Raw genomic sequence first — 144,179 nt, 5'->3', positions numbered from 1 at the left:
TCCCTTTTGGTTTGTGCTTTTCTGTAATTTCTTCCTTTCTGGTTTCTGTATACCTACTGTAGATTTTTGATTTGCAGTTATCACGGAGTTCATATATGTTGCCTTATAATTGTATCTACTTGTTTTAAACTGGTAGTCATTTAACTTCAAACACATTTTAAAAGATCCATATTTTTTGCTGTTCTGTTCTGTTCAGTCACTCAGTCGTGTCCGACTCTCTGTGACCCCATGGACTGCAGCACACCAGGCCTCCCTGTCCATCACCAACTCCCTGAGTTTGCTCAAACTCACGTCCATCGAGTCGGTGACACCATCCAACCATCTCATCCTCTGTTGTCCTCTTCTCCTCCCGCCTTCAATCTTTCCCAGCATCAGGGTCTTTTCCAGTGAGTCAGCTCTTCGAATCAGGTGGCCAGAATATTGGAGCTTCAACTTCAGCATCAGTCCTCCCAATGAATATTCAGGGTTGATTTCCTTTAGGATTCACTTGTTTGATCTCCGTGCTGTCCAAGGGACTCTCAAGAGTCTTTTCCAGCACCACAATTTGAAAGCATTGAATCTTCAGTTCTCAGCCTTTTTTATTGTCCAGCTCTCACATCAATACATGACTGCTGCTGCTGCTAAGTCACTTCAGTCGTGTCCGACTCTGTGTGACCCCATAGACAGAAGCCCACCAGGCTGCCCCATCCCTGGGATTCTCCAGGCAAGAACACTGGAGTGGGTTGCCATTTCCTTCTCCAATGTGTGAAAGTGAAAAGTGAAAGTGAAGTCGCTCAGTCGTGTCCGACCCTTAGCGACCCCACGGACTGCAGCCTACCAGGCTCCTCCATCCATGGGATTTTCCAGGCAAGAGTACTGGAGTGGCTTGCCATTGCCTTCTCCATATTTTTTACTCTCCCCATTTTATGCTTTAACATCATATTTTGCATCTTCATGTTTATTCTTTCACTGTTTATTATAGTTAATAGTTGCTCTTATAATTTTTGTCTTTTAATTTTGTACTGGCTTACTTAAATGGTTGATCCTCAGTCCTTACTATATATTCGTCTTTCCAAGTGGGATTTTCCCCTTCCTACAGATTTTTGTTTCTCTTCCTCTTAGAAAAGATTCTTCAACATTATTTTAGGGTAGGTTTTTTATTGATGAACTCTCTGAATTTCTACTTAGCTGAAAAGGCCTTTATCTCTCCTATTCTAAATGATAATATTGCTATTTTGAGTATCCTAGGTTGCATGTTTTCCCTCTCAGCATTTTGAATATGTCATGCCACTCCCTTCTTGTCTGCAAATTTTCTGCAGAGAAATCAACCAATAACCTTATAAGGATCCCCATGTATATGACTTTTCATTTTTCTATTGCATCTTTTACTATTCTCTGTTTTGCTTTAACTTTTGCCATTTTAATTATGTGTTGAGGTGTGTCTACTTGAGTTCATCTTTTTGGGACCCACTGTGTTTCCTGTGCCTAGATATCTGTTCCTTTCTTCAGATTTGGGATGCTTTCATCCATAATTCCTCAAATATATTTTCACTTCCCTTCCATCTCTCTTTTCCTTCTGAGACCTCTATAATGTGAATGTTGACATGCTTAAAATTATCTTAGAGATTTCTTCAGTTGGTTTTCATTTTTAAATGTTCTTCAACGTGCTATTCGGATTAGGTGATTTCCACTCTATCTTCCAGATCACAAATGCATTGTTCTGTACCACATAGTCTTCTATTTATTCCTTGTAGTATGCTATTTTTTATTTTAATTTTAGCTATTGAATTCTTTAGTTCTGATTAGGGTTTTGTGTATAGTTTTGAGATTCTCAGTGATTTGTTCATTGTTTACATCAATTATTTCCCCTAATTCAGTTAACATTTTTATTACCAATATTTTTAATTCCTTATCTGGTAAATCATTTCTGTTTCATTATTTATTTTTTCAGGGGTTTTCTCTTGACCTTTCAATTGAAAGTAGTTCCTCTACTTTTACATTTTGATAAACTTTTTATGCCTCTGAATTTATGTGAAAGAGTTACTTATTACATTCTTGAAAGGGTATTCTTGTATGGGAGCATCTCTATGCAGATTACGTGTGCCCAGTGTCTTTGGTGGGAGAACCGGTTTTGACATGAATAGAAGTTGCATCTTTCTTTAGAGTGTGCTGGTGGCTCTCAGCTTGGTATGAGGTGAGGTTGCAATGGAGAGACTTGAGACAGAGTTGGGCGTTAAACCCGAATTCCCCCCTGCTCAATAGGGTGCCCTATTGGTGGTGGGGTCTATGTCAAGTTGCTGGAGCAGAAGCTCTAAGATTCATGCATGAGCTGCCTCTGTTCCCTTTCAGTGTGTAGTTTTCCCTGTCCCTGAACCAGGATTCTTGCCCAGGAGTTGGGGGCAGAGGGAGAGTACTAACGCAATGGGGCCCATCCTCAGACAATGGTCTGATGTGCTATCTGTGTTGAACCTCATTCAGATGCAGTCCTGAGTGCAATTACCCTTCTCTCCTCAGAGCTGATCACTTCCCTCAGCTTCCACCGCCTCCTCTCCGTTATGGAATCTCAGCAGGACAGAAATGACCCATGTGGACTCTCAGCATAATTCTGAGTACAAGTTGTGGTGGAGTGACTGCTTCAGAGACTTTGGCAGCTTCTGAGATGCTGCTTGAGTAAGCTCCAACAATGGCCACTGCCACCTCACCCAGGTTAGAGCCCAGGACCACGTTGCCTCTGCATTCCAGGGCTGTACTGTGACAGAGAGTGGATGGAACCAGAGTATTCACTCAGCTTGGCTGGGAGCTTAGTGAGATAGTCACAGAAAACCTGGAATCTGCTAGGGCAGATCTCTTTCTTCCCTGCCTCAAGGCAAGCCCTTTTGTCCCTCACAGTTGATCACTGTTTCCAGCCTCTATTGCTCTCATCTTGTTGTAGAATCACTCCACAGGGCAGGCAGGGCCCATGTGGACTCTCAGCACATATCAGGGAGTGTGTTGTGGCAAAGCAACTTCCATCAGAGATCTGGGAGTCTTCTGAGGTGCCCCTTCAGTAAGCACCACCAATTGTCACCACAGCCCCATCCAGCCTCCACTGCAAGACTAGGTCACCTCTGTGTCCCACAGTCAAGTCTTTTCCCCAGTCATGGGCATACAAGATCCAGTGTTCTCTGTGACCTGGAGTGAGTGGAGCCAGAATCTCCATTTGGCTTGTGATTAGACACATGGGAAAGCAGTCACAGGAAACCCTGTAGCTACTAAGGTTGACTTCCTCTTGCCCTGCCTTGGGAGTTAGCCAGCACACATGTGCTCCTCAAGCACAGAGTTCAGGCTTCCCACAGCCCTTCTATTTTTCCCAGTGTCCCTGCAACCAGTCAAGAGGCTTTTCTTCTCTACATATAACCCTAGGACTAAAGCACCTAGTCTGTGGCTAAAACTGCTAATTTTCCAGGGTAGGTGTTCACCCACATGATCTCCCTTTTCCTGAGTCCCTTCCCAGAGGCATTGTCAAAATATTATTGCTTTTCTTCCCTCCCTATTTGATTAGTTTGTATTTTTCTTATAGCTTTGATTGTACAGGAGTCTTTCTGTAGGTGTCTAGTCAGTTTTCAGTGAGAATTGCTCCACATGTAAATGTAGCTTCGATGTATTCATGGGGGTGGTTAGTTCCACGCCTTTTTACTCCATCATCTTGATCCCACCTCCAAATGACATGCATTTCTAATACAGTAAAGTGGAATCTTTGTGACTTTTACTACTAATTTTGAGGAACTCAGATATAGAGGAAAAAAGTGAGAATTACACAAAGTTGAGGAATGGTAAGCTAGAAGTAGTAGGTCAAGGAGTCAATATTTTACTGTGATAAGTTATTTCTTTGTGCTCTTTTAAAATAGCACCTTGCAATCAATAGAAAACAATTATTTGTTCAATGAGTAAGCTAAAATAAAACTATTAATATCACCTTATGAGGCCATTCAATTTAATAGTGCTTTCTTTAAAGTCATAAAAGGACTTTTCAATTCACAATCACTTGAAATACGCAGTATTTTCACTTTCCTGAATTCTCTTAAGGTAACGAAATGTGTAATAACCCAGGCTTCTATTGTGCAAGAAAGTTTTAAACTTTTTTCTATTTATATATTTCAGGATAATAAAATACAAAATAACAACAATACCTACAATGATTCTTTCTGTGAGACTTGTAATAAGTGTGTTCTAATTTTTGAAAAATAGTGACTATGTACTTTAAATACTTTACATAAAATCATAGCAGTCTTCTAAAAATGTATTCTCTGAAAAACACTTATGCTCTCATTTTAGGACAGGGAGCTTAGGCTTAAAGTATGCAAAGTTTGAGTCCTTTCTTCTATCCCAAGCAATGTATAAGTTCCTATTCAATATTTGATTGACACTGAAAAATCATGCTAATTCTCACAGCATTGGCTTTATTAATCTTTGTCATCTTTTCTGATCTGAATTCTGATGGTTCCATCTTGTGGTGAAAATTAGAATAGGTTCTGTGCAGTTGTATTTTTGCTTTGTTTTGCCTGTAGAAGGTCTGAAATAAAAGCAAGTATAAAAATTAAAATTTAGAAACTTACCTATTTCAGAAGTGTTTGAATATGCTTTCCTCCCCTCAAGAAATTTATGGTCTGGTAGGAAAAATTTTCACAGGTAGATATTTCAATATGAGATGGAAATAATACACAGAATTGTATAAAGAAGATCTTAATGAACCAGATTACTATGATGGTGTGGGTAGTTACCCAGAGCCAGACATTATGGAGTGCAAAGTCAATTGGGCCTTCAAAAGCACTGCTGTTAGAGCCAGTGGATGTGGTGAAATTCCAGCAGAACTATTCAAATCCCTAAATGATGATCCCATCAAAGGTTTGCATTCATTATCTCTGCAAATCTGGAAGACCCAGCAGTGGCCACAGGACTGGAAAAGGTCAATCCTCATCCCAATTCCCAAGAAGGGTAATACCAAAGAATGTGTTAACCATCGGACAATTACAATTATCTCCCATGCTAGTGAGGTCATGCTTAAAATCTTGCATGCTAGGCTTCAGCATTATGTGAACCAAGAACTTCCAGATGACCAAGCTGAGTTTGGAAAAGGAACAGGAACTAGAGATCAAATTGCCAGTAGTCACAGGATTACAGAGAAAGCAAGGGAATTAAAAAACAACAACAACAACAATCTCTGTTTCATTGACTACGCTCAAGCATTTGACTATGTGGATCACAACAAACTGTGAAAAGCTCTTAAAGAGAAGGGAATACCAGACCGTCTTACCTGTCTCCTAAGAAACCTGTATGCAGGTCAAGAGGCAACCATTAGAATCCTATATGGAACAAATGATTGGTACAAGTTTGAAAAAGAAGTAAAACTGAGCTGTCTGCTGTCAACCTGTTTGTTTAACCTATATGCTGAACACATCATGAAAAATGCTGGGCTGGATGAGTTACAAGTTGGAATCCAGATAGGTGGGAGAAACATCAACAACCACAGATATGCGGATGATACCACCCTAATGGCAGAAAGCAAAGAGGAACTAAAGAGCCTCTTGATGTGGGTGAAGGAGGAGAGTAAAAGAGCTGGCTTAATACTACATAATTTTTTAAAAAGAAAGAAAGAATCTAAGATCATGGCATTCAGCTCCAATACTTCATGGGAAATAGAAGGAGGGAAGGTGGAAGTTGTGACAGGTTTCCTCTTCTTGGGTTCCAAAACACTGCGGATAGTGACTGTAGTCATGAAATCAGAAGATGATTGCTTCTTGGCAGGAAAGCAATGACAAACCTAGACAGTGTGTTGAAAAGCAGAGACATTACTCTGCCAACAAAAGTCTGTATAGTCAAGGCTGTGGTTTTCTCAGTGGTCACATATGGTTGTGAGAGCTGGACTGTAAATAAGGCAGGATGACAAAGAATCAATGCCTTTGAACTGTGATCCTGGAGAAGACTCCTGAAAGTCCCGTGGACAGCAAGGAAATCAAACCAGTCAATCTTAAGAGAGATAAATCCTGAATATTCACTGGAAAGACTGATACTGAAACTGAAGCTCCAGTATTTTGGTCATCTGATGCGAACAGATGACTAATTGGAAAATTTGCTTATGCATGGTAAGATTGAGGGCAGAAGGAGAAGAGGGCATCAGAGGATGAGATGGCTGGATGGCATCACCAATGCAATGAACTTGGGCAAACTCTGGGAGATGGTAAGGGACAGGGAGGCCTGGCAAACTGCAGTCCATGGAGTCGCAAAGAATCGTCCATGACTGGGCAGCTGAGCAAAAACAACATGATTGATACTAAAGGAGAATGATAAAACCTCAAAACTAAAGTCAGAGATGGAGACTGAGATAAATAACAGATGTCAAAATTGAGAGCTAAATAAGCGTCAAATATCCAGAGATTATGTTAGAGAGGAGCAATTGGTAGAAATAGCCAAAAATAAAATAATGTGAAAATTTTCTAAAGATAAGAAGCTGATGAAATGGAATTGTGAAGGCAAGGGAAAGAGTTTAGACTTCCAACTGGCATGGAATTTTAAGTTAATTCTCTGAGACACTACTCTGTACCAAACACATAATAATTTTAGGTAAAATGTAGAGAAAATTAGCAACATAATCAGGCCAAAAAATAAAGCATTCTCTGAATCCTAAATTTAAAAAAATATGCATATATAGCAATGAGTAAAGCTAAAGCTATAATCTGCTGTTCTCTGGGCCCAAAATCAGGCAGTCTATCTAAGAATGAATCTGCAAGAGTCCTGAGACGTTAAAGTGTTTTAGGTAAGTCTGTAAACTAAAGTTCAGTTCAGTCGCTCAGTCGTGTCTGACTCTCTGCGACCCCATGAATCACAGCACGCCAGGCCTCCCTGTCCATCACCAACTCCCGGAGTTCACTCAAACTCATGTCCATCGAGTCGGTGATGCCATCCAGCCATCTCATTCTCTGTCATCCCCTTCTCCTCCTGTCCCAATCCCTCCCAGCATCAGAATCTTTTCCAGTGAGTCAACTCGTCATATGAGGTGGCCAAAGTATTGGAGTTTCAGCTTTAGCATCAGTCCTTCCAATGAACACCCAGGACTGATCTCCTTGTTAGGCTTGCTGATTAAACCAATATCTAGGATGGAGTCCTCCCATTAATGAAAGAAGGTTGAAGAAACCTAACAATCAGCTTATGGCAGATTATGTGAAGCAGAATATATTGGGAGACTCAAGAACACAGACCACAGAATCATGAGCAGAAACTGAGTCAGGTTCCTGTGGACTGAATGAATTCAAACTATGTCCAATATAAATGTGAGACAGCAGTCCTGAACCATCAACATATCCTACACACTAGACACTACTAGTGTCTCACACTAGTCTTACTTCATAATGCCAAACACTGTATTTCCTTACCAGAAGATTTTATTTGGCATTTAAAACACTATTTGTCACCCGTACAACAAACCAGAGATGCCAGAGAATTAATGTTCCCCAGAGTAGTCCTCAATCAATGCTTTGTGAAAATTGGTGGATAACTATTCCAGTTCCTTCATTCCTTGAGGAAGATAAGTCTGAGGAGGCTAATTTAAACTGTATCCCATAATTCTCCAGAAGAATAAAGCTTCATTTGTCCAGAGTGATAATTTTCTTAATAATAAACCTTTTTGATTACTTTCCCTTTTCTATCTCACTTTCACTATATTTACAGAAATGTCTTGTATCAACTTTAAAATAAACAAATAGACTGAAATTATTGTTTCTATTAAATAAAGGTGAAACTGAATACCTTCTATAGTTTTGTGCTTATAGAAACAATGAAAAACATATCTGTCCAATAAATAGATGCATAAAAGAAAAAATAAAGCTGAAATTAATGTTTCAGATTCTCAATCAATAGTAGGGCCCTACCTTAGTTAGGGTAGCCCACACTGGTTTTGGAGTGAAGATACAAGGGGGCTGGGTGAAGGTAAGAGTAAAATGCTAGAAAGGAGAGCTTGAGAGAAAATGAGGAAAAGTATCTCCAATTCAAAAAGCAACAGACTATAAAATAAGTAATCTTAGACTATAAAATAAGTAAATTCATAGAGATGGATGAATAATATTTTTAAGAAAAATAAAAGAAAAACAAGCGGAATCAAAATAGGATGTGATGGATATGAATACATTAGAAACTTTAAAAAGGAAAATTTTACTAGTTGAAATAAAACTATGGCTGACTCTTGAGCAACAAGGGTTTATAGTAGTTTCAGAAGAATAAAATAAGGAGATGAATAAAAGTGACATTTGAAGAGGTAAGAGAATTTTGAGAATTGAAGAGACATGAATTCTCAGACTCAAAATTGTTTCTATATACTAAGCACAATAAAGATAAATTTACCTGCAGATGTATCAAATATATAACAGCTTAGGAAATAATCTTAAAACCTAATGGAATTAAGTAGAACTTAAATTAAAATATCAGTAATAATTACAGAGATAGTGCACAAAAAGAAAATCTAAAAAGACCAATCAACCCATAACTTTTATACAACTGATAATAGAGGCTTAAAATATAAAAAGTAAAACAGTGAAAATTTGACGTTGACACATCTATGACCAAGATGAAAGATTTTAAAGTACCTCTACCAAAAACCAATAGCTTGAGCAGGTAGAAAATTAATTAGGCTATAAAAGATTTGAATGTGAAAATAGGTATATTTAATAAAGGATCAAATTGGAATGTACTAAGGGGACGACAGAGAATGAGATGGCTGGATGGCATCACCGACTCGATAGACATGAGTTTGAGTGAACTCCGGGAGTTGGTGATGGACAGGGAGGCCTGGCGTGCTGTGATTCATGGGGTCACAAAGAGTCGGACAAGACTGAGCGACTGAACTGAACTGAACTGAAGACTCCAGAACATTCCAAGAATGTTTCAGCAAGGCGAAAGTAAAATCCTTGACTTAAATGTCCTTTAAGATGAATCCTGCTTTAATAAAAAATGGATTGTCATTAGTTTCTCACCTTTTTTTATTACTGGCTAGGATTAGCCCAAAGGAAACATGGCCTAAGTATTCAAACAGATGGCATAAATATGTCAAGTGTATTTCAAAAGATTTTATGCTCTTTCCTTGTTAAATGCAATTATTTTGATACACAGAAAAATTGAGTAAATTCATCATCAGGTGAAAGAAAACTCTAATAGAAATAAGTGGTACCTGGTAATGTAATTTATGTGGAAGTAGAAATGGCCCAAAGTTAAGAAAATATACATACTTCTAAGCAATGTACAGTGACCTACCCTCTTATCCAGAGCTGCTCCCAGTCATTGAAGAAGTACAGTAGGGGTACTGGTGCTGAGCCATTCCTTCTCTTGGGGATTCCATATAGGCCTGTAAAACTTTATCAGAACTTCACTGTGATCTGAGCATCTATTTGCCCAGTTCTTTCTTCCTTCTAATCATTTACAGGCTTCATACTTGAGTCCTAAGTATCCTGAATAACAACTCATGTTCCCTCCACTATTCATAGATGTTTCAAAAATAAATTTCTTGCACACATAATGCTGTATTGACAGTTTCTCTCTAGAAGAACTGACATAAAGGCCATGACAAATACTATTCTAACTCTGGACTACAAGTGTCTATCAGACTAACCCTTCAGCTAAGAAATAGAAAGGACCAATACTTTTAAATCTAGGAGTTGGTAATGGACAGGGAGGCCTGGCATGCTGCAAACCATGGGATCGCAAAGAGTTGGATACGACTGAATGACTGAACTGGACTGAATACTTTAAAAAAATTACATGAATGAATCAAAGAACTATCAGGAATATGATTCTGAACATATGATAAACATCTATAGGGAACATTCAGACCGTTTCACATCTCAAGACATTTTTCGATTTTCAATTCATAAGTGAGGCCAAGAGGTTGAGAGGCTGAAGAGAGATTTCAGACATCTCAAAGAATTGAAGCAAGAATTGTAGTTTGAGGCTGAGGAAGGTGGAAAATTTGAGTTGAATTTTCTCTGTGAATGTAATCAACATTAAGTGCAAAACCCAGAAATAAACAAGCTCTCTAAAAGACTAAAAGTCAGACTTCATTCAGCTAATCAGTAATTGGATTAGGATGGCAATCTTCCACTTTAACTGCCTAGCAGGAAAAAAAAAAAGTTAAATCTTTCCTGAAAAAGATATAATAAATACCCTCAAATTATCTCTACCAGTTTTCATGTACAATATACAATATTCAAAAAGAAGTGTATGATATAATGGATTTTTAAACTGACCAAAATACAAGATAAAAATACTCAAAGGTACAGATCCACATGAGTTCCAGATATTAGAGAGTTATCATAAAGAAACAAAACAAACAAAACTATAAATAGTATGTTCATAAAAATAGTGGATAAAATATAGGATTGCAGCAGAGAACTAAAATCAGTAAATAAATAAATAAATAAATGCCAATACTAAAACTGAAGAACTAAAATTAAGGATTTTAATAGATATGATTTACAGTTTTGAGTAGAAAAGATAATTAGTAAAATGGAAGGCAACCAAAAGGCATAGATTAGCTGAATGGAAATAAAAACAAGACCCAAATATATATATATATATATATATATATATATATATATGCTGCCTATAAGAGACCTCTTTCAGATCTAGGGACACATACAGACTGAAAGTGAGGGGATGGAAAAAGATATTCCATGCAAATGGAAATCAAAAGAAAGCTAGAATAGGAACATCCATATCAGGCAAGACTGAGGGCAGGAGGAGAAGGGGACGACAGAGGATGAGATGGTTGGATGGCATCACCAACTCAATGGACAAGGGTTTGGGTGAACTCCGGGAGTTGGTGATGGACAGGGAGGCCTGGCATGCTGCGATTCATGGAGTTGCAAAGAGTCGGACACAACTGGGCGACTGAACTGAACTGAAACTTTAAAAAGACTTACAAGAGACAAAGAAGGACGCTACAAAAAGACCAAGCGTCCATTCAAGAAGTAGGTAGCAATTGTAAATATACATACAGCTAACATAGGAGCACCTCAATAAGACAATATTAACAGCCATAAAAGGAGAAATCAACAGTAACACAATAACATTGGGAGACTTTAACACATCACTTTCATCAACAGACAGACCATCCAGACAAAAATCAATAAGAAAACACAAGCTTTACATGACCCATTAGACCAGATGAACTTAGTTGATATTTATAGAGCATTTAATCCAAAAGCAATAGAATACACAAATCAATCAGTGTGATACACGACATCAATAAATTGAAGAATAAAAACCTTATGATCATCTCAATAAATGCAGAAAAAGCTGAATTCAACACCAATTTATGACAAAATACTCTCCATAAAATGGGCACAGAGGAAACATACCTCAACATAATAAATAAAGACCATACATGACAAATGTACAGCTAACACCATATATAATGTTGGAATAAGATGAAGATGTTCACCCTCACCACTTTGTTAAAATCAGTATACTACCCAAGGTAATCTACAGATTCAGTGCAATAACTGTCAAACTGTCAAGACATGGAGGCAACCTATCCATCAATAGATGGATAGATAAATAAGATCTAATACATATATACAATGAAATGTTACTTGGCCATTAAAAAGAATGAAATAATGCCATTTGCAGCCACATGGATGAACCTGGAAATTATCATACTAAGTGAATTATGTCAGATACAGGAAATTAAATACTCTATATCACTTATATGCAGAATCCAAAAAATACGTTACATAATAAATATATTTGCAAAACGTAAAGAGATTCACAGACTTAGAGAATGAACTTATAGTTACCAGAGGTGGAAGTGTAGTGGGGAAGGATAGATTGGGAGTTTAGGAATGACTGGTATACACTGTTATATTTAAAATAGACAACCAAGAAGGATGTACTGTATAAAACAGGGATATTTGCACAATATTCTGTAATAACTTAAATGGGAAGAGTTTGAAAAATAGTAAATATATGTATATATTTTACACTGAATCTAATACAATATTGTTAACCATATATACCCCAATTTAAAATAAAAATTTTAGAAATAAAATTAAACATAAATAACAAATTTATAAATTTTTAGAAATTTATTTCTAAAAATCATACAAATATAGGTTCATTTCATAACTTTGAATACACAGTAATATTAAAACAAATGATACTAATAATATTAAGATATATTAAATACTGATATATCAGACATTAAGCATTTCACATACATTATCGTATTTAATCCTCAAAACAATAACATTAGTCCAAGTAAAATTATTTTTCAGATAAATCAATTGAGATTTAAAGTAACAAAGTACATTGCCCAAAGTCACAAAACCAGTACCTGAGAAAACTTGGATTTAAATTTAATCAGTCTGACCCTAGACTCTATATTGTGAACTATTATATTATATGGCCATTTAGTTAAGTCTTGGATCAGGAGTTGGTTCAAAATATGCCTAATTCTTCATATATTTCATGGCCAGAACGAAATACATATATATATATATATATATATATATATATATTTGCTACCATTATTTTAATGCAATCATATTATAGCATCACTAATGACCTTTTATTTTGGAACAAAATTATAATAGAGCTTGATGTTCATTATTGATATCCACTCATGTTTGAGAATCTCATAGTGAACAGATCATGAGCTATGATAGCTCTTTCTGTGACAGGCTACATTAGTTTGTAGGTGCTCCATTTAGGCATTATCATTCTTATTGCTCTAATACCACCTCTTCCACTAAAGAAGAAACTGGAAAAATGTTTTCTTGCACCCTAAGCTTCAGCTGTATGACAAAGGAAACAACTGACCTTTGACCCCAGGGTAACAAGTCCATATCATGATATATTCAGGGGTGTCGGATAGTTTTATAAATCAACTCCAGCTTCAGCATGCTCAGTAGCTTACATTACTCACTCTTGGTATAGAGAGTAACCTAGTAAATCACTTCATTCATTCACACATTCATGTTTTTATCATAGAATTTTTGAGCACCTACACTGAATGTATTTGAATTCTGATTCTTTGGATTAGGTATCTACTTTTCCTTATTTACCAGTTACTTCATTTTTAAATGGGGCATAATGATAGTAAGCATAGTGTTAGTCACATAGTCATGTCTGACTCTTTGCGACCCCATGAATTGTAGCCCACCAGACTTCTCTGCCCATAGAATTCTCCAGGCAAAAATACTGGAGTGGGTTGCCATTGCCTTCTCCAGGAGATCTTCCTGACCCATGGATCAAACCCAGGCCTCCTGTACTGCAAGCAGATCCTTTACTGTCTGAGCTACCAGGGGAGCTCATAATGACAATTGCACCAAAGGGATTGTAAGAATTACATGAGATAAAGTAAAATGTTTTAAATGGTTACTAAATATATACTAAAAAATTTTACATCATGTTACTTATTATATCAACACCATTATTACTCATTACTACACAGTAGGCTATTACCAGGTACTGGAGACAGAGTGGTAAACAAGACAATCATAGCCCACTATTTTAAGGAATTTAGAATCTAGCTCACAAAGACTATACATATTGAAGCCAACCACAAACTGCCTTCTTTCCCAATTCTCACTTTCTACTAGTGGAATTTCTACTGAGAAAATCCAAACCTTGGACTTAACCTCCATGTTTTGCCACTAACATTGCTTAAGGGAATACATAGCTCCCTTTCTACCTATATTCCTCTCTTATGTCCATCTTAAATTAATATGGTAGCTATCAGGTGATGTTTCTAAATGAGGAGATAGAAAATATAGCCCTAAACCAAGAGTATTAATGAATAGTTTATTTGGTACACAGATCCCAAGGCCTTGCTATATAGTCATATATAATTCTATTATTTAAACTGAGGTCTTCCACTACTGTATCAATAATAATTTGTGACAAGGGTAAACTAGACCTTCCACTTCCCCGGGTAAGGCCTGCCTACTAAGAAGCTGATTAAAAAAAGAAAAGTTCATGTAGTCCTGTTTCTAGTACAGGGAAGAAAATCTTCCAAATAAGAACTAATTACAACAGAAGAACTAGAATAAAGAGAAAAGAACGTTAAATATACCTCTTTTTGAGACTGATCAGAGTCACTTTGAGAAAGACTTTGTTGCAGGCTCTTGTGTCTGCGAATGAGGATTTCCTTTACTTGTTCTGTTGTTCCTCTTTCTCCTGGAAGGGTATACCTGTTATATGTTGGAGCCTGGGCAAAATACACAACACAGAGGTTTCCTAATTAAAGTGCTAAGAATATGAACAATAATGAATAAACTCAATCTATATATTAATAAAATTAACATAATTGTTATTGTGTAAAATGTATTCCGTCTAGTCAAGGCTATGGTTTTTCCAGTGGTCGTGTATGGATGTGAGAGTTGGACGGTGAAGAAAGCTGATCGCCAAAGTCAGGAACAAGACAAGGGTGCCCACTCTCACCACTACTATTCAACATAGTTTTGGAAGTTTTGGCCACAGCAATCAGAGCAGAGAAAGACATAAAAGGAATCCAAATTGGAAAAGAAGAAATACAGCTCTCACTGTTTGCAGATGACATGACCCTCTACACAAACAACCCTAAAGACTCTACCAGAAAATTACTAGAGCTAATCAATGAATATAGTAAATTTGCAGGATATAAAATCAACACACAGAAATCCCTTGCATTCCTATACACTAATAATGAGAAAATAGAGAAATTAAGGAAACAATTCCATTCACCATTGCAACAAAAACGATAAAATACTTAGGAATATATCTACCTAAAGAAACAAAATACCTGTACATAAAAAACTATAAAACACTGGTGAAAGAAATCAGAATTGATGCTTTTGAACTGTCATGCTGGAGAAGACTCTTGAGAGTCCCTTGGACTGCAAGGAGATCCAACCAGTCCATTATAAAGGAGACCAGTCCTGGGTGTTCATTGGAAGGACCGATGCTAAGTTGAAACTCCAATAATTTGGCCACCTCATGCGACGAGTTGACTCACTGGAAAAGACTCTGATGCTGGGAGGGATTGGGGGCAGGAGGAGAAGGGGACGACAGAGAATGAGATGGTTGGATGGCATCACTGACTCGATGGACATGAGTTTGAGTGAACTCCGGGAGTTGGTGATGGACAGGGAGGCCTGGCATGCTGTGATTCATGGGGTCGCAAAGAGTCAGACAGACTGAGAGACTGAACTGAACTGAACTGAAAATGTATTAGAGTTTATCAAAGAAGTTCATGAATATTTGAAACTTCTTTTTATCATTTTGTATAATCCTGCATTAAGCTAAAGATTTGAGGAATATTTATCATGTAAACATATTCAAAATTTCTACAGCTAAAGAGATTATAAAAATGTAACAGAACAAAATATTACATTTAACCTCATTTAAACTATATTTAAATTGTTCATCAACATCTTTTTTTATTTTATTTTTATTTTAATTGGAGGCTAATTACTTTACAATATTCTATAGGTTTTGCCACACAGTGATGTGAATCCACCCGGGATGTACATGTGTTCCCTGTTTTGAACCTCCCTCCCATCTCCCTCCCCATATCATCGCTCTGGGTCATCCCAGTGCACCAGCCCCCTAGCATCCTGTATCATTCATTGAACCTGGATCAACTTCTTGATGAAGGTGAAAGAGGAGAGTGAAAAAACTGGCTTAAAACTCAACATTCGAAAAACTAAGATCACAGCATCCATTCCCATCACTTCACGGAAAATAGATAGGGAAGCAATAGAAACAGTGAAAGATTTTATTTTCTTGGGCTCCAAAATCACTGCAGATGACAACTACAGCCATAAAATTAAGACACTTGCTCCTTGGCAGGAAAGCTGTGACAAACCTAGACAGTGTATTAGAAAGCATAGACCTCACTTTGCCAACAAAGGTTCATATAGTCAAAGCTATGGTTTTTCCAGTAGTCAGGTATGGATGTGAGAGATGGACCATAAAGATGCATGAGGACCAATGAATTGATACTTTCAAGCTGTAGTGCTGGAGAAGACTCTTGAGAGTCCCTTGGACAGGCAAGAAGATCAAAACAGTCAATCTTAAAGGAAAAAGGAAATCAGTCCTAAATAGTCATTGGAAAGACTGATGCTGAAGCTGAAACTCCAATACTTTGGCCACTTGATGGGAAGAGCCAACTCATTGGAAAAGACACTGATTCTGGGAAAGACTGAGGTCAGTAGGAGAAGGGGTTGATAGAGGAGGAGATGGTTGGATGGCGTCACTGACTCAATGGACATGACTTTAAGCCAACTCTGGGAAATAGAGAAGGATAGGGAAGCCTGGTGTGCTGCAGTCCATGGCATCACAGAGTTGGACACAACTGAGTAACTGAACAACAGCAACAACAGACAATGTTTATTTTGCAATTGTATTTTAGAGATTTTGATGATACTTTTGAAACTGAGTATACGTCCTAATTTTGGTGACTGAATTACATCACCATTAGAAAATATAATTTTTTTTAATTTTTCAACAATAAAAAAAAATGAATACAAACTACCTCTAATTAAAAATCCATTACCTTTGAATGGAAGAAAAAACAGTGTAGGAGGAAATAGTGATGAAAGCTAGACTTATATGAATGTATTCTGCACTATAGATTGAACAGTTGAACTAAAAAATATTTTATGTAATTTTTAAAAAGATAAAAAGGAGAAAAATTGAAAACAAACCTGAGTTCCAGCCAAGATAGAGTAACAGAGATCATATTTATTCTGTCTCCTGAAGCAAACAAATAGAAAAAACTGTAGCAGAAACAGAAGCAGTAGAGATTAAGAGATGGCAAGAGTACACAAAACTATACAAACGAGGGCTTGATGACTCAGATAACCACTATGGTGTGGTCATTCACCTAGCACCAGACATCCTGGAGTGTGAAGTCAAGTGGGCCTGAGGAAGCATTACTATAAACAAAGCTAGTGGAAGTGATGGAATTCTAGCTAAACTACTTCAAATCCTAAAAGATGATGCTGTGAAAGTGCTGCGCTCAATATGCGAGAAAATTTAGAAAACTCAGCAGTGACCCCAGGACTAGAAGTGGCCAGTTTTCATTCCAATCCCAAAGAAGGGTAAGGTCAAAGAATGTTTAGATTACCATACAACTGCACTCGTTTCACATGGTGGTAAGTTTATGTTCAAAATCCTTCAAGCTAGGCTTCAGAAGTATGTGAACCAAGAAGTACAAGTTGGCTTCAGAAAAGGCAGAGGAACTAGAGATCAAATTGCTAACATCCATTGGATCATAGAGAAAGCAAGGGAATTCCAGAAGAGTATCTACTTCTGTTTCAATGACTATGTTAAAGCCTTTGACTGTGTGAATCACACACACACACACACACATACACACACACAAATACTGTGGAAAATTCTTAAAGAGATGGGAATACCAGACCACCTTACCTATGTCCTGAGAAACCTGTATGAAATTCAAGAAGCAACAATGAAAAACAGACATAGAAAAACAGACTGGTTCCAAAGGAGTATGACAACGCTGTATATTGTCACCCTGCTTATTTAACTTCTGTGCAGAGTACAGTAGGACAGGGTTACCATGGTGGTTCAGTGGGTAATGAATCCATCTGAGATGCAGGACACCCTGGTTTGATCCCTGGGTCAGGAAGATCCCCTGGAGAAGAAAATGGCAACCCACTCCAGTATTCTTGCCTGGAGAATCTCATGGACAGAGTACCCTAGCAGGCTATAGTCCATGGGGGTCACAAAGAGTTAGACACTACTGAGTGACTAACACTTTCACTTTCATGCAGATTACATCATGTGAAATGCTGGGCTGCATGAATCACAAGTTGGAATCAAGATTGCAGGGAGAAATAGCAATAACCTCAGATACACAGATGACGCCACCTTTATGGCAGAAAATGAAGAGGAACTAAAGAGCCGCTTGATGAAAGTGAAAGAGAAGAGTGAAAAGCCTGGCTTAAAACTCAACATTCAAAAAACTAAGGTCATGCCATCTGGTCCCATCACTTCATGAAAAATAGAAGGGGAAAAAGTGGAATCAGTGACAGATTTTATTTTCTTGGGCTCCGAAATCACTGCAAATGGTGACTGCAGCCATGAAATTAAAAAAAGAAAAACTATGAGAAACCTAGACAGCATATTAAAAAGCAGAGATATCACTTTCCCGACATAGGTTCCTATAGTTAAAGCTATGGTTTTTCCAGTCGACATGTACAGATGTGAGATTTAGGGTGACTAAATAATAATGAAGGGTGACTGCTGAAGAATAGATGCTTTTGAATTATGGTGCTGGAGAAAACACTTGAGAGGCCCTTGAACTGAAAGATCAAACCAGTCAACCCTAAAGGAAATCAACCCTGAATATTCATTGGAACGACTGATGCTGAAGTTGAAGCTCCAAAACTTTGAATACCTTACTGGAAGAGAGGAATCAAAGGAAAAGACCCTGATGCTGAGAAACATTGAAGGTAAAAGGAGAAGGGAGTGGCAGAAGATGAGATGGTTCGATAACATCATTGACTCAATGGACATGAATTTGAGCAAACTCTTAAAGACAGTGAAGGACTGAGAAGTCTGGTGTGCTGCAGTTCAGGGGTTTCCAAAGAGTTGGACTTGACTTAGAGATTGAAAAACAACAAATAGGAAAAAAAAAAAAAGATGAGTAAAACACTAAATCAAGCTATGGAAGAGAGCGAAGCCAGATAAATGGGCAACTCACTAGACCATTCAGATATGACCTCAGTCAAATCCCTTATGATTATACAGTGGAAGTGAGAAATAGATTTAAGGGACTAGATCTGATTGATAGAGTGCCTGATGAACTCTGGACGGAGGTTCGTGACATTGTACAGGAGACAGGGACCAAGACCATCCCCATGGAAAAGAAATGCAAAAGAGCGAAATGGCTGTCTGAGGAGGCCTTACAAATAGCTGTAAAAAGAAGAGAGGCAAAAAGCAAAGGAGAAAAGGAAAGATATAAGCATCTGAATGCAGAGTTCCAAAGAATAGCAAGGAGAGATAAGAAAGCCTTCCTCAGTGATCAATGCAAAGAAATAGAGGAAAACAACAGAATAGGAAAAACAAGAGACCTCTTCAAGAAAATTAGAGATTCCAAGGGAACTTTTCATGCAAAGATGGGCGCGATAAAGGACAGAAATGGTATCGACCTAACAGAAGCAGAAGATATTAAGAAGAGGTGGCAGGAATACACAGAAGAACTGTACAAAAAAGATCTTCACGACCAAGATAGTCACGATAATGTGATCACCGACCTAGAGCCAGACATCTTGGAATGTGAAGTCAAGTGGGCCTTAGAAAGCATCACTACGAACAAAGCTAGTGGAGGTGATGGAATTCCAGTTGAGCTATTTCAAGTCTTGAAAGATGATGCTGTGAAAGTGCTGCACTCAATATGCCAGCAGATTTGGAAAACTCAGCAGTGGCCACAGGACTGGAAGAGGTCAGTCTACATTCCAATCCCAAAGAAAGGCAATGCCAAAGAATGCTCAAACTACCGCACAATTGCTCTCATCTCACACGCGAGTAAAGTCATGCTCAAAATTCTCCAAGCCAGGCTTCAGCAGTATGTAAACCGTGAACTCCCTGATGTTCAAGCAGGTTTTAGAAAAGGCAGAGGCACCAGAGATCAAATTGCCAACATCCGCTGGATCATGGAGAAAGCAAGAGAGTTTCAGAAAAACATCTATTTCTGCTTCATTGACTATGCCAAAGCCTTTGACTGTGTGGATCACAATAAACTGTGGAACATTCTGAAAGAGATGGGAATCCCAGACCACCTGACCTGCCTCTTGAGAAACCTGTATGCAGGTCAGGAAGCAACAGTCAGAACTGGACATGGAACAACAGACTGGTTCCAAATAGGAAAAGGTGTACGTCAAGGTTGTATATTGTCACCTTGCTTATTTAACTTATATGCAGAGTACATCATGAGGAACGCTGGGCTGGAAGAAGCACAAGCTGGAATCAAGATTGCCGGGAGAAATATCAATAACCTCAGATATGCAGATGATACCACCCTTATGGCAGAAAGTGAAGAGGAACTCAAAGGCCTCTTGATGAAAGTGAAAGAGGAGAGTGAAAAGGTTGGCTTGAAGCTCAACATTCAGAAAACAAAGATCATGGCATCTGGTCCCATCACTTCATGGGAAATAGATAGAAAAACAGTGGAAATAGTGTCAGACTTTGTTTTTTTGGGCTCCAAAATCACTGCAGATGCTGATTGCAGCCATGAAATTAAAAGACTCTTGCTCCTTGGAAGGAAAGTTATGACCAACCTTGATAGTATATTAAAAAGCAGAGACATTACTTTGCCAACCAAGGTCCGTCTAGTCAAGGCAATGGTTTTTCCCGTGGTCATGTATGGATGTGAGAGTTGGACTGTGAAGAAAGCTGATCGCCGAAGAATCGATGCTTTTGAACTGTGGTGTTGGAGAAGACTCTTGAGAGTCCCTTGGACTGCAAGGAGATCCAACCAGTCCATTCTAAAGGAGATCAATCCTGGATGTTCATTGGAGGGACTGATGCTAAAGCTGAAACTCCAATACTTTGGCCACCTCATGCGACGAGTTGACTCACTGGAAAAGACTCTGATGCTGGGAAAGGTTGGGGGCGGGAGGAGAAGGGGACGACAGAGAATGAGATGGCTGGATGGCATCACTGACTCTGTGGACATGAGTTTGAGTGTACTCCGGGAGTTGGTGATGGACAGGGAGGCCTGGCGTGCTGTGATTCATGGGGTCGCGGAGAGTCGGACACGACTGAGCGACTGAACTAACTAACTAAGGAGATAAGAATTGAAATTGCCTCAGCTAATTGCCCTGAGAGAGCCCCCATACCCTGATGCAGGAGAGGAAGCCTGAAATAAGATGGGTCATTTCACAATGGAGTGATGCCAGCAAAGATGGCAGAAAAGCACATCCCTAGTCCTTGACCTCTACAGAAATACTAATTTTTAGATATCCACAGAGGAGAATGCCTTTGTGAGAATTCCAAATTCCAGGGGAGAGCTTACAGCACTCTAATAGAACACACACACACAAAAATAAATAAATAAGAAGAAAAAAATACATCCAAAGAGGGTAAGGAAAAAATTTTACTTTTTTAGGAGTTTAACTTTTTTTCACATTGCTCTTCCCCAAAATCTGCATAGCACATTTCTAAGGCTATATAAGGTTTGCAATTTTTCCATTGAGGGAAAGAGAAGCTAAAGTGGACTTTGAACTTTGTTAACTTTGAGGGAAATGCATAAGAGGCCCATTTCTGTTCATGCAGAACACTGGAGGAATTAGTAGTACCACTTGGAGACACCTAGAAAAATGTAAAAGGGGCAGGGGAATCTCAGCAGGAAACATACACAGATCTGAAAGGTGATTCTTCAGTCTCTGACAGCTATATGGCAAGATGACAGCCCCTAATAGCAACCTCATCTAACCACAGAACAGTGCCACCCAAACCTGCCCAAAAGAGGAGGTTTCCAGTAGCTTAGCCCAACACTGGAGTACCACCTGCAGCCTTATCCAACAGAGGTCCCTGTAGGCTGACCCATGAAACTGCAGTCAATCCACTCTGCTGCATCCAAATTTGGAACTAAGACAACCACCCCTGCTTGACCATGGAGGCCTAAGTGTGGCATCAGCAAAGCCAAGAGCCTGCCAGTTGACCCAAACCAACTCTAGAGCCCAACTAGCCTCTCTTGGGTACAGAGCCCAGCCAGTAAGCTCTGCCTATCCACAATGCCTACCCATTTGGGAGCTCTGCAACTCATCTAGCTAACTCACTTAACCTTGAAGTCCTGCCTTCAGCCCCTGACTGATGGTAGAATCCTACCAACAACTCTGACATACCATGAAGCACTGTTAGGAGTCAACATCTGAGCATAGATTCTAGCAATAGGCCCATCAGATCCACAGAAACTGACAGCAATTCTCAGCTACTAGCAGATCCCGGAAGAAGACACTGCCTGTTTATGGACATAGTCAGTTGACATTCTCAGAATCCAAGTCTCTGATGATTAATGACTGTCTTGTTCTCCTGAAGTCAGCCTGTAAGACTAGAAGAGGTGATCATATCTTCAAATATACAAAAGGCAATTCAAGGATCACAAAGAATCAGGGAAACATATTACAAAAGGAAACTAAGGCTCCGACAAATAATCCTACAGAAATGGAGGTCAGTGAACTACCTGACAAATAATTCAAAATAATAATCTTTAAAAAGTTCAGTGAACTAAAAGAACACAGATAAAACAACACATGAACAGCTCAAAATGAAAATTTTTGTGAAGAAAAGAAACCATTGCAGGGTGAGTCATTTCTTAGGCAGATTGATAAGAAGTCTAGGAGTCCCCAAGGAGAGAGGGGTCTGGAATTCTCAAAGAGGAAGAAAGGACAAACTTTTTTGTCCCTCTACATTCCTTACGATTATATAACAATAATGTATCCTGCTTGAGGACTGTCTCTGGAGAAAACCTTCTGGCTAATCTTGTTATCTTGAAATGTAAATTATGGGAGTAGGTCTGGTGAGGTCTTTACAACCTCCAGACATTCTTTTGATTCACAGTAAAAACTAATTAGAGTATATAACTCCATGGCTAACACTAGCAAGGGGGTACTCTTTCTGCCCCCTTCTGATACCTATGTCAGAAGATTTCTCTTTCTCCTTTATACTTTTATAAAACTTTATCACACAAAAACTCTGAGCGATCAAGCTTCGTCTCTGGTCCTGGAATGAATTCCTCTTCTCTAGAGGCAAAGAATCCCATTGTCTTTGCGTGGTTCAACAACAAACTTTCATCTTGGGGGCTCATCCGGGATCTTCAGGACAAGTAAGAATGCTTGGAGCTCAAGTTCTTTGTTCTCCTAGCGAACACGTTTTCTGCTGTACTTTACTAAATCTACAGTGTGCTTCTGTGAATGAATGAAATGCTCTGTGAGAAGCAAGTGAGGAGCCCTGCTCTATGATTCCACAGTGACCTCATATGGCTTATGGCAGAAACATGTCTGGAGTTTATACCGACCTGCCAATGTCAAGAGACACTCCATGTCTCCTTTGGGGACCGACCAGAAATGGGCAAAGCATGTGGATCAAACTCTCCTTTCTTGGTCAAACATTTCAGTCTCTTTGACCATTACATAACCCCTTGGGAATTGTAAGTACTAACGTAATCTGTCAGATCAAAGACTTTCAAAAGTCTTGTGATCATTGCTGTTACTGTGTACTATGACTTAGGTCCCAAATTTGGATTGGTAATCAGGAAGCCCCTAGCCTGGCTACGAATGGAAAGTTTGGAAGCTAGATGGAGCTCTAGCTCCAAGAGCATCTCTGAGGTTAAAGGTTACTCAGATTGGAACTACAATGGAAATTTTTTTCCCCTTTGGTAACGCTGGCACTAGGACCAGAGGATACTCTTATACTGGTATGGTGACGCATGGAAGGAACATCTCAGTTTTATGTTCGTATTGGTCTTATAGTGGTCAGGAATATCCTCAGGGTTGTCCACAGGCACTCAGGTGATGAAAATGTTTTCCCCAGCAGTCTTGGCTTGGGAAGCATTCTGGAAGTTTACTCTGATTGCACCCCAGGTGGCATCAGAGGCAAGCAAGGTTTTAATGGTGAGGAGCTGGACATCAGTCAGGGAGGCCATCAGGTCTACCCCTGATGCATCCCCACCCCGTCTCAGTAGTAGAACCGGGAGGTATGTTGCCTGCGTTGGTAAGGGACACACTAAGTCCAACCAAGAAATAAAAGCTTTGGTGTAGTTTGTCTACACCCCCATCTAGGGCAGGGATGGATGCCTCTGGTAGAAAGAGGGCGCTGGTCGCATTTTTTCTCTCTTACAGATGGGAGCTAACAATCCCAGCCTCAATCCTTTGAAAAGTATCCTGAAAAACTGGGATAGATTTTATCCCCAGGGCTTAGAGAAGACACACCTGGTCTTCCGATGTGATACTACATAGCCACAGGTGACCTGGTAGAAGGTCTCTTAAGTATAATGCTGCTACTGCTGCTGTTAAGTCACTTCAGTCATGTCCTACACTATGCGACCCCATAGACGGCAGCCCACCAGGCTCCCCTGTGCCTGGGATTCTCCAGGAAAGAACACTGGAATGGGTTGCCATTTTCTTCTCCAAATATAATCAGTTCACTACAGTTCAGTCGCTCAGTCGTGCCCGACTCTTTGCGACCCCATGAATCACAGCACGCCAGGCCTCCCTGTCTATCACCAACTCCCGGAGTTCACTCAAACTCATGTCCATTGAGTCGGTGATGCCATCCAGCCATCTCATTCTCGGTCGTCCCCAGCTCCTCCCGCCCCCGATCCCTCCCAACATCAGAGTCTTTTCCAGTGAGTCAACTCGTCGCATGAGGTGTCCAAAGTATTGCACTTTCAGCTTTAGCATCAGTCCTTCCAATGAACACCCAGGATTGATCTCCTCTAGAATGGACTGGTTGGATCTCCTTGCAGTCCAAGGGACTCTCAAGAGTCTTCTCCAGCACCACAGTTCAAAAGCATCAATTCTTTGGCGATCAGCTTTCTTCACAGTCCAACTCTCACATCCATACATGACCACGGGAAAAACCATAGCCTTAACTAGACGGACCTTTGTTGGCAAAGTAATGTCTCTGCTTTTTAATATGCTATCTAGGTTGGTCATAACTTTCCTTCCAAGGAGTAAGCGTCTTTTAATTTCATGGCTGCAATCAGCATCTGCAGTGATTTTGGAGCCCAAAAAAATAGAGTCCACTGTTTCCCCATCTATTTCCCATGAAGTGATGGGACCAGATGCCATGATCTTTGTTTTCTGAATGTTGAGCTTCAAGCCAACCTTTTCACTCTCCTCTTTCACTTTCATCAAGAGGCTTTTGAGTTCCTCTTCACTTTCTGCCATAAGGGTGGTGTCATCTGCATATCTGAAGTGATTGATATTTCTCCTGGCAATCTTGATTCCAGCTTGTGCTTCTTCCAGCCCAGTGTTCCTCATGATGTACTCTGCATAGAAGTTAAATAAGCAGGGTGACAATATACAACCTTGACGTACTCCTTTTCCTATTTGGAACCAGTCTGTTGTTCCATGTCCAGTTCTAACTGTTGCTTCCTGACCAAGTATAATACTGTTTTACAATTAGACCGGTTCTGTAGAAAATAAGGGAAATGGGTAGAAGTAGCATATGTGTTACCCTTTTTTGCTCTTGGAAATATGCCAGACTTATGTCCTAAGGGTATATATTTGAGTGTGTCTCCTTCAGCTGCCTCCTGTCCTGCGACTTTGCTAGATGAGATGGAGGACAGGAGACAAAGAGATAAAGAAAAGCAGGTTTCTCCAATCTATCCCTGGGATCATATGTGCAGAGTACCAGAGAGACTGAGGAACAACCACACAAAGCGTTGCCTCTTCCTGAAGCACCCACCAGGAGAAAGAATCAGTCTATGAGAGTTAATAAGCCTTTTTCTTATCAAGAAATACAAACAATCAAGGAGGATATGGGAGACTTTTTAGAGGACCCAGAAAAATATATTAGAGCTTTTAAAGGTGTTACTTTGCTTTATGACCTTATGTGTAAAGACGTGATGTATATCTTGGGACAAATGCTGACTCCTGACTCAAAGACTCGAGTTTTGGGAAAAGTGGTTGCTTATGGAGATAAATAATGGTTTGGTAATGAATCAGTAGGGAAGGGGGAGGATGAGACAACCACCATCTTCAATGGGAATCAGGCGTTCCCAACTACAGAACCAGACTGGGACTACAACACAGCTAAAAGAAGATGTGATCAGAGTCATTTTGTTAGATGTATTCTTGAAGGACTTAGGCAGGCATGTGCTAAGACTTTAAACTATGGCAAACTGACAGACAGAACAGAAGGAGAAGGAAGCTCCTGGTAAATTCCTAGATAGACTGAGAGAAGCCCTTCACAGATTCACTGAGATTGATACTGAAAACGAAGAGAGAAAAGTGATCTTAAAGGATAGATTCCTCACTTAGTCGGCTCCAGATATCCGCCATAAGCTATTAAAATGGCCATATGGACCAAATCAGTCTTTAGATAATCTGTTACAACTGGTTCAGACAGTCTATTATGGTAGGGAATACGAGGAAAGAAAGAAAGGCAGAAAAAGACAAAGGAACAGGTGGAAGCCCTCACAATGACTATGAAAACCGTTCTTAAACAGCCTGAGAAAAATGCCCAGAGGGACCCAGGTATAAAGGGATGGGCTTGCTGTTACTATGGAAAGGAGGGGCACCTCAAGCGAGATTGCCCTCAGGCATCCAAGACACCCTGGTTCCATGTCCGGTCTGCAATGGACCACACTGGAAGAGAGACTGTCCCCAGAGGAGTAGGTTTCAGGGGTCGGATTTTCATGACAATCAGGACTGAAGGTGCCCGGGGGTCCCTACACAAGCTTCCGTCCCAATTACACCTGAGGAACCCTGGGTATTAATAACTGTGGGGGCCCAATCCTTCCATTTCCTTTTAGACACGGGGGCAACTTACTCTATGCTTACTGAAGCCCCTTGCTCACTTTCTTCCCTATCAGCTTCCATAATGGGACTGTCTGGACAAGCCAAAAGGCCTTCTTTCAGTTCTCCTGTAAGTTGTGACTTACTCTGTGCTATTTTTACATGTTTCTGATCATGCCAGAGTCTCCGTCATCCGTTTTGTGGAGAGATATACTGAGCAAGGTCCATGCCTCTGTTTTCATAAATATGGAGCCTTCCCTTTCTCTTCCTTTATTTGAACAAAATGTAAATCCTAAAATATGTGCGGATGGAAAATCTGTGGGTCGAGCACAAAATGCTATTCCTGTAGTTGTCAAGCTCAAAGACCCGCCCTTATTTCCACATAAGAAGCAGTATCCACTGAAACCTGAGATTAAGGAAGAGTTAAAACCCATCATCGAAAATTTAAAGGAGCAGGGACTATTAATTTCCTGTAACAGTCCATGCAGCACTCCTATTTCGGATATAAAAATATCAAATGGTAAATGGAGACTAGTCCAAGATTCATGAATAATAAATGAGGCTGTAGTTACTTTACACCCCATGGTGCCTAATCCTTACACGCTATTGTCTGAAATACCTGAACAAGCCAAATAGTTCTCAGTAATTGATTTGAAAGATGCCTTCTATTCAGTGCCTTTGGTGGAGGAAAGTCAATTTATATTTGCCTTCGAGGACCCTACGCAGCCAGCTTCTCAGTTAACCTGGACAGTTTTTCCCCAGGAATTTCGTGACAGTCCTCACTTATTTGGACAAAGTTTGTCACGGGATCTACAAAACTTTAATAGCTCCGAAGCAGTGGTGTTACAATATGTAGATGACATTTTTCTTTGTGTTGAGGCAGAGGAAGTTTGTTCACGAGCCTCAGAAGTCTTCTTAAACTTTCTGGCAGGCTGCAGTTACAAGGCATCAAGAGAAAAGGCTCAGCTTTGTCAACAATCTGTAAGATATCTGGGCCTAATCATATCAGAAGGGACTGGGGCCATAGACCCTTTGAGAATTAAACCTATACTAAATCATCCCTTACCTATGACTTTAAGACAATTGAGAGGATTTTTGGGAATCACAGGGTACTGTCGCATTTGGATTCTGGGTTATGGGGAATTTGTCCGACCTTTATATAAACTTATAACTGAAACTCAGCAGGCCCAAACCAACAAACTGGTTTGGTCTCCAGATACTCAGAAGGCTTTTAAGGTTCTTCAGACTGCTCTGCTGCAAGCTCCCGCTCTGAGCTTGCCCACAGGGTCAGAATTTAATTCGCTTGTCACTGAAAGAAAACGTGTGGCCTTGGGAGTTTTGACACAACCCGGAGGGCCTCACCAGCAAACTATTGCTTATCTACGCAGATAATTAGATGTAATTTCATGTGGGTGGCCCCACTGCCTAAGAGTAATTGGGGCAGCGGCTTTATTAACACCTGAAGCTTTAAAAATAATTAATGGATGAAACCTTATTGTACTGATTTCTCATGATGTGACTGGCATCTTAAATTCTAAGGTTAATATTTGGATGACAGACAGTAGGCTTCTTAAATATCAGTCATTGTTGTTAGAAGGACCAGTAACTAAGCTTAAAGTTTGTGGAAATTTAAATCCTGCCACTTTCCTTCCTGAGAAGGAAAATGAAACACCTGGTCACAATTGTTCCTAATTCCTAACTTTAAACTATGCAGCTTGGGAAGATATAATGGTTACCCCATTAGACAATCATGACATGGAAATACTTACAGACGGCAGTTCTTTTGTTCAGGATGGAAAGCGTAAAGCAGGTTATGCCGTGGTGACAGCTGAACAGGTTTTAGAAGCAAAATCTCTCCCACAGGGAACCAGTGCTCAGTTAGCGAGCTTGTGGCTCTGACCCAAGCTCTAGAGTTAAACAAAGGGCAGCAGACAAATATCTACACTGATCCTAAGTATGCTTATTTGACTTTGCATGCTCATGCTGCAATATGGAAAGAAAGATAGTTTTAAAATGCAACAGGAGAACCTATTAAACGTTTCAGAGAGATCGAGAGGCTTTTAACTGCTATATATTGTCCTAAAGAAGTAACTGCTATGCATTGCAAAGGACACAACAGGGATGGGAGTAAAGTAGCTGAAGGTAATCAGTTGGCTGACTGTCAAGCCAGAAAAGCAGAACTTTATGAAACCCTGTCACTATAGACGCCTTTGATCTGGACAGGTCCTGTGAAACAGGAAAACCCGCAATATACTGAGGAAGAATTGAAAAGATATGAGAAAAGAGGAGCAAAGATTACTGATAAAGGATGGTTACAGTCTGAGGATGGACGGTTAATCATTCCTGAAAATGGTCAATGGAAAATTCTTACTCGTTTACACTAGAGTTTTCATTTGGGTGCAGAGAGTACTTACCAGATGGCTTCTCGTTTGTTTGAAGGTAAAAATGTAATGAAAACTTTAAAGAACATTATAAAAAGGTGTGAGGTTTGCCAAAAAAATAACCAAAAGACTGAAAAGCTAGCAAAATCTGGATTAAAATGAAGTGGAAAATATCCTGGAGAGGACCGGGAAATTGATTTTACTCATATACCAAAAGCTAATGGATATTCTTGCTTACAAGTTTGGGTGGATACTTTTACTGGATGGATTGAGGCGTTTCCCTCTCATAGTGAACAGGCTAAGGAGGCTATAAAGATTTTAATCCATGAAATTATCCCCATGTTTGAGCTGCCACGGAGCCTTCAGTGTGAAAATGGTTCCACCTTTAAAGCTGCTGTAACTCAGGGGGTGTCTAAATCTCTAGAAATATATCACTTATACTGTTCCTGGAGACCCCAATCCTCAGGAAAGGTTGAAAAAGCTAATGACATTATCAAAAGACATCTGCACAAATTAACTCAAGAGACACAAGACAATTGGATTAAAGTCCTACCCATAGTTTTAATGAGGGCTGTCACTTTGAATGTATTTATGGAAGGCCTTTCTTAAGCACAGGCATTTTTATATATCCTGAAGCTTAGGAATTAAATAGTTATGTAACTCAGCTCTCAGCTTTTCAACAGGCATTAATAGAACTCCGGGAGATGACTCCTGACCCAGCCTCTGAGTCAAGCAAGCCTCTCTTTGAGCCAGGAACCGAGGTCCTCATAAAAACACTGGGGTCTGGGGGCCCATCCCTTGAGCACCTCTGGGAAGGCCCTTACCAGGTTATTCATCTTCTCCAACAGCTGTCAAAGTGGCAGAAATGGATTCGTGGGTACATCACACTCAAGAGGTGGCACCCTGAGCAGATCTAAGTGACTTCATTTTATGTCTTTACTTTCTATGCTCTGACTTTGTACTTTTCACATGGGCCTGATAATCAATGTGAGCCTATTTCTGCTGACTCCAAAAATCCTGAGTCTGCCATTTGATCCTTAAGACAATGTCTTCCTATCCTGGGCTCACTCCTATGCTGCATTCCATAATCAGTCTAACTCCTGGGTCTGTGGAGCGCTTCCCTCTTCATCAGTGGAAGGCTTCCCACGGTGGAGATCTCCACTTCAAGAAAAAGGCTTTCTCCGTGTCTGCAAATACCTTCGACAACAAACATATGTGATGCATCTTCTTCTTCTGATGACATCTAACAACCTTAAGATGGACGGATGTAGGAATGGACATAATGTGACTTTGCATTTTGATTTTAACTTGGTTTAATGACTATTTTGCCTTATGTTTGTAATTGTATAATGGGGTTTTCTAACCATCTAAAAGCTTTTAAGTTACAAATGGTTGTCCAAGCTTCTACAAGGGCCACAGCCTCCTGCAACTATTACTTGAGGCCCCTGGATCAAAGACCCTCAATATGAGGATTAGGAGAATATGTCACCTCACCAATTTAGGGACAACACCGCTTATCAGCTCAGAAGTAGTTATGGAATGAAAATGACGCCCCTTTCCCTTGGCAGCGTAATTGTCCTAAAAGAAAAGTGGGGTATGAGAAATTCATTTCCTAGGCAGGTTCATAAGAAGTCTAGGGGTCCCCAAGGAGAGAGGGGTCTGAAATTCTCAAGGAGGAAGAAAAGACAAACCTTTTTCCCCCTCTACATTCCTTAGGATTATATAACAATTATGTATCCTGATTGAGGACAGTCTCTGGAAAAAACCTTCTGGCTAATCCTGTTATCTTAAAATGTAAATTATGGGAGTAGGTCTAGTGTGGTCTTTACAACCTCCAGACATTCTTTTGATTCACTGTAATAACTAATTCAGTTCAGTTCAGTCGCACAGTCGTGTCCGACTCTTTGCGACCCCATGAATCACAGCACGCCAGGCCTCCCTGTCCATCACCAACTTCCGGAGTTCACTCAAACTCATGTCCATGGAGTCGGTGATGTCATCCATCCATCTCATTCTCTGTCGTCCCCATCTCCTCCCACTCCCAATTCCTCTCAACATCAGTCTTTTCCAGTGAGTCAACTCATCGCATGAGGTGGCCAAAGTATTGGAGTTTCAGTTTTAGAGAGTATATAATTCCATTGCTAATACTAGCAAGGGGGTACTCTTTCTTCCCCCTTCTAATGCTTATGTCGGAAGCTTTCTCTTTCTCCTTTATACTTTAATAAAAATTGATTACATAAAAGCTCTGAGCAATCAAGACCTGTCTCTGGCCCCGGATTGAATTCCTCTCCTCTGGAGGACAAGAATCCCAGTGTTTTTGCGTGGTTCAACAACAGTCTTTCAAGAGGGAGGAGGATACAGAAATCAAAGAGCTGAATAATTACTGAAGAGAAAATTTCAATACCAAGCTTTATATATCAATTTGATTCAAGCAAAAAAAAAATTGTGAACTTGAAGTCAATTCATTTCTGATCACATAATCAGAGGAACAAGAGGAAAAAGAATGAAGAAAGCCTATGAGACTTTCAAAAACCATCAAGTAAATCAATATATGCACAATAGGAGTACCAGAAGTAAATAAGAAAAAGTATAAAAGCTTATCAAAATAAGCTATTATAAGATAAAATAGTCAATGAAGCAGAAATAGATGTTTTTCTGGAACTCTCTTTCTTTCTCCATGATCAGGCGGATGTTGGCAATTTGATCTCTGGTGCCTCTGCCTTTTCTAAAACCTGCTTGAACATCTGGGATTTCATGGTTCACATATTGCTGAAGCCTGGCTTGGAGAATTTTGAGCATGACTTTACTAGCGTGTGAGATGAGTGCAATTGTGTGGTAGTTTGAGCATTCTTTGGCATTCCCTTTCTTTGGGATTGGAATGAAGACTGACCTTTTCCAGTCCTGTGGCCACTGCTGAGTTTTCCAAATTTGCTGGCATATTGAGTGCAGCACTTTCACAGCATCATCTTTCAAGATTTGAAATAGCTCAACTGGAATTCCATCACCTCCACTAGCTTTGTTCGTAGTCATGTTTTCTAAGGTACACTTGACTTCACATTCCAAGATGTCTGGCTCTAGGTCAGTGATCACGTTATCATGATTATCTTGGTCGTGAAGATCTTTTTTGTACAGTTCTTCTGTGTATTCTTGCCACCTCTTCTTAATACCTTCTGCTTCTGTTAGGTCGATACCATTTCTGTCCTTTATCGAGCCCATCTTTGCATGAAATGTTCCCTTGGAATCTCTAATTTTCTTGAAGAGGTCTCTTGTTTTTCCTATTCTGTTGTTTTCCTCTATTTATTTGCATTGATCACTGAGGAAGGCTTTCTTATCTCTCCTTGCTATTCTTTGGAACTCTGCATTCAGATGCTTATATCTTTCCTTTTCTCCTTTGCTTTTCACTTCTCTTCTTTTCACAGCTATTTGTAAGGCCTCCTCAGACAGCCATTTTGCTTTTTTGCATTTCTTTTCCATGGGGATGGTCTTGGTCCAGGTTTCCTGTACAGTGTCACGAACCTCCATCCAGAGATCATCAGGCACTCTATCTATCAGATCTAGTCCCTTAAATCTATTTCTCACTTCCACTGTATAATCATAAGGGATTTGATTTAGGTCATATCTGAATGGTCTAGTGGTTTTCCGTCCTTTCTTAAATTTCAGTCTGAATTTGGAAATAAGGATTTCATGATCTGAGCCACAGTCAGCTCCTGGTCTTGTTTTTGCTAACTGTATACAGCTTCTCCATCTTTGGCTGCAAAGAATAAAACCAATCTGATTTCGGTGTTGACCATCTGGTGATGTCCATGTGTAGAGTCTTTTCTTGTGTTGTTGGAAGAGGGTGTTTGCTATGACCAGTGCGTTCTCATGACAAAACTCTATTAGGATTTGCCCTGCTTCATTCCGTGCTCCAAGGCCAAATTTACCTGTTACTCCAGGTGTTTCTTGACGTCCTACTTTTGCATTTCAGTCCCCTATAATTAAAAGGACATCTTTTTTGGGTGTTAGTTATAAAAGGTCTTGTAGGTCTCCCTAGAACCGTTCAACTTCGGCTTCTTCAGCATTACTGGTTGGGGCATAGGCCTGGATTACAGGTCAGGAAGCAACAATCAGAACTATACATGGAACAACAGACTGGTTCTAAATAGGAAAAGGAGTACGTCAAGGCTGTATATTGTCACATTGTTTATTTAACTTATATGCAGAGTACATCATGAGGAACGTTGGGCTGGAAGAAGCACAAGCTGGAATAAGGTAGCTGGGCGGAATATCAATAACCTCAGATATGCAGATGACACTACCCTTATGGCAGAAAGTGAAGAGGAACTCAAAAGCCTCTTGATGAAAGTGAAAGAGGAGAGTGAAAAAGTTGGCTTGAAGTTCAACATTCAGAAAACAAAGATCATGGCATCTGGTCCCATCACTTCGTGGGAAATAGATGGAAAAACAGTGGAAACAGTGTCAGACTTTGTTTTTTTGGGCTCCAAAATCACTGCAGATGCTGATTGCAGCCATGGAATTAAAAGACGCTTACTCCTTGGAAGGAAAGTTATGACCAACCTTGATAGCATATTAAAAAGCAGAGACATTACTTTGCCAACAAAGGTCCGTCTAGTCAAGGCTATGGTTTTTCCCGTGGTCATGTTTGGATGTGAGAGTTGGACTGTGAAGAAAGCTGATCGCCAAAGAATTGATGCTTTTGAAGTGTGGTGCTGGAGAAGACTCTTGATAGTCCCTTGGACTGCAAGGAGATCCAGCCAGTCCATTCTAAGGGAGATCAATCCTGGGTGTTCATTGGAAGGACTGATGCTAAAGCTGAAACTCCAATACTTTGGCCACCTCGTGTGACGAGTTGACTCACTGGAAAAGACTCTGATGCTGGGAAAGGTTGGGGGCAGGAGGAGAACGGGTCGACAGAGAATGAGATTGATGGATGGCATCATCGACTCTGTGGACATGAGTTTGAGTGAACTCCGGGAGTTGGTGATGGACAGGGAGGCCTGGTGTGCTGTGATTCATGGGGTCGCAGAGAGTCCGACACGACTGAGTGACTGAACTGAACTGAACTGAATATAAAATAATGGCTGAACTCTACAAATATTGAGAGATAAATGGACATTCATGTTCTGATAAACTCCCAAATATTTTAAGCCTGAAGAGGTCTATATAAGATATATTATTATTATATTGTCAAAAGTCAAAGACAAAGAGAGAAGTTTTAAAGTAACATGAGAAAAGTGACTCATCACAAATTTAGGAAAGCCACTAATAGAATATATACATTTTTGTCTTCAAACATCTTCCAGGTTAGGAGAAAGTGGAATAGTCTTTCAAAGTATTGAAAGGAAAATAACCACAAAATAAGTATACTGTAAATGACAAAACTGCTCTTCAAAAAGTAGGAGAAAGGATGTGAGGGCGATCTGGTTGCAACATCTGTCACCCCATTGATCGCCAGGGTTGATTTGGCTGATCTGGCTGTCTAGGCGGGTATCCCCTTCCTCCCTCACTGCTCCATGTGTGTCCCTCCCGAAGCTGCGCTCTCGGTCAAAGAGGATGACCATCCCCGCTAGAGGTGGACCGGTCTTCGGTCAAGGGTATACGAGTAGCTGCGCTCTCCTGCTAGAACCTCCAAACAAGCTCTCAAGAAAATAGTAGAGATAACTATCTTTCTAAAATAAACGAAACTTGGAGTTTGTCACCATCAGACCTACTCTACAAGAAGTGCTAAAGAGAGTTCTTCAAATGGAAAGGAATAGTTCTTAAAATTCAAATGAGTACTTCAAAATGAAATGAACGTCTATGGTCAAATATTGACTTCTACCCTACTCCAGTACTCTTGCCTGGAAAATCCCATGGACAGAGGAGCCTGGTAGGCTGTAGTCCATGGGGTCGCTAAGAGTCAGACACGACTGAGTGACTTCACTTTCACTTTTCACTTTCTTGCATTAGAGAGGGAAATGGCAACACACTCCAGTGTTCTTGCCTGGAGAAACCCAGGGACAGGGGATTCTGGTGGGCTGCCGTCTATGGGGCTTCACAGAGTCAAACACGACTGAAGCAACTTAGCAGCAGCAGAGGCAGTGCTCCATGGTGTGTCAGAGGTGATGACAGGATTCTTCTGTCAGTCAGGGAGTGAAGGCAGGACTTCAGTGAGTTAACTGGATGAGTTGCCTGATCAGATGTAATCACTGGCAGAAATTTTCATATTTCAGCAAAATGAAAGGATATGAATATATAAATATACCATTGTGACAAAAAGAATAAAATACCTAGGAATAAACCTACCTAAGGAGACAAAAGAGTTGTGTACAGAAGACTATAAGATATTGATCAAAGAAATCAAAGACAACATAAACAGATGGAGGGATATTCCATGCTCCTGGGTTGGAAGGATCCCTACTGTGAAAATGACTATACTACCAAATACAATCTACAAATTCAATGCTATCCCTATCAAATTACCAATGGCATTTTTCACAGAACTAAAACAAAAAGTTTCACAATTTGAATGGAAACACAAAAGACACCAAATATCTTGAGAAAGAAGAATGTAGCTGGAGGAATCAACTTAGTTGATTTTAGACTATACTACAAAAAAACAGTCATCAAGACAGTACGGTACTGGCACAAAAACATAAGTTTAGACCAGTGGAACAAGATAGAAAACCCAGAGATAAACCCACACACCTATGGGAACTTTATCTTTGACAAAGAAAGCAAGAATATACAAAGATAACCTGCCCGTAAGCAGTATGGAGTTTATTAAAAAAACTGTCTATTAAATAGAATATTTTATAGGACTTTCCTATGAGAAACAAGTTTCAGTGACTTAAACACTGATTTGTCATTTCATTTACCCTGCTAATGTTTCTGTGACATATATGGGGGAAAAGTTCATTTGGAATTATAAAAAGAAGTATATATAGATTTATTCCATTTGTGTGATGAATAAAGTAGTATGTACTCAATAGCAGTCTTACCACTCTCCTGATCCTATAAAGGTTTGTAGCTAGTAGGTCTTGAATATTATCCATAATGTCTTGATCCTGAAGTGCCGGGGATGGGACTGACTTGGTTGTTCCATGACGGCGGCTGAAAAAAGGTACCTGGATTCATTATAGGCATTCACCACATGAACATATTATTTTCATAAATGCATTCATCAAAGCTAAAATATCAATATATGCATTACAAAGATGGTCTGAAAGACTAATTGAGGCTGGGATGGAGAGGGAGACTCACTGAAAAGAAGAAATCTGAACTTTAAGGGTAGCAAATTCAGACATTCAGGGACTTTCTACTTCTAAGTCAGTTTATCTCAATATGAGGCTAAACATATTTCAAAGGACAGTTCTATTTGTGAGTCCTAAAATTTTTATAATCTGTACCTGTGTTCACTCTATACACAATCAAACAAGTATGTATAAATTGTTGACAATTTTTCTTCAAAATGACCTCAATAAAGATCTAAATTGAATATCTGCTGAAATTTAAGTTAAAGTACTTATTCACTCATTATTCAAGGAAAGCTGCAGATCAATTTAATTATGATAACTGAGGCTAGCCATCAGAATTATGCTGTTTCATAGTAGCATTTCAAAGGGCTTTTGAGGCTTTTCTTTTATTTCCATTTTAAGTAGTTCAGTAGCATTAAATATATTCACAGCTCTTACAACAATCACCACCATTTATCATTAGAACTTTTTTCGTTTTTCCCAGCTGACAGTCTGTACCCATTAAACAATAACTCGTGACTCTTACCTTTATCTAGCTCTGGAAACCACCATTCTACTTTCTGTTTATGAATTTGCCTATTTTAAGTACCCATGATGGTGTAGAGGGACGTGCACTCATCTTCTCCTGTGAAAACTCCAGAATCACTGCTGAACAATTATGGACAGGAGATTGTTGGACTGCACCAAAAAAAGATACCCCATGTCCAAGAGCAAAGGATAAGCCCCAACAAGACTGTAGAAGGGGCAAAATTTCATTTAGAATAGAACCCCATATTTACCAGAAACACTTGGAAGGCACAAACAAAACCTTGTGCACACCAGGAACTAGAGACCCCACAGACACTGAGCCAGACCTGCCTTTGAGTGTTTCAGTGTCTCCTGCAGGGGCACGGGTCAGCAGTGGCCTGTCACAGGGACAGGATCTCTGGCTGCAGCAGACCTGGGAGGCATGACATATGGAATAAGTCCTCTGGACAAGGTCGCCATTAGCCTCACCATAGAGCCATTGAACCATTGAGCAGATGGCCCACAAACTGAAAAACAATTATACCAAAGAAGTTCTCTCACTGTTATAAAAGTACTAGAGCCCACAACAGATTTTCAAACCTGGGGATCTGACAAATGGATGAGAAGCCCCGGGAATTTGTCTTTGGAGGCCAGTGGGATTTGATTACAGAACTTCTACAGGACTGGGGAAACAGACTATTGGAGGACACAAACAAAACCTTGTTCACACCAGGGCCCAGGATAAAGGAGTAGTGACCTCAGAGACTGAGCAAGGCTTGCCTGTGAGTGTCTATGAGTCTCAAGCAGTGGCATGGGTTAACAGAAGCCTGCTGTGGGGTCAGGGACTATGAATACAACAGTGCTGGCATAATTTCTTTGAAGTATGTTGCTATAACCCCTACCATAGTTTGGCCTCAGGCCAAATAATAGGAGGGAACACAGCCCTGTTCATCAACAGAAAATTGGATTAAAGGTTTACTGAGTATGGCCTCACCCATCAGAACAAGACCCAGATTTCCCCACATCACTCCACCCCATCAGGAAGCTTCTACAAGCCTCTTATTCTTATCCATCAGAGGGCAGATAGAATGAAAATCACAATCACAGAAAAATAACCAAACTGATCACATGGATCATAGCCTTGTCTAACTCAATGAAATATGAGTCATGTCATGTAAAGCCACCCAAGACGGACAGGTCATGGTGGAGAATTCTGACAAAATGTGGTCCACTGGAGAAGGGAAAGGCAAACCACTTCAATATTCTTGCCTTGGGAACCCCATGAACAGTATGAAAAGCTAAAAAGTTATGACACTAAAAGATGAACTCCCCAAGTGGGTAGGTGACCAATTAACTATTGGAAAGCTATGCTTTTTCAAGTAGTCATGTATGGATGTGAGAACTGGACTATAAAGAAAGCTGAGCCCTGAAAAACTGATGCTTTTGAACTGTGGTGTTGGAGAAGACTCTTGAGAGTCCCTTGGACTGCAAGATCAAACCAGTCAATCCTAAAGGAAATCAATCCTGAATATTAATTGGAGGACTGATGCTGAGGCTGAAACTTCAATACTTTGGCCACCTGATGTGAAGAACTGACTCATTGGAAAAGGCCCTGATGCTGGAAAAAATTGAAGGCGGGGTGAAGGGGACGACAGAGGATGAGATGTTTGGATGCATCACTGACTCGATGGATATGAGTTTGAGCAAGGTCTGGGAGTTGGTAATGGACAAGGAAGTATGGCATGCTGCAGTCTATGGGGTTGCAAACAGTCAGACACGACTGAGTGGCTGAACTGAACTGAAGAGTGGAGAAATAACTCCAGAAAGAATGAAAAGATGGAATAAAAGCAAAAACCATGTCAGTTGTGGAGGTGACTGGTGATGGAAGTAAAGTTCTATGTTGTAAAGAACAATATTGCATAGGATCCTGGAATATTAGGTCATGAATAAAGATAAACTGGAAGCTGTCAAACAGGAGATGGCAAGAGTGAACATTGATATTTTAGGAATCAATGAACTAAAATGGACCAAAATGGGCAAATGTAATTCAGATGACCATTATATCTACTACTGTGGGCAAGAATCCCTTAGAGGAAATGGAGTCTTAGCCTTCATAGTCAACACAAGATTCTGAGATGCGGTGCTTGGTTGCATTCTCAAGAATGACCAAATGATCTCTGTTCATTTCCAGGCAAACCATTGAATATCAACATAATCCAAGACTATGTTCCAACCACTAATGCCAAAAAAGCTGAACAGTCCTATGATGACCTACAAGACCTTCTAGAATTAACACCAAAAGAGGTGTCCTTTTCATCATAGTGGACTGGAATGCAAAAGTAGGATGTCAAGAGATACCTGGAGTAACAGGAAAGTTTGGCCTGGAATACAAAATGAAGCAGGTCAAAGGCTAACAGGGTTTTGCCAAGACAACACACTGGTCATAGCAAATACTCTCTTCCAACAACACAAGAGAAGACCTGGACATCACCAGATGGTTAATACCGAAATCTTATTGATTATATTCTAACCTCAGATATGCAGATGACAGCAACCTTATAGCAGAAATGAAGGCATATTAAGAACAGATGGTAAGAATACACAGAAGAACTACAAAAAAAGTTCTTAATGACACAGATAATCATGATGGTGCAATCGCTCACCTAGAGCCAGACATCCTGGAGTGCAAAGTCAAGTGGGCCTCAGGAAGCATCACTACGAACAAAGCTAGTGGAGGTGATGAAATTCCAGTTGAATTATTTCAAATCCTGAAAGATGATGCTGTGTAAGTGCTGCACTCAATATGCCAGCACATTTGGAAAACTCAGCAGTGGCCATAGGACTGGAAAAGGTCAGTTTTCATTTCAATCCCAAAGAAAGGCAATGCCAAAGATTGTTCAAGCTACCACACAATTGTGCTCATCTCACACCCTAGCAAATTAATACTCAAAATTCTCCAAGCTAGTCTTCAACAGTACATGAACCAAAAACTTCCAGATGTTCAAGTTGGATTTAGGAAAGGCAGAGGAACCAGAGATCAAATTGTCAACATCCACTGGATCATAGAAAAAGCAAGAGAATTCCAGAAAAACATCTATTTCTGCTTTATCGACTATGCCAAATCCTTTCATTGTATGGATCAAAACAAACTGTGGAAAATTCTTAAAGAGATGGGGATAGCAGACCACCTTACCTGCCTCATGAGAAATCTATATGGAGGTCAAGGAATAACATTTAGAACCGGACATGGGACAACAGACTGGTTCCAAATTGGGAAAGGAGTATATCAAAGCTGTCTATTTTCACCTTGCTTATTTAACTTACATGAAGAATATATGATGTGAAATGCCAGGCTTGGATGAAGCACAAGCTTGAATCAAGATCACTGGGAGGAATATAAATAGCTTCAGATATGCAGATGACACCATTCTTAAGCCAGAAAGTGAAGGGGCACTTAAGAGACTCTTGATTAATGTGAAAGAGGAGAGTGAAAATGCTGGCGTAAAACTTAACATTCAAAAAACTAAAATCATGACATTCAGTCCTATCACTTCCTGGCAAATAGATGGGGAAAAATGGAAATAGTGACAGACTTTATTTTCTTGGGCTCCATAATTACTGCAGATTGTGACTGCAGTCATGAAATTAAAAGAAGATTGCTCCTTGGAAAAAAATTTATGACAAAGTTAGTGTATTAAAAAGCAGAGATATTACTTTGCTGACAGCGATTTGTCTAGTCGTTGTTTTACCTGTAGTCACGTATGGATGTGAGAGTTGGACCATATAGAAAGCTGAGCACTGAAGAATTGATGCTTTTGAACTGTGGTGTTAGAGAAGACTCTTGAGAGTCCCTTGGACTGCAAGGAGATCCAATCAGTCCATCCTAAAGGAGATCAGTCCTGAATATTCATTGGAAGGACTTATGCTGAAGCCAAAGCTCCAATACTTTGGCCACCTGATGGGAAGAACTGACTAATTGGAAAAGATCCTGGTGCTGGGAAAGACTGAAGGCAGGAGGAGAAGGGGTCGACAGAGGATGAGATGGTTGGATGGCATCACTGACTCAATGCATGTGAGTTTGAGTAAGCTCTGGGAATTGGTGATGGACTGGGAAGCCTGGTGTGCTGCAGTTCATGGGGTCACAGAGTCGGACACGACTGAGTGACTGAACGCAGCTGAACTAAGTCTAAAATGGAGAAGTTCTTCATGTCAGCAAAATAAGACTGGGAGCTGACTGTGGCTCAGATCATGAACTTCTTATTGTCAAATTCAGACTTACATTGAATGAAATAGGGAAAACCACTAGATCATTCAGGTAAGACCTAAATCAAATCCCTTATGATTATACAGTGGAAGTGACAAATAGATTCAAGGGATTAGGTCTGATAGACAGAGTGCCTGAAGAACTATGGACAGAGGTTAATAACATTGTACAGGAGGCAGTCATCAAAACCTTGCCCAAGAAAAATAAATGCAAAAAGGCAAAATGGTTGCCTGAGGAGATCTTACAAATAGCTGAGAAAAGAAGAGAAGTGAAAGGCAAAGGAGAAAAGGAAAAATATACCCATCTGAATGCAGAGTTCCAAAGAATAGCAAGGAGAGATAAGAAAGCCTTCCTTAAGTGATCAATGTAAAGCAATAGAGGAAAACAATAGAATGGGAAAAACAGAATTCTTCTTAAGAAAATTAGAGATATGAAGGGAATATTTCATGCAAAGATGGGCACAATAAAGGACAGAAATTATATGTACCTAACAGAAGCAGAAGTTATTAAGAAGAGATGTCGAGGATACACAGAAGAACTATACAAAAAAGATCTTAATGACACAGATAACCATGATGGTGTGATCACTCACCTAGAGTCAGACGTCCTGGAGTGCAAAGTCAAATGGCCCTTAGGAAGCATCACTATGTACAAAGTTAGTGAAGGTGATGGAATTATAGTTGAGCTAGTTCAAATCCTAAAAGATGTGTGTGTGTGTGTGTGTGTATAATATATTTACCACAATTTGTGTATTCATTCGTCAATGGCCACTTAGGTCACTTCGACATTCTGCCTATTGTAAGTAATGTTGTTACGAACAAAGGCATACAAATATCTGTTCAAGTCTCTGTTTTCACCTCTTTTGGGTAAATACCCAGAAGTGGAATTGCTAGATCATATGGTAATTCTATGTTTAAATTTCTTGAAGAATCACTGTATCATCTTCCACAGAGGCTGCACACATTTACATCCCCAACAGGGTGCCAATCCCAGCACAATCTGGCCAACACATGTTATTTTCTGTCCAATACTTGATATTTTCTGGGTTTATTTTAATAGCCATTCTAATGGGTATGAAGTCGCTTGAAATTTTAAAGTATGGAGCTACCCCACGCCTGAGGCCAGGGCCGGCGGCCAAGAGGAGCTACCCTACGTCCAACAGGCAGTGGCTGCGCGGGCGCAGGAGGGCGGAGAGGAGCTACTCCGCGTTCAAGGTCAGGAGGGGCGGCCTTGAGGAGATACCCCTCGTCCAAGGTAAGGTACAGCGGCTGCACTTTGCTGGAGCGGCTGTGAAGAGATTTTCCACGACCAAGGTAAGAGAAACCCAAATAAGACGGTAGGTATTGCTAGGGGGCACCAGAGGGCAGACAAACTGAAATCATAATCACAGGAAACTAGCCGATCTGATCACACAGACCACAGCCGAATGTGGTCCACTGGAGAAGGCAATGGCAAACCACTTCAGTATACTTGCCTTGAGAACCCCATGAACAGTAACAAAGGGCAAAATGATAGGATACTGAATGAGGAATTCCCCAGGTCAGTAGGTGCCCAGTATGCTACTGGAGCTCAGTGGAGAAATAACTCTAGAAGGAATAAAGGGATGGAGCAAAAGCAAAACCAATACCCAGTTGTGGATGTGACCAGTGATAGAAGCAAGGTCCGGTGCTGTAAAGAGCAATATTGCATAGGAACCTGGAATGTTAGGTCCATGAATCAAGGCAAATTGGAAGTGGTCAAACAGGAGATGGCAAGAGTGAACGTTGACATTCTAGGAATCAGTGAATTAAAATGGACTGGAATGGGTGAATTTAACTCAGATGACCATTATATCTACTACTGTGGGCAGGAATCCCTTAGAAGAAATGGAGTAGCCATCATGGTCAACAAAAGAGTCCGAAATGCAGTACTTGGATGCAATCTTAAAAATGACAGGATGATTTCTGTTCGTTTCCAGGGCAAACCATTCAATATTACAGTAATCCAGGCCTATGCCCCAACCAGTAATGCTGAAGAAGCCGAAGTTAATCGGTTCTATGAAGACCTACAAGACCTTTTAGAACTAACACCCAAAAAAGATGTCCTTTTCATTATAGGGGACTGGAATGCAAAAGTAGGAAGTCAAGAAACACCTGGAGTAACTGGCAAATTTGGCCTTGGAGCACGGAATGAAGCAGGGCAAAGGCTAATAGAGTTTTGTCAAGAGAATGCACTGGTCATAGCAAACACCCTCTTCCAACAACACAAGAGAAGACTCTACACATGGACATCACCAGATGGTCAACACCGAAATCAGATTGATTATATTCTTTGCAACCAAAGATGGAGAAGCTGTATACAGGTAGCAAAAACAAGACCAGGAGCTGACTCTGGCTCAGATCATGAACTCCTTATTGCGAAGTTCAGACTTAAATTGAAGAAAGTAGGGAAAACCACCAGACCATTCAGATATGACCTCAATCAAATCCCTTATGATTATACAGTGGAAGTGAGAAATAGATTTGAGGGACTAGATCTGATTGATAGAGTGCCTGATGAACTCTGGACGGAGGTTCGTGACATTGTACAGGAGACAGGGACCAAGACGATCCCCATGGAAAAGAAATGCAAAAGAGTGAAATGGCTGTCTGAGGAGGCCTTACAAATAGCTGTGAAAAGAAGAGAGGCGAAAAGCAAAGGAGAAAAGGAAAGATATAAGCATCTGAATGCAGAGTTCCAAAGAATAGCAAGGAGAGATAAGAAAGACTTCCTCAGTGATCAATGCAAAGAAATAGAGGAAAACAACAGGATAGGAAAAACAAGAGACCTCTTCAAGAAAATTAGAGATTCCAAGGGAACATTTCATGCAAAGATGGGCTCGATAAAGGACAGAAATGGTATGGACCTAACAGAAGCAGAAGATATTAAGAAGAGGTGGCAGGAATACACAGAAGAACTGTACAAAAAAGATCTTCACGACCAAGATAGTCACGATAATGTGATCACTGACCTAGAGCCAGACATCTTGGAATGTGAAGTCAAGTGGGCCTTAGAAAGCATCACTACGAACAAAGCTAGTGGTGGTGATGGAATTCCAGTTGAGCTATTTCAAGTCTTGAAAGATGATGCCGTGAAAGGGCTGCACTCAATATGCCAGCAGATTTGGAAAACTCAGCAGTGGCCACAGGACTGGAAGAGGTCAGTCTTCATTCCAATCCCAAAGAAAGGCAATGCCAAAGAATGCTCAAACTACCGCACAATTGCACTCATCTCACACGCTAGTAAAGTCATACTCAAAATTCTCCAAGCCAGGCTTCAGCAGTATGGAAACCCATACTGCTGATGTTCAAGCAGGTTTTAGAAAAGGCAGAGGCACCAGAGATCAAATTGCCAACATCCGCTGGATCATGGAGAAAGCAAGAGAGTTTCAGAAAAATATCTATTTCTGCTTCATTGATTATGCCAAAGCCTTTGACTGTGTCGATCACAATAAACTGTGGAACATTCTGAAAGAGATGGGAATCCCAGACCACCTGACCTGCCTCTTGAGAAACCTGTATGCAGGCCAGGAAGCAACAGTCACAACTGGACATGGAACAACAGACTGGTTCCAAATAGGAAAAGGTGTACGTCAAGGTTGTATATTGTCACTTTGCTTATTTAACTTATATGCAGAGTACATCATGAGGAACGCTGGGCTGGAAGAAGCACAAGCTGGAATCAAGATTGCTGGGAGAAATATCAATAACCTCAGATATGCAGATGACACCACCCTTATGGCAGAAAGTGAAGAGGAACTCAAAAGCCTCTTGATGAAAGTGAAAGAGGAGAGTGAAAAGGTTGGTTTGAAGCTCAACATTCAGAAAACAAAGATCATGGCATCTGGTCCCATCACTTCATGGGAAATAGATGGAAAAACAGTGGAAACAGTGTCAGACTTTGTTTTTTTGGGCTCCAAAATCACTGCAGATGCTGATTGCAGCCATGAAATTAAAAGACGCTTGCTCCTTGGAAGGAAAATTATGACCAACCTTGATGGTATATTAAAAAGCAGAGACATTACTTTGCCAACCAAGGTCCGTCTAGTCAAGGCAATGGTTTTTCCCGTGGTCATGTATGGATGTGAGAGTTGGACTGTGAAGAAAGCTGATCGCCGAAGAATCGATGCTTTTGAACTGTGGTGTTGGAGAAGACTCTTGAGAGTCCCTTATACTGCAAGGAGATCCAACCAGTCCATTCTAAAGGAGATCAATCCTGGATGTTCATTGGAGGGACTGATGCTAAAGCTGAAACTGCAATACTTTGGCCACCTCATGCGACGAGTTGACTCACTGGAAAAGACTCTGATGCTGGGAAAAGTTGGGGGCGGGAGGAGAAGGGGACGACGGAGAATGAGATGGCTGGATGGCATCACCGACACTGTGGACATGAGTTTGAGTGAACTCCGGGAGTTGGTGATGGACAGGGAGGCCTGGCGTGCTGTGGTTCATGGGGTCGCCGAGAGTCGGACACGACTGAGCGACTGAACTGAACTGAACTGAACCATCTAACAATAATTGAATTGACTACTCCTATATAAACAAACTTGCAATATTTTTATAACAATTATGCAATTGAAGCTTTAGTCTCCATTCAAATTCTGAAATACATTATCTTTAGTAAATTTTTATAAAGTACTAAATAGTTTGCATGCTTCTTATCTTAATATTAATGCCAGATTTATATTACTATTTCAAAGGGAAATGTCATTATTTCTGAGGTAATTTCAGACAATGATGTGAGCCTATTTGTGTGATTTACATAAAATAGAATTCACACTTAGAGTCCTGAGTTAATCAGAATTGCTATGTATACTCTTCAAATACATCAAATTTATGTTTTGCTCTTAATTGTGTTTTGGCTATTTGTACCTGGCTTAAAAGAAAAATATTAATATTTCTAAATATGTCCAAAGCCTGATCTATTCAAGAGTCTATGGTATAAAAAGTGTTACCCATCTACCTTTCCCTCCCCATAGCCAGCCACCTCTATTTAAGACAGAAGATTCAGCTGAGACAATAGCAGTTATACTTTATAACAGAAAATACTTCTGTTCGTCATCTGGTGCAGTTCACTTTAAAAAGGCAAGTCATAAACTCAATAACGAAAAAAGTTGTTATATTCTAATTAATAATCTTTGAAAATAAAAATTACTTTGTACTATATTTTGATATCCTATTCCAGTGTTTATTTGCTAACTTCTTGTCGAGAAAAACATCGCTTAACTTTGGTCAACTGTTTGGCACCCAGAGGACTCCCATTTTTACACTGTGGAGTTTGGAATCTTTTTTTGGCCTTAAGTACTGTTTTGCTTTTGATTTTTACTATTTCCTTTCCTCAATGGATTTAAGGTTTTTTTCCTAAAATTAATGTATGCATAACCAAAAATATACAACAATATAGAGAATAACACATAAATCAAGCAATCTCATTACTTAGATAAAACTACAATTAACACTTGGTGTATACATTTTTAGAATTTTTATGCACACATACAGATACAAGTATATAAGTTATATTTTCTATAAAAGTGATCATGCTACATATTTATTTTTCAGTATTCTAATTCTAATCAATAATATGTTCTGGATATAGTTCCATGTCAGTACATGCCATGCATATCTAAGGGCTATAATAGTATTCTAGCCAATTACTATTAAACAATGGCTAAACATTGAGGCCTCAACTTCCGAATGTAAAATAGAGGAATGAACTATCCAATGGTGAAACACATTCCTGTCAAATCTGAACTTGCTGATTAAGAATGATGGGTCTTATGGTAAGGTAGTTAATCCTTTTGTCCTAGACTGAATATGCAACTACAGTTGCTTCATACCTGTTAAAACAAATTATTCTTGAAGGATCTTAAAAATCTATAAAAAAAATTAATAAAAGAACTTCCCCCTTCCTCAAAATTTCATGATGCAGGAAAACATCAATTCCTACTCAAACACCAAATACAGTTAATAATTATTCATAGTAACATAATTTTCTTTCCTTATTTCTTTCCTTTTGTTTTATTTTCCCTTTTCAAGATCTATCTATTCTCTCCTAACAATTGCTTAAAGACCTACAGCAAAGAAATCCCCCAATTATATTTCTGTCTATTTATTTTCTGCAGCAAAAGATAAAAGAAAAACTAAACACCTTTTAACACTTAGTTCAGTCCTTAATCAAGAAAAGCTAATGGTACCCAACATGAGTCTTTAAATGAAATAAAAATGCAAACATGTATTTCTTAAAGATAGACAACATTTCTAAACTCTTAGAAGCTGAAGTTTGATAGACAATTTGTTCCATTAAGCTTTGTTCACCACTGTTTGCTAAACAATGCAGCCTGTGCTACTCAAACATCCTCAATTTTATTTGAGTTCTTCTTCATATTTTCCCAGGAAGTGATGCAAGGAAAGATGATTGTACTTTAAAGGGATAAAACTTTTAATAATTCTGTGATTTTTGTGTGATATCTCACTAAACCAATGAAAACCCAGACACACACATGCATAAACATATGCATGCACTGCACACATGCACACACTTACAGTAAAGATGTACTAGATGGTGTGTGTATTAACTGGCCTGTTTCTGCTAGCTCAATGGCATGTTTTCTTTCAAGCTTTTCATAAAGAAGCACAATGCTTGATCTGGACTGATCATATTCTCTGAGCAAAATCTTCTGCAGATACTTGCTGTTCAAATGCTCCAATCTGTTCGAGAAGTAAATAAAATAAAAATTCCAGGAAATTAGTGTCATTTATTTTCAGGAATTTTTAAACTATAGTTAGAAGGTCCCATAACTGGTTCACCCACTGCCTATTTCATATGTAACTTGTTTAAATGGAAAAATTATTTTATGGTGTAAAGAGAAGAAAAAAACTGATAAATTCTAATTTCAAATGTCTTTATTAAGAAATTGTAGCTTTAGGTTTATCCCACTAATGTCAATCAAGCCAAGGGAAATGTAGACTTATGAAGAAAAAATATTTACACCAAAGACAGAAGTATTGGCCACATAGGGTCTATATTTCAGAGAAGGCAGCTGAAATATAGTTTATTTCAATGACTGGGAAAAGGAATGGAACACCACAGTTAAATATTTGCTTAAGGAACCTGAATTTAAACTCACAAAATGAAAAATAAACCATGTTAAACTACCGTTTCACAACACCTGAGTGAAAATACCAGCTAAATATAGATTTATAGGCAATAAGTTCATATTAAAAATAATTCACCACAATCTTGAATGCTTTCCTGAGGTCTACTTCTTTTTTAAATGTTTACATATTTTAAAGTCACTTTCTGATTCTCCAGGACTTTAAAGCCACCTTGACTCTAGTCTCAACATGAAATTTACTCAGGAAGACAGTAGATGGCAATATCAGAAAAACAAAACTTTAGAATGATAAATAGCAATTTTTGCCAATGAAAAAATTGGACCCAGAAATTTATGGGCATGGTAGAGATTCTACTTTAGAGGAGGAGGATATTTGTATACAATAGGTGAAAGCAAAGGGAGAAGGAAAGGAGATGACCCCAATCTGTGTAAGAATAAAGTCTTCGAAGTGTGTGTGTAGCTCTTCTGCCAACAAAAGTCACTGCATAAAAACACATAGAACATACTTAAACAGAGAGCCAGGTAATTAGCTCAAACTGCTTATTGTAAAAAGAAAAAAATGTGCTAGGCTGTTTGAATTATTAGAAAAGGCAGGACAGTAGGTGTAGGGGCTTCCCTGGTAATTCATATGGTAAAGAATCTACCTCCAGTGCGGGAGATCCAGTCTTGATCTCTCGGTCAGGAAGATCCCCTGGAAAAGGGAATGGCAATCCACTCCAGTATTCTTGCCTGGAGAATTCCCACGGACAGAGGAGCCTGGTGGGCTACAGTCCATGAGGTTGCAAGGAGTTGGACACGACTGAGGGACTAACACACACAAACAAGTCCCAATCATGGTTTATCACGGTTTACATCCTTTCTCTATGATCAAAAACATGAATCCAAATCAAACATGGAAAAAATGATTTTTGTTAGATCCTTTGTATTTATAAGAAGGGTAAATGAATCTTTCCTTATCAGAGTTTAGAATTAACTTTCTTTGAGGATGAACACTATTAAAATTTCTCTTGTTTGCTGCTAAAACCGTATTTGGTTTTTTACACAGTTCGTGCAAGGAATCTAGGCTGAAGCAGGAAATTTTAATATGTGTTGCTACCAGGGTACTTGCGAATAGGTCCTAATTTAGAATAGTTTAAATATTTGGATTTAAAATCTCAGACTAGATTTAATATCAGCATTAAAAGTATTCCTTTTATAATTCACTCAGTCATTCACTTCTTTATTTAAAAATATTTATTGGGTACCTATTATGTAGGGTTTCCCAGGTGGCGCTACAAGTAAAGGACCTGCCTGCCAATGCAGGAGACATAAGAGACATGGGTTCGACCCGTGGGTCAGGAAGATACCCTGGAGGAGGGCACAGCAGCTCACTCCAGTATTCTTTCCTGAAGAATCCAATGGACAGAGGAGCCTGGCGGGTTACAGTTCATAGGGTTGCAAAGAGTTGGACAGGACTGAAGCGACTTAGCATGCACACATGCACACCTATTATGTAGAAGGAACTTTTCTAAGTGCTGCAGTTATAGAACTTAACAATGCAAACAAGGTCTCTATACTTTTGCCACTTATATTTTAGTTTGAGGGAAACTTATAAGAATGATATATTTTATATGAATTATATTTTTAAATTAAAATAAAATATCATTTAATAAAGAAAAAAACATTAAAATACCAAATAATTACAGTGCAATGATACAATAGAGAATGAATATTAAGGGACTAACTCTTTGAGGAATGAAATTTTAGCCAAGGCTTAAATGACATGAAGGTACTAGGCATGCAAAGATCAAGTAGAAGAGAATTTCAGGCAACAGGTACATTACACAAAGGTTTCAAGGTAACAATATGCTGATCTTAATGTGTTAGTAAAGACATGCCTGCAGTATGGTATATGGCAGAGAGAACAGAACTAGACGTGGAAGGAAGCTAACAGTAGTTAGAATTATAAACTGAGGTAAAAAGTTTGGATACGTTTTAAGCAACAAGATATTCAGTTCAGTTCAGTTCAGTTCAGTTCAGTCGCTCAGTCGTGTCCGACTCTCCGCGACCCCATGAATCACAGCACGCCAGGCCTCCCTGTCCATCACCAACTCCCGGAGTACACTCAAACTCATGTCCACAGAGTCGGTGATGCCATCCAGCCATCTCATTCTCCGTCGTCCCCTTCTCCTCCCGCCCCCAACCTTTCCCAGCATCAGAGTCTTTTCCAGTGAGTCAACTCGTCTCATGAGGTGGCCAAAGTATTGGAGCTTCAGCTTTAGCATCAGTCCCTCCAATGAACATCCAGGACTGATCTCCTTTAGAATGGACTGGTTGGATCTCCTTGCAGTATAAGGGACTCTCAAGAGTCTTCTCCAACACCACAGTTCAAAAGCATCGATTCTTCGGCGATCAGCTTTCTTCACAGTCCAACTCTCACATCCATACATGACCACGGGAAAAACCATTGCCTTGACTAGACGGACCTTGGTCGGCAAAGTAATGTCTCTGCTTTTTAATATACTATCAAGGTTGGTCATAACTTTCCTTCCAAGGAGCAAGCGTCTTTTAATTTCATGGCTGCAATCAGCATCTGCAGTGATTTTGGAGCCCAAAAAAACAAAGTCTGACACTGTTTCCACTGTTTTTCCATCTATTTCCCATGAAGTGATGGGACCAGATGCCATGATCTTTGTTTTCTGAATGTTGAGCTTCAAGCCAACCTTTTCACTCTCCTCTTTCACTTTCATCAAGAGGCTTTTGAGTTCCTCTTCACTTTCTGCCATAAGGGTAGTGTCATCTGCATACCTGAGGTTATTGATATTTCTCCCAGCAATCTTGATTCCAGCTTGTGCTTCTTCCAGCCCAGCGTTCCTCATGATGTACTCTGCATATAAGTTAAATAAGCAAGGTGACAATATACAACCTTGACGCACTCCTTTTCCTATTTGGAACCAGTCTGTTGTTCCATGACCGGTTTTAACTGTTGCTTCCTGACCTGCATACAGGTTTCTCAAGAGGCAGGTCAGGTGGTCTGGGATTCCCATCTCTTTCAGAATGTTCCACAGTTTATTGTGATCCACACAGTCAAAGGCTTTGGCATAGTCAATGAAGCAGAAATAGATGTTTTTCTGAAACTCTCTTGCTTTCTCCATGATCCAGCGGATGTTGGCAATTTGATCTCTGGCGCCTCTGCCTTTTCTAAAACCTGCTTGAACATCTGGGAGTTCACGGTTTACATACTGCTGAAGCCTGGCTTGGAGAATTTTGAGCATGACTTTACTAGCGTGTGAGATGAGTGCAATTGTGCGGTAGTTTGAGCATTCTTTGGCATTGCCTTTCTTTGGGATTGGAATGAAGACTGACCTCTTCCAGTCCTGTGGCCACTGCTGAGTTTTCCAAATCTGCTGGCATATTGAGTGCAGCACTTTCACAGCATCATCTTTCAAGACTTGAAATAGCTCAACTGGAATTCCATCACCACCACTAGCTTTGTTCGTAGTGATGCTTTCTAAGGCCCACTTGACTTCACATTCCAAGATGTCTGGCTCTAGGTCAGTGATCACATTATCGTGACTATCTTGGTCGTGAAGATCTTTTTTGTACAGTTCTTCTGTGTATTCCTGCCACCTCTTCTTAATATCTTCTGCTTCTGTTAGGTCCATACCATTTGAAACTTTATATAGGATAGTAACATGATTTGATGTAAAATCACTTTCTTTGGAACTGTGCATAATACCCCCCTACCCCAGGAAGGTCTGAGAATTTTATGCACACTATGCTGAAGAAGCCGAAGTTAATCGGTTCTATGAAGACCTACAAGACCTTTTAGAACTAACACCCAAAAAAGATGTCCTTTTCATTATAGGGGACTGGAATGCAAAAGTAGGAAGTCAAGAAACACCTGGAGTAACTGGCAAATTTGGCCTTGGAGCACGGAATGAAGCAGGGCAAAGGCTAATAGAGTTTTGTCAAGAGAATGCACTGGTCATAGCAAACACCCTCTTCCAACAACACAAGAGAAGACTCTACACATGGACATCACCAGATGGTCAACACCGAAATCAGATTGATTATATTCTTTGCAACCAAAGATGGAGAAGCTGTATACAGGTAGCAAAAACAAGACCAGGAGCTGACTCTGGCTCAGATCATGAACTCCTTATTGCGAAGTTCAGACTTGAAGAAAGTAGGGAAAACCACTAGACCATTCAGATATGACCTCAATCAAATCCCTTATGATTATACAGTGGAAGTGAGAAATAGATTTGAGGGACTAGATCTGATTGATAGAGTGCCTGATGAACTCTGGATGGAGGTTCGTGACATTGTACAGGAGACAGGGACCAAGACGATCCCCATGGAAAAGAAATGCAAAAGAGTGAAATGGCTGTCTGAGGAGGCCTTACAAATAGCTGTGAAAAGAAGAGAGGCGAAAAGCAAGGGAGAAAAGGAAAGATATAAGCATCTGAATGCAGAGTTCCAAAGAATAGCAAGGAGAGATAAGAAAAACTTCCTCAGTGATCAATGCAAAGAAATAGAGGAAAACAACAGGATAGGAAAAACAAGAGACCTCTTCAAGAAAATTAGAGATTCCAAGGGAACATTTCATGCAAAGATGGGCTCGATAAAGGACAGAAATGGTATGGACCTAACAGAAGCAGAAGATATTAAGAAGAGGTGGCAGGAATACACAGAAGAACTGTACAAAAAAGATCTTCACGACCAAGATAGTCACGATAATGTGATCACTGACCTAGAGCCAGACATCTTGGAATGTGAAGTCAAGTGGGCCTTAGAAAGCATCACTACGAACAAAGCTAATGGAGGTGATGGAATTCCAGTTGAGCTATTTCAAGTCTTGAAAGATGATGCCGTGAAAGTGCTGCACTCAATATGCCAGCAGATTTGGAAAACTCAGCAGTGGCCACAGGACTGGAAGAGGTCAGTCTTCATTCCAATCCCAAAGAAAGGCAATGCCAAAGAATGCTCAAACTACCGCACAATTGCACTCATCTCACACGCTAGTAAAGTCATGCTCAAAATTCTCCAAGCCAGGCTTCAGCAGTATGTAAACCGTGAACTCCCAGATGTTCAAGCAGGTTTTAGAAAAGGCAGAGGCACCAGAGATCAAATTGCCAACATCCGCTGGATCATGGAGAAAGCAAGAGAGTTTCAGAAAAACATCTATTTCTGCTTCATTGACTATGCCAAAGCCTTTGACTGTGTGGATCACAATAAACTGTGGAACATTCTGAAAGAGATGTGAATCCCGGACCACCTGACCTGCCTCTTGAGAAACCTGTATGCAGGTCAGGAAGCAACAGTTAGAACTGGACATGGAACAACAGACTGGTTTCAAATTGGAAAAGGTGTACGTCAAGGTTGTATATTGTCACCTTGCTTATTTAACTTATATGCAGAGTACATCATGAGGAACGCTGGGCTGGAAGAAGCACAAGCTGGAATCAAGATTGCTGGGAGAAATATCAATCACCTCAGATATGCAGATGACACTACCCTTATGGCAGAAAGTGAAGAGGAACTCAAAAGCCTCTTGATGAAAGTGAAAGAGGAGAGTGAAAAGGTTGGCTTGAAGCTCAACATTCAGAAAACAAAGATCATGGCATCTGGTCCCATCACTTCATGGGAGATAGATGGAAAAACAGTGGAAACTGTGTCAGACTTTGTTTTTTTGGGCTCCAAAATCACTGCAGATGCTGATTGCAGCCATGAAATTAAAAGACGCTTGCTCCTTGGAAGGAAAGTTATGACCAACCTTGATAGTATATTAAAAAGCAGAGACATTACTTTGCCAACCAAGGTCCGTCTAGTCAAGGCAATGGTTTTTCCCATGGTCATGTATGGATGTGAGAGCTGGACTGGGAAGAAAGCTGATCTCCGAAGAATCGATGCTTTTGAACTGTGGTGTTGGAGAAGACTCTTGAGAGTCCCTTATACTGCAAGGAGATCCAACCAGTCCATTCTAAAGGAGATCAATCCTGGATGTTCATTGGAGGGACTGATGCTAAAGCTGAAACTGCAATACTTTGGCCACCTCATTCGACGAGCTGACTCACTGGAAAAGACTCTGATGCTGGGAAAGGTTGGGGGCGGGAGGAGAAGGGGACGACCGAGAATGAGATGGCTGGATGGCATCACCGACTCTGTGGACATGAGTTTGAGTGTACTCCGGGAGTTGGTGATGGACAGGGAGGCCTGGCCTGCTGTGATTCATGGGGTCGCGGAGAGTTGGACACGACTGAGCGACTGAACTGAACTGAACTGATTTAGTTTTAAGGTCTGGACTTAGGGTTGGTCATATCCTTCATGATAAGAAAAAGAAAGATCTTTGTTTCTTTAGCTGTCATCACTTTTTAAACATGTGAGTGAGTAAATCTCAACTATTCCCAACAGAAACATACAGAAAGGTATACAAGCTCATTTCCATTTTTCTATGCATGTACACAAGCATACTTTCGGCAAATTCTCACTTGTCTTTCCAGTAATATTGTCCCCAGTGTCCTGATATATCTTCTATGCCAGCCAGCAAATGATCAAAGAACTGAAATAAAACAAAATATATGTCTAAATACATAGTATACATGAGGAACTTGGTTGCTGCTGCTGCTGCTAAGTCATTTCAGTCGTGGTTAATGCTAAATAAAAGGATCTCTCAAAACCATCTTCAAAATTATTGATTTCATCTGAGTTGCTTGTTTGTTTAATCCTAAACTCTGTTCAGGGTAAGCATAAAAAGGAGCATCTATATTTATAAATAAGAATGTTTGCAATAATTCTAGCATAAGCATTAGAGACACTGCATTTAAAATTGGAAATGCACATATTAATCAGTATCATATGATAAATTCATTCCATTACCACAGTCTAGGTCTGGTAAATTGAAAGAAATAAAAGATGTAAAAGGCATAATTCTTGCTTCTGAAGGATATATAACCAAACTGGAGAGGCAAGATCAAAGCACATACATGATAATTCAGTTTAAACTTGGCATGTGTATATGTATAAATGCAGCAAGAAAAGGAATATTTAGTAAAGAAATAGAAAAAGATGAATTTAGAGAAGGCTTATATTAAAATATACAGTGTGAGCTTGCCCTAGGAGAAATGGTGTTACATATGGAAAAAATAAATCATTCTTTGTAATGGGGACATCATGGGTAACATATATGGGAGAAAATAAGGAACTTTATAAGAGATTTATGAAAAAAGAAGGTTGGATAGATGTAGATCAAGGGTGGGGAAAGAAAGCAGTTAACAAAGGACTTAAAGTGCTAAGATTAAAAGTTTAATTTGACATAACATCACAAAAAATAAACTGAATATATTTATGAAGAAATAATAAACCCAACTTGAGTGATATTCTATTGATACAAAGTATCTTCATGAACTTTTCAAAACTGCCAGTGTCATGAAAAGTAACAAAAATTGAAAAACAGTGTTAGATTAAAGGTAACTGAAAAGATATGACAACTAAATGCAATGCATGATCCTAGATGAGGAGAAAAATACTATAAAATATTGGGACATTTGGAAAAATTTTGAATATGGTATTAAATTAAATAACACTATTGTTAAACTTTCTGAATTTGATAAACAGTTGTGACTGTGTACTAGAATGTCCTTTTACTTAAAAATATTAATACATGCTGAAACATTTAGAAGTGAATAATCAGGATGTCTGCAACCTAATTTCAAACCATTCAGCAAATGACACTAATATGTAGCAAATGACATTAATATGTAGCAAATGACACTAATATGTAGATAGAGAGTGGTAAAACAAATATGGCAAATGTAACAGAGAGTCAAGGTAAAGGGTATATACATATTCATTGAACTATGTTTGGAATCTGTACACTTGACATCTTTAAAATAAAAAGTTGAAAAAGGAAATAAAATTTGACTTGGTCCTATAAATTGGCTATATTATGTCTTATCAATATAATATATATTACACAGTCATTAAAACTGACCCATATGGTAGGAATAACACAGGAAAGATATGATTTTCCCTAAAAATAACCTAAAAAAGTCTTTCAATTATAATAAAATTATCAATATGCTTATTTTATAACTTGGGCAATTAGCTATTAAAATTTGAAAGAATGTAATCAATTGAGCTAATCATGCTTATCTGTACATGTTCTTAGGCACATGAATGCAAGCTAAGTAGCTTCAGTCGTGTCCAACTCTTTGCAACCCTATGGACCATAGTCCATCAGGCTCCTCTGTCCATTGGATTCTCCAGGCAAGAATACTGTAGTGACTTGTCATTCCCTTCTCCAGGGGATCTTCCCACCCCATGGATTGAACCCATGTCTCTTATGTCTCCTGCATTGGCAGGTGGGTTCTTTACCACTAGGGCCACCAGGAAGCCCTTTTAGGCACATAATTATTAATAAAACATGTATTTTACATATAAAAAGCCATTATATGTTCAGAAAATGTATCCCAGAAAATTATGATCTGTGCCATATTGAAGTTAGAGGTAAGGTAGACAAACTATCCCTTCCATTTGACTAAAATTCCCAAAATTTTTCCATATTAATAAAAATAAGAATATCTTGATAGCATTCTTATTATTCTCTATATTTCAATATTCCTATTGATACATTCTATAAAAGCCCATCCAAGATAAGCAAAAAGCAAATTCTATTTCAATAAGACAAAACCAAGTGATAGAGTTCACATCTTTAAATTTCTCTGATCTTCTCCTTATTTCTAATGTTGAAATAAGGCATTTTTGTCTAAACTCTGGGTAATTTTGAAACTCTATGTCAAAGAGTATATTTTGCAATTTGAATATGGAAATTTTTAGCTTTCTCAATCTTTGGTGGTATATAAAAAACTCCACCAAAGTTAAAAATATCCCAAGAAAAATTTTCCAACTACATAAGGGTTGCACAGGTCAGTTTGTAAACAATTGCTTTATAATATCGAACAAAAAATCAACTCAGCTACTGGATAATTTAGTCTAGTATTATGAATTAATATGTTAAACAAACCCAAAACACTTATAATTTACACTAAAAAAACATAATTCGTAGGTTATTCAACCTGGATAGGCCTTCAGAGATCGTGAAAACAGCCATTCAAATTTACTGATTAGGAAGCCAAGTGCACAAAAAGGTTAAAAGACTTTCCTAAGATAATGTGGAAAGCCAGATAGTAACAGAGTTAAAGGTTGCTGCTGCAAGCTTTGTGTTACATCAGAATTCATGAGCTCCAGAGGAGAGGATTTCTATCGGGGGTCAGAGATGAGGTTGACTACTTGGAGCTATTCGTGCAGCAAAGTTTTATTAAAGCATAGCAGAAATAGGGAAAACTTCTGACATGGATATCAGAAAGGAACAGAAATAGTGCCCCATTGTTAGTTTTAAGCGAAGTGTTTTATGGTTGTTAGAAAGTTATTAATCAGATAAGAGAGACGCTGCAAAGCTGAGGGAGTTTCACCAGGCCCCTCTACCACAATATGCATTTTTGAGAAAGGATGGTACCAAGTCATCCCCTGGCCATAAAACAATTGACATGAATACTGGTTTGTTGAGCCATTATCAGCCCAAGGTTTGAGAAAAGAAAAGGTCTTAGGCAGAACCATTTTGAAGAAAGGCAAATTCCAAAGCGAATGTATAGTTTCGTTAACATAGCTTAAGAAAAACATTTCCATAAGGAAAATACATTGGTTAGCTCAAGGAAGAACCAGGTGTCTTCAACACAGAATTTAAAAAGCCTCTTTTAATTTTTGTGTAAAGAAGGAAAAAATGTCTGCCACTGGGCTTCCCTGGTGGCTCAGCTGGTAAAAAATCCCCCTGCAATGTGGGAGATCATGGTTCAATCTCTGGATTGGGAAGATCTCCTGGAGAAGGGCACAGGCTACCCACTACAGTATTCTGGCCTGAAGAATTCCGTGAAATGTATAGTCTATGGGGTCGCAAAGAGTTGGAGATGACTGAGCGACTTTCACTTTCACTTGAAGTTTATTTCCTCCTGTCACTTGGAGATCTCTAGCTTTCCTACCTGTTACCCTCTCAAGAGCAAATGCTAATATTCAGACTTTCATTGTTCTTATCACTTACCAAAAGAATGGATTGATTGATTTTCAAATTACAGATTGTTAGAATATAAAAAATGAGTGCATGCACGTGTGCTCAATCACTTCTATTGTGTCCGAATCCTATGAACAGGCGCCCACCAGGCTTCTCAGTCCATGGTATTCTCCAGGCAGAATACTGTAGTGGGTTGCCATGCCCTCCTCCAGGGGACTTTCCCAACCGAGGGATTGAACACACATCTTCTGAATCTCCTACATTGCAGGCAGATTCTTTACCCACTGAGCCACCTAGGAAGCCCAATATAACAAATACCTATTCAGAAAATCACATCTTCTTTTATTAGAGAAATTCAATTATAAGAAGATCTAGGAGGAAGGAACAAGATGGCGGAGAAATAGGATGGCGAGACCACTCTCTCCCCAACAAATTCATCAAGAGAACATTTGAACGCAGAGTAAAGTCCACAAAACAACTTATGAATGCTGGCAGAGGACATCAGGCACCCAGAAAAGCAGCCCATTGTCTTCGAAAGGAGGTTGGAAAAAACATAAAAGATAAAAAGAGAGACAAAAGAAGTAAGGACAGAGTTCCATCCCGGGAAGGGAGGCTTTAAAAAGAGAAGTTTCTGAACACCAGGAAACACTCTCACTGGCGAATCCGTGGTGAGCCTTGGAACCTCAGAGGGCCACATAACAGGGAGGAAAAAAGAAATAAATAATTAAAACCCACAGATTACCCACCAAACCGTAACTCCCAGCGGAGAAGCAGCGCAGATGCCTGCATACGCCATTAGCAAGAGGGGGCTGGGCAGGGAGGAGCCGGCTGAACTGCTTAGAGAGAGGACTGGGCTTGAATGCCGCGAGAACAATCTGAGAGAACTGGGGATAGCAAAGCAGACTGGGATAGTTTCCCCGTGAAAAGGCGGAGAGCTCTAACCTAAGACTCCACCAGCCCCACTCACAGAACAAAGGACTGAGCAGAGCGAGCCGGCTGCGGTCGGCCCATCCCCCATCCCCCGCCAAGACAGGCAAGGGAGGGCAGCCAGAGCTGGAGGGGGCAATTGAGGACCCAGAAAGGCATCCAATACCAAACTGCAGGCAGACTTCGTTGCTAATCAAGACTTCCTGGGCTCGGGCCGGTCGATATCTGCCTGAGAAGGTACGCCAGTTGTACACCCAGAAAACCGAGTGGCAGGGACTGGGGAGGCAATAAGTCACAACAACCGTGCTCGCCAAACACCTAGTCACCTGAGCTGCTCAGACCAGGGAAAGCACAAAACGCAGGCCCAACCTAGTTTGCGACTTTGTGGAGTACCCGAGAACCTGAACTTGAGCCGCTCAGACCTGGGAAGTGCATACAACCCAGCGCTGGCCTCGGACAGTTCCCAGCAGAGAAACTAAGAGCCTGTGTAGTGTAGACTGGGACAGCACGTGCGCTGTGAGTGGGGGCAAACCCAGTGTGGCCGAGACGCTGCGAGCACTCCCCACAGACGTCAGAGATAGTTGTCTGCACTTTCCTCCCTTCCAAGAACAGGACTGAACAACTGAGCCTTAAAAAGTGTCCACCCACCCCCTAGTATCAGTGCGGAAATTAGACACTGAAGAGACCAGCAAACAGAAGCTAAAACAGAGGGAACCACCTTGGAAATCACAGATACAGTAGTCTAGAGGCTACTCCAAGAATAAGACAAAAAACCAGAGGCAAGAGGCTTAAGTCCGAATCCTGAGAACACCAGAGAATTCCTGACTCCAGGGAACACTAATCAATAGGAACTCATCAAACGTCTCCATACCTACACTAAAACCAAGCACCACCCAAGGGTCAACAAGTTACAGAGCAAGACATACCATGCAAATTCTCCAGCAAAACAAGAAAATATCACTGAGTTTCAATATACAGGCTGCCTAAAGTCACTCCAAACCCACTGACATCTCATAACCCTTTACTGGACACTACATTGCACTCCAGAGAGAAGAAATCCAGATCCACCCACCAGAACACCGACACAACTATCCCTAACAGGGAACCTTGACAAATCACCCGTCCAACCAGACACACAGCGAGGATACTACATAATAACGAGAACTCCACAAACGGCCAGAAGAGGGAAAGGCCACCCCGCGCAAAGCAATATAAGATGAAGAGGCAGAGAAATACCCAGCAAGTAAAGGAACAAGATAAATGCCCACCAACACAAACAAAAGAGGAAGATACAGGGAATCGACCTGATAAAGAATTTCCAATTTTGATTTTGAAATGATTCAAAATCTTGAAAGCAAAATGGAGTTACAGATAAATAAACTGGAGAAAAGGATTGAGAAGATGGAAGAAAGGTTTAATAAGGAATTAGAGGAAACAAAAAAGAGTCAATATACAATGAATAATGCAATAGATGAGATCAGAAACACTCTGGAGGGAACAAACAGTAGAATAACAGAGGCAGAAGTCAAGATAAGCGAGTTAGAAGATAGAATTGTAGAAATAAATGAAACAGAGAGGAAAAAAGAAAAATGAATTAAAAGAAATGAGGACAATATTAGAGACCTCTGGGACAATGTTAAATGATTCAACATTGGAATCATAGGAGTCCCAGAAGAAGAAGACAAAAAGAAACACAATGAGAGAATACTTGAGGAGATAATAGTTGAAAACTTCCCTAAAATGGGGAAAGAAATAATCACCCAAGTCCAAGAAACCCAGAGAGTCCCCAACAGGATAAACACAAGGCGAAATACTCCAAGGCACATATTAATCAAATTAACAAAGATCAAACACAAAGAACAAATATTAAAAGCAGCAAGGGAAAAGCAACAAATAACACACAAGGGGATTCCCATAAGGATAACAGCTGATCTTTCAGCAGAAACACTTCAGGCCAGGAGGGAATGGCAAGATATACTTGAAGTGATGAAAGAAAATAACCTACAGCCCAGATTACTGTACCCAGCAAGGATCTCACTCAAATATGAAGGAGAAATCAAAAGCTTTACAGACAAGCAAAAGCTGAGAGAATTCAGCATCACCAAACCAGCTCTCCAACAAATGCTAAAGGATCTTCTCTAGAGAGGAAACAAAGAAAGGGTGCTAAACTCGAACCCAAAGCAATAAAGAAAATGGCTACAGGATCATACTTATAAATAATTACCTTAAATGTAAATGGGTTGAATGCCCCAACCAAAAGACAAAGGCTGGCTGAATGGATACAAAAACAAGACCCCCATATATGTTGTCTACAAGAGACCCACCTCAATACGAGGGACACATACAGACTGAAAGTGAGGGGCTTGAAAAAGATATTCCATGCAAATAGAGACCAAAATAAAGTAGCAATACTCATATGAGATAAAATAGACTTTAAAACAAAGGCTGTGAAAAGAGACAAAGAAGGAAACTACATAAAGATCAAAGGATCAATCCAAGAAGATATAACAATTATAAATATTTATGCACCCAACATAGGAGCACTGCAATATGTAAGATAATTACTAACAAGTATGAAAGGGGAAATTAAAACACTGCAATAATAGTAGGAGATTTTAATACCCCACTTACATCTATGGATAGATCAACTAAACAGAAAATTAACAAGGAAACACAAACTTTAAATGATACAATAGACCAGTTAGACCTAATAGATATCTATAGGACATTTCACCCCAAAACAATGAATTTCACCTTTTTCTCAAGCGCACATGGAACATTTTCCAGGATAGATCACATCCTGGGCCATAAATCTAGCCTTGGTAAATTCAAAAAAAATTGAAATCATTCCAAGCATCTTTTCTGACCACAATGCAGTAAGATTAGATCTCAATTATGGGAGAAAAATTATTAAAAATGCCAATATATGGAGGCTGAACAACACACTGCTGAATAATGAACAAATCATAGAAGAAATCAAAAGAGAAATCAAAATATACATAGAAATGAATGAAAATGAAAACACAACAACCCAAAACCTCTGGGACACTGTATAAGCAGAGCTAAGGGGGAAGTTCATAGCAATACAGGCACACCTCAAGAAACAAGAAAAAAGTCAACTAAATAACCTAACTCTACATCTAAAGCAACTAGAAAAGGAGGAAATGAAGAAGCCCAGGGTCAGTAGAAGGAAAGAAATCGTATAAATTAGGGCAGAGATAAATGCAAAAGAAACAAAAGAGACCATAGCAAAAATCAACAAAGCTAAAAGTTGGTTCTTTGAGAAGGTAAATAAAATTGACAAACCACTAGCCAGACTCATCAAGAAGCAAAGGGAGAAAAACCAAATCAATAAAATTAGAAATGAAAATGGAGAGATCACAACCAACAACGCAGAAATACAAAGGATTATTAGAGAATACTATCAGCAATTATATGGCAATAAAATGAATAACCTGGAAGAAATGGACAAATTCCTGGAAAAGTACATCTTTCCAAAACTGAACCAGGAAGATATAGAAAATCTGAAGAGACCCATCACCAGCATGGAACTAGAGGCTGTAATCCGAAATCTTCAAGCAAACAAAAGCCCAGGTCCAGATGGATTCACAGCTGAATTCTACCAAAAATTTAGAGAAGAGATAACACCTATTCTACTCAAACTCTTCCAGAAAATTGCTGAGGAAGGGAAACTTCCAAACTCATTCTATGAGGCCACCATCACCCTAATCCGAAAACCTGGTAAATATCACACACACACAAAAAAAAAACACTACAGGCCAATATCACTGATGAACATAGATGCAAAAATCCTTAACAAAATTCTAGCAATCAGAATCCAACAACACATTAAGAAGATCATACATCATGACCAAGTGGGCTTTATCCCAGGCATGCAAATGCAAGGATTCTTCAATATCCGCAAATCAATCAATGTAAAACACCACATTAACAAACTGAAAAATAAAAATCATATGATTATCTCAATAGATGTAAAGAAAGCCTTCGATAAAATTCAACATCCATTTATGATAAAAACCCTCCAGAAAGTGGGAATAGAAGGGACATACCTCAACATAATTAAAGCTATATATGACAAACCCACAGCAAACATCATCCTCAATGGTGAAAAACTGAAAGCATTTCCCTTAAAGTCAGGAACAAGACAATGGTGCCCACTCTCACCACTACTATTCAACATAGTTCTGGAAGTTTTGGCTACAGCAGTCTAAGCAGAAAAAGACATAAAAGGAATACAAATTGGAAAAGAAAAAGTAAAACTTTCACTGTTCGCTGATGACATGACCCTTTACACCGAAAACCCTAAAGACTCTACCAGAAATCTACTAGAGCTAATCAATGATTACAGTAAATTTACAGGGTATAAAATCAGCACACAGAAATCCCTTGCATTCCTATACACTAATATTAAGAAAATAGAAAGAGAAATTAAGGAAACTATTCCATTCACTGTTGCAACGAAAAGAATTAAATACTTAGGAATATATCTATGTAAGGAAACAAAAGACTTGTACACTGAAAACTATAAAACACTAGTGAAAGTAATCAAAGAGGACACTAATAGATGGAGAAATATGCCATGTTCGTGGTTTGGAAGAATAAACATTGTAAAAATGAGTATACTACCCAAAGTAATTTATACATTCAATGCAATCCCTATCAAGCTACCAACGATATTTTTCACAGAACTAGAACAAATAATCTCACAATTTGTATGGAAATACAAAAAACCTCGAATAGCCAAAGCAATCTTGAGGAAGAAGAATGGAACTGGGCGAATTAACCTGCCGGACTTCAGGCTCTATTACAAAGCCACAGTCATCAAGAGAGTATGGTACTGGCATAAAGACAGAAATATAGATGAATGGAACAAAATAGAAAGCCCAGAGATAAATCCACGCAACTATGGACACCTTATCTTTGACAAAGGAGGCAGGAATATAAAATGGAGAAAAGACAGTCTCTTTAACAAGTGGTGCTGGGAAAACTGGTCCGCTACTTGTAAAAGAATGAACCTAGAAGACTTCCTAACACCATACACCAATATAAACTCAAAATGGATTAGAGAGCTAAATGTAAGACCAGATTCTATAAAACTCCTAGAGGAGAACGTAGGCAAAACACTCTCCGACATAAATCACAGCAAGATCCTCCAAGACCCACCTCCCAGAATATTGGAAATAAAAGCAAAAATAAACAAATGGGACCTAATTAAAATCAAATGCTTCTGCACAGCAAAGGAAACTATAAGTAAGGTGAAAAGACAACCTTCAGAATGGGAGAAAATAATAGCAAATGAAGCAACTGATAAAGGATTAATCTCCAAAATATACAAGCAGCTCCTGCAGCTCAATTCAAGAAAAATAAATGACCAAATAAAAAAATGGGCCAAAGAAATAAACAGACATTTCTCTAAAGAAGACATAAAGATGGCTAACAAACACATGAAAAAATGCTCAACATCCCTCATCATCAGAGAAATGCAAACCAAAACCACAATGAGATACCATTTCACACCAGTCAGAATGGCTGCTATCCAAAAGTTACATGCAATAAATGCTGGAGAGGGTGTGGAGAAAAGGGAACCCTCTTACACTGTTGGTGGGAATGCAAACTAATACAGCCACTATGGAGAACAGTGTGGAGATTCCTCAAAAAACTGGAAGTAGAACTGCCATATGATCCAGCAATCGCACTCCTGGGCATACACACCGAGGAAACCAGAATTGAAAGAGACACATGTACTCCAATGTTCATTGCAGCACTGTTTATAATAGCCAGGACATGGAAGCAACCTAGATGTCCATCTGCAGATGAATGGATAAGAAAACTTTGGTACATATACACAATGGAGTATTACTCAGCGATTAACAAGAATGCATTTGAATCAGTTCTAATGAGGTGGATAAAACTGGAGCCTATTATACAGAGTGAAGTAAGCCAGAAAGAAAAACACCAATACTGTATACTAATGCATATATATGGAATTTAGAACGATGTAAATGATAACCCTGTATACGAGACGGCAATAGAGGCACAGATGTATAGAACAGTCTTTGGGACTCTGTGGGAGAGGGTGAGGGTGGGTTGGTTTGGGAGCATGGCATTGAAACATGTATGTTGTCATATGTGAAACGAATCACCAGTTCAGGGTCGATGCATGCTACAGGATGCACGGGGCTGGTGTGCAGGGATGACCCAGAGGAAGAATAAAGGGAGGAAGGAGGTGGGGGGGTTCAGGAGGGGGAACTCATATACACCCGGGGCGGATTCATGTCAATGTATGGCAAAACCAACCAATAAAATATTGTAAAATAATTAGCCTCCAATGAAAAAATAAAAATAAAGAAAACAAAGTTAAGTTTGAGACTCCATAAAAGTTTCAGCAAAAAAAAAAAAAAAGGGGGGGTGTCTATGGTGATATAAATAATCAGGTCAAGTTTATTGAGAACAGATCTATTTTTTTAACAAGTCTCAATTTGGTTATATTTGGTAGAAATGAGGGTGATTTTAGGGAGAAATAAATGTTAAATCCCAGTTTGTTAATGGTGGTCTACCAATGGCGGTAGTAAGACTCATTTCTTGGATAGTTCCTTGCTGTTATGTGATATTAATGTAAAATTTAATTGAATTCTTAAACACCCTAAGTTTGTTTCTGAAGCTTATCTCAGTGATCTATCTTTGGATGAAGATCAGATGCCTCGTGACATGCAACCAGGACTTAAAAAAAAAAAAAAAGGACATAATTTAAAGGACTGTCTCCAACCTGGATGGAAGGACTTTTTTCAGAAGGAACTACATTACACCAGGATGAGAAGACGACGACATCAGAGGTAGACAGCTTGCCCAAGATGTTCGACCTGATTCGTATGATCATTTATAATGTTTTCTTGACTTCTTAGCCCTCTGCATGTAAATCAAATGCTTTTCTACTGTAAGCCTGATCCTATGCTAGTTTTAGAAACGAATCCAATTGTTGGGTTTGTAGACATGTAAAAGCTCATTCTGCTTATACAAAAACTCTGTTAGACTTGTGCCATCCTAATGTCCTTAAACCATGGCAACAGTCTGCTTCTAAATTGGAAAATAAAAAAACAATAGCTGGAAATCAGAGTCAGGGCTATGGGAAATCTAAGATGGCTGCTTGGCTTTTCCAAGCTCCCTGACAAACCTCATTTTTTATTTGATGGGTTAAAGCCTCCCTGGCTACAGGACCTCCATAATGAAAAATCACGGAATATTAAGTTTTGTAAATTGTTAAATTAAGTTTCTAGTTTTGTTAATGTCTAGTATTTACTAATACTGCTGAGACAGTTTCTTATTACGTGACACTGATAAAAGATTTAATTAAATTATAAAAAAGTAACCAATCTTCAGATAAAGGTCGTATGCTCCATAATGTACAACCAGGAGATTAACACCAGACTATAATCATTTAATGAATGAAATCAGGTGACTTGGAGTATACCAGGCTTTATCTAAATAAAGTTCTTGACTTATATTTGACTAATAACTGCTAGCTATGGCTATATTATTTTCTATGTCACTTATTTCACTGAGCCTGTGATATAATGCTGAACTGACAGTTCCATATGAGATCAATAATTGTAATAATGTGACTCTGGGTATGGGAAAAAGCAACAAGAGGAAATATTTTCCTGGACCAGGAGGCTAGTAAGATAGTGGTCCAGAGACTTTTGCTACTTGCAAGGCCTGGTCCAATTTTAGCACACTGAGTAGCCCATCACTTCCCTGTACCTGGGAATGAGCCTTCCTAGCACCGCAGAAAACAACGGCCATGAAATGGTGTCACATGGTCAGATATGTGGCGATGAAGGGACCCTGCTGACTGGAAGTTGGTCCTTGCCAGCTGCCTCTACAAAGATTACATCATGACCATTGCAAGCTGCTGACCTTCAACACCCCCTGAAAAAAGTTCAGGGTGAAAATCAGGAATGAGGCACTCTGTGCTCTGAAAAAAAAAAAAAAAAACTGGCAGAACAGGCCTTCAGATACTTAGATCTTTTCATAAAAATGTTTTATGAGTTCCAATTCTTGCATCTTCTCATACCTAGAAAAACACTGACGTCATTAATGGTGAAATATGCTTTGACTATTAAAAAAAAATCTTTTTTTCACAATTAAAAGTCAAAATAGAGTAGCTATGGTTCAGACATCCTGGGAAATAACTATTTCCCAGATATCCTGAAAAATGATATTATGGGTGTGATTTCAGACTAGACGTTGTGACCTAATGTAGAAATTAATGCTCCTGTAATGCATTTTTGCTTCTGTACTTTGCTGCTCATAAAACCAGTTACTCCATTTTAAGATAAGGTTGTTTTTAAGTAAAGATTCCTAAAATTGTTTTTGAAAAAATAAAAAAATATATAAAATAAAATAAAAATAAAAAATTAAAAAAAAAAAAAAGATCTAACATGTAAAGACCTAATATACAAGGGTTAGTTCCAGTCAGCAAGATGACATACATGATATATAGACATCTTACCCGAATGAGAATTTGTTCACTCACAGTTGGAGAGGTCTCTCCTCTCTTTGTCACATCTAATAAGTCAACAAGAGGACGAATAGTCATTCCCTACAAAATGAAAAACAAAAAGCTGAATTTCTTTCATATGAAATTAGTGGCTTGAGTACTTCCCTGGTGTGTCTCTGTGTGTGTCTATGTATGGGTGCATATGCACAGGTGTCTTAATCTGGCTATGATAAAAGTTTAGAACATTTTCTTAAAATTCAGAAGGATCATTGGTCTAACACTATACGGAAGAGCTGTGATTTTCCCTCATAAGGGTCAATCAGGCATATATATTGTTGACAAAATTGTGAGTCATTTTTAAAAAACCTGAAAAAAATTTACCACTATATTTCAAAATCAGAAAGTACTTAAATCACAGAGTCAAAATGCTGCAAGAGATTTTCATTTCAATTATTGCCAAATACCTCAGGTATATAATTTTGTCTTTATTATTCATCATCCCTGGATAAGAGAATGGCAACCCACTCCAGTATTCTTGCCTGGAGAATCTCCATGGACAAAGGCTCCTGGTGGGCTACAGTCCATGGAGTCACAAAGAGTTGGACATAACTGAGTGAATAAACAAACAATGAGAATAAGGTTGCAAAAGAGACAGAGAAAGAAAAACCAGAGAAGTAAGAGGAGAATCATAAAGTCAGTTGTCACAAAACACAAAAAGAATATTTCAAGAATGTGGGAGTTTGACACATGGAATCCTTGGGAAAGCTCAAGTGAAATGAGAATGGCAAATGACCATTAGTAACCTTAATAAAAGAGATGGGTCAACAAAGTTTTATGTGGTCAAGAGAGAACATTACATTACTTTAGTGTAGTTGTAGTGTGTTTTAAATAGGAGCTGCTTGAGCATGTTTAAAGTTGATGGTAAGAATCTAGTTGAGAAGAGTGTAAGTATACATGAGAGAAAATAAATGATTGAAAACACAAGACACAAAAGCAATAGATTATAGAGGATAACTTGAGACTGGAGACCACCCCCCCAGCTTTGTTATAAGAAAAAGAAAGAGGTTAGGAACAGATACAGTTATGTTGAGAAGTTAAAGGCACTGTGCATGACTACTGTAAGCCAAGTGGCTCTTTGCAGAATTCTCTTTCCTTAGTTTTGTTTTGTCTTTTAAAACCAAAGTATGGTTGAATGCAAAGTAAAGGAAGAAGATGAAATTTGCCCTGGCATCTACATTAGGAATCAAGGACTTTAAGAAAGAGTTATGAACTGAAGTAAGAAATATGAAGTGGAATATGGAAAAACCTGGCTGCAAATAAACAACAAAATCTACTGCTTTCAAATGAACTACCACACTACTTAGTCACTTTCAAAATACTTTGTAAAAGCATTCCCATGAAGTTTCTATTTTTACCTTATTTCAAAAATGTGGAAAGAAGAAGGTAATAATTTTCATTAATGTTAAGGTAGAAACTTAAAAGAATCTCAGGGGTATCCTAGTTCTTCATCAACTCTTCAGAACTTCTGAATGACAAAAATGCCTTACCATGGCCTTGACTGCTTTAACACACCAAATAAGCATGCCACCCCAAAAGCTTCCTCCCCAATTTGGAGCTACACAATTTTTTGTAAATGCATCTGAATTGCCCAAAGTCAGGTGATCATCTTATTCACACGGTTTTCATAAATAATTGTACGTAATTCCTGCTTTTTAGATGACATTTCAGTTATGCAATTCCACTAAATTCATTCTGACATTTAAAAAATCAACATATAATGCTTTCATGGGATATAATTGCATCCTTTAACAGTGTTTATCACAGACAAAAAGCCTCCCACCATGACCAAATCTGTCTAATGACCTGTCTTTGAAAGCCTGACTCCATGTTTGCATTTTTAAACCCTTTTACAAGACTCTCCATCTTCATTTAACTAAATTCATTCTATTCAGTCAGTCTACCATGGATAGACCAAAATTAATGCTTTTAAAATAAAGGTGTCAAACCAACCTGACTCAGTGACATCTCCTCTTCTAACCCATTTTACGTATTTTGTACTATTATATTCTGGTCTTTTAAAGATGTAGAAGAGTTGAGAGACAAAATTTTATTCTTTATGTTTGAATCTCTGTAGTAAATCATATATATGGTTAAATGAAGCTTGAGTAAAACAGTAAAAATCATGTTTTAAAAAATAGTCTTGATTTCAAACTTTTATTACAAATGTTCATGTTATATTCATACTGCAAATTAACTTTTATTTATTATTTATTCATTTATTTCCTTATTTCAGATATTTATTACACATTTCATTGGAGCCACACTAGTAGACTGAGTATATAGTAGTGAATAATTCATATTTATTTTCTGCATTCATGGAATTCAGTTTAGCAAGGAGACAGACATCACCCAAGTGGAGAAGAGAATGACTAAAAGATAGATTATTGTTGTTGTGCTTTAGTTGCTAAGTTGTATCCAACTCTTTTGCGACCCCGTAGACTGTAACCAACCAAGTTCCTCTGTCCATTGGATTTCCCAGGCAAGAATGCTGAATGGATTGCCATTTCCTTCCCCAGAGGCTCTTCCCAACCCAGAAATCAAACTCACATCTCCTTCATTGGCAGATGGATTCTTTACCACTGAGCCCCTTGGAAAAGGAAATGCAACCACTCCAGTATTCTTGCCTGGGAAATCCCATGGACAGAGGAGACTGGCAAGCTACAGTCCATGGAGTGGCAAAAGAGTTGGACACAACTTATCGACCAAAAAAAAAAAAAAAAAACTACAGATAGATGATAGATATAGTGATACATTCTATGAAAGTGTTCAAAACAATAAGCCCAAAATGGAGATGCTTATACAAAGCCCCACACCATCAAACCAAGGCTTTATTTAATTACAGTTTCTGCTCTCCCAGAAATGAAATCAAACACATTTACATAAAGTGGCCTGGGAATTCTTCTCTGAGGAGGCTGTACATAGCTGAGGATTAAAGGATAAAAGGAAGATGGACTTGCAAGGAACGTAGGAGATAGTGTTTTGGGGAGAGTGAATGACATGTGGGAAAAAGCTCAAGTTGAGAAAAAGTTTGTCAAGGTTGATGCAATTCAAGAGGCTTAAAACACAGTGAAAAAGATGGAGAATGGCCACAAAACATGGGGTTTCAAAGGTAGACATGAGACATATTTGTTAGAGAGAGCTTATAGTCATGCTAACTGTTTTGGAATTTATTGAAAGTTAAGAAAAGAACCAATAAAAGAATTTTGGAAGATATGTAATACAATTTGTGTTTTAAAAACATTGCTTTTGATTCTGTGGTGATAATAGATTGAAAGAGGAAAGGAAAATGGAAAATTTTAAGGCAGTTCAGGAAATGTTATGGCAACTTGGACTAAGATGATGGCAATGGTAATAGAATATAGCACAGAGATTCCACAAGAAGATAGATATGAGAATACTCATGAAAATACCACCTTTAAAATTAAAAAAAGAAAAGTTTTATCAACTGAAAGGACAATTAATAAATAAATTGGTATATAATCATAAAATGTAGTATTGTAGAGCACTGAAAATTAATGAGCTACAGCTACTCACAAATATATAAATAAATATTAGTAACAAAATGTTAATAGACCAAAAAAATTCCAGAAGGCTATATGCAAAACATGGTTGGATGAGATGGAGAGAGGATGAAATGGTTGGATGGCATCACTGACATGATGGACATGAATTTGAGTCAGTTCTGGGAGCTGGTAATGGACAGGGATGCCTGGTATGCCACAGTCCGTGGGGTTGAAAAAAGTCAGATATGACTGAGCTGAACTGAACTTAACATGCAAAGCATATATATACACACCCTCATATAGACACTTTTTATAAAGTTAAAAAATAATTTAAACTGATCAATATATTATTTATGTGTTGTCTATGTGTATAATATGTGATTTCAAAAAGCATTTTTTAAAAGACAAGATAATAATAGATGATTTATTCAAGATATCAGTCACCTGTAAAGAGAGAGAGAGATGAAAGACAATAGGATAGTGCATTGCATTAACTTTCTTGGGTTTTGTGCTAGGCTCACAGCTGTTAGAAGTATTGAGTGAATGAATGAATGAATAAATGAATGCCAAGAGTTGGACACAACTGAGTGATTAACACTTTCACTTTCTTTCAACAGGTTTCCCAGGTGTCTCAGACCATACAGTCTGCCTGTAATGAAGGAGACCCTGGTTCAATCCCTGGGTTGGGAAGTTCCCCTGGAGAAGGAAATGGCAATCCACTCCAGTATTCTTGCCTGAAGAATTCCATAGACATAGAAGTCTGGCAGGCTACAGTCCATGGGGTCACAAAGAGTTGGATATGACTGAGCAACTAACACTTTCTCTTTCTTTCATTGGGTCAATGATTCAAATTGGTGTTGGTGTCATGAATCAAAATATATTATTAATACAACTTTGTATATCTAGAAATATTTTTAAAATCAAGTACATATATTGAAGATATATTTTGGAATTAGAAACCACAGGGCTTGTTGTGAGGGATAAGTAAAAGGAAATAATCAAATATGTATTCTACATTTCTGTAGAATATCTTTGTAAATGGGTAGATGTCAGTGTCATTTACTAAGATAGAAGAAAAACAGATAAGTATCAGATTTATCCTTTGTAGACATATTGGATGTATGGACAAAAAATTAACAATACCTGCCATTCCCATAAACAATGAATGTTTCCTGCCATCAGCCATTGCAACCATCCTCAAAGTTATGCCCTTAGGGGAATTCAGAATGGAAAAAACCAGGACACTGCCCCTGGAAAGTGAAGATGCATATCTAAGGAATCATTTCAATGCACTCAGACTTTTGCATCTTTCCATATATAGAAAAACACTGAAATCATTAACTTCAGATTTTTGGGTTTTATAATTAGCAATGTTTTGATGTTGAACAACATGCTTTTTTTTTTTTCCAGCAAAAACTCCTATATATCCTGGCTCCTCTCTTACCACTTTTAAACACTTTCTCAGAGGTAGCTGAGAGGCTGTTTCCCAGGCTATAGTCCTCAGTAAGCTTCCTAAATAAAACATAACTCACAATTTTTAGGCCTTTTTTTTTTTTTTTACAGTTCACAGCTGTGATTTTCTTGTGAGACATCCAAGTAGAAGTATGATGTAATAGTTGAATGCAAATATCTGGACCTCAGAGTAGATAGACGAGCTGGAGACAAACACTTAGAAGTCATCAGAATTTATATTGTACTTGAAACCATGAAAATGAATATAAACATCTAATGAAAAAGTATAGTGAGAATTTAATGCCCAGAACCTAATACTGGAGAACTCCTATATTTAGAGACCCAACAGAAAAGGATCATCCAGCAAATTCCCAGATAGATAGAAACACTAGGAGGGTATGATGTTAAGAAAAGCAAAAAAGAAAGCATTTCAAGAAAGAAGTAGTAAACTGTATGAAACTCTGCTGACAAGTTTTATAATGTTAGGACAAAAGAATTGTCCTAACTTTGGATTTTGGAGGTCTCCTGCATTGCAGGAAGATTCTTTACTATCTGAACTACCAGAGAAGCCCATTTTGAAGTCAGCAGAGACCTTTTGGCAAGAATAATTTTGGTGGAACAGCGGGGGCAGAATCCAAATTGTAGTTAAGTGGAACTGATAAACTGACACAGCATGTGAAGATGACTTAAGTGTGCTCAGTCATAGTGATAATAACAATATTATCTTATAAATACGAAGTCTTTTAAACTTATATTATTATTTAATCTTTATAACAAAACAGTCCTAAAAGATAAGTCCTGTATCCTCTTTCTACAAAAAAACCAAAAAGAATCCTGAGTAATCATTTAAATGTCTGAGATTAGAAAGTTCATCTGGAATGAAGTTGTGATTAGCAACCAGGTCTTCTGATTTCAACTTTAGTACTCCTCTCCCCTCAAGAAGAATAATGGGGGTAAAAATGGCCAAATCAGAATATCTCAAGAATATCTCCAGTATATTACAGAAGAAACAATTAAAAGACATGTTCTACTGGTGGTTGTCCAGGCACTCATTCACCTGAAGCATATCATGGCAATTTTATCAATATCTACTGCTGCTGCTGCTGCTGCTAAGTCACTTCAATCGTGACCCCATAGACGGAAGCCCACCAGGCTCCCCCGTCCCTGGGATCCTTCAGGCAAGAACACTGGAGTGGGTTGCCATTTCCTTCTCCTAAGAAGCAAAATATATTGTCCTTTTGCTCTTTCTCCCCAATGGGTCTTCATTCTCAAACAAAATTTAAATTTCTGCAAATATTTTTACCACTAGATGGTACTAGAATAACATGAGAAGTTTTCCATTGTACAATTTGTCTACAGCTTCAATCATCCAACAATATCCCTCCAAAACACCTAAACTCCCCAATTAGGGTCTTAAATAGATTATAGTACTAATCAATGGGAAAATGTAAATGTCAAATGATGAAGTCTCTAGGAGTAAGATGCATTTGAATACTTGGAGGAAATGTAAAATCAAAGGAGAATATTAGATAGCTGCCCTGGTGACTCAGACAGTCAAGAGTCTGCCCACAATGCAGGAGACCCGGGTTCAAACCCTGGGTCAGGAAGATCTCCTGAAGAAGGGAATGACAACCCACTCCAGTATTCTTGCCTGGAGAATTCCATGGACAGAGGAGCCCAGTAAGCCCCAGGCCATGGGGTTGCAAACAGCCAAACATGACAGAGAGACTAACATTTCATTTCATAGCTATTATTGATAAATTATTAGAGATATTAGGTAAGAATTCTAAGACATATAGGAATTGTAAGTTTCTTCTTTAAAATGACTTTGGAGAGAAAAGGCAAGATGGCAGAGGAAGAGGACATGAAAACCACTTTCTCCCCCACAAATTCATCAAAAGAACATCTGAACGCTGAGTAAATTCCACAAAACAATTTCTGAATGCTGGCAGAGGACATCAGGCACCCAGAAAAGCAGCCCATTGCCTTCAAAAGGAGGTAGGAAAAAACATAAAAGATTAAAAAGTGTTCACCACCGCTCCCTAGTGTCAGGGCGGAAATTAGATACTGAAGAGACCAGTAAACAGAAGAAGCTAAAACGGAGGGAACCACCTTGGAAATGACAGATGGAGAAGTCTTGAGGCTACTGCAAGAATAAGACTGAAAACCAGAGGCAAGAGGCTTAAGTCCAAATCCTGAGAACACCAGAGAACTCCTGACTCCAGGGAACATTAATCAATAGGAAATCATCAAACGCCTCCATACCTATACTGAAACCAAACACCACCCAAGGGTCAACAAGTTTCAGAGCAAGACATACCACACAAATTCTTCAGCAACACAGGAACATAGCCCTGACCTTCAATACATAGGCTTCCCAAAGTCATTCCAAACCCATTGACATCTCATAACTCATTACTGGAAACTTCATTGCACTCCAGAGAGAAGAAATCCAGCTCCACCCACCAGAACACCGACACAAGCTTCCCTAACCAGGGAACATTGACAAGGCACCTGTCCAACCTCACCCACAGTGAGGAAACTCCACAATAAAGAGAACTCCACAAACTGCCAGAAGATGGAAAGACCATCCAAAACTCAGCAATATAAGTAAGATGAAGAGGCAGAGAAATACCCAGCAAATAAAGGAACAGGATAAATGCCCACCAACTCAAACTAAAGAGGGAGAGATAGGGAACCTACCTGATAAAGAATTCTGAATAATGATAGTGAAAATGATCCAAAATCTTGAAAATAAATTGGAGTTACAGATAAATAACCTGGAGACAAAGATCAAGAAGATGCAAGAAAGGTTTAATAAGGATATAGAAGAAACAAAAAAGAGTCAATATACAATGAATAATGCAATAGATGAGATTAAAAAAAAAAAAAACTCTCTGGAGGGAGCCAAAAGTAGAATAACGCAGGCAGAAGATAGAATAAGTGAGTTAGAAGATACAATGGTAGACAAAAATGAAACAGAGAGGAAAAAATAAAAATGAATTAAAAGAAACGAGGACAATCTCAGAGACCTCTGGGACAATGTTAAACACCCCAACATCCGAATCATAGGAGTCCTAGAAGGAGAAGACAAAAAGACCATGAGACAACACTTGAGGAGACAATAGTTGAAAATTTCCCTATAAACGGGAAGGAAATAATCATCCAAGTCCAAGAATTCCAGAGAGTCCCAAACAGGATAAATCCAAGGCGAAATACCCCCAGACACATATTAATCAATTTAACAAAGATCAAACACAAAGAACAAATTTTCAAAGCACCAAGGGAAAAACAACAAATAACAGAAAAAGGGATGGCTATAAAGATAACAGCTGATCTTTCAATAAAAACTCTTCAGGCCAGGAGGGAATGGCAGGGCATACTTAAAGTGTTGAAAAACAATAACCTACAGCCCAGATTACTGTACCCAGCAAGGATCTCATTCAAATATGAAGGAGAAATTAAACGCTTTACAGACAAGCAAAAGCTGAGAGAATTCAGCATCAGCAAACCAACTTTCCAACAAATGCTAAAGGATCTTCTCTAGACTGGAAACAGAAAGAGTGTATAAACTCGAACCAAAAGCAATAAAGTAAATGGCAATGGGATCATACTTTACAATAACTACCTTAAATGTAAATGGTTTGAATGACCCAACCAAAAGACAAAGACTGGTGAATGGATACAAAAACATGACCCTTATATATGTTGTCTACAAGAGACCCACCTCGAAACGAGGGGCACATACAGATTGAAAGTGAAGGCCTGGAAAAAGTTATTCCATGAAAATAAAAGCCAAAAGAAAGCAGGAGTAGCAATACTCATATGAGGTAAAATAGTCTTTAAAACAAAGGCTGTGAAAAGAGACAAAGAAGGACAGTACATAATGATCAAAGGATCAATCCAAGAAGAAGATATAACAATTATAAATATATATACACCCAACATAGGAGCACTGCAATATGTAAGACAAATGCTAACAAGTATGAAAGGGGAAATTAACAACAACACAATAATAGTGGGAGACTTTAATACCCCACTCACACGTATGGATAGATCAACTAAACAGAAAATTAACAAAGAAACACAAACTTAAATGATACAATAGAACAGTTAGACCTAATTGATATCTAGAGGACATTTCACCCCAAAACAATGAATTTAACCTTCTTCTCAAGCACACATGGAAACTTCTCCAGGATAGATCACATCCTGGGCCATAAATCTAGCCTTGGTAAATTCAAAAAATTGCAATCATTCCAAGCATCTTTTCTGACCACAATGCAGTAAGACTAGATCTCAATGACATGAGAAAAACTATTAAAAATGCCAGCATATGGAGGCTGAACAACACGTTGCTGAATAACCAACAAATCAGAGAAGAAATCAAAAAAGAAATCAAAATATGCATAGAAATGAATGAAAATGAAAACACAACAACCCAAAACCTCTGGGACACTGTAAAAGCAGTGCTAACGGGAAGGTTCATAGCAATACAGGCATAGCTCAAAAAACAAGAAAAAAAGTCAACTAAATAACCTAAGTCTATCCCTCAAGCAAATAGAAAAGGAAGAAATGAAGAACCTCAGGTTTAGTAGAAGTAAAGAAATCTTTAAAATTAGGGCAGAAATTAATGCAAAAGAAACAAATGAGAACATAGCAAAAATCAACAAAGCCAAAAGCTGGTTCTTTGAGAGGGTAAATAAAATTGACAAACCGCTAGCCAGACTCATCAAGAAACAAAGGGAGAAAAACCAAATCAATCAAATTAGAAATGAAAATGGAGAGATCACAACAGACAACACAGAAGTACAAAGGATCATAAGAGATTACTATCAGCAATTATATGGCAATAAAATGGACAACTTGGAAGAAATGGACAAATTCTTAGATAAGTACAACTTTCCAAAACTGAGGAAGAAATAGAAAATCTTAACAAACCCATCACAAGAACAGAAATCGAAACTATATTCAGAAATCTTCCAGCAAACAAAAGCCAGGTCCAGATGGCTTCACAGCTGAATTCTACCAAAACTTTAGAAAAGAGCTAACACCTTTCCTATTCAAACTCTTCCAGAAAATTGCAGAGGAAGGTAAACTACCAAACTCATTCTATGAGGCCACCATGACCCTAATACCAAAATCTCACAAAGATGCCACAAAGAAAGAGAAGTACTGGCCAATAGCACTGATGAACATAGATGTAAAAGTCCTTAACAAAATTCTAGCAATCAGAATCCAACAACACATAAAAAGATCATACATCATGAGCAAGTGGGTTTTATGCCAGGGATGCAAGGATTCTTCAACACCCACAAATCGATCAATGTAATACACCACATTAACAAAATGAAAAATAAAAACTATATGATTATCTCAACAGATGCAGAGAAAGCCTTTGACAAAATTCAGCATCCATTTATGATAAAAACCCTCCAGAAGGTGGAAAGAGAAGGAACGTATCTCAACATAATAAAAGCAAAATATCACAAACCCACAGCAAACATTATCTTCAATGGTGAAAAATTGAAAGTGTTTCCCCTAAAATCAGGAACAAGACAAGGGTGCCCACTCTCACCACTATTATTAAGCATAGTTCTGGAAGTTTTGGCCACAGCAATCAGAGCAAAAAAGACATAAAAGGAATCCAAATTGGAAAAGAAGAAGTAAAACTCTCACTGTTTGTAGATGACATGATCCTCTAAACATAAAACCCTTAAGACTCTACCAGAAAATTACTAGAGCTAATCAATGAATTCAATAAAGTTGCAGGATATAAAATCAACACACAGAAATCCCTTTCATTCCTATACACTAATAATGAGAAAATAGAAAGAGAAATTAAGGAAACAATTCCATTCACCATTGCAACGAAAAGAATAAAATACTTAGGAATATATCTACCTAAAGAAACAAAAGACCTGTATATAGAAAACTATAACACACTGGTGAAAGAAATCAGAGAGAACACTAATAGATGGAGAAAATACCGTGTTCATGGATTGGAAGAATAAATATTGTGAAAATGAATATATTACCCAAAGTAATTTATATGTTCAATGAAATCCCTATCAAGCTACCAACGGTATTTTTCACAGAGCTGAAACAAATAATTTCACAATTTGTATGGAAATACAAAAAACCTCGAATACTCAAAGTAATCTTGAGAAAGAAGAATGGAATAGGAGGAATCAGCCTGCTGGACTGCAGCCTGTACTACAAAGCCACAGTCATCAAGAAAGTATGGCACTGGCACAAAGACAGAAATATAGATGAATGGAACAAAATAGAAAACCCAGAGATAAATCCACGCACCTATGGACAACTTATCTTCAACAAAGGAGGCAAGAATATAAAATGGACAAAAGACAATTTCTTCAACAAGTGGTGCTGGGAAAACTGGTCAACCACTTGTAAAAGAATGAAACTAGAACACTCCCTAACACCGCACACAAAAATAAACACAAAATGGATTAAAGATCTAAACATAAGACCAGAAACTATAAAACTCCTAGAGGAGAACATAGACAAAATACTCTTGGACATAAATCACAGCAAGATCCTCCATGACCCACCTCCCAGAATATTGGAAACAAAAGCAAAACTAAACAAATGGGACATAATTAAAATTATAAGCTTCTGCACAGCGAAGGAAACTATAAGCAAGGTGAAAAGACAGCCTTCAGAATAAGAGAAAATAATAGCAAATGAAGCAACTGATAAAGGATTAATCTCAAAAATATACAAGCAACTCCTGCAGCTCAATTCCAGAAAAATAAATGACCCAATCAAAAAATGGGCCAAAGAACTAAACAGACATTTCTCCAAAGAAGCCATTCATATGGCTAAGAAACACGTGAAAAGATGCTCAACATCCCTCATAATCAGAGAAATGCAAATCAAAACCACAATGAGGTACCATTTCACGCCAGTCAGAATGGCTGCTATCCAAAAGCATACAAGCAATAAATGCTGGAGAGGGTGTGGAGAAAAGGGAACCCTCTTACACTGTTCGTGGGAATGCAAACTAGTACAGCCACTATGAAGAACAGTGTGGCGATTCCTTAAAAAACTGGAAATAGAACTGCCATATGACCCAGCAATCGCACTCCTGGGCATACAGACAGAGGAAACCAGAATTGAAAGAGACACATGTACTCCAATGTTCATCGCAGCATTGTTTATAATAGCCAGGACATGGAAGCAACCTAGATGTCCATCTGCAGACGAATGGATAAGAAAGCTGTGGTACATATACGCAATGGAGTATTACTCAGCCATTACAAATAATACACTTGAATCAGTTCTAATGAGTTGGATAAAACTGGAGCCTATTATATAGAGTGAAGTAAGCCAGAAAGAAAAACACCAATACCGTATACTAACGCATATATATGGAATTTAGAAAGATGATAACGATAACCCTGTATACGAGACAACAAAAGAGACACAGATGTATAGAACAATGTTTTGGACTCTGTGGGAGAGGGCGAGGGTGGGATGATTTGGGAGAATGGCATTGAAACATGTATATTATCATATGTGAAATGAATCGCCAGTCCAGGTTCTATGCATGATACAGGATGCTCGGGGCTGGTGCACTGGAATGAACCAGAGGGATGGGATGGGGAGGGAGGTGGAAGGTGTGTTTAAGATGGGGAATATATGTACACCTGGGGCAGATTCATGTCAATGTATGGTGAAACAAATACAATAATGTAAAGTAATTAGCCTTCCATTAAAATAAATAATTTTTTAAAAAAAAAGAAAAAAAGAAAATATTTTAAAAATAAAATGACTTTGTATTTTGAGGTAACATTGTGTTACCTGACACATATTAAAGTAAAAATCGGTTAATCAGATAAAAGCACAATTTGATTCAGGACATGTTTAATAAAATTCATTAAGTTTTAAATGAAATTTATAAGTGTTCAATCTTAGTCAGTCGTTTACAAACAAAAAATTCACAACCTAAGGAATTATCTCACCCATTCTAGAGAAATAATTATTTTACAGAGAAGCCTGCAAAATTCACATCTTCTGACTTGTCTTCTCCCACTACACACACGCACACACACACACACATCCACCATCATTTTTCTAGATAAAACATTTTACCCTAAATTTGAAGTACTATCTCACTAAGTTGCTGAATAGGTTTTTAGATATTTTTTTCCAATATTCTTTTGGCCAGATGTATAAAATCAAAGTGCAGTAAATTGGGGATTAAAGAAAAATAATGATATGGACAGGATAAAGAGAAAATTCAAGAGAGAAGCTTCTTTAGAATTAAATTCTTTTCTAAAAAAATTTTAATTAGAGGCTAATTACATTACATTATTGTATTGGTTTTGCCACACATTGACATGAATCTTCCCCGGGTGTACATATGTTCCCCATCTTGAACCTTCCTTCCACCTCCCTCCCCATCCCATCCCTCTGGTTCGTCCCAGTGCACCAGCCCCGAGCATCCTGTATCATTCATTGAACCTGGACTGGCGATTCGTTTCACATATGATAATATAGCCATTGAAACATGTATAGAATTAAATTCTTAAAGTATTTCATTTATTTCCCTCTCTGCACTCAACCGCAACCTTACCTTTTTAAGTATCTAAAATGCAGTACTTGTAAAACTATTGGTTTCAGCTACTTAAATAAATGGCATCTTCATCCATTCCCCTATTACTTTAAAAAGAAATATCTCAGCTTTGGCAAATGTTCTGTTTAGGTTATGGTAAAGACTCTATGGACATGAGTTTGAGTGAACTCCGTGAGTTGGTGATGGACAGGGAAGCCTGGCGTGCTGTGATTCATGGGGTTGCAAAGAGTCGGACACGACTGAGCGACTGAACTGAACTGAACTGAAAGACTCTTTCACACACTATAATTGTCTCTCCTAAATATAACTCAGTTTGAGACCTAGAAAGAGAATGTTGGCCCATTCATATCCATCTAAGTGGAAGATTTCAACTTGTACTATTTTGTTTTGTTTACCTGAACAATAACAGTAAAGAGGATAACAACTGTGGTTGCTGCAATGAAGAGCTTCTTTCTGGAAAACTCTGGGAGCAGAAAAACAAGGGAGAAACAGATTGCTCCCCTCAGTCCTCCATAGGCTATAATAAATTGGTCCTTTCTGGTGACTGTATTCACATGACATTTGTTCACGAAGAAAGTCAGCACAAGCACTCCTAAATTTTTCAATAAGAAGAATACGAGTAATTAATCAGCAGAAGGAAACGCTACAAATATAATAATGTTAAACTAGATTGAAATTTTAAGGATTTGTGATGAATAATTGAAAAGCCTAAACTAACTAAACTATTAAAAAGTTTATTTCCTCAGAGAGCTTTCTTTAAACAGCTACATTTTATTTTGTTTGTGTTTTGGTTTTTCCTTTTATTATTTTCAGTTTTTTAGAATGAAAGCAGTGCATTTCTCTTCTTTAGGCCTGTGTGGACTAATCCGGGGCATTCTGCAAAAGTAGTAGAATAATACAAACAGAATATAACATTTCTCTTCAGTCTTATAAGTGCTAGTGAGCATACCCAACTAGTGACCTAAATGTTAAGTAATGTGACCTATGTTCGTTTTAATCTTTAATGAGCCAGGCTTCCATATTCCTCAAGGCTTCAAAAACAAGTTTGTTTGTATTTTTCCCCCTGTCACCCAGAATCTAGAGTTCTGAGACTCAAGTCTCAGCCAAAGATTTTTACTTCTCACATTTGTTGGTAGTCTCAAAAAGTAGCCTTAACCACAAGAGAAGTATTTTCTCATGTACCAGTACTATTTGAAGGACACCAGTTAAACCTTTGTTCCACAGATCTTACTCCCAGTGATTATGTTTTGATTATCTTATTGTGAATGAGTTTAGCAGACAGTTTACTTCAAGATCAGAAACGCAAAATTCCTTGCCAAGTGGGATGAAAGTGGGAAAAAATATCATATCCTCTTCATTGTAGTATGGTATTGGCAATTTGGAGAGTCACAGGAGTAGTCTTGCAGTCTCTGTATATGACTAAGAATCTTGGTTCATTTTTCTGTTTTTAAAAACATTTTAATTCAATTGATATATTTTAAACAGTGCCAGAAAATGAAAACATAGTCAAACTATTAAAGCAGTCATAATTAAATTAAAATAAATGATAACTAAATCCACTGAAACTTTAAGATCTTTTAATTATCTTTTAAAAACTCTCTCTTTGGCTCTTTTAATTTTCTTTCACATTACTACAAAAGCAAAGGTAGCTTTTAGAGAAAAATACAAATATGCAAAGGAAGCATATAGCACCTCTATTCCCACCCATCCAGAGAAAAGAATTCCTATCACTTGGGCTAAAACCTTCCAAAGCCACACCTGACTGTTTATATTATTATTTTTCTAATAATAACTAATTTATCTACACTTGAACATTTAGGATGTTCCAATGCTGTTGTTGGAGAAGACTCTTGAGAGTCCCTTGTACCGCAAGGAGATCCAACCAGTCCATTCTAAGGCAGATTGATCCTGGGTGTTCATTGGAAGGACTGATGCTAAAGCTGAAACTCCAATACTTTGGCCACCTCATGCGACGAGTTGACTCCCTGGAAAAGACTCTGATGCTGGGAAAGGTTGGGGGCGGGAGGAGAAGGGGACGACAGAGAATGAGATGGCTGGATGGCATCACCGACTCTGTGGACATGAGTTTGAGTGGACTCCGGGAGTTGGTGGTGGACAGGGAGGCCTGGCGTGCTGTGATTCATGGGGTCGCGGAGAGTCGGACACGACTGAGCGACTGAACTGAACTGAACTAAATGCTGCCTAAATATATGTAATAAAAATTTCTAATCACTCTTTCTCTGTATAATTACCAGAATTCAAGTCTAGTAACGCTATATTTGAGTTTTTTGAGGAATCTTCACACTGTTCTCCATAGTGGCTGTACCAGTTTGCATTCCCACCAACAGTGTAAGAGGGTCCCCTTCTCTCCACACCCTCTCCAGCAGTTATTGCTTGTAGACATCTGTATAGCAGCCACTCTGACTGGCATGAAATGGTACCTCATTGTGGTTTTGAATTGCATTTCTCTGATTATGAGTGATGTTGAGCATCTTTTCATGTGTTTGTTAGCCATCTGTATGGCTTCTTTCCTAGATGTCCATCTGCAGACGAATGGATAAGAAAGCCGTGGTACATTTACACAATGGAGTATTACTCAGCAATTAAAAATAATACATTTGAATCAGTTCTAATGAGGTGGATGAAACTGGAGCCTATTATACAGAGTGAAGTAAGCCAGAAAGAAAAGCACCAATACAGTATACTAACACATATATATGGAATTTAGAAAGATGATAAAGATAACCATGTATATAACACAGCAAAAGAAACAGATGTATAGGACAGTGTTTTGGACTCTGTGGGAGAGGGCGAGGGTGGGATGATTTGGGAGAATGGCGTTGAAACATGTATATTATCATATGTGTAACGAATCGCCAGTCCAGGTTCGATGCATGATACAGGATGTTCGGGGTTGGTGCACTGGAATGAACCAGAGGGATGGGATGGGGAGGGAGGTGGGAGGAGCATTCAAGATGGGGAACATATGTCCACCCGGGGCAGATTCATGTCAATTTATGGCAAAACCAATAAAATAATGTAAAGTAATTAGCCTCCAATTAAAATAAATAAATTTTTAAAAAAGACATGTGAGTTAATATATATATATATATATATATATAAAGAATTTAATCCAGCATATTTTGACTCAAATTGCACTTTGGACAACTGAGGTGAATTGCTTCAGTCATACTGACATTGTCAGAATGCTACCTTAATAATTTTATTATCCATCCTATTTGGATTCCTAAACCAAAGGAATGAGAATATTCTACTGAAACCTTCTAATTTAACAGAATTACAAAAAATTACATCATTTAGTATAGCTAAAATCCAGAGGGGCGGGGGTGGGGGACAAGGCCTCCTATGGCCTGTAGTCAGCTCATCTTTCCTCTGTCGATTTAGGCACAAAATTAACCTAAATGGTGACGTCAGGCTTAAAGGAAGTACAGATACTTCTTTGATTTATGATAAAGATCATTTCCTTTTCTCTTCTCATACCACATGTAGCGATTATCTACACATTATAATTTAGAAATAAAATGGTATTGGACAGAGGATTTGTTTCATCTCATGAATTTTCATGCAAGGTTTCAAAAGGGAAGGGCTATATGTATACCTATTGCTGATTCATGTTGAGGTTTGACAGAAAACAGCAAAATTCTGTAAAGCAATTATCCTTCAATAAAAAATTAGTTAATTTTTTAAAAGCTACATATGCAAACCTATAGAAACCCTGGTGTTCATCTTTAATGTTTGTTCTTACTAGGCCTTAAAATTTTACTACTCTTTTTTTAATTGAAATAGAGTTGATTTATAGTGTTGTGTTATTTTCTAGTGCACAGAAAAGTGATTCACTTATACATATATATATATATTCTTTTTCATATCCTTTTCCATTATTGTTTATTATAGGATATTGAATATAATTATCTGTGCTATACAGTAGGATGCTGTTGTTTATCTATTTTTTATATAGTAGTTTGTATCTGCTAATCCCAAACTCATGATTTATTCCTCTTCTGTCCTTTTTCCCCTTTGGCAACTATAGATCTCTTTTTATGTCTGTGAGTCTGTTTCATAAATAAGTTCATTTGTATCACATTTTAAATTCTACATATAAGTGATATCATATGATATAAATTGAATATGATAAAAACATACTAAACTTAGTATGATAACCTCTAAATCCATCCATGTTGCTGCAAATAGTATTCATTCTCTTTAATGGCTGAGCAGTATTCCATTGTATACATGTACCAAATCTTCTTTATCCATCGATCTGTCAATAGACATTTATGTTACTTCTATGTCTTGGCTATTATAAATAGTGCTGCAATGAACAATGGGATGCATGTACCTTTTGGAATTATGGTTTTCTCCAGATATATGCCCAGGAGTGGGACTGCTGGATCATATGATATCTCTGTTTTTAGATTTCTGAGGAAACACTGTATCATTCTCCATAGTAGCTATACCAATTTACATTCCCACCAACAGTGATTGAGAGCTCCCTTTTCTCAATCCCCTCTCCAGTATTTGTTACCTGTAGTTTTTATTTATTTATTTAATTTATTGGAGGCTAATTACTTACATTATTGTATTGGTTTTGCGTTCAGTTCAGTCAGTTCAGTTGCTCAGTCATGTCGTGTCCAACTCTTCGTGACCCCATGAATCACAGCACGCCAGGCCTCCCTGTCCATCACCAACTCCCGGATTTCACTCAAACTCATGTCCATCGAGTCAGTGATGCCATCCAGCCATCTCTTTCTCTGTCGTCCCCGTCTCCTCCTGCCCCCTATCCCTCCCCGCATCAAAGTCTTTTCCAGTGAGTCAACTCATCGCATGAGGTGGCCAAAGTATTGGAGTTTCAACTTTAGCATCAGTCCTTCCAGTGAACACCCAGGACTGATCTCCTTTAGAATGCACTGGTTGGGTCTCCTTGCAGTCCAAGGGACTCTGAAGAGTTTTCTCCAACACCACAGTTCAAAAGCATCAATTCTTCAGCGCTCAACTTCCTTCACAGTCCAACTCTCACATCCATACATGACCACTGGAAAAACCATAGCCTTGGCTAGACGGACCTTGGTTGGCAAAGTAGTGTCTCTGCTTTTTAATATGCTATCTAGGTTGGTCATAACTTTCCTTCCAAGGAGTAAGCGTCTTTTAATTTCATGGCTGCAATCAGCATCCGCAGTGATTTTGGAGCCCAAAAAATAAAGTCTGACACTGTTTCCACTGTTTCTCCATCTATTTCCAATGAAGTGATGGGACCAGATGCCATGATCTTAGTTTTCTGAATCTTGAGCTTCAAGCCAACTTTTTCACTCTCCTCTTTCACTTTCATGAAGAGGCTTTTTAGTACCTCTTCACTTTCTGCTTTAAGGGTGGTGTCATCTGCATATCTGAGGTTATTGATATTTCTCCCGGCAATCTTGATTCCAGCTTGTGCTTCTTCCAGCCCAGCATTCCTTATGATGTACATTGACATTAATGATGGTTATTTTGACCAATGTGAAATACTATCTCTTTGTAGTTTTGATTTGTATTTCTCTAATGATTAGCATCCACTGACTCAATGGACATGAACTTGTACAAACTCATGGAGATCGTGGAGAACAGAGGAGCCTGGTGTGCTGCAGTTCATGGGGTGGCAAAGAGTTGGACATGACTCAGCGACTGGACAACAACAATAATTAGCAATGTTGAGCATCTTTTCATGTGCTTATTGTCCATCTGTATGTCTTCTATGGAGAAATGTCTATTTAGGTCTTCTGCCCATGTTCTGATTGAGTTGTTTTGTGTCATTGAGTTGTACAAGCTGTTTGTATATTTTGGAAATTAATGCCTTGTCAGTCACACCATTTGCAATTATTTTCTCCAATTCCATAGATTGTCTTTTTGTTTTGTTTATGGTTTCTTTTGCTGTGCAAAAGCTTCTAAATTTGATTTAGTCCAATTCATTTATTTCTGCTTTAATTTCTATTGCTTTGGGAGACTGTAGGTCTTAGCATTTTAAAGGAAAATGTTTTCAGTTATTCTTGTTTCCATCAGCTATTTTTTATAGCACATGAGCACAAAGTAGACTTTTTGTTCAACTTTATTTAAAAAGACATTTAGATTAAAAAATAATATCTTATCAGTCTTGCATGACATTTAGCTTATAGTTTCACTGTTAGTGCAAACCTAATATACATTTCAGTAGGTAATAAAGCATACCCTGACCATTCTTATTATTCATTCTTAAAATTATAAGCAAATTCCCTAATGTGCCCCTCAGTGTTCCTAGGGTAATTTTCATAGTCTCCAAAGAAAGGTCTACAATCATTCTGTTCATGTGTTGAGGATGTGGAAAATAGAGATAGAAATGTCAAAAAAATATGATAAACTGCGTTCCTGTGTACACTACAACATGTAAGATTAAAGAGACTGTTCAGTTTAAGTAACAATGAAGCTGTGATGTTTTCAGGATGAAAAATATGCTTACATGTGTATTTTACTTCAGTACCAGTGGAGTATATTTTTTAAATGTAAACACTGGATTACAAGAGGGTTTTCATGCCTGTGTGGGTACCAGTCACTTGTTACCCCATGAACTGCAGCCAGCCAGGCTCCTCCATCCATGGAATTTTCCAGACAATAACACTGGAGTGGGTTGCCATTTCCTACTCCAGGGATCTTCCCTACCTAGGGATCAAACCCAGGTCTTTTGCATCTCCTACATTAGAGGCAAATCCTTGAACACTGGTGCCACCTGGGCAGCCCAATAATAGTAGTACTAAAGGGTAACGTTTACTGAGAATTTATGATGTACCAGACTGTATGCTAAACTCTTTGATTATATTATATCATTTAATTCTCACAATAGTTGGCAAAAGTTTATAGTGTTAACCATTCGCATTTTACAGTTAAGGAATGTTACTCCTAGCATGATTATATGATTTTTTCAAAGTCAAATGGCTATGTAGTGAAGCTAGAATGTGAACTCATTCTGATTTTAGAGCCAGTTTCTTAACCTTGCTATTATGGAGCCCCTGCATAAGTGAAGAATAGAAAACAGTCTGCTTATGAGAAGTGAAGCAAATAAATCATATTGGAATATTAAATTTCTTGTTTCTAATGCAATCTCAAAACAAGCTGACACATTTTACATAAAAAAGCAATATTCACCATACCTAATGCTCTCCAAATAATACAGAAAATGACAGTGAAACAAATGTAAGGCCAATTCCATTCGTGGTTATTTCCAATGGTAGAAACACCAAGGAAGATGAAGATAAGAGTGTCACTAACACTGCTCCACATCTTCATGAAATACTTGATGGTGGTATGGGATTTCTGAGAAATGTTAGCTTCCACATAGCGTTTCATGCTCATAGCACAGGCAATGACTCTAAAGAAGAGGGAAAAATGTGTAAGAGTAAATATTTACATTTAACTTTAAGGGAAAGTGATCACACAAATGTTCTTGAAGACTAAATTAGGATCTCTGTTATTCTAGATGCCTTAACCCATTCCAGAATATAAAAAACATGCCATTTCCTCAGAATTTATGCAATAACATTTCTAAGGCAATCAAATGTTTGATTTTCAAAATAAATGACAGCTTCTGTGTCATTTTGTGTGCTGAGAATAATGTGTCTGCTTTATCATCTTTAACATTTTCTAATCAGTCAGTCATTCAGTGTTTAGTCACTCAGGTTTGTCCGACTCTTTGCAATGCCATGGACCCTAGCCTGCAAGTTCCTCTCTCCATGGGACTCTCCAGGCAAGAATACTGGAGTGGGTAGCCATTCCCATCTCCAGGGGATCTTCCTGACCCTGGGCTCAGATCCAGTTATCCCAAGTTGAAAGCAAATTTTTTGCAATCTGAGCCACCAGGGAAGCCCATTGCCTAATCAGTCCTCTTTAAATAGGGTTGCACTGACAGGTTCTAATAATTAGTTGGCAGCAAATTCGCTAATAGGCAAGGGCTAATATGAGAGATAATGCATATTTGTAGCCTCTAAAGCATTACTATTATAAATAAAGCAATTTTTGATAGTCAGGGAGTGTTTTACTGTTTTATTCTATTCACTGTGCTTTCAAGATTATGTTATTATATTCCTGTTGAATAATCTTTTCCAAGCCTTACTCTAGAGTATTTTGTTGCACCTTTCAATCCACCAAAATGATTTATTGCCTGCAAGACTGCATTCCCACTCTTATTCATTTAAGGTTCATATATTGATATTTTCTTAACAACTGGGGAGCAAGGAAAGGGGAAAAACATTGTATATGAGATGAGCAATAACCTATTGCCACCCTGTGCTAAATTATGTTTAAATTATTCTCTGCTGAAGATGTGGGGAGTAGTGATAGATATGAACACAATCGCATGAGTTTTAGAGAAGAAACATGTTCTACCATCTCTAATACAATCTTTCAAAAATGCAAAACTCGCATAAAATGGCCCATATTAAAGCTTTAAGTGTGAGAATGAAAAACAAGGAATCTGAGATGCAGACAGAGGAGGATATGGGTCAGCTTTGTAAATCCACATTTTTGCTCAGGGTTATCCCAGACTATACAAGCAATAATAAATCTTGTGATATTCAGGGATAAAAACCATCAGCTGCTGATCCTTAGTTTAAACCAATCTACACTGAAAATGACCAAAGGATTACCATACAAAAAACACAAAGTAGTAGCTAAAGCATTGTTGAGCAAGGATCTAGATTTAAATTTCAGCTCTGTCTTTGAAAAATAATGTATATAGATATACATTATATATATATAATATATATATAATTATATATTATTATATATATAATTTACATTATATATATAATATAAATATATAATTATGTATATATATTCAGTTCACTTCAATCGCTCAGTCGTGTCTGACTCTTTGCAACCCCATGAATCACAGCACGCCAGGCCACCCTGTCCATCACCAACTCCCGGAGTTCACTCAAACTCATGTCCATCGAGTCGGTGATGCCATCCAGCCATCTCATTCTCTGTCGTCCCCATCTCCTCCCGTCCCCAATCCCTGCTAGCATCAGACTCTTTTCCATTGAGTCAACTCGTCGCATGAGGTGGCCAAAGTATAGCAGTTTCAGCTTTAGCATCAGTCCTTCCAATGAACACCCAGGATTGATCTCCTTTAGAATGGACTGGTTGGATCTCCTTGCAGTCCAAGGGACTCTCAAGAGTCTTCTCCAACACCACAGTTCAAAAGCATAAATTCTTCGGGGATCAGCTTTCTTCACAGTCAAACTCTCACATCCATACACGACCACGGGAAAAACCATAGCCTTGACTAGACAGATCTCGGTTGTCAAAGTAATGTCTCTACTTTTTAATATGCTATCTAAGTTGGTCATAACTTTCCTTCCAAGGAGTAAACGTCTTTTAATTTCCTGTCTGCAATCAGCATCTGCGGTGATTTTGGAGCCCCCAAAAATAAAGTCTGACACTGTTTCCACTGTTTCCCCATCTATTTCCCATGAAGTGATGGGACTAGATTCCATGATCTTCGTTTTCTGAATGTTGAGCTTCAAGCAAAACTTTTCACTCTCCTCTTTCACTTTCATCAAGAGGCTTTTTAGTTCTTCTTCACTCTCTGCCATAAGGGTGGTGTCATCCGCATATCTGAGGTTATTGATATTTCTCCCGGCAATCTTGATACCAGCTTGTGCTTCTTCCAGCCCAGCGTTCCTCATGATGTACTCTGCATATAAATTAAATAAGCACGGTGACAGTATACAACCTTGACGTACTCCTTTTCCTAGTTGGAACCAGTCTGTTGTTCCATGTCCAGTTCTAACTGTTGCTTCCTGACCTGCATACAGGTTTCTCAAGAGGCAGGTCAGGTGGTCTGGTATTCCCATCTCTTTCAGAAAGTGCCTGATGAACTGTGGACGGAGGTTCGTGATATTGTACAGGAGACAGGGACCAAGAACAAGCCCATGGAAAAAAAATGCAAAAAAGCAGAATGGCTGTCTGAGGAGACCTTACAAATAGCTGTGAAAAGAAGAGAAGTGAAAAGCAAAGGAGAAAAGGAAAGATATAAGCATCTGAATGCAGAGTTCCAAAGAATAGCAAGGAGAGATAAGAAAGCCTTCCTCAGCGATCAATGCAAAGAAATAGAGGAAAACAACAGAATATGAAAAACAAGAGAAATTTTCAAGAAAAATAGAGATATCAAGGGAACATTTCATGCAAAGATGGGCTCGATAAAGGACAGAAGTGGTATGGACCTAACAGAAGCAGAAGATATTAAGAAGAGGTGGCAAGAACACACAGAAGAATTGTACAAAATCTTCACGACGAAGATAATCACGATGGTGTGATCACTCACCTGGAACCAGACATCTTGGAATGTGAAGTCAAGTGGGCCTTAGAGAGCATCACTATGAACAAAGTTAGTGGAGGTGATGGAATTCCAGTTGATCTATTTCACATCCTGAAAGATGATGCTGTGAATGTGCTGCACTAAATATGCCAGCAAATTTGGAAAACTCAGCAGTGGCCACAGGACTGGAAAAGGTAAGTCTTCATTCCAATCCCAAAGAAAGGCAATGGCAAAGAATACTCAAACTACCACACAATTGCACTCATCTCCCACGCTAATTCAGTTCAGTTCAGTTCAGTCCCTCAGTAGTGTCCGACTGTCCGTGATCCCATGAATCACAGCATTCCAGGCCTCCCTGTCCATCACCAACTCCCGAAGTTCACTCAAACTCATGTCCATCGAGTCGGTGATGCCATCCAGCCATCTCATTCTCTGTCGTCCCCTTCTCCTCCCGCCCCCAAACTTTCCCAGCATCAGAGACTTTTCCAGTGAGTCAACTCGTCGCATCAGGTGGCCAAAGTATTGCAGCTTCAGCTTTAGCATCAGTCCTTCCAATGAACACCTAGGATCGATCTCCCTTAGAATGGACTGGTTGGATCTCCTTGCAATCCAAGGGACTCTCAAGAGTCTTCTCCAACACCACAGTTCAAAAACATCAATTCTTCGGCGATCAGCTTTCTTCAGAGTCCAACTCTCACATCCATACATGACCACGGGAAAAACCATAGCCTTGACTAGATGGACCTTTGTTGGCAAAGTAATGTCTCTGCTTTTCAATATATTATCAAGGTTGGTCATAACTTTCCACGCTATTAATCATGCTCAAAATTCTACAAGCCAGGCTTCAGCAATATGTGAACCGTGAACTTCCAGATGTTCAAGCAGGTTTTAGAAAAGACAGAGGAACCAGAGTTCAAATTTCCAACATCCGCTGGATCATGGAGAAAGCACGAGAGTTCCAGAAAATCATCTATTTCTGCTTCATTGATTATGCCAAAGCCTTTGACTGTGTGGATCACTATATGTATATATATATATACACACATATATTTATATAAATAAAAAGATATATATCTAAATCAGTTTGATGTACACTTGAAACTAACACAATATTGTAAATCTACTATACTCCAATAATGTTTTTAAACATTTCAGCTTCAGTTAAACCTGCACTCACAAAGGAGAGTTGAAAAGACTGATTCACCTTCAGCTCCCTTAATATCAGCAATAACTGATTGACATTTCTACTTATAGTTACCACAAGCCCCCCAAGAGGTTTGGTGCATTGTGTGATTTTCCCCATAAACAAGTCCCTACTCTAAATCACTTTATGATCTTAAGAAACAATATGTCACTGTGACAGTACCTATATTAATTTAGAAATACAATTTTCATATAAAATAATTATTTTCAAAGATAAATTGTATTTTTCTTTCTAGTCTGTTTTCTACCATGTTGTTATTCAGTCATTCAGTCATGTCCAACTCTTTGCGACCCCATGGGCTGCAGCACAACAGCCTTCCCTGTCCTTCATCATCTCTTGGAGCTTGCTCAAAGTCAGGTCCATTGAGTTAGTAATGTCATTCAACCATCTCGACCTCTGTCGTCCCCTCTCCTCCTTCCTTTAACCTTTCACAGCATCAGCGTCTTTTCCAATGATCCAGTTCTTTGCATCAAGTGGCTAAAGTCATGGAGCTTCAGTTTCAGCATCAGTACCTCCAATGAATATTCAGGGTTGACTTTATTTCGGATTGATTGGTTTGATACCCTTTCTGTCCAAAAGACTCTCAAGAGTCTTTTCCAACATCACAGTTCAAAAGCATCAATTCTTTGGTGATCAACCTTCCTTATGGCCCGACTCTCACATTCATACCTGACTACTGGAAGTCATACCTTTGACTATATGGACCTTTGTCAGCAAAGTAATGCCTCTGCTTTCTAATATGCTAAACATGATGGCAAAGTAGAAGGATGTGTGCTAATCCTTTCCATTGAGGACTCCAAAATTGCAACTCCCTGCTGAACAACCATTTACAAAATGTTGGGTCTCACCAAAGAAAAGATACCCCACTTCCAAGGGCAAAGGAAAAGCCCCAACAAGAAGGTAGGGGTGACATATCATTTAGAATAAAACTCCATACTCACCAGAGATGCTCAGTTCAGTTCAGTTCAGTCACTCAGTCATGTCTAACTCTTTGCAACCCCATGAATCACAGCACGCCAGGCCACCCTGTCCATCACCAACTCCCGGAGTTCACTCAAACTCATGTCAATCAAGTCGGTGATGCCATCCAGCCATCTCACTCTCTGTCCTCCCCGTCTCCTCCCGGCCCCAGTCTTTCCCAGCATCAGAGTCTTTTCCAGTGAGTCAACTCGTCGCATGAGGTGGTCAAAGTATTGGAGTTTCAGCTTTAGCATCAGTCCTTCCAAAGAACACCCAGAATTGATCTCCTTTAGAATGGACTGGTTAGATCTTCTTGCAGTCCAAGGGACTCTCAAGAGTCTTCTCCAATACCACAGTTCAAAAGCATCAATTCTTCGGAGATCAGCTTTCTTCTCAGTACAACTCTCACATCCATACATGACCACTGGAAACACCATAGCCTTGACTAGACGGACCTTTGTTGGTAAAGTAATGTCTCTGCTTTTTAATATACTATCTAGGTTGGTCATAACTTTCCTTCTAAAGAGTAAGTGTCTGTTAATTTCATGGTTGCAATCAACATCCGTAGTGATTTTGGAGCCCCCCCAAAATAAAGTCTGACACTGTTTCCACTGTTTCCCCATCTATTTCCCATGAAGTGATGGGACCAGAGGCCATGATCTTAGTTTTCTGAATGTTGAGCTTCAAGCCAACCTTTCACTGTCCTCTTTCACTTTCATCAAGGGGATTTTTAGTTCTTCTTCACTCTCTGCCATAAGGGTGGTGTCATCTGCATATCTGAGGTGATTGATATTTCTCCCAGCAATCTTGATTCCAGCTTTTGCTTCTTCCAGCCCATCATTCCTCATGATATACTCTGCAAATAAGTTAAATAAGCAGGGTGACAATATGCAACCTTGACGTACTCCTTTTCCTATTTGGAACCAGTCTGTTGTTTCATGTCCAGTTCTAACTGTTGCTTCCTGACCTGCATACAGGTTTCTCAAGAGGCAGGTCAGGTGGTCTGGTATTCCCATCTCTTTCAGAATGTTCCACAGTTTATTCTGATCCACACAGTGAAAGGGTTTGGCATAGTCAATGAAGCATAAATAGATGTTTTTCTGGAACTCTCTTGCTTTCTCCATGATCCAGCGGATGTTGGCAATTTGATCTCTAGTGCCTCTGCCTTTTCTAAAACCTGCTTGTACATCTGGAAGTTCACGGTTCATGTATTGCTGAAGCCTGGCTTGGAGAATTTTGAGCATGACTTTACTAGCGTGTGAGATGAGTGCAATTGTGCCATAGTTTTATCATTCTTTGGCATTGCTTTTCTTTGTGATTGGAATGAAGACTGACCTTTTCCAGTCCTGTAGCCACCGCTGAGTTTTCCAAACTTGATGGCATATTAAGTGCAGCACTTTCACAGCATCATCTTTCAGGATTTGAGATAGCTCAACTGGAATCAGAGGGCTCAAAAAAATCTTATTGACACCAGGACACAAGGACCCCACAAAAGATGGATCCGAACATGCCCTTGAGTGTTTAAGTGTCTCTTGTAGAGGCATGGGTCAACAGTGGCCTGCCACAGGGACAGGGGCACTGGTGCAGCAGACCTGGAAGGCATGGTATGTGGGCCCTACCATAGCGCCCCTGTGCAGACAACTCACATACTGGAGAATAGCTATACTCATTAAGTTTTGTTGTGAAATTTCTAGGGTCCACAACAGATTTCCCAACCTGGGGATATGGAAAAGGGACTGCGAAGCTCCAGGGAATTTTACTTTGAATGCCAGCTGTATTTGATTACAGAACTTCCAGAGGACTGGGGAAACACTCTTTGAGGGCATAAACAAAACTTTGTGCACACCAGGACCCAGGAGAAAGGAGCAGTCACCCCACAAGAGACTGAGCTTGGCTTGCCTATGAGTGTCCAGGAATCTCCAGTAGTGGCATGGGTCAACAGGGACCTGCTGTGGGGTCAGTGGCACTGAATACAACAGTCCTGGCATAATAACTTTTGAAAGAGGTCACCATTACTGCCATCGCCCTTACCATAGTTTGTCCTTAGGCAAAAATACAGGGAGGGAACACAGCCCCACCCATCAATAGAAAATTGGATTAAAGATTTACTAATCATAGCCCTGTCCATCAGAGCCAGACACAGATTACCCCACAGCCAGTCCCTGCCATCAGGAAGCTTCCACAAGCCTCTTATCCTTATCCATCAGAAGACAGACAGAATGGAAACAATTAAAGAAAACTAATTAAACTGATCGCTTTGATTATAACCTTGTCTAACTCAATGAAACTATGAGCCACGCCATGTAGGGCCACCCAAGATGGACGGGTCATAGTGGAGAGTTCTTACAAAACGTGGCCTGGAGAAGGGAATGGCAAACCACTTCAGTATTCTTGCCTTGAGGACCCCATGAACTGGGTGAAGGGGCAAAAAGATATGACACTGAAAGATGAACTCCTTAGGTCGGTAAGTGCCCAATATGCTGCTGGAGAAGATTGGAGAAATAACTCTAGAAAAAATGAAGGGGTGGAGGCAAAGCGAAAACCACACCCAGTTGTGGAAGTGACTGGTGATAGAAATAAAGTACAATTCTGTAAAGAACAATATTATGTAGGAACCTGGTATCTTAGGTCCATGAAGCATGTTAAATTGGAAGTGGTCAAACAGGAGATGGCAAAAGTGAACATTAACATTTTAGGATTCAGTGAATTAAAATGAATCAGAATGGATAAATTTATCTGATGACATTATATATATTACTTTCGGCAGGAATCCATTAGAAGAAATGGAGTAGCCCTCATAGTCAACAAAATAGTCTGAAATGCAGTACTTGGGTTCAATCTCAAAAATGACAGAATGATATCTATTCATTTCAAAAGCAAACCATTCAGTATCACAATAATACAAGTCTATGCCCCAACCACTAATGCCAAAGAAGCTGAAGTTGAATGATTCTATGAAAATCTACGAGACTTTCTAGAACTAACAACTACAAAAGATGTCCTTTTCTTCATAGGGGACTGGAAGGTAATAGTAAGAAGTCAAGAGGTACCTGGAATAGCAGGCAAGTTTTGCCTTGGAGTACAAAATGAAGCAGGGCAAAGGCTAACAGAGTTTTGCCAAGAGAATGAACTGGTCATAGCAAACACTCTCTTCTAACAACACAAGAGAAGACTCTACACATGGACATCAGCAAAAAGTCAATACTGAAATCAGATTGTTTATATTCTTTGCATCAGAAAACGGAGAATCTCTACACTGTCAGCCAAAATAAGACAGGGAGTTGACTATGGCTCAGATCATGAGCTCCTTATTGCAAAATTCAGACTTGAATTGAAGAAAGTACGGAAAATGACTACGCCATTCAGGTATAAACTAAATCAAATTTCTTCTGATTATACAGTGGAAGTTACAAACAGTTTCAAGGAATTAGATCTGACAGGCAGAGTGCCTGAAGAACTATGGACAGAGGTTCGTGACATTGTACAGGATGTGGTTATCAAGATCATTCCCCAAAAATATAAATGCAAAAAGGCAAAATGGTTGTCTGAGGAGGCCTTACAAAGAGCTCAGTAAAGAATAAAAGTGAAAGGCAAAGGAGAAAAGGAAAGATATACCCATCTGAATGCAGATTTCCAAAGAATAGCAAAAAGAGACAAGAAAGCCTTTTTAAGTGAACAATGCAAATAAATAGAGGAAAACAATAGAGATCTCTTCAAGAAAATTGGAGATATCAAGGGAACATTTCATGCAAAAAGTGGGCACAATAAAGGACAGAAACAGTAAGGACATAACAGAAGCAGAGGATATTAAGAAGTGTGGGAAAGAATATACAGAAATATTCTTCAAAAATATCTTAATGACTCAGAAAACCCACAATGGTGTGATCACTCACCTATCGCCAGGCATCTTGGAGTATGAAGTCAAGTGGGCCTTAGGAAGCATCACTACGAGCAAAACTAGTGAAAATGATGGAATTTCAGCTGGGTTATTTCAAATCCTAAAAGATGATGCTGTGAAAGTGCTTCACGCAATATGCCAGAAAATTTGGAAAACTCAGCAGTGGCCACAGGACTGGGAATGGTCAATTGAAATTCCAATCGCAAAGAAGACCAATGCCAAAGAATAATCAAACTACCACACAATTTCTCTCATTTCATATGCTAGCAAGGCCATGCTCAAAATACTCCAAACTAAGCTTCAATAGTACGTGGACTGAGAACTTACAGATACACAAGCTGGATTTAGAAAAGACAGAGGAACCAGAGATCAAATTGCCAACATTTGTTGGATCGTAGAAAAAGCAAGAGAATTTCAGAAAAACATCTACTTCTGTTTCGTCGAGTACACTAAAGCCTTTGACTGTGTGGATCACAACAAACTGTGGGAAATTCTTAAAGAGATGGGAATACCAGCCCACCTCACCTGCCTCCTTCAAAATATGTATGCAGGTCAAGAAGCAACAGTGAGAATCAGACATCGAATGTCAGACTGGTTCCAAATTGTGAAAAGAGTACATCAAGACTGTATATTATCACCCTCCTTGTGTAATTTATGCAGAGTACATCATGAGAACTGCTGAACTGGATAGAAGCACAAATTGGAATCAAGATTTACAGGAGAACTATCAATAACCTCAGATATGCAGATGACACCACCCTAATGGCAGAAAATGAAGAGGAATTAAAGAGCCTCTTGAAGAATATTAAAGAGTAGAGTGAAAAGTTGGCTTAAAATTCAACACTCAAAAAACAAAGATCATGGCATCCAGTCCCATCACTTCATAACAAATAGACGATGAAACAATGGAAACAGTGGCAGACTTTATTTTCTTGGGCTCCAAAATCACTGTGGACAGTGATTGAAGCAATGAAACTAAAAGACACTTATTCCTTGGGAAAAAAGCTATGGACACCTAGACAACATATTAAAAAACAGAGGGAGAAGGAACAAGATGGCGGAGGAATAGGATGGCAAGACCACTCTCTCCCCCACAAATTCATCAAGAGAACATTTTAACACGGAGTAACGTCCACAAAACAACTTCTGAATGCTGGCAGAGGACATCAGGCACCCAGAAAAGCAGACCATTGTCTTCAAAAAGAGGTAGGAAAAAACACAAAGATAAAAAGAGAAACAAAAGAAGTAAGGATGGAGCTCCGTCCCAGGAAGGGAGGCTTTAAAAAGAGAGAACTTTCCAAACACCAGGAAACACTCTCACTGGCTAGTCTGTGGCGAGCCTTGGAACCTCAGAGGGCCACATAACAGGGAGGAAAAAGAAAGAAATAATTAAAACCCACAGATTACCCGCCAAACGGTAACTCCCAGCGGAGAGGCAGTGCAGACGCCTGCATACGCCATTAGCAAGCGGGGGCTGGGCAGGGAGGAGCCGGCTGAACTGCTTAGAGAGAAGACTGGGCTTGAATGCCGCGAGAACAATCTGAGAGAACTGGGGATAGCAAAGCAGACTGGGATAACTTCCCCATGAAAAGGAGGAAAGCTCTAACATAAGACTCCACCAACCCCACTCACAGAACAAAGGACGGAGCAGAGCGAGCCAGCTGCGGTCGGCCCATTCCCCATCCCCCACCAAGACAGGCAAGGGAGGGCAGCCAGAGCTGGAGGGGGCAACCGCAGCCCCAGAAAGGCATCCAATATCAAACTGCAGGCAGGCTTCATTGCTAATCAAGAATTCTTGGGTTCGGGCCGGTCAATATCCACCTGAGAAGGTGCACCGGTTGTACACCCAGAAAATCGAGTGGCAGGGACTGGGGAGGTGATCAGTCACTGCAACCACGCTCGCCAAACACCTGGTCACCTGAGCTGCTTGGAAAGGGGAAGGCACAAAACGCAGGCCCATCCAAGTCTGTGCCTTTTTAGAGTACCCGAGAACATGAATTTGAGCCACTCAGACCTGGGAAGTGCATACAACCCAGCACCGACCTCAGACAGTTCCCAGCACAGCAACCTAGAGCCTGTGCAGTGTAGACTGGGACAGCACAGGTGCTATGAGCGGGGGCAAACCCAGTGTGGCCGAGACGCTGTGAGCATTCCCCACAGACGCCAGAGATATTTGTCTGCAGTGTTCCTCCCTTCCCAGAACAGGGCTGAACAACTGAGCCTTAAAAAGTGTCCACCACCGCCCCCTAGTGTCAGGGCGGAAATTAGACACTGAAGAGACAAGCAAACAGAAGTTAAAACAGAGGGAACCACCTTGGAAATGACAGAGTAGTCTAGAGGCTACTCCAAGAATAAGACTGAAAACCAGAGGCAAGAGGCTTAAGCCCAAATCCTGAGAACACCAGAGAACTCCTGACTCCAGGGAACATTAATTGATAGGAGCTCATCAAACGTCTCCATACCTACACTAAAACCAAGCACCACCCAAGGGTCAACAAGTTACAGAGCAAGACATACCATGCAAATTCTCCAGCAACACAAGAAAATAGCACTGAGTTTCAATATACAGGCTGCTCAAAGCCACTCCAAACCCACTGACATCTCATAACTCATTACTGGACACTTCATTGCACTCCAGAGAGAAGAAATCCAGCTCCATCAACCAGAAAACCGACAGAAGCTTCCCTAACCAGGGAACCATGACAAGTCACCTATCCAACCCCACACACAGTGAGGAAACTACATAATAAAGAGAACTCCACAAACTGCCAGAAGATGGAAAGGCCACCCCAAGCGGAGAATTATAAGCAAGATGAAGAGGCAGAGAAATACTCAGCAAGTAAAGGAACAAGATAAATGCCCACCAACACAAACAAAGCAGGAAGATATAAGGAATCTACCTGATAGAGAATTTCTAATTTTGATGGTGAAAATGATTCAAAATCTTGAAAGCAAAATGGAGTTACAGATAAATAACCTGGAGAAAAGGATTGAGAAGATGGAAGAAAGGTTTAATAAGGACTTAGAGGAAATGAAAAAGAGTCAATATACAATGAATAATGCAATAGATGAGATCAGAAACACTCTGGAGGGAACAAACAGTAGAATATAAGAGGTAGAAGACAGGATAAGCAAGCTAGAATATAGAATTGTAAAAATAAATTAAACAGAGAGGAAAAAAGAAAAACCAATTAAAAGAAATGAGGACAATATTAGAGACCTCTGGGACAATGTTAAATGCTCCAACATTCGAATCATAGGAATCTCAGAAGAAGACAAAAAGAAAGACCATGAGAGAATACTTGAGGAGATAATAGTTGGAAACTTCTCTAAAATGGGGAAATAAATAATCACCCAAGTCCAAGAAACCCAGAGAGTCCCCAAAGGATAAACACAAGGCGAAATACTCCAAGACATATATTAACCAAATTAACAAAGATCAAACACAAAGAACAAATATTAAAAGAAGCAAGGGAAAAGCAACGAATAACACACAAGGGGATTCCCATAAGGATAACAGCTGATCTTTCAACAGAAACTCTTCAGGCCAGGAGGGAATGGAAAGACATACTTGAAGTGATGAAAGAAAATAACCTACAGCCCAGATTAATGTATCCAGCAAGGACCTCATTCAAATATGAAGGAGAAATCAAAAGCTTTACAGACAAGCAAAAGCTGAGAGAATTCAGCATCACCAAACAAGCTCTCCAACAAATGCTAAAGGATCTTCTCTAGAGAGGAAACACAGAAAGGGTGTATAAACTCGAACCCAAAGCAATAAAGAAAATGGCAACGGGACCATACTTATCAATAGTTACCTTAAAAGGAAATGGGTTGAATGCACCAACCAAAAGACAAAGGCTGGCTGAATGGATACAAAAACTAGACCCCCATATATGTTGTCTACAAGAGACCCACCTCAAAACGAGGGACATATACAGACTGAAAGTTAAGGGCTGGAAAAAGATATTCCATGCAAATAGAGACCAAAATAAAGCAGGAGCAACAATGCTCATATGAGATAAAATAGACTTTAAAACAAAGGCTGTGAAGAGAGACCAAGAAGGAAACTACATAATGATCAAAGGATCAATCCAAGAAGAAGATATAACAGTTATAAATATTTATGCACCCAACATAGGAGCACCACAATATGTAAGACAATTATTAACAAGTATGAAAGGGGAAATTAACAACAATGCAATAATAGCAGGAGATTTTAATACCCCACTTACGTCTATGGATAGATCAACTAAACAGAAAATTAACAAGGAAACACAAACTTTAAATGATACAATAGACCAGTTAGACCTAAAAGATATCTATAGAACATTTCACCCTAAAACAATGAATTTCACCTTTGCGCACACGGAACCTTTCCCAGGATAGATCACATCCTGGACCATAAATCTAGCCTTGGAAAATTCAAAAAAATTGAAATCATTCCAAGCATCTTTTCTGAACCACAATGCAGTAAGATTAGATCTCAATTACGGGAGAAAAAACATTAAAAATGCCAACATATGGAGGCTGAACAACACGCTGGTGCATAATGAACACATCATAGAAGATATCAAAAGAAAAATCAAAATATGCATAGAAATGAATGAAAATGAAAACAAAACAACCCAAAACCTCTGGGACACTGTAAAAGCAGTGCTAAGGGGGAAGTTCATAGCAATACAGGCACACCTCAAGAAACAAGAAAAAAGTCAACTAAATAACCTAACTCTACATCTAAAGCAACTAGAAAAGGAGGAAATGAAGAAGCCCAGGATCAGTAGAAGGAAAGAAATCGTAAAAATTAGGGCAGAGATAAATGCAAAAGAAACAAAAGAGACCATAGCAAAAATCAACAAAGCCAAAAGCTGGTTCTTTGAGAAGGTAAATAAAATTGACAAACCACTAGCCAGACTCATCAAGAAACAAAGGCAGAAGAACCAAATCAATAAAATTAGAAATGAAAATGGAGAGAGCACAACTGACAACACAGAAATACAAAGGACTATTAGAGAATACTATCAGCAATTATATGGCAATAAAATGAATAACCTGGAAGAAATGGACAAATTCCTAGAAAAGTACACCTTTCCAAAACTGAACCAGGAAGAAATAGAAAATCTTAATAGACACATTAGAAGCACAGAACTAGAGGCTGTAATCAGAAATCTTTAAGCAAACAAAAGCCCAAGTCCAGATGGCTTCACAGCTGAATTCTACCAAAAATTTAGAGAAGAGATAACACCTATTCTACTCAAACTCTTCCAGAAAATTGCTGAGGAAGGGAAACTTCCAAACTCATTCTATGAGGCCACCATCACCCTAATCCCAAAACCTGGTAAAGATCCCACAAAAAAAGAAAACTACAGGCCAATATCACTGATGAACATAGATGCAAAAATCCTTAACAAAATTCTAGCAATCAGAATCCAACAACACATTAAGAAGATCATACACCATGACCAAGTGGGATTTATCCCAGGAATGCAAGGATTCTTCAATATCCGCAAATCAATCAATGTAATACACCACATTAACAAACTGAAAAATAAAAATCATATGATTATCTCAATAGATGCAGAGAAAGCCTTCGAGAAAATTTAACATCCATTTATGATAAAAAACCCTCCAGAAAGGGGAAATAGAAGGGACATACCTCAACATAATTAAAGCTATATATGACAAATCCACAGCAAACATTATGCTCAATTGTGAAAAACTGAAAGCATTTCCCCTAAAGTCAGGAACAAGACAACGGTGCCCACTCTCACCACTACTATTTAACATAGTTCTGGAAGTTTTGACTACAGCAATCAGAGCAGAAAAAGACATAAAAGAAATACAAATTGGAAAAGAAGAAGTAAAACTTTCACTGTTGGCTGATGATATGATCTTCTACACAGAAAACCCTAAAGACTCTACCAGAAAACTACTAGAGCTAATCAATGAATACAGTAAAGTTGCAGGATATAAAATCAACACACAGAAATTCCTTGCATTCCTATACACTTATACTGAGAAAATAGAAAGAGAAATTAAGGACACTATTCCATTCACTGTTGCAATGCAAAGAGTTAAATACTTAGGAATATATCTATGTAAGGAAACAAAAGACTTGTACATAGAAAACTATAAAACACTAGTGAAAGTAATCAAACAGTACATTAATAGATGGAGAAATATACTGTGTTCGTGGATTGGAAGTATAAATATTGTAAAAATGAGTATACTACCCAAAGTATTTTATACATTCAATGCAATCCCTATCAAGCTACCAACAATATTTTTCACAGAACTAGAACAAATAATCTCACAATTTGTATGGAAATACAAAAAACCTCGAATAGCCAAAGCAATCTTGAGGAAGAAGAATGGAACTGAGGGAATTAACCTGCTGGACTTCAGGCTCTGCTACAAAGCAAGAGTCATCAAGACAGTATGGTACTGGCATAAAGACAGAAATATAGATCAATGGAACAAAATAGAAAGCCCAGAGATAAATCCACGCACCTATGGACACCTTATCTTTGACAAAGTTGGCAAGAATATAAAATGGAGAAAAGACAGTCTCTTTAACAAGTGGTGCTGGGAAAACTGGTCAGCCACTTGTAAAAGAATGAAACTAGAACACTTCCTAACACCATACACCAAAATAAACTCAAAATGGATTAGAGAGCTAAATTTAAGTCCAGATTCTATAAAACTCCTAGAGGAGAACGTAGGCAAAACACTCTACGACATAAATCAGAGCAGGATCCTCTATGACCCACCTCCCAGAATATTGGAAATAAAAGCAAAAATAAACAAATGAGACCTAATTAAACTTAAAAGCTTCTGCACAACAAAGGAAACTATAAGCAAGGTGAAAAGACAGCCTTCAGAATGGGAGAAAATAATAGCAAATGAAGCAACTGATAAAGGATGAATGTCCAAAATATACAATCAGCTCCTGAAGCTCAATTCCAGAAAAATAAACGACCCAATCAAAAAATGGGCCTAAGAACTAAACAGAAATTTCTCCAAAGAAGACATAAAGATGGCTAACAAACACATGAAAAAATGCTCAACATCCCTCATAATCAGAGAAATGCAAACCAAAACCACAATGAGATACCATTTCACACCAGTCAGAATGGCTGCTATCCAGAAGTCTACATGAAATAAATGCTGGAGACGGTGTGGAGAAAAGGGAACCCTCTTACACTGTTGGTGGGAATGCAAACAAGTACAGCCACTATGGAGAACAGTGTGGAGATCCCTCAAAAAACTGGAAATAGAACTGCCATTCGACCCAGCAATCGCACACCTGGGCATACACACTGAGGAAACCAGAATTGAAAGAGACACATGTACTCCAATGTTCATTGCAGCACTGTTTATAATAGCCAGGACATGGAAGCAACCTAGATGTCCATCTGCAGACGAATGGATAAGAAAGCTGTGGTACCTATACACAATGGAGTATTACTCAGCCATTAAAAAGAATGCATTTGAATCAGTTCTAAAGAGGTGGATGAAACTGGAGCCTATTATACAGAGTGAAGTAAGCCAGAAAGAAAAATACCAATATAGTATACTAACGCATATATATATGGAATTTAGAAAGATGGAAATGATAACCCTGTATACGAGACAGCAAAACAGACACAGATGTATAGAACAGTCTTTGGGACTCTGTGGGAGAGGATGAGGGTGGGATGATTTGAGAGAATGGCATTGAAACATGTATATTATCATATGTGAAACGAATCGCCCATTCAGGGTCGATGCATGTTACAGGATGATCGGGGCTGGTGTGTGGGGATGACCCAGAGGGAGGATAAGGGGAGGAGGGAGGTGGGAGGGTGGTTCAGGAAGGGGAACTTATGTACACCCGGGGCAGATTCATGTCAAATTATGGCGAAACAAACTAATATGACATTGTAAAATAATTAGCCTCCATTAAAAATAAAAAAAAATAAACCAAAATAAATAAATAAAAGCTGTTATTGCTAAAAAATACCAGCCATCAACTGAGCCTTCAGTGAGCTGTAATCTTTCTGTTAGTGGAGAGTTCAAAATATTGCAATAATTATCAAAATGTGACACAGAGACATGAAGTAAGCAAATGCTATTAGATCAATGGTGCTGTTATACTTTCCCAATGCAGGATTGTCACAAACCTTCAATTTGTAAAATATGCAATAACTGCAAAGTGCAGTACAATGAAGCACAATAAAATGAGATATGCCTTCACTATACTCAAACAATTTCAGTTTTATTTGTTTTATTTCCTGCACTCTGCATACCTTATGACTTCCCTTTACATAACAAACTCTATATAGGGCAATAGTAAATTGTTATTACTATTCACCTCTCTATGTAATGGCTAGGACTAGAATCTACAATCTAAAACTTGTATCAGAAAAGAACCATGTCAAATATTTACCAGTAATAATCAGATATGGTTCCTGTAGTTCTTCATGCAAAACAAATGAAGCCTGCCTACATAAACTACATTTGTGTTCTTGCATCTTGGTACTCCTCAAAAACTAATTTGACAATAATTTGCATCTACTTTATAAAGTTTCCTATCCCTATTTCTTTGATTTCTTTTCCCTTCACTATCAGCTGTCACCCAACAGACTTTTGCTCACCCCTTTTTATTCTTTAATGCTTTCTATTTTCACTGTAAAACTCCAAAGTTTTCTTTCAGCAAAATATTTTAGAAAGAGAGTGGAATAGTAGTTTTTGAAGTACAGCCACTTAGTAATAAAGTTCTAACAATAGTTTTTTTTTTTTTAAATACTATGACGAGGATTGTAAAGAAAGAACAGTTTTCTTTTTAGATCACTTATTAGACTATTAATTCCAATCACGTATCTGCTTTCACCCTTACTATATACAGTATTGAAGTATCAGCAAGCTCTAATAATTAAAAGGGAGTTTGACCTCTGTACACAAATTTTGTATGTAGCACCTAGCACTGTAACTTGGGTTATTAGGCACTTAATTTACCTGTCAAATTGTAAGCAGCATTTTGCAAAAAAAACAGATTTTTGCAGGGAGTAACTTTTTGCAAGAGTTTCTTTGTTTCATCACTTTAGTAGCTATATTTTAACTTAGCTTTTATACCAGGTGCCCTCCAACTTCGGAGAAGGCAATGGCAAGCCACTCCAGTACTCTTGCCTAGAAAATCCCATGGGCGGAGGAGCCTGGTAGGCTGCAGTCCGTGGGGTCGCTAAGGGTCGGACACGACTGAGCGACTTCACTTTCACTTTCACACATTGGAGAAGGAAATGGCAACCCACTCCAGTGTTCTTGCCTGGAGAATCCCAGGGACGGGGGAGCCTGGTGGGCTGCCGTCTATGGGGTCACACAGAGTCGGACACGACTGAAGTGACTTAGCAGCAGCAGCCCTCCTACTTCATTAATCTCTGGCCCAAGCATATCTCTCAAATCTTTTGATCACATAATGCCTTGACTTATTTGTTGATCTTTTCTTAGACTCGAAAAATAAAATGAAGAATAATTAACTGATTAGTAGATGGTTTCCCCAGTTACTGTATGAATGAGATAGCATCTAAAGGAAGATCACACAGAGTCAGCAAGTCTGCACACAGTGAAAAATGATCAAGTTTCTTATCCCATCCTGAAATGATTAACTGTGATTAGCTTCCACTTTAAAAACTTTCATGACTAGAGCAGAATCTTTGGAATCGATTCTGGGACACAAGTCCGCTTCTCCCTAAGTTGCCAGCCTCCTGAATAGAGTGAACTTTCCTTTTCCAACTGACACTTGTGTCCCCAGTGCTGGCTTTCAAGATTCAAACAGCTGAACCTGAGTTTGGTAACAAAAGATTTAATGAATAGCTGGTTAATAATTGTCTTCACTATTTAAGTAGTTAATATGAATCAAAAACTATGCAATATCTACATAGAACTCTGCTCAGTGTTATGTGTCAGCTTGGATGGGAGGGGAGTTTGGGAGAGAATGCATACATGAGGATGCATGGCTAGGTCCCTTTGATGTTCACCTAAAACTATCACAACGTTGTTAATTGGCTACACCACAATACAAAGTTTAAAGAAAGAAACTGCAATATCCAATGGCATTAAAGAAATTATTATGGAAAGCAAAACAAGGAAGCAGGCAGGGAATGCTACAGGCTCTAGGTCTTCAGTGCTGAGAGAGTCATGAAGCCAGCGTCCTCTTCTTCCTTTTCTACCCTCCAGCACTGAGACTATCAGTTCAGTTCAGTTCAGTCGCTCAGTTGTGTCCGACTCTCCGCGACCCCATGAATCACAGAACGCCAGGCCTCCCTGTCCATCACCAACTCCCGGAGTACATTCAAACTCATGTCCACAGAGTCGGTGATGCCATCCAGCCATCTCATTCTCCGTCGTCCCCTTCTCCTCCCACCCCCAACATTTCCCAGCATCAGAGTCTTTTCCAGTGAGTCAACTCATCACATGAGGTGGCCAAAGTATTGCAGTTTCAGCTTTAGCATCAGTCCCTCCAATGAACATCCAGGATTGATCTCCTTTAGAATGGACTGGTTGGATTTCCTTGCAGTCCAAGGGACTCTCAAGAGTCTTCTCCAACACCACAGTTCAAAAGCATCGATTCTTCGGTGATCAGCTTTCTTCACAGTCCAACTCTCACATCCATACATGACCACGGGAAAAACCATTGCCTTGACTAGACGGACCTTGGTTGGCAAAGTAATGTCTCTGCTTTTTAATATACTATCAAGGTTGGTCATAACTTTCCTTCCAAGGAGCAAGTGTCTTTTAATTTCATGGCTTCAATCAGCATCTGCAGTGATTTTGGAGCCCAAAAAAATAAAGTCTGACTTTCTGCCATAAGGGTAGTGTCATCTGCATGCTGCTGCTGCTGCTAAGTCACTTCAGTCGTGTCCGACTCTATGTGACCCCATAGATGGAAGCCCACCAGGCTCCCCCGTCCCTGGGATTCTCCAGGCAAGAACACTGGAGTGGGTTGCCATTTCCTTCTCCAATGTGTGAAAGTGAAAAGTGAAAGTGAAGTCGCTCAGTCGGGTCCAACCCTTAGCGACCCCATGGACTGCAGCCTACCAGGCTGCTCCATCCATGGGATTTTCTAGGCAAGAGTACTGGAGTGGCTTGCCATTGCCTTCTCCGGTCATCTGCATATCTGAGGTTATTGATATTTCTCCCAGCAATCTTGATTCCAGCTTCTGCTTCTTCCAGCCCAGCATTCCTCATGATGTACTCTGCATATAAGTTAAATAAGCAAAGTGACAATATACAATCTTGACGTACACCTTTTCCTATTTGGAACCAGTCTGTTGTTCCATGTACAATTCTGACTGTTGCTTCCTGAACTGCATACAGGTTTCTCAAGAGGCAGGTCAGGTGGTCTGGGATTCCCATCTCTTTCAGAATGTTCCACAGTTTATTGTGATCCACACAGTCAAAGGCTTTGGCATAGTCAATGAATATAGGAGTTCATAAATACTCATCTGCTTTTTCTTTTCTTTTTAATTAAAGTGTATCTCAGGGACAATGAAAAAATTTTGACTGGAATTCTTTTTAACCTGAGAGAGCCCTCACTCGATGTGACTGTTTACACTCCAGTCCCAATGCAGTTGTCACTAATGAAGCTAAGTGAGAAAATCATAGTATGCCTTTATGAAAAGTTTTTGAGATACTAACTGATTCAACGATATCTAAAAGCATCTCCATGTATCAAGAACCAATCAAAACCAAGAATTCTTTGTTTCCATAAACTTCTATAATAAATCGCTTTGGGAAATATCTTCATGATGGTTGCATAATAATGTAAAAATTTATAAAATATTTAGAAATTAAATCTTCCTTTGAAAGAATGAAATGCAAAAATTGTAGTTTATCACAAAACAAAATAATTCAAATGGCTTGTGAAAATGATGTTTCTCTTTAGTCTCATCCCAGTAAATAAAAAGCAAAAGAAATAATGATCTTTAATAATCTGGTTATTATTCCTATAGCAATCTCTCTTTTGCCTTTTAACTGTAATTTCATATGGTATTTGATATGGTTTGATATTTAGGTAACAGTTACAAAATTACCAACCTTCATCCACTATTTATTGTTTCACATCTTAGAGTTGTCACTCCAAGAGCACAAAAATGACAACTGAACATTTTGATAAAATAGTGTGGCTTTTGGTCTTAAGAAGGTGATTACAAAATAGGTTGAAGCAAAAAACAAAACAAAACTGGCTGAATGTGAATATGTTTAATATTGCTGAACTGTACACTTAAAATAGTTAAGACGGTAAATTTTATATTATGTATTTTTTGCCACAATTAACTTTTTTAAATTGGCCAAACTTTTTGTAGAATCATTTTCTCTAGGAACTCTTTAAAAGTACAGGAGACTCTGATTTGTTGAGATAACTTAGTTACACTCCTGTATGAAAAATTCAAATATGTAATCATATGCACATCTCTTGGTCTTTCTGGACATCAGTTTCCTCAGCTGAAAAATGAGGGGCTTCTATTAAATTATCTTTAAGTTTCCTTCTAGCTGTAAAGTTTGTTTTAATTTTATAGTTCTTTTTTTTAAATTTTGAAGAAGAATAAATAAGAAGTAAATTTCACTCTGAAAAGTAGACAACAAGCATCAAGTATTATCAGTAGATAAATAAAATCAGATAAAGCTCTGAATGTATGGTGGTTATACTGAAACATTTAATCAATAAATGTAGCAATTAATGCTTTACATGTAAATAATTTCATTAAGTTTGGAAAGAGTGAGGAAATTAGAATTTTTGTGTTTTTGTACGAGTGAAGTTTTAATATTTGAATGGATTTAGACTTTGGATCAATGTAAAATGTATATTATTTTGTCCTATTCAAATCTAATTTTAATCAGGTTGCTGTTACATCTTGAGAAGAGAAAAAATATCATAACAGGTTTAAGCCCATTGCTTCACCGTGCCCCCTGCAAATGTCAGCAGTTGCATTGGGTTGTAATTCTTAGATAATTCATATATAACTCAATTTAAGTAAAATTTAAAAAACAATGTACTAGTGAAGTATAAAATTTGCCTAGTCTAACAAGTTATAATAAGCCCAATGTTTTTCAATGTATGGAGAAAAGAAAGCTGTCATGGCTTAGAAAGAAATGACCTTTATATGTCTTTGCAGACAGAAGCCACTCTATACTGGTAAAAGACTTCCATTATGTTGTACTCAACCTGAATACAGTCCTGTTCCCATTGTCGTGAAAGAAATAGAACCAGCCTGTTCCATGATTAAAACTAACCCTTTCCCTTCTTTTAGTAGATTTCTTATCATGCTTTTTAAACGCCATAATACATAGAATAAAAAAACCTGGAAAAATGTCCACCAGAATAAAGCTTACGGTTATATTTGCATATTTGGTTAGAATTCTTTATTAATTTTGTCATTTTTGTGAATATTTTGCAACGAATATGAATAATTTATAAGTAAAAAATGAAACTGCTTTCCAAAGTTACGTACTCTGACTCATACACAGCTAGCAGCACTATAAGTTACCAGTTCCGTGTATGCCTGGCATAAACAGAAAATCTGGTAGGCAGAAATAAGTAAGATTTCTTTTCATTACAATTAATAGAGTTTAAGATTCACATATTCTCAAGAATGAAGAGAAAACAGCATACAACAATATAATATACCATTTACTGAGCTCTTGTCATGGGCCAGGTACTGTGTTAGGCATTTTACATCTAATTTTTAATACAATACAGTCACGGAGCTATTAAGTATTAATAGGAGAGCTGAGATTTCACCTAGATCTGTTTAATTTCAAACCCTATGGAAGAGTCGGACACGACTGACTGACTGAACCGAACCGAACCGAAGTAGAAACAGTGGAAACAGTGTCAGACTTTATTTTTTGGGGCTCCAAAATCACTGCAGATGCTGATTGCAGACAGGAAATTAAAAGATGCTTACTCCTTGGAAGTAAAGTTGTGACCAGCCCAGATAACATATTAAAAAGCAGAGACATTACTTTGCCAACCAAGGTCCATCTAGTCAAGGCTATGGTTTTTCCAGTGGTCATGTATGGATGTGAGAGTTGGACTGTGAAGAAAGCTGATTGCCGAAGAATTGATGCTTTTGAACTGTGGTGCTAGAGAAGACTCTTGAGAGTCCCTTGGCCTGAAAGGGGATCCAACCAGTCCATTCTAAAGGAGATCAGTCCTGGGTGTTCATTGAAAAGACTGATGCTAAAGCGGAAACGCCAGTACTTTGGCCACCTCATGTGAAGAGTTGACTCCCTGGAAAAGATTCTGATGCTGGGAGGGATTGGGGGCAGGAGGAGAAGGGGACGACAGAGGATGAGATGGCTGGATGGTATCACCAACTCGATAGGCATGAGTTTGAGTGAATTCTGCGAGTTGGTGATGGACAGGATGGCCTGGCGTGCTGTGATTCATGGAGTCTCAACGAGTCAAAAATGACTGAGTGACTGAACTGGAACTGGACTGGGGCAACTTGAGATTTGTTGGAGGGGGATACATGGAGTAGGAACATTGATTTTACAAAACATTTTTTGTTTATGTTTCTCTAGAGGAACTCATTACTTTAAGAGTACTTATTTTCTGAAAAAATATTTTCCAAAAAGTGTCACTCAAAAAGAATTTGTAGTTTTGTAACTTTCATTTCTCTTGACTTAGGTGGTTGCCACTTTAGATTTTTAGAGATTTATTGCTGAAATGTCACAGAGAATGCAAAAGTTTGATTTTTCAAAATAATTCTTTTTAATTGCTTTGGCTTTCTGGATTGCTATGCAGAGTTGTAATTCTTTAAAAGCAAATCTATTAGACTAATCACATGTATCTTTAAGGTTAAAGAAGCATTATAATGTAATCAAAGGGAAAACATTTAATTGAAATCCTACATTTCTCAATTCACTTTAGATTTGTTTAATTTAAAGAGAAAAAGTGATACAGCTGGAGGAGATATAGTTCCTTACTGACTCTGTCGGGAGAATTCCATGGACAGAGGAATCTGGCAGGTTACAGCCCATAGGGTCACAAAGAAAAGGGAAAATGAAACTCGCTCAGTCGCGTCCAACTCTTTGCGACCCCATGGACTATACAGTCTATGGAATTCTCCAGGCCAGAATACTGGAGTGGGTAGCCTTTCCTTTCACCAGGGTATCTTCCCAACCCAGGGCTCGAGACCAGGTCTCCTGCATTGCAGGCGGGTTCTTTACCAGCTGAGCCACAAGGGAAGTCCAAGAAAACTGGAGTGGGTAGCCTATAACTTTTCCAGGTGATCTTCCAGCCCAGGAATTGAACTGGGGTCTCCTGCATTGCAGGTGGATTCTTTACCAACTGAGCTATCAGGTAAGCCCAGGGCCAGAAAGAGTCGGAAACAACTAAAACAACTTAGCACAACACAGCACACAAGAGTTCATGAACCACACTTTGAATATTTTAGACCTATATTGGTTGCTCAGAAGGTAAAGAATCTTTCTACCAAATCAGGAGACATAAGAGACGTAGTTTCAACCCTTGGCTTGGGAAGGTCCCCAAAGATCCCCCTGGGTTGAATGGCTACTTCCATTCAAGGGAAGAAAGGAATGACTACTTCCTCCAGTATTCTTGCGAGGAGAATTCCATGAACAGAAGAGACTATAGGGCTCACCTATGGGTGATCACAAAAGTAGAACATGAATGAGTGACTAACACTTTCTCTTCACGACATATCACTGTGAAGCATTTCACAATGTCAAAACACATTCTCTTAGGCTATTTTAGTCCCTTTGTGCAGAAGTCACAGCAATGCATAAACTCTTGAAGTCATGCATGGGCAAGAATCTAGCACTTAAATAAGATGTAAATATAAAAATCATACATTATTTCCAAGTCTTTTCTCTCTTAATAGCGTTGTTGATGAACTCTATAAAATTTTTCAGTCTTTAAGACTAAACTCTGAATTTTAAAGGTTTGAATATTGATTGCCTTATGAGTAAAAGAGTTTCTTAGTAGGTAAATTCTAGAATAAAAGATCATGTCTGTCATCAACTCATTACAAATCTTTAGGGAATTAATTTTACTTTCTTCCTTAAGTATGAGATACTTAAAACCATTTTTTCACTTCCTTGATCCTTTTCTCTATAGGTCAGGTTGTTTATGAGTCATAAAATCATGATCAATACAAGTACTTTCTTTTACAGAAGTTGTCTCGTGATGTCTCATCTAAAATTTCCCTAGTCATTTATGCATGCATGTGTGCATTCATTCAAAAAGAAACAATTGAGTCCCTACTGTGTGCAAGTCTCTCTATAGATCTTGCTTTTTATATCATTCTCAGCAAAAAGACACTAGTTCTTTCCTGAGAAGATTGTTGACATTGAAATTTCAAAGCTGAGTAAGCTGGATAGGCCAGAGAAGTTTTGCTAAAGACAGTTAACAGGACCTATTCTATTTAAATCTTGGAAATTTTGAATTAAAACAGTGGAATTGGTAAGCAGAAACATTTTCATGATTCCCAATTCAATTGTTTGCTCTAATATCTGTGGTTAAATATACAAGTATCCTGTCTGTTACTCCAAATGACAAAGGTGTATAGGCTTAATACATTTCAAAAGAGTGAAGTAATCCAGAAAAAAAAAACACCAATACAGTATACATATATATGGAATATAGAACAGTAACAATAACCCTGTATACGAGACAGCAAAAGAGACACAGATGTATAGAACAGTTTTTTGGACTCTGTGGGAAAGGGTGAGGGTAGGATGATTGGGAGAATGGCATTGAAACAAGTATATTTTCATATGTGAAATGAATTACCAGTCCAGGTTCAATGCATGACACAGGATGCTCGGGGCTGGTGTACTGGGATGAAACAGAAGGATGGGATGGGGAGGGAGGAGGGAGGGAGGTTCAAGATGGGAAACACATGTACATCTGGGGCAGATTCATGTCAATGTATGGCAAAACCAATAAAAAATGTAAATTAATTGGCCTCCAATTAAAAAAATTTTTTTTAATTAAAAATAATAAAAAACAAAATAAATTCTAAAAAAATAAACGAATTTTTTAAAAAAGAAATAGAAAAAAATTACATTTTAAAGAAACTCTATGATTCTATTAATATTTGATATCTTTAAGGAATATTTTCAGACTAATAGTATCAACCATAAAAATATTACATGTACTGTAGCTAAAATATTTTATTTATGTACATATTTTAAGCTAGGACTTTACTTTAAATCTAGGTTTAATATTTAAAGTGTCCAACTAGGCTAGAAAGTAATTAGAAGGTACTTATCTGGAATCTATAGATAATGAAGATCACAGTTGAAAACTAAATCCATCTGTGTGTCAGTTGGACAGAAAAAAAAAAAACAAAACCTCATTCCAAAAGTGAAACAGAACTATGCTACACAGGCATAGAGTTTTAGCATTTGAGCAAACAAAAAGGAATTTCTATTAGATTCCAACAGTTTTGAAAGTGAAGGAAAGTTATAATACAATATACAAGCTTCATTATATAGGGTATTTTTGTGCTGGTTGATGACACTTTCTTTGATAGAGCATTAATATATTATGAAAACACGTTATGGAATTACAAAACTGGAAGAGCTCAAACTCATTATAGAACTAGAGCCTTCAGTTCAATTCAGTTCAGTTCAGTTGCTCAGTCGTGTCCGACTCTTTGCGACCCCATGAATCACAGCATGCCAGGCCTCCCTGTACATCACCAACTCCCGGACCTCACTCAAACTCATGTCCATTGAGTCGGTGATGCCATCAAGCCATTTCATTCTCTGTATTCCCTGTCTCCTCCCACCTTCAATCCCTTCCAGCATCAGACTCTTTTCCAGTGAGTCAACTCCTCGCATGAGGTGGCCAAAGTATTGAGTTTCAGCTTTAGCATCAGTCCTTCCAATGAACACCCAGGATGGATCTACTTTAGAATGGACTGGTTGGATGTCCTTGCAGTCCAAGGGACTCTCAAGAGTCTTCTCTAGCACCACAGTTCAAAAGCATCAATTCTTTGGTGATCATCTTTCTTCACAGTCCAACTCTCAAATCCATACATGACCACGGGAAAAGCCATAGCCTTGACTAGACGGACGTTGGTTGGCAAAGTAATGTCTCTGCTTTTTAATATGTTATCTGGGTTGGTCATAACTTTCCTTCCAAGGAGTAAACGTCTTTTAATTTCATGGCTGCAATCAGCATCTGCAGTGATTTTGGAGCCCAGAAAAATAGTCTGACACTGTTTCCACTGTTTCCCCATCTATTTCCCACGGAGTGATGGGACCAGATGCCATGCTCTTCGTTTTCTGAATGTTGACCTTCAATGCAAACTTTTCAATCTCCTCTTTCACCTTCATCAAGAGGCTTTTGAGTTCCTCTTCACTTTCTGCCATAAGGTCGTTGTCATCTGCATGTCTGAGCTGATTGATATTTCTCCTGGCAATTTTGATTCCAGCTTGTGCTTCTTCCAGCTCAGCGTTCCTCATGATGTACTCTGCATATAAGTTAAATAAGCAGGGTGACAATATACAACCTTGACGTACTCCTTTTCCTATTTGGAACCAGTCTGTTGTTCCATGTATAGTTTTGACTGTTGCTTCCTGACCTGCATACAGGTTTCTCAAGAGGCAGGTCTGGTGGTCTGGTAATCCCATCTCTTTCAGAATGTTCCACAGTTTATTGTGATCCACACAGTCAAAGATTTTGGCATAGTCAATGAAGCAGAAATAGATGTTTTTCTTGAACCCTCTTGCTTTCTCCATGATCCAGCAGATGTTGGCATTTTGATCTCTGGTGCCTCTGCCTTTTCTAAAACCTGCTTGAACATCTGGGAGTTCACGGTTCTCATATTGCTGAAGCCTGGCTTGGAGAATTTTGAGCATGACTTTACTAGCGTGTGAGATGAGTACAATCATGCGGTAGTTTGAGCATTCTTTGGCATTGCCTTTCTTTGGATTTGGAATGAAGAGTGACCTTTTCTAGTTCCGTGGCCACTGCTGAGTTTTCCAAACTTGCTGGCATATTGAGTGCAACACATTCACAGCATCATCTTTCAGGATTTGAAATAGCTCAATTAGAATTCCATCACCTCCACTAGCTTTGTTGGTAGTGATGGTCTCAAAGGTCCACTTGACTTCACATTCCAAGATGTCTGGCTCCAGGTGAGTGATCACGCCATCCTGATTATCTTCGTCGTGAAGATTTATTTTGTATAGTTCTTCTGTGTATCTTGCGACTTCTTAGTATCTTCTGCTTTTCTTCGGTCCATACCATTTCTGTCCTTTATCGAGCCCATCTTTGCATGAAATATTCCCTTGATATTTCTAATTTTCTTGAAGAGGTCTCTTGTTTTTCCTATTCTGTTCTTTTCCTCTATTTCTTTCCATTGATCGCTGAGGAAGGCTTTCTTATCTCTCCTTGCTATTTTTTGAAACTCTGCATTCAGATGCTTATATCTTTCCTTTTCTCCTTTGCCCTTTGCATCTCTTCTTTTCACACCTATTTGTAAGGCCTCCTCTGACAGCCATTTTGCTCTTTTTGCATTTCTTTTCCATGGGGATGGTCTTGGTCCCTGTCTCCTTTACAATGTCACGAACTTCCATCCAGAGTTCATCAGGCACTCTACCTATCAGATCTAGTCCCTTAAATCTATCTTTTACTTCCGCTCTATAATCATAAGGGATTTGATTTAGGTCATATCTGAATGGTCTAGGGGTTTTCCCTACTTTCTTCAATTTCAGTCTGAATTTCGCAATAAGGAGTTCATGATCCGAGCCACAGTCAGCTCCTGGTCTTGTTTTTGCTAACTGTATATAGCTTCTCCAGCTTTGGCTGCAAAGAATATAATCAATCTGATTTCGGTGTTGACCATCTGGTGATGTCCATGTGTAGAGTCTTCTCTTGTGTTGTTGGAAGAGGGTGTTTGCTATGACCAGTGCGTTCTCTTGGCAAAACTCTATTAGGCTTTGCCCTGCTTCATTCCGTGCTCCAAGGCCAATTTTGCCTGTTACTCCAGGTGTTTCTTGACTTCCTACTTTTGCATTCCAGTCCCCTATAATGAAAAGGACATCTTTTGGGGTGTTAGTTCTAAAATGTCTTGTAGGTCTTCATAGAACCATTCAACTTCGGCTTATTCAGCATTACTGGTTGGGGCATAGACTTGGATTACTGCAATATTGAATGGTTTGCCTTGGAAATGAACAGAAATCATTTTGTTGTCTTAAGATTGCATCAAAGTACTGCATTTCGGACTCTTAAGTTAGAACATTCCTAAATTCTAACACCTTAGCTTTATAGTTCATATAAAATGCTTGAAAATAACTTTAATGTATTTCTGATATCACAAAACAGTATTTGTCATTATGTAAAATTTTTTTCTACCTCCTTCCCCATATCATCCCTTTGGGTCATTCCACTGCACCAGCCCCGAGCATCCTGCATCATGCATCGAACCTGGACTAGCAATTCTTTTCATATATGATAATACACATGTTTCAATGCCATTCTCTTAAATCATCCCACCCTAGCCATCTCCCACAGAGTCCAAAAGACTGTTGTATTTATCTGTGTCTCTTTTGCTGTCTCACATACAGGGTTATCGTTTCCATCTTTCTAAATTCCATATATATGTGTGAGTATACTGTATTGGTGTTTTCCTTTCTGGCTTACTGCAAGATGGGGCACACATATACACCTGGAGCAGATTCATGTCAATGTATGGCAAAACCAATACAAGATTGTAAAGTAATTAGCCTCCAATTAAAATTAAAATAGAGACATGAACATCGCGGAAGAATAGGACAGGGAAACCACTTTCTCTCCCACAAATTCAGGAAAAGAACATTTGAACGCTGTGTATTTCCCACAAAAGAACTTCTGAATGCTGGCAGAGGACATCAGGCACCCAGAAAAGTAGCCCATTGTCTTCAAAACGAGGTAGGAAATAGTAAAAAAGATAAAAAGAGAGCAAAAGAGGGAGGGACAGAGATCCGTCCCAGGAAAGGAGACTTAATGAAAAAGAAAGAAGGTTCCAAACACCTGGAAACACTCACTGGCGAGTCTGTGGCGAGCCTTGGAACCTCAGAGGGCAACATTACTGGGAAAAAAAAGAAATAAATATTTAAAACTCACAGACCAAGTGCCCAGAGGTAACTCTCAGCAGACAAGCAGTTCAGACGCCCGCACCCCACACTAGCAAGTGGGGACTGGGCAGGGAGGCGCGGACTGCATTGCTTAGAGTAAGGACCAGGCCTAAATGCCCCGAGGGCAATCTGAGGGCACTAACTTCAGATAGCTAAGCAGACTGTGGGATAGCTAACCCATGAAAAGGTGAAAAGCCCCAACTTAAACACCGCCAGACCCACACACAGAACAAACGACTGAACAAAGGTAGCTGGCTGTGGTCGGCCCATCCACCATCCCACGTCAAGACAGGCAGGGGAGGGCAGCCAGAGCCAGAAGGGGTCAACTGCAGTCCCAGAGAGACTTCCGATACAAACCTGCAGGCAGGCTTCGTAGCTAACCAAGACTTCTTGGGTTCCAGCTGGTCGATATCTCCCTGAGAAGGTGCACCGGTTGTACACCCAGAAAACCAAGCAGCAGGGACCAGGGAGGAGATAAGTTGCAGCGACCATGCTCGCCAAACACCTGATCAACTGAGCTGATCGGACTGGGGAAGGGCACAAAACTCAGGCCCAGCCAAGTCTGCGCCTTTGTGGAGTACCCGAGTACCTGAACCTAAGGAGCTCAGACCTGGGAAGTGCATACAATCCTGCGCTGGCCTCAGAGAGTTCTTGGCAGAGCAACCTAGAGCCTGAGCAGCATAAACAGGGAAAACACACATGCCATGAGCGGGGACAATCCCAATGTAGCCAAGACATTGTGAGCACTCCCCACAGACGCCATGATATTTGTTAGCAGCATACACCCCCCCCCGCCACAGCAGGACTGAACAGGTGAGCTTATAAAAGTGTCCACCACTGCCTCCTTGTGTCAGGACCGGAATTAGACACTGAAGAGACCAGTAAATAGAAGAGCTTAAACAGAAGGAACTGCCTTGGAAGTGACAGATGGAGAAGTCTTCAGCATACTACAAGAATAAGACTGAAAACCAGAGGCAGAGGCTTAAGTCCAAATCCTGAGAACACCAGAGATCGCCTGTTCCAGGGAACATTAATTGATAGGAGCTCATCAATGTCTCCATACATACACTGAAACCAGGCAACACCCAAGGGTCAACAAGTTTTAGAGAAAGATATACCAGGCAAATTCTCCAGCAACACAGGAGAATAGCGCTGAGCTTCAATATACAGGCTTCCCAAAGCCACTCCAAACCCATTGCCATCTCATAACTCATTACTTGAAACTTCATTGCACTCCAGAGAGAAGAAATTCAGTTCCACACACCAGAACACCGACACAAGCTTCCTTAACCAGGGATACTTGACAAGCCACCCATCCAACGCCACACACAGCGAGGAAACTACATAAAAAAGAGAACTCCACAAACTGCCAGAGGACGGAAAGGCCACCCCAAGCAAATCAATATAAGCAAGACGAAGAGGCAGACAATTACCCAGCAAGTAAAGGAATAGGATAAATGTCCACCAACACAAACAAAAGAGGAAGATATAGGGAATCTACCTGATAAAGAATTTCGAATCTTGATAGTGAAAATGATTCTAAAGCTTGAAAGCAAACTGGAGTTACAGATAAATAGCCTGGATACAAGGATTGAGAAGATGCAAGAAAGGTTTAAAAAGGATTTAGAGGAAATGAAAAAGAGTCAATATACAATGAAAAATGCAATAGATGAGATCAGAAACACTCTGGAGGGAACCAACAGTAGAATAACGGCGCTAGATGACAGGATAAGCGAGCTAGAATATAGAATTGTAGAAATAAATGAAAAAGAGAGGAAAAAAGAAAAACAAATAAAAGAAATGAGGACAATAATAGAGACCTCTTGGACAATGTTAAATGCCCCAACATTCGAATCATAGGAATCCCAGAGGAAGAAGACAGAAAGAAAGACCATGAGAGAATACTTGAGGAGATAATAGTTGAAATCTTCCCCAAAATGGGGAAGGAAATAATCACCCAAGTCCAAGAAACCCAAAGAGTCCCTAACAGGATAAACCCAAGGCGAAAAACTCCAAGACACATATTAATCAAATTAACAAAGCTCAAACACAAAGAACAAATATTAAAAGAAGCAAGGGAAAAGCAACAAATAACACACAAGGGGATTCCTATAAGGATAACAGCTGATCTTTCAACAGAAACTCTTCAGGCCAGGAGGGAAAGGAAAGACATACTTGAAGTGATGAAAGAAAATAACCTACAGCCCAGATTAATGTATCCAGCAAGGACCTCATTCAAATATGAAGGAGAAATCAAAAGCTTTACAGACAAGCAAAAGCTGAGAGAATTCAGCATCACCAAACAAGCTCTCCAACAAATGTTAAAGGATCTTCTCTAGACAGGAAACAGAAAGGGTGTATAAACTCGAACCCAAAGCAATAAAGAAAATGGCAACGGGACCATACTTATCAATAGTTACCTTAAAAGGAAATGGGTTGAATGCACCAACCAAAAGAAAAAGGCTGGCTGAATGGATACAAAAACAAGACCCCCATATATGTTGTCTACAAGAGACCCACCTCAAATAGAAGGACACACACAGACTGAAAGTGAAGGGCTGGAAAAAGATATTCCACGCAAATAGAGACCAAAAGAAAGCAGGAGTAGCAACACTCATATAAGAAAAAATAGACTTTAAAACAAAGGCTGTGAAGAGAGACAAAGAAGGAAACTACATAATGATCAAAGGATCAATCCAAGAAGAAGATATAACAATTATAAATATTTATGCACCCAACATAGCAGCACCACGATATATGAGACAATTACTAACAAGTATGAAATGGGAAACTAACAACAACGCAATAATAGTGAGAGACTTTAATACCCCACTCACAGCTATGGATAGATCAACTAAACAGAAAATTAACAAGGAAAGACAAACTTTAAATGATACAATAGACCAGTTAGACCTAATAGATATCTATAGGACATTTCACCCCAAAACAATGAATTTCACCATTTTCTCAAGCGCACACGGAAACTTTTCCAGGAGAGATCACATCCTGGGCCATAAATCTAGCCTTGGTAAATTTTTTTAAAAAAATTGAAATCATTCCAAAAATCTTTTCTGACCACAATGCAGTAAGATTAGATCTCAATTACGGGAGAAAAACTATTAAAAATGCCAATATATGAAGGCTGAAAAACACGCTGCTGAATAACCAACAAATCATAGAAGAAATCAAAAGAGAAATCAAAATACGCATGGAAATGAATGAAAATGAAAACACAACAACCCAAAACCTCTGAGACACTGTAAAAGCAGTGCTAAGGGGAAGGTTCATAGCAATACAGGCATACCTCAAGAAACAAGAAAAAAGTAAACTAAATAACCTAACTCTACACCTAAAACAATTAGAAAAGGAAGAAATGAAGAACCCCAGGATTAGTAGAAGGAAAGAAATCTTAAAAATTAGGGAAGAAATAAATTCAAAAGAAACAAAAGAGACTATAGCAAAAATCAGCAAAGCCAAAAGCTGGTTTTTGAGAGTGTAAATAAAATTGACAAACCACTAGCCAGACTCATCAAGAAACAAAGGGAGAAGAACCCAATGAATAGAATTAGAAATAAAAATGGAGAGATCACAACTGACAACACAGAAATACAAACGATCATTAATTTTATGGCAATAAAATGGACAACTTTTTAAGAAATGGACAAATTCTTAGAAAAGTACAACTTTCCAAAACTGAACCAGGAAGAAATAGAAAATCTTAATAGACCCATCACAAGCACGGAAATAGAAGTTGTAATCAGAAATCTTCCAGTAAACAAAAGCTCATGTCCAGACGGGTTCACAGCTGAATTCTACCAAAAATTTAGAGAAGAGATAACACCTATTCTACTCAAACTCTTCCAGAAAATTGCTGAGGAAGGGAAACTTCCAAACTCATTCTATGAGGCCACCATCACCCTAATCCCAAAACCTGGTAAGGATCCCACAAAAAAGAAAACTACAGGCCAATACCACTGATGAACATAGATTCAAAAATCCTTAACAAAATTCTAGCAGTCAGAATCCTACGACACATTAAGAAGATCATACATCATGACCAAGCAGGCTTTATCCCAGGAATGCAAGTATTCTTCAATATCCGCAAATCAATCAATGTAATACATCACATTAAAAAAATAAAAAAAAACAGATGATTATCTCAATAGATGCAGAGAAAGCCTTTGACAAAATTCAACATCCATTTATGATAAAAACCCTCCAGAAGGTGGGAATAGAAGGAACATACCTCAACATAACAAAAGCTATATATGACAAACCCACAGCAAACATCATCCTCAATGGTGAAAAATTGAAAGCATTTCCCCTAATGTCAGGAACAAGACAAGGGTACCCACTTTCACCACTATTATTCAACATAGTTCTGGAAGTTTTGGCTACAGCAGTTAGAGCAGAAAAAGACATTAAAGGAATCCAAATTGGGAAAGAAGAAGTAAAACTTTCAGTGTTCGCCAATGACATGATCCTCTACACAGAAAACCCTAAAGACTTTACCAGAAAACTAGTAGAGCGAATCAATGAATACAGTACATTTGCAGGATATAAAATCAACACACAAAAATCCCATGCATTCCTATACACTAATAATGAGAAAATAGAAAGAGAAATTAAGGAAACTATTCCATTCACCGTTGCAACGGAAAGAATAAAATACTTAGGAATATATCTACCTAAAGAAACAAAAGACCTGTAATAGAAAACTATAAAACACTGGTGAAAGCAATCAAAGAGGACACTAATAAATGGAGAAATATACCGTGTTCATGAATTGGAAGAATCAAGCTACCAATGGTATTTTTCACAGAACTAGAACAAATAATTTCACAATTTGTATGGAAATATAAAAAAAAAAAAAAAAACTCGAAGAGCCAAAGCAATCTTGAGGAAGATGAATGGAACTGGGTGAATCAACCTGCCGGACTTCAGGCTCTCCTACAAAGCCACAGTCATCAAGACAATATAGTACTGGCATAAAGACAGAAGTATAGATCAATGGAACAAAATAGAAAGCCCAGAGATAAATCCACGCACCTATCTTTGATGCACCTTATCTTTGACAAAGGAGGCAAGAATATAAAATGGAGAAAAGACAGTCTCTTTAACAAGTGGTGCTGGGAAAACTGGTCAGCCACTTGTAAAAGAATTAAAATAGAACACTTCCTAACACCATACACAAATATAAACTCAAAATGGATTAAAGATCTAAATGTAAGACCAGAAACTATTAAACTCCTAGAGGAGAACATAGGCAAAACACTCTCCGACATAAATCACAGCAGGATCCTCCATACCCATCTCCCAGAATATTGGAAATAAAAGCAAAAATAAAAAAAAATGGGACCTAATTAAAATTAAAAGCTTCTGCACTGCAAAGGAAACTATAAGCAAGGTGAAAAGACAGCCTTCAAAATGGGAGAAAATATCAGCAAATGAATCAACTGACAAAGAATTAATCTCCAAAATATACAAGCAGCTCCTGCAGCTCAATTCCAGAAAAATAAATGACCCAATCAAAAAATGGGCCAAAGAACTAAACAGACATTTCTCCAAAGAAGACATACAGATGGCTAATAAACACATGAAAAAACTCAACATCCCTCATAATCAGAGAAATGCAAATGAAAACCACAATGAGATACCATTTCACACCAGTCAGAATGGAGGCTATCCAAAAGTCTACATGCAATAAATGCTGGAGAGGGCGTGGAGAAAAGGGAACCCTCTTACACTGTTGGTGAGGAGCAATCTAGTACAGCAACTTTGGAGAGCAGTGTGGAGTTTCCTTAAAAAACTGGAAATAGAACTGCCATATGATCCAGCAATCGCACTCCTGGGCATACACACCAAGGAAAGCAGAATTGAAAGAGACACATGTACTCCAATGTTCATCGCAGCACTGTTTATAATAGCAAGGACATGGAAGCAACCTAGATGTCCATCAGCAGATGAATGGATAAGAAACCTTTGGTACATACACACAATGGAGTATTACTCAGCCCTTAAAAGAATACATTTGAATCAGTTCTAAAGAGGTGGATGAAACTGGAGCCTATTATACCGAGTGAAGTAAGCCAGAAAGAAAAATACCAATATAGTATCCTAACGCATATATATGGAATTTAGAAAGATGGTAACGATAACCCTGTATATGAGAGAGCAAAAGAGACACAGATGTATAGAACAGTCTTCTGGACTCTTTGGGAGAGGGCGAGGGTGGAATGATTTGGGAGAATGGCATTGAAACATGTATATTATCATATGTGAAATGAATCAACAGTCCAGTTTCAACGCATGATACAGGATGCTCGGGGCTGGTGCACGGGGATGACCCAGGGGAAAAATAAGGGGAGGAGGGAGGTGGGAGGGGTGTTCAAGGAGGGGAACCCATGTACACCAGGGGCAGATTCATGTCAATGTATGGCAAAACCAACCAATATAATATTTTAAAGTAATTAGCCTCCAGTAAAAAAATTAAATTAAATTAAAAAGAAAAACAAACAAACAAACAAACAAAAATGCCAAGGACCTAAACAGACATTTCTCCAGAGGATACATATAGAAGGCAAAAATGTACGTGAAAAGATGGTCAGCACTGCTAATTACCAGAGAAATGCAAATCAAAACCACAATGAGGTATCACCTCACACTTGTCAGAATGTCCATCATCAGTTCAGTTCAGTTGCTTAGTCATATTCTACTCTTTGTGACCCCATGGACTGCAGCACGCCAGACCTCCCTGTCCATCACCACCTCCCGGAGTTTACTCAAACTCATGTCCATTGAGTCAGTGATGACATCCAGCCATCTCTTCCTCTGTCATCCCCTTCTCATCCCGCCTTCAATCTTTCCCAGCATCAGGGTCTTTTCAAATGAGTCAGTTCTTCACATCAGATGGCCAAAATTTTGGAGTTTCACCTTCAGCATCAGTCCTTCCAATGAATATTCAGGACTGATTTCCTTTAGGATGGACTGGTTGGATCTCAAAAAGTCTACAAATAATAAATACTGGTGAGGGTGTGGAGAAAAGGGAATGTAAATTGGTACAACCACTAAGGATAACAGTATTGATGTTCCTCAAAAACTAAAAACAGAGCTACTAAATGATCTAGCAATGTCACTCCTGGGCTTATATCAAGGGAAATACCATAATCCAAAATGATACATGCACCCCAGTATACAGCACAGTATACAGATACAGAACTACTTATAATAGCCAAGATATGGAAGCAACCTAAATATCCAATGGCAGAAAAATGCGTAAAGAAGATTTGGTGGACATACACAATGGAATATTACTCAGCCATAGAAAACAATAAAATAATCCCATTTGCAGCAACATGGATGTACCTAAAGTTGATCATACTAAGTGAATTAAGTGAAAGACAAATATCATATGATATCACTTATATGTGGAATCTAAAAAATGAAACAAATGAACTTGTTTACCAAACAGAAATAGATTCACAGACTTCAAACTTATGATTCACAAAGAAAAAAGGTGTGTGTGTGAGGGGTAAATTGGGAGTATGGGATTAACATATAGATACCACTGTTAATAAATATAAAACAGATAATCAACAAGGATCTACTGTATAACACAAGGAGTACAATGTTCTGTAATAACCTATATGGAAAAGAATCTGAAAAAGAATGGAGATGTATATATATATATATATATATATATAAATGAATCAATTTACTGTATGCCTGAAATATTTTAAATAAATTATTTTCCAATATAAAATAAAAGTTAAAAAAAGTCTTAAAAATAAAATTAAATTAAAATAAATAAATAAATTAATTAATTAAAAAACATTTTTAAATCTTCATGCTCTATAGTGTTTCTTTTTACAAAATTTAGAAAGTTGTGTTTTTCATGACAGGGTGAAGAAAGCAGTATACAAAAATAATGCCCTTTTCAGTATTTTAGCTATACTTTTTAATTTTTATTAGAATGTAAAATAATTTTGTACAAGCTCCTGAATAGAAATCACAAACAAGCTAATTGCACAAATAATTTTGTGTAGAGAATATAATCCTGTATTTAAATATGCTTTACCATCTGGGCCACCAAGGAAGCTCTACAATATAAGGGTGAAAGATGAGAAATTAATTGGTCTGTTATTTTCTAAACTATAAATCTGATTATAATACTATCTACTATTTGTGACCCCATGGACTATAAAATCCATAGAATAATCTAGGCAAGCACACTGGAGTGGGTAGCTATTCCCTTCTCCAGGGGATCTTCCTAACCCAGGGATTGAACTTAGGTTTCCCACATTGCAGGTGGATTCTTTACTGTCTGAACCACCAGGAAAGCAATACTATCTATAGGGCCAACAAATGGTGCACTTTGTTACTTGTATATAGAAATTATCTGTCTCCTCTGCCAAACAGTGATGTCAACCTGACATCTAAAACAATGCCAACATATTTTGGAGATTAATTTAAAAATAACAATGCCTACTATTTGCTGAGATTCTCAAAAACAATATTAGGCAGTCATAGCTGTCTGATCCAACCAAAGTTAATTTAAAAACACTGTTTTCCACCTATGCTGATAGGCAACAATAGCAAATAATTTTTTGAATGAAATACAGAACAACTTGAAGCTTAGAGAAGCAAACTCACATTTGTCAAGTTTTTTAAAAATGTAACAAAATACAATAATGATAAAAAAAAATATTATCAAGGGTCTAATAGAAATCTAAACTTGAATATTCATCTCAAACAATCACTAACAACTGTTAACTTATAATACAAAGATATATACATGTACTTAGAATTAAATTATATTTAATTTTCTATAAATTTTTATATACAGATATAAAAAAGTTTAATATTTTATAAATAAATTGGTACTTTTATAAATAAATAAATTTGGTGATTTATTAAAAAAATATACAGCAATTGGTACTTCTGATGAGCAGATTTTCTTTTATGAAAAAATTTCTAAAGTAGGAGACCACCTAATATAGCAAAACCTATTTTAAGATATCAGTAAATGTGTACTTATTGCCTTCAGAATCAATGAATTATTAAAAAGGAACAAAAGTGAGTTCTATAATGGATGCAAGATACCACTGTTAAAAGCACCCATCATTAAGACTTAATGCCTTATGCTTTTAGGCTAAGAATAGTCTTCAACCTCACAATTCTAATAGATTTTAATTACTTTTCTTACAGTAAAAGCATGTCCTCATTTCTACTTCAACAACAGCAACAAAAAAATCGATGATATTGACCATTCTAAGAATCAGTATTCCTTCAGGCAGAACTTGATTTATACACAGCTCATTTATGAAAAAAAATGACTAATGATTGACTGAGTGTAAGTATTTTGTGCTACATTTTCATATTGGATAATGCAACAAAATGAAAGGAAGGGAAAATCTTCCCAAAGTGACACTGTGACTATGATTATACTTTTATTTCATGCTTAACGCAGTGATTCAATCGATAAATAACTACATAATCTCTAAAATGTGCTTTTTATATATTTAAATAGTCATTCAGTTAATATGCTATTTCGTTTTATTCCAATCATTCTGTAATGTAGATATTATCATCTACTTTTAACAGATAGAGAAACTGAAACTCAGAAGGTTTTGGAGGAGGCTTTCTATTACCATAACAAAAGAATAAATTAATTTTTCAAATGTATTTAATATTTAAAATCTATGATTTGACAGTTGAATTATCATTTTATTCATTTTATTACAAGTTCAAATATCATCGTTATTTGGTCATTTACGTGACCTAAATTTTGGAGTTCCATTTTTTAATCCAGTGTTTTCAGCCTAATTAATTTTTCAATTAATAAAATATCTTAGAAAAGATTTTCTCAAATACTTTAAATCATACTTGTGTTCTTCTTTGTCAACTACATTCAAAACAGTTTCACTTTAACTAAGACAAAGTATTGCATATAACACGAAGTTTATAAAGATATATATATTTAAAGGATATTTACACAAATACCTTTTAAAATGCTAAAGCTGAAACTGCAATACTTTGGCCACCTCATGCGACGAGTTGACTCACTGAAAAAGACTCTGATGCTAGGAAAGGCTGGGGGCGGGAGGAGATGGGGACGACCGAGAATGAGATGGCTGGATGGTATCACCGACTCTGTGGACATGAGTTTGAGTGAACTCCGGGAGTTGGTGATGGACAGGGAGGACTGGCGTGCTGTGATTCATGGGGTCATGGAGAGTCAGACACGACTGAGCAACTGAACTGAACTGAACTGAACTGAACCTTTTAAAATAACAACAATGCATGTAAAGTGTTAGCCTAAGATGGTTTGAATTAATTATTTAATTAAACTACCTCTATAAACTACCTCATCTAACACGCTAGTAAAGACATGCACAAAATTCACCAAGCCAGGCTTCAGCAACACGTGAAACATGAACTTCCAGATATTCAAGTTGGTTTTAGAAAAGGCAGAGGAACCAGAGATCAAATTGCCAGCATCCACTGGATCGTGGATAAAGCAAGAGAGTTCCAGTGAAACATCTATTTCTGCTTCATTCATTGACTATGCCAAAGTCTTTGACTGTGTGGATCACAATAAACTGTGGAAAATTCTGAAAGAGATGGGAATACCAGACCACCTGACCTGCCATTTGAGAAACCTGTATGCAGGTCAGGAAGCAACAGTTAGAACTGGACATGGAACAACAGACTGGTTCCAAATAGGAAAAGGAGTATGTCAAGGTTGTATCTTGTCACTCTGCTTATTTAACTTATATGCAGAGTACATCATGAGGAATGCTGGGCTTGAGGAAGCACAAGCTGGAATCAAGATTGCAGGGAGAAATATCAATGACCTCAGATATGCAGATGACACCACCACTTATGGCAGAAAGTGAAAAGGAACTAAAAAGCCTCTTGATGAAAGTGAAAGAGGAGAGTGAAAAAGTTGGCTTGAAGCTCAACATTCAGAAAGCAAAGATCATGGCCTCTGGTCCCATCACTTCATGGGAAATAGATGGGGAAACAGTGGAAACAGTGGCTGACTTTATTTTTGGGGGCTCCAAAATCACTGCGGATGCTGATTGCAGCCATGAAATTAAAAGACGCTTACTCCTTGGAAGGAAAGTTATGACCAATCTAGACAGCATATTAAAAAGCAGAGACATTACTTTGCCAACAAAGTCCGTCTAGTCAAGGCTACTTCCCGTGGTCATGTATGGATGTGAGAGTTGGACTGTAAAGAAAGCTGATTGCTGAAGAATTGATGCTTTTGAACTGTGGTGTTGGAGAAGACTCTTGAGAGTCCCTTGGACTGCAAGGATATCCAACCAGTCCATTCTAAAGGAGATCAATCTTGGGTGTTCATTGGAAGGACTGATGCTAAAGCTGAAACTCCAATACATTGGCCACCTCATGCAAAGAGTTGACTCCCTGGAAAAGACTCTGATACTGGGAGAGATTAGGGGCAGGAGGAGAAGGGGATGACAGAGAATGAGATGGCTGGATGGCATCACCGACTCGATGGACATGAGTCTGAGTGAACTCCGGTAGTTGGTGATGGACAGGGAGGCCTGGTGTGCTGTGATTCATGGGGTCGCAAAGAGTCAGACACGACTGAGTGACTGAACTGAACTGAACTGAACCTCCATAAAAATAAAGGCAGTTCTTTTTCCCAATACCCTTAGCAGTCAAAAGAAACAAGATTGTCAGATATAACCCTGAAAGATTCTCATATTCTTAATTCAAAATAAAATACTTTAGAGTTATAAGAAAGTTAAGAATCAGGAGAGTTTCAGAGGAAACAAATAATTCTGACAACATTGTTTTCCTATTTCTTTCAGGACTCTACACAGTTATGGCAATACTCACCACATTGTCAAGTTCTTTAAAAGAGCAGGGTGCTCAAAAGAAGGAAGCCACTTAAATGATACTATATTAAAACTTTGGAAAATGTCTTAGATTAAAAGAATTTAAATTGCCCCATCCAATTCCTTTTTTGGCTTTTTTCTACGTGTCTTTCATTAATAGTAATACAAAAAATAAAAATCAAAGACAATTTAAAACACAAATTACATCTCTCAACAAATTAAAATGCAGTCACCCAGACAGATGCTAGATAGAATCCTTGCTTTCAACCTAGAACATTTTACTTAAAACAGACTAACTTCAATCACTATTTTATGACATTCCTCGTGTGCAGTAAGTACTTTGAGAACTAAGAGTAACCTAAAGCCAAATGACATTAGTTCTAAAGAATTTAATTTTGGCAAAAATCATTACAATATTGTAAAATAATTTGCCTCCAATTAATATAAATAAATAATTTGCTTTTAAAAAGAAATCAATCTTTTCTTTTTTTTTTCCTCTTTGAGCTTTCAGAAAACATGTCATTTGAAAAAATAATGCATTCCACTTCTTTTAAAAACACAGAATGGAATGGTCTATCTAAACCCTAACACAAAAGCATTTAGGTGTTAATACTCACCATATGGGCATTTAGCCTTATAAGCTAGATATGAGGTACTATCATCATTGGTTAAATGTCAGTGATAGAGAAGAGAAAAATATAGCATATGCCATATGGTTTACAAAACAAGTTATAAAGTTATTTGTTATGACAGAAAATCCATCTATATTAGAGCTAATGCCAAGTTTATTTATATAGTGTGCTATCTAATTACTTATCACTGGAATGTTACTGGGTTCAGATTCACTAATCCATTAGGAGAATGATTCTCTCCTGCAAAGAGAGGAGTGCTCTAGGTAGCCCCATGCCAAATTCTCAGCATTATTGTTATGCAATGAGAGTCATACTGACCCCCAATCCCAACACAGGCACGGTAGTTGAGATGTAGCCATTTAATGTCTATAGGGAGTCCATGAGCTTGACAACAATAGCAGTTGCAGTCCGATGACTAAATGACTATTAGAGATAAGAGAATATCATTGAAGAACTTAAATGGAGGGTCACCTCCCATATTTAGGAATGCAATTTCCTAGATTTCTAGTGGAAAATGAGGATCAGTTCCTAAAAGAAATTCAATATATCAAAGATTTGTCCAGCTTATTTCACTCTGTATAATTGGCTCCAATTTCATCCACCTCATTAAAACTGATTCAAATGCATTCTTTTTGATGCCTGAAAAATACTCCATTGTGTATATGTACCAAAGCTTTCTTATCCATTCATCTGCAGAAAACATCAATACAGTATACTAACGCATATATATGGAATTTAGAAAGATGGTAACCTGAACCCTGTATACGAGACTGCAAAAGAGACACAGGCATATAGAACAGTCTTTGGGACTCTGTGGGAGAGGGTGAAGGTGGGATGATTGGGGAGAACGGCATTGTAGCATGTATATTATCATAAGTGACCAGTCCATGTTTGACGCATGATACAGGATGCTTGGGGCTGGTGCATGGGGATGACATGGAGGGAGTATATGAGGAAGAGGGAGGTGGGAGGGGGGTTCAAGAAAGAGAACACATGTACACCCGGGGTGGATTCATGTCAATGTATGGCAAAACCAACCAATATATTAACGTAAGGTAATTTGCCTCCAATAAAATAAATTTAAAAAACAAAACAAAACAAAGACTTGTCCAGATACTTACGCCACAATACCTGAGAGATGGAACATTTCAGCTGTCAGATAGGAGAGATAACTGTATAAGAAGACAAAGAGAGGTTCGATGACCCTGATGGTCTTGGTAAAACGTGTGGTAAAGGCAGCAATCATGCCAAACAAGAGCCCAATGAAAATGCCTCCTATTCCAACCAAAAAAAAACTTTCCTATCCCAGCCAAAATGTCCAGTGGTTTGATAGATGGCATTTCAGAGAAAGATTTGAACAGCTTATAGAGCACCTGCATAAAAAGAAGATTAGAGTGAATTTACCAATCAGGAAAGTCTCAAATTATGCCATATATATCCTTCTAATTTGAAGTCTCTCAACTTTGAAGTTCTTCAACTCCCCATTTCCTTCCCAATATGAGTTCCTAGAAAGCCTCCTTATATCAAAAGATATTTCTACAGATCAGTATTAAATTATGCATGATTCTGTTTGAAAATTGTCTGAGGGGCTATGAATATATCCTTCATGGCTAAAATATTATTGTAACATGACTAGGAAGACTGTGACCTATAGAAGGCATACCCTAATTTTCTCTTAATAAACTGATAAAGGTTAGTATACTATCAAAGAAGCATTTTTATTTTTGAAAACATATTAATGGTGAGTAAATCATATTCTCTAAATTCATAACCTTATTCCTAGTACTAAATTGTTCAATCATGGTCTAAACCAGAATTAAATTACTATTTAAATTTCAAGGGTGATCATAAGCGAACCTAATTAATTACCATGAAAACTCATGCCTGGGATACTTACAACAGTAACAGCATCATTAAGGAGGGATTCTCCAAACACCAAAATGTGAAGCTTTTCATTCACGTGAATTTCTTCAAATACAGAGAGTACAGCCACAGGATCTACTGCAGCAATCAAACTACCAAACCAAAGGTTATGGAGCAATGACACATCTTCAAGGTTGAAGAACTTCACCTGACATATGCCATAGAGGGAAAGGCCTATACCAAATGCATTCCACATCGTTCCAACTACAGCATAGAACAGAATGGTTCCTATGTTTTCAAAAAATGGCCGACTGGGCATAAAATATCCTGCATCAAGGACTATTGGTGGAAGTAAATACAAGAAAAATATATCACTGTTCATGACTGGTGGGGATTTGTCATTTAAACTGTAAATTAGTGCTCCCATGATGAGACCTACAAATATCAAAAGGCAGCTTTCAGGTACAACTGCGGGTATCTTATTATAGAGGTGAAATCCTAAAAAAGAGAAAAAAGACTAATAAACATCTTTATTATCAATCATCTCTATATGTCAGCCTTCTTGTCAAGTCTCATTTCAGGAAAATAGCTTCTCAGTCATTTTACATTTTAATAATGACCTAATAAAGAAATACAGATGCAGAAGCATGAGTGGAGACACTTTCCTTTACAATGGAAAATATTTACTAATAGAATTAAAATATTCACAATTAACAGTAAGTTTATTCATATGCCTGCTGAATCATTTTCAAATATGAGTACATATTTTAAAACAGAAACAACACACTTATCAGCTTTCAATGTTCTTCTGATCTTTTCATGATCATAGTCAAAGACCAAAAACTTAAAAATACAGAAATGACAACCATAATTCAAATGTCTGGTTTGAATGATAAGAGTTGAAAAGGGCTGTAGTAATCATAACTGATTCTTCATTGATAAGGAATCATACTTATTTATAAGAAAACTGAGGCCAAGGAAGTGAAGCTACTTTTCATGGCTGAACAGTAAGTATGTGGTGGAGCTGGGATGACAACACAGACAGGTATCTTGACTTTTAGCTCAACATTCATATAACTACCCCAAACTGTCAGTTAGTCTGATTGACAGATATGGGCTTATATTAATATATACTACTGAATTATCAAAATACAATCCCAAATATAAAGTTTGTTTCTCATAGAATGATATGATTCTTTCTTCCCATGAGGGAAATACAACCATCTCTAGCTACCTACATGGCAGCAGTTCTCTGTTTTATCCTGTATTCTTTTCCCTCTGCCCACATTATATTCCACATCATCATGCTCTAGTTTACATGAAGTCTACAGAAAATGACTCTAATTATCATCAATCCTCTCTATTATAGAAAGGACCTTAATGACCATCTGAGCTAATCCATTCCTTCCTGTCTAATCCAGTCCTCACAAATACACTGCTGAGATCCCTTTCTAATATATTTGTTAGTTAATTTGACTACAATTTTCTCAAGTATTGAGGACAGTTTTTACAATATTCCCCTAGGATATTGCTAGCATATAGAAATAGCTCAACATATACTTATCAAATAAATAGTAAACACATTTTAGAAAAGAAAGCCAGTTGGTTCCTATGCTAGACTTTATTTTGAAAAATTTTCAAAAGTGCTTTCACATATAAGCTTCTATTTGATTCTCTCATCAAACCAACAGCAAAGTGTTAGTCACTCAGTTATATCCAACTCTATTAGACTTCAAGGACTGTAGCCCATCAGGCTCCTCTGTCCATGGAATTCTCCAGGCAAGAATACTAGAGTGGATTGTCATTCCCTTCTCCAGGGGATCTTCCCTACCCAGGGATCTAACCCAGATCTCCTGCATTGCAGGCAGACTCTTTATGATCTGATCCACCAGGGAAGCCCATCATACGAGCATAGCAATGTAAATACAGTTATTCTCATATTAGAAATGATAAAAATGAGACAAAGTACTTTGCTTATCTAACACATAGTTACTGATTGCCTATGTGGCTAGTTACTGGCTCCTAATTTGAGCAAATTTGAAATAGTTTATAGTAATCTTATCTTTCCACTAAACCATGATGTGTCCTTCTTTATCCTCTACAGAATCACTTATTTTCTCTAGGCATTGAAATAATTTGAAAACTTCTCATGGGAAGGATGGAGCCTTATTCATCACTGTAGCCCCTGGCCCCAATATAATTCTTCACACATACAATGTGTTAAAAAAAATGTGTTGAATAATTGTTAACAAGGAAGGCTTTTTAAATTTTATTATTATTATTATTTTGGTTAGCTTTTTAAATTTACATTCTCTTACAAGGTCACAGAAAAAAATTATCTGTCAGTGATGGTTCAATAAATTCCTACTTTAACAAGCAAATGGGAATGGAAGACTACTGGGAAGTCCCTTTGCCCTATCATCCTGAAATTAACATTTAATGAGACTATTTAATACAATCAACATATCTAATAATACAAAAATAATTTAAAAGAACCTGCACCCTAATAACCTTAATTATTAACCCTAATGATTTAAAAGAATATAAAAATGTTATTATCACCCAAGACAGTGTGTACTTCTAATCAAGGAGGCATGAAATGAGCATTCTAGTTCTGTTTTGTTGAACTTCACAAAGCATCTTCTCTTCCTGGGCCTCAGATTTCCTATCTACAAAATAAAGGAGTTGGATGAGAATGATTTCTAAGGGTTTTTTTCCAGCTCTGACAACCTATCATGCTATGAATCTATGGATTTTTTTTGTGTCATCATTAAATAATATATTTCATGAATGGTAAAGTTATAGTATATAAAGTCACTTAAATAAAACTTTGAAATGCTGAACATGACTTATTTTAGAAGAAATTCATTTTAAAATAATAAAATTCTATAGACTTTGATGTTTTCCTGACATTACTTTTATTCTGAACCTACAAAAATGATAACTTGATCATAACACTATCAAGGTAAAGGTCTGATAAATTATTAAAGAACATAAGTGGAAAAACAGAATAAATCCACTTAGGAGAATCATAACGCTAGAAATTAGGGTGTTCATAAAGTTGAAATAGTTAAAACATAACAGTTCTTTTCTTGCTGGATTTGGTCTTAGTTTGCATTTTCTCTTAAATTCTGAGTAATGGCATAAAGGCTTATCTTTTAAAAAATAGAAAACATACTTGTCCCACTTTGTTACTACCTGGCAACTATAGCAAGCATCCTGTGAGGAAAAAAGGCTGTCTAAAGACTCAGGTCAATTAGAATCATTCTATTTAGATTTCTCTGCTCTCCCTTTTAAAATCATGCCTTGTCTGCTCAACCCTTGAACACCTGGGACCCTTTGCAGTCTAAGTCCCTTTGCTGGGCCTATTCCTGCCTCCTCCCACTGGGAGACCACCAACATTTGAACATGATCACTGCAAGAAGGTTTGAGCTATGAAGATAAAGGTCATTTTGGCAGAGTACAGGAGGCAAATATTCCAGTTTGCCTTTCTCTGGTCTGTTAGGAAAAGGGTGCTTTTCTTAACATCTGGAAAAGCCCTGAGATTCCCCCGCCCACTCTCTGCCCCATTGTCCCTATTAGGCAACTCCCTGGGAAAGCCTTGGGAAATTCCTATCACTTACCTATCTTTGCCAGAGAGGCTAACATAATCCAGAGTGTTATCTCAAAAGGAGTCTGCACATGCTGGTAATTCAGGGAGAAAAGGAGTGTGTGAGCAGACACCGCCGAGGCATTATCCTGAATTCTTTTGGATCCCCAGCTGCCATTTTCTGCCCTCAGGTTCCAGTAGTGCAGGATGCTATTTCCAGAGGTTCCCAGAAGCTGGGAGCAGAGCTGACCCAGCAGCAGAGGCAACAGGAGCCCCAGCCTGTGAGCCATCACCAGCTCTGCCAGCTGTGCTTGCTTAAGTATTTTATCTCCTCTCCAGCTGCAGCTGCTCACAAATGTGGTTTGCTGTCCTTGACCCTTAGTCTTTCTGGCTAGTATTTAATGATCAGTGAAAATTTCAGCAGCTCCCTGGAGTCCCAGAAGAGAAATGCTGAGCTGTGATGCCCTGGAATGAAATTAGAACCTGAGCCAGCAAAGGGAGGAAACTGGAACAAATTCATTGATTGACATAGAAAAGTATCTTACCCTAGTCCTAACTTCCAGGGGAAGAAAACTACTGGAATTGGATTCTGGCCACTTAGGAGTCTATTTTTTTACTATAAAATAACTCCAATTCATAAAGGATACGGAAAACTATTCAAGAAGAATTCTTAAATCTCCAAAGACTATCAAGAACTGTGCATATGATAATCCTAACTAAGATGTCAAATTCAAGCTGCCTCTTGGGCAAAACTCTAAACATAGAGCTCCTTGTTTCCACAGAGAGAGGTGAAGGGGTTGACAAAATTAAATCATCTGCTCCTAAAAATTCCAGGAGAAAAACATTTTCTTTAGTGTGAATAAAGGCTCTAGTACTTAAGAGCAGGATACAAGTACTATTTTTTTTTAACCATAATTCCTATCCTCAATGGGCTATCTTTCAATAGGATTTCTAGAAAAAGGACAAGAACCTTCTGCTCCCACTTCTACTCCATGCAAATTATGCCTATTTTACTTGTTAATCAATTTTCTCAGGTTTCATCATGATAAACTTGTACTGGTTCCTTATAAACTCAGTGAGATTTCACCAAAGAGACTGACTTACCAAACAGTTACATTTCTCTTTGTATCATTGTGCCCTTTTTATTTTTATTATCCTCAAATTAAGCATTGTTTTAAACCTGATGTCTTCCTTTCTGTTGTTTTCCTTTGTCAAACTCTTTACATAGATATGGTATACAGATTACCAAATGAAATGGCATTACAAATTTAATACTTACTACATGTTTGCCTGTGGCAACTGGGAAAATATGCAATTAAAAGTGGAATGTGATGAAAGTTTTCCCTTATTGAAGTATGAGAAAGTAATTTTCTGTCTTGCATAAGTAAACCTGATTTTTATGCTAACTGAACAGTTCGTTTGTGGACTATTGAACACATGGCCATTGAATACAGAGGGTATCTTCTATAGAGGGCAGCCTTCTTCCTAACATTCAGAAACTTTCCTGATTTCTCCTTTACTCAGGAAATGGATCTCCTAACTGTTGAATTCTGACCCCAAGGATTCAGTCTAGCTACTCCCCCAGCTACTAGTAGATAGAAATGAGGGTTCTGGATTGGGAGATCCCTTCCAATGCAGTGTTAGCAGGCAGGGCCTCTCCTCCCCGCTTCTGAAGCACTAAGGGTAGAAGAGGTTACCACTCTAACCTGGGCTTGAAATCTCTTCAATCCTCCTGTTGCTCACCCCACCCATCCTACATTTGTTTAACTGTTTGTGCTTCTAACAGAATTTATTCCTATAATGAGGCTGTGTATGTTGCTATCCATGGTTTGTATTGTTTCTTGAAAGTCTTTTAACAAGATGCTAAAACTAAATAAATAAATAAAAAATAAAGAAACATGCGCATTGACCAGAAGTAATTAATGGCCATGTTAAAAGTAAAGATAAAGTGCCTCCTGTTCCTAAACATGAATGCTGGTATTTCTTTGCTGATTAAGATTCCCTTCCCAGGTGCCAAAGCCATAGTGACTCACTGTGTATGTGCTGATCTGTGTTTTTTCAAACCTTGAAGGAATGTATTCCTGACATGTTTAATGTACTTTGTTCTGAAGAGATATAAAATTGTACTGAAAACCATGCTTCTCCAGAGCATTTCCCCACAGTTATTTGAGAGGCTATCTTCTGGACTAGAGTTCTCAGTTTTGGCTCAAATAAAACTCTTTACTATTTCTATTATGCATTGCTTGTTGATTATTTTCATCAACAAATGTATTGTGTTATTAGTTTCAGAGAAAGTGTACAGCCAATCTAAAAAAGGAAAGGGCTTCTCCAGTGGCTCAGTGGTAAAGAATCTGCCTGCAATTCAGGAGCCACAAAAGTTGTGGGTTTGATCCCTGGGTGAGAAAGATCCCCTGGAAGAAGACATGGCAACCCACTCCAGCATTCTTGCCTGGAGAATCCTACAGACAGAGGATCCTGGTAGGCTACAGTCCATAGGGTCACAAAGAGTCAGACACTACTGAAGCAACTGAGTATGCACACATGAACAAAAGAAGGAAAAGGCTTATGCAATATCTGTTTGAGTTCTTTCCCTGAGTTTTATCCACACCACACTGTCCATAGAGTTAACAGTTATTATGAATAATATACATATGAATCCTGTGGCATGTTGACAAAAATGATGAATTTTCTCTGATTACTATTGTATTTCTGAACTACATCTTTGTATTTGTCCCATAATATTATAATTTCCTTTACAAGTATTATCTCCTTCCTATAAATATTTTGTATTTTTAACCTCTGAAATTAAATAGACCAGTTCAGTTCAGTTCAGTCACTCAGTCATGTCTGACTCTTTGCGACCCCATGAACCACAGCACGCCAAGCCTCCCTGTCCATCACCAACTCCCGGAGTCCACACAAACCCATGTCCATCGAGTTGGTGATGCCATCCAGCCATCTCATTCTCGATCATCCCCTTCTTCTCCTGCCCTCAATCTTTCCCAGCATCAGGGTGTTTTCCAATGAGTCAGCTCTTCCATTCAGGTGGCCAAAGTATTGGAGTTTCAGATTCAACATCAGTCCTTCGAATGAAAACCCAGGACTGATCTCCTTCAGGATGGACTGGTTGGATCTCCTTGCAGTCCAAGGGACTCTGAAGAGTCTTCTCCAACACCACAGTTCAAAAGCATCAATTCTTTGACACTCAGCTTTCCTTATAGTCCAACTCTCATTTCCATATATGACCACTGGAAAAACCATAGCCTTGACTAGATGGACCATTGTTGGCAAAGTAATGTATCTGCTTTTTAATATGCTGTCTAGGTTGGTCATAGCTTTCCTTCCAAGGAGTAAGTGTATTTTAATTTCATGGCTGCAATCAGCATCTGCAGTGATTTTGGAGCCCAGAAAAATAAAATCAGCCACTTTTTCCCCTGTTTTCCCATCTATTTGCCGTGAAGTGATGGAACTGGATGCCATGATCTTAGTTTTCTGAATGATGAGCTTTAAGTCAACTTTTTCACTCTCTTTCATTTTCATCAAGAGGCTCTTTAGTTCTTCTTCATTTTCTGCCATAAGGGTGGTGTCATCTGCATATCTGAGGTTATTGATATTTCTCCTGGCAATCTTGATTCCAGCTTGTGCTTCCTCCAGCCCAGCATCTCTCATGATGTACTCTGCATATAAGTTAAATAAGCAGGGTGACAATAAACAGCCTTGACGTACTCCTTTTCCTATTTGGAACCAGTCTGCTGTTCCATGTCCAGTTCTAACTGCTGCTTCCTCACCTGCATACAGGTTCCTCATGAGGCAGGTCAGGTGGCCTGGTATTCCCATCTCTTTCAGAATTTTCCACAGTTTATTGTGATCCACATAGTCAAAGGCTTTGGCATAGTCAATAAAGCAAAAATAGATGTTTTTCTGGAACTCTCTTACTTTCCCATGATCCAGCGGATGTTGGCAATTTGATCTCTGATTCCTCTGCCTTTTCGAGTAGATTACTATTCTCTTAGGGTAAAAGCATTGCTTTGTACATATTGCTAATAGAAAGACATATCTTTGCGTAGCAATGCTTGCAGTAGATATGCAACTAAAAAATTAATGGAGGATGTTGATAAGTCTATTTTAAAGTGATGTACACTTTGAGCATTATGGCAAATATAGATATTTATGATACCAAAGAAAAGTATTTTTCTTTTTTTGTGTGTGCTCAGAATACAGCAAAATTTTACAGTATAAGTTTGAAAATGTTTTAATGGTAAATTCTTGTTTTAATAATAGTCACACTTGCCTTTCTGATAGAAAACAAAAACTACATATACATATGCACACATAGAAAAAGAGGAAGGAAGGAAGGGAAGGAGGAAAGAAGAAATGAAGGCTGAAATAAGTAAGCAAATATTTCACAAAACAGGATGTGGGACTGCTACCATAGTTAACTATTCACGGAGAACACAGGTAATTAAAGTATGGGAGCCTGAGGCCATTAGATAAATCTATGACCCATTTTTCCTTAGTTGCCTAATACCAACTAACAACTAATGATAAATCAATGACCAATTTTTCAACAAAAAAAAAGAATAATTTGAAGACACAAACTCACCAATACATATGCTTTTTAATCTTTTTTTTAGAGTGGGGCACAAATTAAAAATCTTGAAAGCTTAAAATTTAATTTCCTATAAATTTCTCCATCTGCAATTTTATTTATCATCATCCTATACACAGCATTTAGATATTTACTTTATTTTCAGATCAAAGATTGCAAAGTTGACACTAACCATTATAGGTGTCTCAGTGGTAAAGAATCCACCTCTCAATGCAAGAGACGCAGGAAACATGGGTTTGATCCCTGGGTCAGGAAGATCTCCTGGAGTAAGAAATGGCAACCTGCTGCAGTATTCTTTCCTGGAGAATTCCACGGACAGAGGAGTCTGGCAGATTGTAGTCCATGGGATCGCAAAGAGTCAGATGTGACTGAGCACACACTCACACACTATTATTAGTAATTATTTTCCAGGTTTTCACTAGACCAAGTTCTGGAGTAACCTTATGGACATGAGTTTGAGCAAGCCCCAGGAGATGGTGAAGGACAAGGAAGCCTGGTGTGCTGGAGTCCATGGGGTCGTAAAGAGTTGGACACAACTGAGCGACTGAACAACAACAACTCAATATTTGTGTCCCTCATTATCAAGTCTAGCCTTTTATAGAAGAGATACATAATGTGATTTTAGGATCTATGGAAGATTATTCCCAGAAATGTACCTCTCCATTATTTTCTCTTTTTATTGAAGTATAATTTATATTTAATAAAATGCACAGTTCTTAAATGTTCAGCTTCATGTTTTGGCAATTTACATACACCTTTTAACTACCACCCAAGGAAGATATTGAACCTTTGTCGCATGCTACTTCTCAGCTTATCCTCACCTTAACACACAGACAAGTACCATTCTTTTCTCAATATAGATTAGTTTTTGTCTATTCTTGAACTCTATATAAATTAAATCATACAGTATGTAGTGTCTTGTGTCTGGCTTGTTTCAATCAGCATGGTAATTAGTCATGTTGTTATACACATCAGTAGTTTAGTACTTTTTAATTCCAAGTAGTGTTTCACTGTAAAATATATCACAATTTATCTATTCTTATGTTGATGGACATTTGGGTTGTTACTAGTTTTAGTTATTGTGGAAAAGGCTGCTATGAATATTGTTGAACAAGTTTTGGTAGATGCATGTTCTTTTTTCATTTTGGGGAGTAATTGTCTATGCATGTAATTGATAGATATTTCCTTCCTTTTAAAAAATACAAGACAAATATTTAATTCTGTAGTCCATTGTTATTAAGACTTATATAGTGTAAATTTGTAAAGCGGGTAACTGTTAACTTAAATTCATGGCACAGGATAAATTATTGAACTTAGGATTTGGTAAATATAAAAGATCAACAAACTATGAATTAGGAGACTGGAGTCTAGTCTCACCATTAGGCCCTAGTTTGATGACCTTAGTCAGTTTACTTAACCTTTGTGAACTTCTATTTACTCCTTTTCAAAAATAATGTTTAGTGTTCAAAATCATTTGTGTCTTGTATGTATTTTTTATGCTATGTGTGTATAGAACTTCATGCTGTAGACATGAGGGATAACACTAATTCCTGGCAATCAAGAAACTTATGATTTAGAGGGAAAATAGGCACATAAACAACTAAGGTCATTAGAATAAAATAAACGAGGTTCATTCAACAACACATATAAAACCAATAGCTGTCTATTGAGTGTCCATTATGTATTTGCTGCTAGGTACTAGGCATATGATGCTAAATACATTCAATATAGGTTTGACCTTTGTGTTATAGACTAATGAGAGATACAAATTAAAAATCCAGTCCTAATGCAACACAGTTAGATACTGGGGGAGTACAAAACACATGAAAGCACAGAATCAAGGTTCTTAATCCAGACTAAAAGAAGAAAGAAGACTGAGACAATGTCCTGGGGGGAAAAAAGTCTTAACTGAGACTCAAAGGAGGAAAAGTTGGAGATAGCTCAAAAAAAAAAAAAAAAGAAAGAAAGAAAGAAAGAAAAAGGATAAGATTCACTGGCAAAACAAAATAGAGACATAAGCAACCAGAGAAAGATCATGGCAAATTCCATGAATGAAAAAAAAAAAAAAAGGTGAATGCATCTTAAATAAGAGGTACTGTGGAATGAAAATATCTCCTGCCATATTAGTAAATAAGAAATGTCACAACCATCAGCAATTTCCAGCCTCTAAATATGAATGAGTCTCCCCAAACTGCTATCCAGGGGATGCTACCACCCCCTGACAGTGATTGTTGAGGAGCTGGGGGAATGCAAGAGGTGAACAAGGAAACAGGACTGGCCCCAGGTAGCTGAAGTGCATATGAAAGGAATAAATTTGATGAGCCCGGAGGCTTACATTTTCCTATACAGAGCATGCTAAATTCCGATACCTGAACTTTGATGCTCAGACTATCTACTCCCTTTGTTGGAAACTTGTACATAGCCTGACTTCCCCTCCTGCCTACTTGGAGCAGTTTTCTCAGAGCTACTGAGATGTTGTCTTCAGGCTCAGAGTCCTAAACATTCCCACCAAATAAAATAACTCTCTACTTTCAAGTTGTGACTATAATTTTTTAGTCGACAGTATGAATAAAGACTGGTGAAGGGCATGGCAACCCACTCGAGTATTCTTGCCTGAAAAATTCCATGGGCAGAAGAGCCTGGTGTGCCATGGGTTCTCTTAGAGTCGGACATGACTGAAACGACTTAGCACAGAACATGAATAAAGACATTGAGACCTACTGAGAAATGGCAACAACTTGAAATAGACATGACAATGAAAACATAAAGTTGACAGATTAGAAAGATTAACAACAATAAGAAGCTACTACTAACCCTAGGCTGAAGACACAAAGAGAGAAGATGGAAACTTATCACTGTGGCTAGAATAATCTGGCAGAAGCTTACATTAGCAGTCATGTTCACTTTTTGCAGAAACCAGTACTCGAGAAACCAAGCACCACACTCAGAGAGTTGGAGAACTCAGGTTGTTTAC

At 38.5% G+C, this 144,179-nt stretch overlaps 1 protein-coding gene across 1 annotated transcript; it reads right to left on the bottom strand.

The window, feature by feature from the left end:
- Positions 1-29,583: 29,583 nt before the first annotated feature.
- On the bottom strand, positions 29,584-136,886 carry LOC129563936 (sodium/hydrogen exchanger 2-like). The gene is given in 13 exon segments (XM_088834275.1): positions 29,584-29,703; positions 30,350-30,433; positions 35,836-35,961; positions 37,031-37,124; positions 47,422-47,586; positions 54,467-54,537; positions 67,499-67,588; positions 81,499-81,695; positions 88,279-88,496; positions 132,266-132,438; positions 132,440-132,517; positions 133,042-133,505; positions 136,631-136,886. Coding segments are annotated over 13 exon segments (2,136 nt in total).
- Between the last annotated feature and the right edge of the window lie 7,293 nt (positions 136,887-144,179).

Source organism: Moschus berezovskii, chromosome X, assembly GCF_049115385.1.
Source record: "Moschus berezovskii isolate FMDL1 chromosome X, NW_MosBer_1.0, whole genome shotgun sequence".
Taxonomy (NCBI): Eukaryota; Metazoa; Chordata; class Mammalia; order Artiodactyla; family Moschidae; genus Moschus; species Moschus berezovskii.
This window is presented reverse-complemented; position numbering and strand designations above follow the sequence as displayed.